Source organism: Oncorhynchus gorbuscha, unplaced genomic scaffold (assembly GCF_021184085.1).
Source record: "Oncorhynchus gorbuscha isolate QuinsamMale2020 ecotype Even-year unplaced genomic scaffold, OgorEven_v1.0 Un_scaffold_1716, whole genome shotgun sequence".
Classification (NCBI taxonomy): Eukaryota; Metazoa; Chordata; class Actinopteri; order Salmoniformes; family Salmonidae; genus Oncorhynchus; species Oncorhynchus gorbuscha.
The window spans coordinates 1-117,202 of NW_025746412.1; the positions used below are offsets into that span (position 1 = coordinate 1).

Sequence of the window (117,202 nt, forward strand, 5' to 3'; positions counted from 1 at the left end):
ACATACACTGTGCAAAAGTTTGGGGTCACTTAGAAATTCTTGTTTTTGAAAGAAAAGAACATTTGTTGTCCATTAAAATAACATCAATTTGATCAGAAATACAGTGTAAACATTGTTAAAGTTGTAAATTATGATTGTAGCTGGAAACCTAGAAGGGCAGCATCCCAGAGTCGCCTTTTCACTGTTGACGTTGAGACTGGTGTTTTACTGGTACTATTTAATGAAGCTGCCAGTTGAGAACTTGTGAGGCGTCTGTTTCTCAAACTAGACACTCTAATGTACTTGTCCTCTTGCTCAGTTGTGCACCGGGGCCTCACACTCCTCTTTCTATTCTGTTTAGAGACAGATTACACTGTTCTGTGAAGGGAGTAGTATACAGCATTGTATGAGTCGGCCCGAGAATTGAACCCTGTGGCGCCCCAATAGAGACTGCCAGAGGTCCGGACAACAGACCCTCCGATTTGACACACTGAACTCTGAGAAGTAGTTGGTGAAGTAGTCATTAGAGAAACCAAGGCTGTTTAGTCTGCCGATAAGAATGCGGTGATTGACAGAGTTGAAAGCCTTGGCCAGGTCCATGAAGACAGATGCACAGTACTGTCTCTTATCGATGGCGGTTATGATATCGATTAGGACATTGAGCGTGGCTGAGGTGCACCCATGACCAGCCCACAAATGTTGATACTCAACTAGTCTAAAGAAGGCCAGTTTTATTGCTTTTTAAAATCAGTACAACAGTTTTCAGCTGTGCTAACAGAATTGCAAAAATGTTTTCTAATGATCAATAAGCCTTTTAAAATGATCAACTTGGATTAGCTAACACAACGTGCCATTGGAACACAGGAGTGATGGTTGCTGATAATGGGCCTCTCGACGAGTTGTGGGTTCTGAGTTGTCGTTCTGCACACCACTGTGGTCCTGCACCGTTATTTGTCTGTTTGTGGCCCACCTGTTAACTTGCATGATTCTTCCCAGTCATCTTCAACCTCTCATCAACCAGCTGTTTTCACCCACAGGACTGCTGCTGACTGGATGATTCTTCCCAGTCATCTTCAACCTCTCATCAACCAGCTGTTTTCACCCACAGGACTGCTGCTGACTGGATGATTCTTCCCAGTCATCTTCAACCTCTCATCAACCAGCTGTTTTCACCCACAGGACTGCTGCTGACTGGATGATTCTTCCCAGTCATCTTCAACCTCTCATCAACCAGCTGTTTTCACCCACAGGACTGCTGCTGACTGGATGTTTTGGTTCGTTGCATCATTCTCAGTAAACCCGAGACACTATCGTGCGTGAAAAGCCCAGGAGGCCGTTTCTGAGGTACTGGAACCGATGCACCAGGCACTGATCATACCAGACCCAGTCACTTAGGTCACTAGTTTTTGTCCAGTCTGATGTTTAATCGAACAGTAACTGAATGCCTCGATGTCTGTCTGCCTGCTTTATATAACAAGCCACATGACTTCACTGTCTGTAGGAGTGAAACATTTTCATGAACAGGATGGTGTACCTAATAAACTGGCCAACGAGTGTATATTTTAATATAATATATGCCAAGAAGCAGAGGCTTTTATCCACAGTTACCTGCAGTCATGCATGCATACATTTTACGTATGGGTGGTCCCGGGAATCGAACCCACTACCCTGGCATTACAAGCGCCATTCTCTACCAACTGAGTGAGCTTGACGTAATGAGGACCAGCATACCAGGCAGTACCAGGCAGTGGTCAACATCAGAGAGGGATAAAGTGGTAATCTCTTATCTGGGGGTAATTTCAGACACTTTTTGTTTCCTGCTTAATGGATTTAGAGAGTTGGCTAGGAAACTGCCATAGCAGCATGATGACATCACACACACACACTGCCTGAGAGAGGTATACACTAACCAAGAACCACAACATCTATCACTACCAATATATCTCACACACACACACACACACACACACACACACACACACACACACACACACACACACACACACACACACACACACACACACACACACACACACACACACACACACACACACACACACACACACACACACACCCAGGCTGGGAAGGGTGTATGGCGGCACTACAACAACACCTATAACGAACACTAGTGTAAGGAGTGGAGTCACAGGGAGGAGGTGAGAGTCCTGGAGGAGGAGAGAGTCCAGGAGGAGTGGAGTCACAGGGAGGAGGTGAGAGTCCTGAAGGAGGTGAGAGTCCTGGAGGAGGTGAGAGTCCTGAAGGAGGTGAGAGTCCTGGAGGAGGTGAGAGTCCTGGAGGAGGTGAGAGTCCTGGAGGAGGTGAGAGTCCTGGAGGAGGTGAGAGTCCTGAAGGAGGTGAGAGTCCTGAAGGAGGTGAGAGTCCTGAAGGAGGTGAGAGTCCTGGAGGAGGTGAGAGTCCTGGAGGAGGTGAGAGTCCTGGAGGAGGTGAGAGTCCTGGAGGAGGTGAGAGTCCTGGGGGAGGTGAGAGTCCTGGGGGAGGTGAGAGTCCTGGGGGAGGTGAGAGTCCTGAAGGAGGTGAGAGTCCTGAAGGAGGTGAGTTACAGGGAGGAGGTGAGAGTCCTGGAGGTGAGAGTCCTGGAGGAGTGGAGTTACAGGGAGGAGGTGAGAGTCCTGGAAGAGGTGAGAGTCCTGGAGGAGTGGAGTCACAGGGAGGAGGTGAGAGTCCTGGAGGAGTGGAGTCACAGGGAGGAGGTGAGAGTCCTGGAGGAGGTGAGTTACAGGGAGGGGGTGAGAGTCCTGGAGGAGGTGAGAGTCCTGGAGGAGGTGAGAGTCCTGGAGGAGGTGAGAGTCCTGGAGGAGGTGAGAGTCCTGGAGGAGGTGAGAGTCCTGGAGGAGGTGAGAGTCCTGGAGGAGGTGAGAGTCCTGGAGGAGGTGAGAGTCCTGGAGGAGTGGTGCCCGGGAAAATAACCTCTCCCTCAACGTCAGCAAAAACAAAGGAGCTGATCGTGGACAACAGGAGATGGGAGCACGCCCCCATCCACATCGATGGAGCCGCAGAGGAGAGGGGTCAAATGCTTCAAGTTCCTTGGCGTGCACATCACCAAGGATCTGAAATGGTCCATTCACTCCAACAGCGCCTCTTCAACCTCAGGAGCACCTAAGACCCTCAAGAACATTTACAGATGCACAATTGAGAGCATCCTGTCGGCCTGTATCACTGCCTGGTACAGCAATTCCACAGTCCGCAACCGTAGGGTTCTCCAGAGGATGGTGTGGTCTGCCCAACTCATCACCAGGGGCACACTGCCTGCCCTCCAGGACACCTACAGCACTCGGTGTCACAGGAAGGCCAAGAAGATGAAGGACCTCAGCCACCCGACCCTGGCATGTTCACCCTGCTACCATCTAGAAGGTCATCAAGGACCTCAGCCACCCGAGCCACTGCCTGTTCACCCCGCTACCATCTAGAAGGTCATCAAGGACCTCAGCCACCCGAGTCACTGCCTGTTCACCCCACTACCATCTAGAAGGTCATCAAGGACCTCAGCCACCCCGAGCCCTGGCATGTTCACCCTGCTACCATCTAGAAGGTCATCAAGGACCTCAGCCACCCGAGTCACTGCCTGTTCACCCCACTACCATCTAGAAGATCATCAAGGACCTCAGCCACCCGAGCCCTGGCCTGTTCACCCCGCTACCATCTAGAAGGTCATCAAGGACCTCAGCCACCGAGCCCTGGCATGTTCACCCTGCTACCATCTAGAAGGTAGAGACAGTACAGGTGCATCAAAGCAGGGAACGAGAGACTGAGAAACAGGTTCCATCTCCAGGCCATCAGACTGTTAAATAGCCAGCCTCCGCCCAGTACCCTGCCCTGAACCTTAGTTACTGTTACTAGCAGACTACCACCCAGTACCCTGCCCTGAATCTTAGTTACTGTTACTAGCAGACTACCACCCAGTACCCTGCCCTGAATCTTAGTTACTGTTACTAGCAGACTACCACCCAGTACCCTGCCCTGAATCTTAGTCACTGTTTCTAGCAGACTACCACCCAGTACCCTGCCCTGAACCTTAGTTACTGTTACTAACCGACTACCGCCCAGTACCCTGCCCTGAATCTTAGTTACTGTTACTAGCAGACTACCACCCAGTACCCTGCCCTGAATCTTAGTCACTGTTACTAGCCGGCTACCCCCTGGTTACTCAACCCTGCACCTTAGAGACTGCTGCCCAATGTACATAGTCATGGAATCACTGGTCACTTTAATAACGTTTACATACTGGTTTACTCATTTCATATGTATATACTGTATTCTAGTCATGGTTCATCCAATATACAGTGGGGCAAATAAGTATTTAGTCAGCCACCAATTGTGCAAGTTCTCCGACTTAAAAAGATGAGGCCTGTAATTTTCATCATAGGTGTTTGGGATCATTGTCATGCTGAAAGACCCAGCCACGTTTCATCTTCAATGCCCTTGCTGATGGAAGGAGGTTTTCACTCAAAATCTCACGATACATGGCCCCATTCATTCTTTCCTTTACACGGATCAGTAGTCCTGATCCCTTTGCAGAAAAACAGCCCCAAAGCATGATGTTTCCACCCCCATGCTTCACAGTAGGTATGGTGTTCTTTGGATGCAACTCAGCATTCTTTGTCCTCCAAACACGACAAGTTGAGTTTATACCAAAAAGTTATATTTTGGTTTCATCTGACCATATGACATTCTCCCAATCTTCTTCTGGATCATCCAAATGCTCTCTAGCAAACTTCAGACATGCTTGGACATGTACTGGCTGAAGCAGGGGGACACGTGTGGCACTGCAGGATTTGAGTCCCTGGCGGCGTAGTGTGTTACTGATGGTAGGCTTTGTTACTTTGGTCCCAGCTCTCTGCAGGTCATTCACTAGGTCCCCCCGTGTGGTTCTGGGATTTTTGCTCACCGTTCTTGTGATCATTTTGACCCCACGGGGTGAGATCTTGCATGGAGCCCCAGATCGTGGGAGATTATCAGTGGTCTTGTATGTCTTCCATTTCCTAATAATTGCTCCCACAGTTGATTTCTTCAAACCAAGCTGCTTACCTATTGCAGATTCAGTCTTTCCAGCCTGGTGCAGGTCTACAATTTTGTTTCTGGTGCCCTTTGAGTTTGGAGTGTGACTGTTTGAGGTTGTGGACAGGTGTCTTTTATACTGATAACAAGTTCAAACAGGTGCCATTGATACAGGTAATGAGTAGAGGACAGAGGAGCCTCTTGAAGAAGTTACAGGTTGTGAGAGCCAGAAATCTTGCTTGTTTTTAGGTGATCAAATACTTATTTTCCACCATCATTTGCAAATAAATTAATTTAAAAATCCTACAATGTGATTTTCTGGATTTTTTTCTTCTCATTTTGTCTGTCATAGTTGAAGTACCTATGATGAAAATTACAGGCCTCTCATCTTTTTAAGTGGGAGAACTTGCCCAATTGGTGGCTGACAACTTTTTTGCCCCACTGTACCAACATAGCTCGCATCTATATTATTTGCAGCAGTCTATTTACCACCACAAACCGATGCTGGCACTAAGACTAAATACTTTATTGCCCCACTGTCTACACAATCCCCGGCCAGTATGTTCGGAGGGATCCATTTTCCTATACCTACAGACAGAGATTCGTGGTTTGCTATATAAAGCAGTAAGCCGTCGAGAAATTCAGTTACTGTTCCATTGAACGTTAGAATTGTGTAAAACTAGTGACCTACAAGGGCTTTGAGCGTGGTGTGATCGGTGCCAGGCTGATCCAGGACTTTGAGCGTGGTGTGATCGGTGCCAGGCTGATAATATATAATATAATAATATATGCCATTTAGCAGACGCTTTTATCCAAAGCGACTTACAGTCATGTGTGCATACATTCTACGTATGGGTGGTCCCAGGGATCGAACCCACTACCCTGGCGTTACAAGCGCCATGCTCTACCAACTGAGCTACAAAGCCCTGATCCAGGGCTTTGAGCGTGGTGTGATCGTCGGTGGCAGGCATGCCTGATCCAGTACCTCAGACTCGGGACTAGATGGGTGAATCTAATAAACTGGCCAGTGAGTGTATACGTATAGACTACATGACCAATAGTATGTGGCCATCTGCTTGTCAAACATCTCATTCCATAATCATGGGCATTAATATGGAGTTGGTCCCCCTCCCCTTTGCTGCTATAACAGCCTCCACTCTTCTGGGAAGGCTTTCCACTAGATGTTGGAACATTGCTGCTATAAAAGCCTCCACTCTTCTGGGAAGGCTTTCCACTAGATGTTGGAACATTGCTGCTATAACAGCCTCCACTCTTCTGGGAAGGCTTTCCACTAGATGTTGGAACATTGCTGCTATAACAGCCTCCACTATTCTGGGAAGGATTTCCACTAGATGTTGGAACATTGCTGCGGGGACTTGCTTCCATTCAGCCACAAGAGCATTAGTGAGGTAGGGCACTGATGTTGGGCCCTTAGGGCTGGCTCGTAGTCGGCGTTTCAATTCATCCCAAAGGTGTATAGTACCTGTAGAGCCTTCGTGGCCCCCTCCTGTTTGAAGGTGTTGGGTTAGGGGTCAGGGGTTAGGGGTCAGGTACTTGTAGTTCTTGTGCCTTCATGGCCCCATCCTGTTTGAAGGTGTTGGGTTAGGGGTCAGGTACTTGTAGTTCTTGTGCCTTCTTGGCCCCCTCCTGTTTGAAGGTGTTGGGTTAGGGTCAGGGGTCAGGTACCTGTAGTTCCTGTGTCTTCTAGGCCCTTTCCTGTTTGATGATGTTGGGTCAGGGGTTAGGGGTCAGGTACCTGTAGTTCCTGTGTCTTCTTGGCCCCTTCCTGTTTGGTGTTGGGTTAGGGGTCAGGGGTCAGGTACCTGCAGTTCCCGTGTCTTCTTGGCCCCTTCCTGTTTGATGGTGTTGGGTTAGGGGTTAGGGGTCAGGGGTTAGGGGTCAGGTACCTGCAGTTCCTGTGTCTTCTTGGCCCCTTCCTGTTTGATGGTGTTGATCATGCTCTCCTTCATCTCAACCAGGATGGTGAATAACCTGTCAAACTCCTCCTCCAGGTCGGACACTGCCTGTGGGGAGTTCACCTTGGAAGAAAAATCACACACACACACACACACACACACACACACACACACACACACACACACACACACACACACACACACACACATATATATATATTGATTATCCTCTGAACCCAGAACCATATCTCTGCATCACAAGAGCCTATAGATGGATCAACATGGCATATTTGGTAAATGGAAATTATTGTACAAGATTAGGCAGGGTAGCCTAGTGGTTAGAGCGTTGGACTAGTAACCGAAAGGTTGCAAGTTCAAATCCCAGAGCTGACAAGGTACAAATCTGTCGTTCTGCCCCTGAACAAGGCAGTTAACCCACTGTTCCTAGACCAGTTAACCCACTGTTCCTAGACCAGTTAACCCACTGTTCCTAGACCAGTTAACCCCACTGTTCCTAGACCAGTTAACCCCACTGTTCCTAGACCAGTTAACCCCACTGTTCCTAGACCAGTTAACCCCACTGTTCCTAGACCAGTTAACCCCACTGTTCCTAGACCAGTTAACCCCACTGTTGCTAGACCAGTTAACCCCACTGTTGCTAGACCAGTTAACCCCACTGTTGCTAGACCAGTTAACCCCACTGTTGCTAGACCAGTTAACCCCACTGTTGCTAGACCAGTTAACCCCACTGTTGCTAGACCAGTTAACCCCACTGTTGCTAGACCAGTTAACCCCACTGTTCCTAGACCAGTTAACCCCACTGTTCCTAGACCAGTTAACCCCACTGTTCCTAGACCAGTTAACCCCACTGTTCCTAGACCAGTTAACCCCACTGTTCCTAGACCAGTTAACCCCACTGTTCCTAGACCAGTTAACCCCACTGTTCCTAGACCAGTTAACCCCACTGTTGCTAGACCAGTTAACCCCACTGTTGCTAGACCAGTTAACCCCACTGTTGCTAGACCAGTTAACCCCACTGTTGCTAGACCAGTTAACCCCACTGTTGCTAGACCAGTTAACCCCACTGTTCCTAGACCAGTTAACCCCACTGTTCCTAGACCAGTTAACCCCACTGTTCCTAGACCAGTTAACCCCACTGTTCCTAGACCAGTTAACCCCACTGTTCCTAGACCAGTTAACCCACTGTTTCTAGCCTGACATTGAAAATAAGAATGTGTTCTTTACTGACTTGCCTAGTTAAATAAAAGGTTAAATATATATCTTACCTGGACACCAGCCAGAGAGTGAGTAAGTGTTTCCATAAAGTTCTGGAGCTCCTCATTTTTATTGGCCAACGTGGTTATTATTCTCTGTAAGGCCTCCTGCAACACAAAACATAAAATTTAAAAAATCATCAATTTATAATAATACATGTCATTATATAGGTGGTGTTTCTAGCTATCCAGCTAGTTAAAACAGGCAAAAATGACCTCAATATAATGTTATGAAAGGTAGATGTAAATTATTTGTGGTTAGCTAGCTTTAGCTTAGCTAAAAAGGATTGTGGCTATCTGGCTAGCGAACAGTAGTAGCTAGCCAGTTAGCTACATTGACTTGCTATCTACGAACACAACAATGGGTAAACATACCAAAATGAACACAGTATCAAGATTAGGGCTTTTATGGGTGACCGTATTACCGTCAAACCGGCAGTCACGGGTCATGGCCTCACAGTAACTAGGTTTCTCCCAGCTCTGATGATGCTGATGGTCATTAGTAACCTACCAAACTTGCAGACTGCCTGGTACTCAGGACTCTACTGTCCCTCTAAAGGACTCTACTGTCCCTCTAAAGGGTAGCCTAGTGGTTAGAGTGTTGGACTAGTAACCGGAAGGTTGCGAGTTCAAACCCCCGAGCTGACAAGGTACAAATCAGTCGTTCTGCCCCTGAACAGGCAGTTAACCCACTGTTCCTAGGTCGTCATTGAAAATAAGAATTTGTTCTTAACCGACTTGCCTAGTTAAATAAAGGTAAAATAAAATAAAAACATTCTAAATCAAAACTAATTTTACACATATACATCGCATTTGGAAAGTATTCAGACCCCTTGACTTTTTCCACATTTTACAGCCTTATTGTAAAAATGGATGAAATAATATTTAGTCCTCATGAATCTAAAACACAATATCCCTTAATGACAAAGTGAAAAAAGGTTTAGATTTATTAAAACATTTATAAAAAAATAAAGAAAAAGTAATTCTGTTATTTACGTAAGTATTTAGACCCTTTGCTATGAGACTTGAAATTGAGCTCAGGTGCATCCTGTTTCCATCCTTGAGATGTTTCTACAATTTGATTGGAGTCCACCTGTGGTAAATTAAATTGATTGGACATGATTTGGAAAGGCACACACCTGTCTATATAAGGCCCCACAGTTGACAGTGCAAAAACAAAGCCGAGGTAATTGGTCTGTAAAGTTCCGAGACAGGATTGTGTCGAGGCACAGATCTGGGGAAGGGTACCAATACATTTCTGCAGCATTGACGGCTCCCAAGAACACAGTGGCATCCATCATTCATAAATGGAAGAAGTTTGGAATCACCAAGACTCTTCCTAGAGCTGGCATCCTGGCCAAACTGAGAAATCGGGGGAGAAGCGCCTTGGTCAGAGAGGTGACCAAGAACCCAATGTGGCGATTGGAGAACCTTCCAGAAGGACAACCACCTCTGCAGCACTCCTCCAATCAGTCCTTTCTAATAGAATAGCGAAACGGAACCCACTCCTCTGTAAAAAGGCACATGACAGCCCGCTTGGAGTTTACCAAAAGGCACCTAAAGACTCTCAGACCATGAGAAACTACATTCTCTAGTCTGATGAAACCAAGATTGAACTCTTTGGCCTGAATGCCAAGTGTCACATCTGGAGGAAACCTGGCACCATCTCTACGGTGAAGCATAGTGGTGGCAGCATCATGATGTGGGGATGTTTTTCAGCTGCAGGGACTCGGAGACTCGTCAGGATCGAGGCAAAGATGTACAGAGCAAAGTACAAAGAGATCCTTGATGAAGTCCTGAGCACTCTGGAGCAGGTTCTCAGACTGGGGCGAAGGTTCACCTTCCAACAGGACAACGATCCTAAGCACACAGCCAAGACAACGCAGGAGTGGCTTCGGGACAAGTCTCTGAATGTCCTTGAGTGGCCCAGCCGGAGCCCGGACTTAAACCTGATCGAACATCTCTGGAGAGACCTTAAAATAGCTGTACAGCAACACTTCCCATCCAACCTGACATAGCTTGAGAGGATCTGCAGAGAAGAATGTGAGAAACTCCCCAAATACAGGTGTGTCAAGCAGCGTCAAACCCAAGAAGACAATCGGAGGCTGTAATCACTGCCAAAAGGTGCTTCAACAAAGTACTGAGTAAAGGGTCTGAATACTTATGTAAATCAATTATTTCAGTTTTATTTTCAATACATTTGAAAACATTTCTAAAAATCAGTTTTTATTTTGTCATTATGGGGTATCATGTGTAGATGGATGAGGACATTTTTATTTTATTTTTTAAAATCAATTTTATAATAAGGCTGTAAAGTAACAAAATGTGGAGAAAGTCAAGGGGTCTGAATACTTTCCGAAGGCACTGTATTATGTAATACAGGTAAAGACCAGATTAAATCAAGAATAGTGTGACAAAATGCCCAGTTTGCTTCTTTCTTTTTTTTTTTGCAACTTTTTCAAATCATAGTCCCACATCTCATGTTTTATTTTTTAAATTTGATTTAACTTGGCAAGTCAGTTAAGAACAAATTCTTATTTTCAATGACGGCCTGGGAACAGCGGGTTAACTGCCTGTTCAGGGGCAGAACGGCAGCTTTGTACCTTGTCAGCTCGGGGGTTTGAACTTGCAACTTTTCGGTTACTAGTCCAACGCTCTAACCACTAGGCTACCCTGCCGCCCCATTTACAACGACGGCCTACCAAAAAGGCAAAAGGCCTCCTGCTGGGATTAAAAATTTAAAATAAAATAAATATATAGGACAAAACACAATTCACAACAAGAGACAACACAACATAAAGCGATACCTAAGACAACAACATAGCATGGTAGCACACCACAACATGGTAGCACCACATGACAACATGGTAGCACCACAACATGGTAGCACCACAACATGGCAGCAAAACATGACAACATGGTAGCACCACAACATGGTAGCACCACATGACAACATGGTAGCACCACAACATGGTAGCACCACATGACAACATGGCAGCACCACAACATGGTAGCACCACAACATGGTAGCACCACATGACAACATGGTAGCACCACATGACAACATGGTAGCACCACAACATGGCAGCACCACAACATGGTAGCACCACAACATGGTAGCACCACAACATGGTAGCACCACAACATGGCAGCAACACATGACAACATGGCAGCACCACAACATGGCAGCACCACAACATGGCAGCACCACATGACAACATGGTAGAAACACAACATGGTAGCACCACAACACAACATGGCAGCACCACAACACAACATGGTAGCACCACAACATGGTAGCACCACAACATGGTAGCACCACAAAATAAAGAATCAGGGTTAGTTTGGCAGCTGGGGTGAAAGAGGAGTGATTACGATAGAAGAAACTAAGACTAGATTTCAATTTGAACCTGCAGCTTTGATATGTGCTGAGAGAAGGACAGTGTACCATCTAGCCATACTCCCAAGTACTTGTATGAGGTGACTACCTCAAGCTCTAAACCCTCAGAGGTAGTAATCACACCTGTGGGGAGAGGGGCATTCTGCTTACCAAACCACATGACCTTTGTTTTGGAGGTGTTCAGTACAAGGTTAAGGGCAGAGAAAGCTTGTTGGACACTAAGAAAGCTTGGTTGTTGAACATTGAACACAAAATCCGGGAGGGGCCAGCTGAGTAGAAGATTAAACAATCTGCATAGAAATGGATGAGAGAGTTTCCTACTTCCTGAGCTATGTTGTAAATTAGTCTAGTCCATAGTCCTATATGCTTCAATAAGGTTAGTATCACACTCATGTAGTCTAGTCCATAGTCCTATATGCTTCAATAAGGTTAGTATCACACCTCATGTAGTCTAGCCCATAGTCCTATAAGGTTAGTATCACACCTCATGTAGTCTAGCCCATAGTCCTATAAGGTTAGTATCACACCTCATGTAGTCTAGCCCATAGTCCTATAAGGTTAGTATCACACCTCATGTAGTCTAGCCCATAGTCCTATAAGGTTAGTATCACACCTCATGTAGTCTAGCCCATAGTCCTATAAGGTTAGTATCACACCTCATGTAGTCTAGTTAGTATCACACCTCATATAGTCTAGCCCATAGTCCTATAAGGTTAGTATCACACCTCATGTAGTCTAGCCCATAGTCCTATAAGGTTAGTATCACACCTCATGTAGTCTAGCCCATAGTCCTATAAGGTTAGTATCACACCTCATGAAGCCTAGCCCATAGTCCTATATGTTTTAATAAGGTTAGTATCACACCTCATGTAGTCTAGTCCATAGTCCTATAAGGTTAGTATCACACCTCATGTAGTCTAGTCCATAGTCCTATAAGGTTAGTATCAGTTGAACAGTGATTCATTGACACGCTGGGTGAGGTGGGCGGGCGTTAGAAGCGACCTTTGCCTCCCGAGCACGTTGGGAAGTTGCAGCAATGAGACAAGATCGAAAGTAGGGCAATAAAGGTGGTAAAAATTCAAATAAATTATTATATTCAGCTCAAGGGCACAATGGCCACTGGCCACAAAAGGCATGGATTTTTTAGAGGGCATTACGGCCACACAAAGGGGATGTCGGAAATGTGAGGCTTATTATCAAGTGCTTGTCAAATTGTGAATGAGAGACTGTGATAATGTGTACAGCCTGTGCAGAAAACAAACAAATTGTGAATGAGAGACTGATGTAGTGTGTACAGCCTGCGCAGAAAACAAACAAAGTGGAGCTCATGTCGTTCAAGCAACTATTTTCAAATCATCATGAGAGTCGCCTCATGCCGCCTTAGAATGTATTAAAAATTAAAACATAGAGCTCAAAGTTTGTAGAACAACTAAAGTTGCATAAATTACTCTAAATTAAGCATATAGGAGTACCTATTCTCTCTTAACTGCTCAACACAGAATGTTCACACTCCTATTTTATTCAGCTTTGTTCAATTTAATTCTTTATATTATAAAATATCAAATAAGACCTTGGAATTCTAAGCAAATCTTGTCTGCTAAATGAACTAGTGTAGCCCACAGCCATTTGGCATAGCCAGATCAGGACCTAACATGAGGACAGGACCTAACATGAGGACAGGACCTAACATGAGGACAGGACCTAACATGAGGACAGGACCTAACATGAGGACAGGACCTAACATGAGGACAGGACCTAACATGAGGACAGGACCTAACATGAGGACAGGACCTAACATGAGGACAGGACCTAACATGAGGACAGGACCTAACATGAGGACAACTCAGAGGATGTTATTCTATTCTTCTGAAATAGACTACATTTAGAAATAGATAAATACATTTTCTTCTTATCATGTTTCTTTAGACCCGTCTAAAATAAATAATGGATTTATTGTGAAGGTGGGGGCTATATTACATGGATGTATTGTGAAGGTGGGGGCTATATTACATGGATTTATTGTGAAGGTCTGCTTGTAGACTATATGTGGAAGCCAAGAGATGCTAAATGTGTTTATGTTAATTAACGGTCAATTACCATGAGACCGGCAGTTATTCGCTTGACAATCAACGGCTGATGAAATGTCATGACTGCCACAACAACATCAGAAGTGTCAGTCAGTATAGTACCTAGGTCCAGACGCCTCGTTCACTGTTTTGGCCATACAGATTTAAGAACCAAAATGGCCTCTCAGTTTCAGATTTAGAGTGTGAGACAGAGACAATGTATGAGACAAATCTCTACTATGGCACCCAGCCAGGAAGCTTCAGGCTTTTTCAGACAGGCTGCCAGTTTCAAATTTGATTTGAGGATCAACCACACCTGGTAATGACTCCAGTGCCACAACTGATCCAAACTGTCTTGGTGCTGTGTGTTCCGAACGCCAAACTGTCTTTGAATCATATTCAGTAGCTCACATCATACACAACCCAAAAAATATTCATCACCCTAAAGGCTTGTTGTGAATGGCCCATCACCCTAAAGGCTCGTTGTGAATGGCCCATCACCCTAAAGGCTCGTTGTGAATGGCCCATCACCCTAAAGGCTCGTTGTGAATGGCCCATCACCCTAAAGGCTCGCTGTGAATGGCCCATCACCCTAAAGGGTGAATGGCCCATCACCCTAAAGGCTCGTTGTGAATGGCCCATCACCCTAAAGGCTCGTTGTGAATGGCCCATCACCCTAAAGGCTCGTTGTAGAATGGCCCATCACCCTAAAGGCTCGTTGTGAATGGCCCATCACCCTAAAGGCTCGTTGTGAATGGCCCATCACCCTAAAGGCTCGTTGTGAATGGCCCATCACCCTAAAGGCTCGTTGTGAATGGCCCATCACCCTAAAGGCTCGTTGTGAATGGCCCATCACCCTAAAGGCAGAATGGCCCATCACTCTAAAGGCTCGTTGTGAATGGCCCATCACCCTAAAGGCTCGTTGTGAATGGCCCATCACCCTAAAGGCTCGTTGTGAATGGCCCATCACCCTAAAGGCCCATCGTTGTGAATGGCCCATCACCCTAAAGGCTCGTTGTGAATGGCCCATCACCCTAAAGGCTCGTTGTGAATGGCCCATCACCCTAAAGGCTCGTTGTGAATGGCCCATCACCCTAAAGGCTCGTTGTGAATGGCCCATCACCCTAAAGGCTCGTTGTGAATGGCCCATCACCCTAAAGGCTCGTTGTGAATGGCCCATCACCTAAAGGCTCGTTGTGAATGGCCCATCACCCTAAATGCTCGTTGTGAATGGCCCATCACCCTAAAGGCTCGTTGTGAATGGCCCATCACCCTAAAGGCTCGTTGTGAATGGCCCATCACCCTAAATGCTCGTTGTGAATGGCCCATCACCCTAAATGCTCGTTGTGAATGGCCCATCACCCTAAATGCTCGTTGTGAATGGCCCATCACCCTAAATGCTCGCTGTGAATGGCCCATCACCCTAAAGGCTCGTTGTGAATGGCCCATCACCCTAAATGCTCGCTGTGAATGGCCCATCACCCTAAATGCTGAATGGCCCATCACCCTAAATGCTCGTCAGAATGGTGAATGGCCCATCACCCTAAATGCTCGTTGTGAATGGCCCATCACCCTAAATGCTCGTTGTGAATGGCCCATCACCCTAAAGGCTCGCTGTGAATGGCCCATCACCCTAAATGCTCGCTGTGAATGGCCCATCACCCTAAAGGCTCGTTGTGAATGGCCCATCACCCTAAAGGCTCGTTGTGAATGGCCCATCACCCTAAATGCTCGTTGTGAATGGCCCATCACCCTAAATGCTCGTTGTGAATGGCCCATCACCCTAAAGGCTCGTTGTGAATGGCCCATCACCCTAAAGGCTCGTTGTGAATGGCCCATCACCCTAAAGGCTCGTTGTGAATGGCCCATCACCCTAAAGGCTCGTTGTGAATGGCCCATCACCCTAAAGGCTCGCTGTGAATGGCCCATATAATAAGTCATGATGAAACTTCACAACTGCTCTACTCTCTACTTGGGATCCCTGGGAATGGAAATGTACCATGCTCTTTCTACGGTCTCTACGGGGACGGGAATCTGGCACCAACACAGTGCCCGTCTCTACCGGGATGGGTATCTGGCACCAACACAGTGCCCGTCTCTACCGGGACGGGTATCTGGCACCAACACAGTGCCTGTCTCTACCGGGATGGGGATCTGGCACCAACACAGTGCCAGTCTCTACCGGGATGGGGATCTGGCACCAACACAGTGCCCGTCTCTACCGGGACGGGAATCTGGCACCAACACAGTGCCCGTCTCTACGTTCCAAATGGCACCCTATTCCCTACATACAGCACTACTTTTGATCAGGGCCCATAAGGCTCTGAAGTAGTGCACTATGTAGGGAACACTATGCAGGGAACACTATGTTCCTATGTAGGGAACACTATGCAGGGAACACTATGTTCCTATGTAGGGAACACTATGTAGGGAATACTATGCAGGAAACACTATGTTCCTATGTAGGGAACACTATGTTCCTATGTAGGGAACACTATGCAGGGAACACTATGCAGGGAACACTATGTTCCTATATAGGGAATACTATGCAGGGAACACCATGTTCCTATGCAGGGAACACTATGTTCCTATGTAGGGAACACTATGTTCCTATGTAGGAAACACTATGTTCCTATGTAGGGAACACTATGTTCCTATGTAGGGAACACTATGTTCCTATGTAGGGAACACTATGTAGGGAACACTATGCAGGGAACACTATGCAGGGAACACTATGTTCCTATGTAGGGAACACTATGCAGGGAACACTATGTTCCTATGTAGGGAACACTATGCAGGGAACACTATGTTCCTATATAGGGAATACTATGCAGGGAACACCATGTTCCTATGTAGGGAACACTATGCAGGGAACACTATGTTCCTATGTAGGGAACACTATGCAGGGAACACTATGCAGGGAACACTATGTTCCTATGTAGGGAGCACTATGCAGGGAACACTATGTTCCTATGTAGGGAACACTATGCAGGGAACACTATGCAGGGAACACTATGCAGGGAACACTATGCAGGGAACACTATGCAGGGAACACTATGCAGGGAACACTATGCAGGGAACACTATGTTCCTATGTAGGGAACACTATGCAGGGAACACTATGCAGGGAACACTATGCAGGGAACACTATGTTCCTATGTAGGGAACACTATGTTCCTATGCAGGGAACACTATGTTCCTATGTAGGGAACACTATGTTCCTATGTAGGGAACACTATGTAGGAAACACTATGTTCCTATGAAGGGAACACTATGCAGGGAACACTATGCAGGGAACACTATGCAGGGAACACTATGCAGGGAACACTATGCAGGGAACACTATGCAGGGAACACTATGCAGGGAACACTATGTTCCTATGTAGGGAACACTATGCAGGGAACACTATGCAGGGAACACTATGTTCCTATGTAGGGAACACTATGTTCCTATGTAGGGAACACTATGTTCCTATGCAGGGAACACTATGTTCCTATGCAGGGAACACTATGCAGGGTACACTATGTTCCTATGCAGGGAACACTATGCAGGGAACACTATGCAGGGAGCAGGACACCATTTGGGATGCTGACTTGCCATCTCTTCCCCAGCATTACAGTTTTCCATTAATTAAGGATACACTTCCTGTTGTCCAAACAAGATTAAGGTAATTATTTAAAAAATCATATTTATACAGTACATCATACAATACATTATTACACCACTACATACTGTACCTACAATACATTATTACACCACTACATACTGTACCTACAATACACCACCACTACATACTGTACCTACAATACACCACCACTACATACTGTACCTACTACACCACTACATACTGTACCTACAATACATTACTACACCACTACATACTGTACCTACAATACTACATACTGTACCTACAATACATTACTACACCACTACATACTGCACCTACAACACACCACCACTACATACTGTACCTACAACACTACATACTGTACCTACAACACTACATACTGTACCTACAACACTACATACTGTACCTACAACACTACATACTGTACCTACAACACTACATACTGTACCTACAACACTACATACTGTACCTACAACACTACATACTGTACCTACAATACATTACTACACCACTACATACTGCACCTACAATACATTACTACACCACTACATACTGTACCTACACTACTACATACTGTACCTACAATACATTACTACACCACTACATACTGTACCTACACTACATTACTACACCACTACATACTGCACCTACAATACATTATTACACCACTACATACTGTACCTACAATACATTATTACACCACTACATACTGTACCTACAATACATTATTACACCACTACATACTGTACCTACAATACATTATTACACCACTACATACTGTACCTACAATACATTATTACACCACTACATACTGTACCTACAATACATTATTACACCACTACATACTGTACCTACAATACATTATTACACCACTACATACTGTACCTACAATACATTATTACACCACTACATACTGTCACCTACAATACATTATTACACCACTACATACTGTCACCTACAATACATTATTACACCACTACATACTGTACCTACAATACATTATTACACCACTACATACTGTCACCTACAATACATTATTACACCACTACATACTGTCACCTACAATACATTATTACACCACTACATACTGTCACCTACAATACACCACCACTACATACTGTCACCTACAATACACCACCACTACATACTGTCACCTACAATACATTATTACACCACTACATACTGTCACCTACAATACACCACCACTACATACTGTCACCTACAATACACCACCACTACATACTGTCACCTACAATACACCACCACTACATACTGTCACTACAATACACCACCACTACATACTGTCACCTACAATACATTATTACACCACTACATACTGTCACCTACAATACATTATTACACCACTACATACTGTCACCTACAATACACCACCACTACATACTGTCACTACAATACACCACCACTACATACTGTCACCTACAATACACCACCACTACATACTGTCACCTACAATACACCACCACTACATACTGTCACCTACAATACACCACCACTACATACTGTCACTACAATACACCACCACTACATACTGTCCCTACAATACATTATTACACCACTACATACTGTCACCTACAATACATTATTACACCACTACATACTGTCACCTACAATACATTATTACACCACTACATACTGTCACCTACAATACATTATTACACCACTACATACTGTCACCTACAATACACCACCACTACATACTGTCACCTACAATACACCACCACTACATACTGTCACCTACAATACACCACCACTACATACTGTCACCTACAATACACCACCACTACATACTGTCACCTACAACACCACTACATACTGTACCTACAACACCACTACATACTGTACCTACACCACCACTACATACTGTCACCTACAATACACCACCACTACATACTGTACCTACAATACTCCACCACTACATACTGTACCTACAATACTACATACTGTACCTACAATACATTATTACACCACTACATACTGTACCTACAATACTACATACTGTACCTACAATACATTATTACACCACTACATACTGTACCTACAACACCACTACATACTGTACCTACAACACCACTACATACTGTACCTACAACACCACTACATACTGTACCTACAACACCACTACATACTGTACCTACAATACATTATTACACCACTACATACTGTACCTACAATACATTATTACACCACTACATACTGTCCCTACAATACATTATTACACCACTACATACTGTCCCTACAATACATTATTACACCACTACATACTGTCACCTACAATACATTATTACACCACTACATACTGTCACCTACAATACACCACCACTACATACTGTCACCTACAATACATTATTACACCACTACATACTGTCACCTACAATACACCACCACTACATACTGTCACCTACAATACACCACCACTACATACTGTCACCTACAATACACCACCACTACATACTGTCACCTACAATACACCACCACTACATACTGTACCTACAATACACCACCACTACATACTGTCACCTACAATACACCACCACTACATACTGTCACTACAATACACCACCACTACATACTGTCACTACAATACACCACCACTACATACTGTCACCTACAATACACCACCACTACATACTGTACCTACAATACACCACCACTACATACTGTCACCTACAATACACCACCACTACATACTGTCACCTACAATACACCACCACTACATACTGTACCTACAACACCACTACATACTGTACCTACACCACCACTACATACTGTACCTACACCACCACTACATACTGTCACCTACAATACACCACCACTACATACTGTACCTACAATACTCCACCACTACATACTGTACCTACAATACTACATACTGTACCTACAATACTACATACTGTACCTACAATACATTACTACACCACTACATACTGTACCTACAATACTACATACTGTACCTACAATACATTATTACACCACTACATACTGTACCTACAACACCACATACTGTACCTACAACACCACTACATACTGTACCTACAACACCACTACATACTGTACCTACAATACATTATTACACCACTACATACTGTACCTACAACACCACTACATACTGTACCTACAACACCACTACATACTGTACCTACAATACAACACCACTACATACTGTACCTACAACACCACTACATACTGTACCTACAATACAACACCACTACATACTGTACCTACAACACAACACCACTACATACTGTACCTACAACACCACTACATACTGTACCTACAATACAACACCACTACATACTGTACCTACAATACAACACCACTACAAGATAAAGACAAAGCAAAGCAGTTTGACACATTCAACACAGAGATACACATGGAATAAACAAATGCAGTCAATAATACAATAGTAAAAAAGAAAAGTCTATATACAGTGTATGCAAATGAGGTAAGATAAGGGAGGTAAGGCAGTAAATAGGCAATGGTGGCGAAATAATTACAATATAACAATTAAACACGGGAATGGTATACATGTAGAAGATGAATGTGCAAGTAGAGATACTGGGGTGCAAAAGAGCAAGATAAATGAATAAATACAGTATGGGGATGAGGTAGGTAGTTGGATGGGCTATTTACAGGTGTAGTGATCTGTGAGCTGCTCTGACAGCTGATGCTTAAAGCTAGTGAGGGAGATGTGAGTCTCCAGCTTCACTGATTTTTGCAGTTTGTTCCAGTCATTGGCAGCAGAGAACTGGAAGGAAAGACCAAAGGAGGAATTGGCTTGGGGTGACTAGTGCGATACACCTGCTGGAGCACATGCTACAAGTGGGTGCTACTATGGTGACCAGTGAGCTGAGATAAGGCGGGGCTTTACCTGGCAGAGACTTACAGATGACCTGGAGCCAGTGGGTTTGGCGACGAATATGTAGCTAGGGCCAGCCGTACAGGTCGCAGTGGTGGGTAGTGTATGGGGCTTTGGTGACAAACGGATGGCACTGTGATAGACTGCATCCAATTTGTTGAGTAGAGTGTTGGAGGCTATTTTATAAATTACATCACTGAAGTCGAGGATCGGTAGGATAGTCAGTTTTACGAGGGTGTGTTTGGCAGCACGAGTGAAGGATGCTTTTTTGCAATATAGGAAGCCGATTCTAGATTTAATTTTGGATTGGAGATGTTTGATGCGAGTCTGGAAGGAGAGTTTACAGTCTAACCAGACACCCAGGTACGTGTAGATGTCCACATACTCTAAGTCAGAGCCGTCCAGAGTAGTGATGCCGGACGGGCGGGCAGGTGCAGGTAGCGATCGGTTGAAGAGCATGCATTTAGTTTGACTTGAATTTAAGAGCGGGGTGGGGGGGGGGGGTATGCATGGGTGTCTGAGCTGTGCACTAGCCGTTTAAACACAGACAGCTCTGTGCATTCAACATGTCAATACCTCTCACAAAAGACATGTAGTGATGCCGGACGGGCGGGCAGGTGCAGGTAGCGATCGGTTGAAGAGCATGCATTTAGTTTGACTTGAATTTAAGAGCGGGGTGGGGGGGTGGGGTATGCATGGGTGTCTGAGCTGTGCACTAGCCGTTTAAACACAGACAGCTCTGTGCATTAAAACATGTCAATACCTCTCACAAAAGACATGTAGTGATGCCGTCACTCTCTCCTCTTCCTCGGAGATTGACATGCAGAGTTCATGCCGACACAAGCAGTGGTTCTGTAGCTCAGTTGGTAGAGCATGGCGCTTGTAACGCCAGGGTAGTGGGTTCGATCCCGGGACCACCCATACGTAGAATGTATGCACACATGACTGTAAGTCGCTTTGGATAAAAGCGTCTGCTAAATGGCATATATTATTTTTTATTTACAAAAGGCCCCAACACCACGAGTTATAAGCCAATTCTGTTCATTAGGACCTCCGTCACCCTCCTGTCAATTTAATTAGTGTACAGTGTCAGTATGGCCTACAGTATTGACTACAGTAACTGACGGGACCACGATGGAGATGGGGGTTTTGTTGACATTGTTTCTGATGTGGGACAGACAAACAGCAAGGTTTATATACAACAATTACTGTTGGAAATCAAATGCCAGGCTAGAAGCAAGAAGTAATAGATTATTAAAATGTCTTATTGCTTATTGACATTGGTTGTGTTTGTCTGTTAGCTCAGGGTTAACAAATGCAGTGTGTGACCAGTCCAGTCTGGGGCTAAGAGCAATGCTGTGTGTGACCAGTCCAGTCTGGGGCTAAGAGCAATGCTGTGTGTGACCAGTCCAGACTGGGGCTAAGAGCAATGCTGTGTGTGACCAGTCCATACTGAGGCTAAGAGCAATGCTGTGTGTGACCAGTCCAGACTGGGGCTAAGAGCAATGCTGTGTGTGACCAGTCCAGACTGGGGCTAAGAGCAATGCTGTGTGTGACCAGTCCAGACTGGGGCTAAGAGCAATGCTGTGTGTGACCAGTCCATACTGAGGCTAAGAGCAATGCTGTGTGTGACCAGTCCAGACTGGGGCTAAGAGCAATGCAGTGTGTGACCAGTCCAGTCGGGGGCTAAGAGCAATGCAGTGTGTGACCAGTCCAGACTGGGGCTAAGAGCAATGCTGTGTGTGACCAGTCCAGTCGGGGCTAAGAGCAATGCAGTGTGTGACCAGTCCAGTCGGGGGCTAAGAGCAATGCTGTGGGAAAAGGCCTATTGTGTTCTCTCCTCAGCCATTTTAAAAATGTCTCGTTCTCTGTTCATTAGTAACTTATGTTGTAGTGTACATGATGCCTGTTGACCTACATGTTGTACACTAAAGTATCAACATCACCAATTTACTGGAGATTTGATCAAGGTTTGTACTACAGTAGTTACAATTTAATATCATCAAGATGGATTTGATTTGGATATTTGAATGAGCCGGGTAACATTTTCTGAAAAACACCTCAATACCAGGCTATACATCAAACAATACAAACAGAAAACACCTCAATACCAGGCTATACATCATACAGAAAACACCTCAATACCAGGCTATACATCAAACAATACAAACAGAAAACACCTCAACACCAGGCTATACATCAAACAGAAAACACCTCAACACCAGGCTATACATCAAACAGAAAACACCTCAACACCAGGCTATACATCAAACAGAAAACACCTCAACACCAGGCTATACATCAAACAGAACACACCTCAATACCAGGCTATACATCAAACAGAACACACCTCAATACCAGGCTATACATCAAACAGAAAACACCTCAATACCAGGCTATACATCAAACAGAAAACACCTCAATACCAGGCTATACATCAAACAGAAAACACCTCAACACCAGGCTATACATCAAACAGAAAACACCTCAACACCAGGCTATACATCAAACAGAAAACACCTCAACACCAGGCTATACATCAAACAGAACACACCTCAATACCAGGCTATACATCAAACAGAACACACCTCAATACCAGGCTATACATCAAACAGAACACACCTCAATACCAGGCTATACATCAAACAGAAAACACCTCAATACCAGGCTATACATCAAACAGAAAACACCTCAATACCAGGCTATACATCAAACAGAAAACACCTCAATACCAGGCTATACATCAAACAGAACACACCTCAATACCAGGCTATACATCGAACAATACAAACAGAAAACACCTCAATACCAGGCTATACATCGAACAATACAAACAGAAAACACCTCAATACCAGGCTATACATCAAACAGGACAAACAGAATCATAGATATAAAATAATCCACTGACTGAGGAGCCATTGCCCCAGTTCAGTTTCCACATCCAACTAATATCAGATATCCACTGTACAATAAGATATACAATATACACAGAGTGTACAAAACATTAGGAACACCTTATTGATGTCACTTGTTAAATCCACTTCAATCAGTGTAGATGAAGGGGAGGAGTCATGTAGATGAAGGGGAGGAGACACGTTAAAGAAGGGTTTATAAGCCCTGAGACAATGGGGACATGGATTGTGTGTGTTTGCTATTCAGAGGGTGAATGTCAAGACAAAGATTGAAGTGTCTTTAAACGGGGTATGGTAGTAGGTACCAGGTGTACTGGTTAATGTCAAGACAAAGATTGAAGTGTCTTTAAACGGGGTATGGTAGTAGGTACCAGGCACACCGGTTAATGTCAAGACAAAGATTGAAGTGCCTTTAAACGGGGTATGGTAGTAGGTACCAGGCACACCGGTTAATGTCATGAACTGGAAAGCCGCTGGGTTTTTCACGCTAAACAGTTTCCTGTGTGTATCAAGAATGGTCCACCACCCAAAGGACATCCAGCCAACTTGACACAACTGTGGGAAGCCTTGGAGTCAACATCCCTGTGGAACGCTTTCGACACCTCGTAGAGTCCATGTCCTGATCTATTGAGGCTGTTCTGAGGGCTAAAGGGGGGTGGCCTCAATATTAGGAAGGTGTTCCTAATGTTTTGTCCACTCTGTGTAGATTCACAGTACTGTGTATTGTCTTGTACAGTGTACAGAAATGTTTGTGTTTCTGTATATCATGTAAATGTAGGCAGATGTCTGTTGGTTCCCGGGAGGGACGGACCTGCTGAACGAGGGACCGACCTGATGAACGAGGGACCGACCTGATGAACGAGGGACCATGCTACTGAGCAACACAACATGATTAGGCAGATTGGAGGATTGTCCTTCACTTCTATTTACAGCTGTTGCATGACACCACAGACTGATGATTATCTGTAATGCATTAGGTCGGCTAACCCTACAAACGTCTTCTGACCTACTAATATAGACCCCCCCCCCCGTCCTTAACTCCTAGACACTATGTAGATGTGAGAGGATTTGACAGTTTGAACAGTACAGTAGGATCTTGTCTGTGTCCTCTGAACAGGACAGGCTTAACGTTGACCTTAGACTATAGCCTACCCGTCCCTACCCGTCCCTACCCATCCCTACCCATCCAACTCAACCGATAGATAACCGATAGACAACCCCATGCTACTTGGCAACAACTAACTCAGATAAACATGAGGTTACATAACAATGGTGTAGCAGTAGCTCGTAGGCCTCCACATAACAGCAGTAGCTCATAGGCCTCCACATAACAGCAGTAGCTCGTAGGCCTCCACATAACAGCAGTAGCTCGTAGGCCTCCACATAACAGCAGTAGCTCGTAGGCCTCCACATAACAGCAGTAGCTCGTAGGCCTCCACATAACAGCAGTAGCTCATAGGCCTCCACATAACAGCAGTAGCTCATAGGCCTCCACATAACAGCAGTAGCTCATAGGCCTCCACATAACAGCAGTAGGTCGTATGGCCTACACATAACAGCAGTAGGTCGTAGGCCTCCACATAACAGCAGTAGGTCATAGGCCTCCACATAACAGCAGTAGGTCGTAGGCCTACACATAACAGCAGTAGGTCGTAGGCCTCCACATAACAGCAGTAGCTCGTAGGCCTCCACATAACAGCAGTAGCTCGTAGGCCTCCACATAACAGCAGTAGGCCATAGGCCTCCACATAACAGCAGTAGGTCATAGGCCTCCACATAACAGCAGTAGCTCATAGGCCTCCACATAACAGCAGTAGCTCATAGGCCTCCACATAACAGCAGTAGCTCGTAGGCCTCCACATAACAGCAGTAGGTCGTAGGCCTCCACATAACAGCAGTAGGTCGTAGGCCTCCACATAACAGCAGTAGGTCGTAGGCCTCCACATAACAGCAGTAGCTCGTAGGCCTCCACATAACAGCAGTAGCTCATAGGCCTCCACATAACAGCAGTAGCTCATAGGCCTCCACATAACAGCAGTAGGTCGTAGGCCTCCACATAACAGCAGTAGGTCGTAGGCCTCCACATAACAGCAGTAGGTCGTAGGCCTCCACATAACAGCAGTAGGTCGTAGGCCTCCACATAACAGCAGTAGGTCGTAGGCCTCCATATAACAGCAGTAGGTCGTAGGCCTCCACATAACAGCAGTGTTACAGCAGAAGCAGATACACGCCAGCCACAAAGACAGGGGTTTAACAGGACTTAAAACTACTCTCAACAAGCTATTTCACAGTAGAGACACACAGCAAAACCCTGTGTGGACATTCCCCAGGGCTGTGTCTGGTATGGAAACCTATTTAGTCAATATATAGATGCACTGTTTTAGACCTGAACCCATAGTAGTTGGAAGAACTCAACATGGAGTAAGTTAAGAGGCTCACGAGGTCCTTTGGAGGAAGGATGTTTGACGTGAATGCCTAATTGGCTCTAAAAAAAAAGAGAGAGAGCAGGATCTGCAGTACTCAGAAACAGTCTACTAGTCATTTTATGCTGCGAATAGAAATACTACTACTATTTGAGCTGTGGCCACTACCAGTAGTAATGGACTGGATACTGTAACCACAGCAAAGGCCCCTGCCTAGGAAACACATGTCAAGTCAATGCTGGCCTCAGGCCTGTATCTATTTCAGTAGCATTCTGTTCAGCCCAATGGATACTCCACTGTAAAACTGTCAAAACGTAGGACCCTAAAATGACAGAGCTCAAACATGGGGAGTTGGTTCTAAAAGACAAAGTGGAAGGACGTAAATGGTGGTTTGAATCAACAACAACACAAATGAATCTGAAACTAAAATGAATTTTCAGGTGTGTGGCTGTAGGAAGTTCCTTTACTGAACACTACTCTCTAGTACTTAACAAAAATACAAAACATTGATGAACGACTAACTCAAACCCCAGCCAAATGGAACTGTAATGGTTTCTATTGGAGATTGACAACTACTTTAAAAAATAATAATAATCAAAATGGATTAATGTTGTAAAGTCAGAATATGATTGCAAATATAATGTCTGTCTGTCTGTCTGCCTTCCCATCGGTCTGAGGTGCTGGCTCACAACTAGTGCCACTTCCTTCCCATCGGTCTGAGGTGCTGGCTCACAACTAGTGCCACTTCCCATCGGTCTGAGGTGCTGGCTCACAACTAGTGCCACTTCCTTCCCATCGGTCTGAGGTGCTGGCTCACAACTAGTGCCACTTCCTTCCCATCGGTCTGAGGTGCTGGCTCACAACTAGTGCCACTTCCTTCCCATCGGTCTGAGGTGCTGGCTCACAACTAGTGCCACTTCCTTCCCATCGGTCTGAGGTGCTGGCTCACAACTAGTGCCACTTCCTTCTTGAGTGATGTCACACCTCTCCTCTCTGACTGAGGGTTATAATAGACCTGTGCCACTGGGGTGACCTCTCTCTCTGTCTCCCTCTGACTGTGTAATGGACTTAGAAGAAGCTTAGATTGACAGCACGTGCTAAAGGCTATACTCTCTTGTTCGTGTAAATCTTTCCTTCCTCCTTTTATTTCGGCAGAAAGGAGAGGTAGACATACAGGTCATTTCCTGTTTGATAGTCACACCCTCGTTATGCTGATAACAAAACAGAAAACAAAGACAAACGATAAGACCGTCCTGTTGCTATAGGCCCTTGACAACAGACTTAAAGCAATGTGTCTGACATTTCATAACAAATTTGATGTTTATTTTTTCTTCAAAAATATTGTAATAATCTGAGATACATGACAAGTCCCCGAAAGACGTGTGAGCACAAATATTGACTTTATAATGATATGTGTTGTTATAATAACAGTAACAGACAAAACAAACGGCCTATAGGACAGGCAAAGCTGTATAATAAAAGACATGAATGACTTCGACACCTACTGTGACTGTCAAAAACCACAATAGAAATTAGGAAGTGAATTAGAGTACACCGGTGTCATCATATTCAAGAACAGGATAAATGTCAAATGTGCCAAATCATTGATGTGTAGAGAGGAGCTCTGTCCCGGTCACCGGAAAGACGTGTGAATACCAGTCATTGCAGAATAACCAGAAGGAAACGTTTCGAAGGAACGTAATCAGAAAATATCTAGTTTCCAAGTCAACAGATTCTTCTTAAGCAACAGAACGAATGTGAACATGTTCCCAGCCCTAAAACATCACGCATATTAGTGATAAACAATTACAAAAAAAAAAAAACACGCAATGTTGGACTAATGTTTGTTCTCAACAAGCTCGTCTCGTTACATACAACTATCACTTCGACTAACCGTGAAGCTTGAAAGCCGTACACAATGTTGCCAGCATTACGGCATGCACAGCTGACGACCGAATCGTCACCGATATCGGTTCCTAATACACCGGGTACACTTACTTTTTGAGAGTCCATACCGAGGACCGAAACACAAGTATAATCAAATCCAATGCATAGGCAGGCAGGCGAAGTTCTCTCCAAAGAGGAAGACGATTACCCCACTGGATGGCCGAGCATAGTGCACGTACATGCGCAGTAGTATTTTTAACCCTCGCCCTCATAAATTAAGAGGCGATATAAAAATGTAGACTGGTTGCGCCCTCCACTGGACTAGAGAAGAATGTCTTTGATGTGTTAGTAAACGTGGCATACGTCAGTGGTCACGAGGGGTATGGTTTTGCAGAGGGAATTCCACTTCTCCGAGATTTCCCCCAAAGTCTCGCGGTAATGGTTGGTTGCTGTGGTAACGTCAAAAGAAGTGTACTGCTCGCTAGCTAGCTTGCTTGCTACAACAAAATACAAAACAATCAATTCACAGTCAAGTCATATTGAGCGGTTTGACACCTATACAAAACACGAGGTAAGTTGGTACACTTATATTATGCATTATAGCTACCTTGAAATTGCCCCGAGAAAAGAGACAACGGTTTCATTTGCAAACTAGCTAGCAACATCCAGCTAACATTAGCCTAGCTAGCTAACACGTTACTAGTAACTTAGCTAACTAACGGTACTTCGCTCGGAAATGCACCATGCCTCTGTTTAAGTTTAGCTTTGCCAACGTTACTCCAGCCAGTTGCTTGTCGTTGAAAGACTGATTTTACTCCTGCAGGATTTTGTGGAGAGGAGAGAAACCAGTGTGAAGAGATGGCGAGCCAGAGGCCACCGTCAGGGAGACCGATGAGTCGGGGGTCTCTTGTACCAGGGAGTGGTAGACCTCCACCCACAGCCGTTAGGGTCGGAACTGGGGTAAAGCCAAGTCACAGTTTTGATGTTTTCTTGCAGATCCCTGACTAACTATCATCACCCTTATACACACCTTCTGTAGCGTATGGGACCTACAGTACAGTTCATAATGAAAGTCCAAAAAAAGGGATTCAATGTAAAAAGGGATTAAAATTGACAATGTTTCCCTACAGATCTACACTTCCTGCCCCACATTTTCAAAGTTAATGAAAAAGTAGAGAATATTTTCTAAAAATAAATAAGAAAGAAAATGCAGGAGTGGGACTTTGGGACAAGTCTCTGAATGTCCTTGAGTGGCCCAGCCGGAGCCCAGACTTGAACCCGATTGAACATCTCTGGAGAGACCTTAAAAAGCTATGTAGCAATGCTCCTTATCCAACCTGACAGAGCTTAATAGAATCTACAGAGAAGAATGGGAGAAACTCCCCAAATACAGGTGTGCCAAGCTTGTAGCGTCATACCCAAGTAATTGCTGCTGAAGGTGCTTCCACCAAGTATTGACTCGTTTTAAAACATACAGTGGCTTATGAAAGTATTCACCCCCTTTGGTATTTTTCCTATTTTGTTGCCTTACAACCTGGAATTAAAATATATTTTTTGGGGGGGGGGTTGTCTCATTTGATTTACTCAACATACCTACCACTTTGAAGATGCAAAATATTTTTTATTGTGAAATAAACTAGAAATAAGATGAAAAAACAGAAAACTTGAGCATGCATAACTATTCACCTCCCCCAAAGTCAATACGTTGTAGAGCCACCTTTTGCAGCAATTACAGCTGCAAGTCTCTTGGAGTATGACTCTATAAGCTTGGCACATCTAGCCACTAGGATTTTTCCCATTCTTCAAGGCAAAACTGCCTCAGCTCCTTCAAGTTGGATGGGTTCTGCTGGTGTACAGCAATCTTTAAGTCATACCACAGATTCACAATTGGATTGAGGTCTGGACTTTGACTAGGCCATGCCAAGACATTTAAATGTTTCCCCTTAAACCAGTGTTGCTTTATGCTTAGGTTCATTGTCCTGCTGGAAGCTGAACCTCTGGAAGCTGAACCTCTGCCCCAGTTTCAAATCTCTGGAAGACTGAAACAGGTTTCCCTCAAGCATTTCCCTATATTTAGCGTTTCACAGTCCCTGCTGATGGAAAAACATCCCCACTGCATGATGCTGCCACCACCATGCTTCACCGTGGGGATGGTGTTCTCGGGTGATAAGAGGTGTTGGGTTTGTGCCAGACATAGCGTTTTCCTTGATGACCAAAAAGCTACATTTGAGTCTCATCTGACCAGAGTACTTTCTTCCATATGTTTGGGGAGTCTCCCACATGCCTTTTGGCGAACACCAAACATGTTTGCCTATTTTTTTTCTTTAAGCAATGTTTTTTTTCTGGCCACTCTTCTGTAAAGCCCAGCTCTGTGGAGTGTACGGCTTAAAGTGGTCCTATGGACAGATACTCCAATCACCGCTGTGGAGCTTTTGCAGCTACTTCAGGGTTATCTTTGGTCTCTTTGTTGCCTCTCTGTTTAATGCCCTCCTTGCCTGGTCTGTGAGTTTTGGTGGGTGGCCCTCTCTTGACAGGTTTGTTGTGGTGCCATATTCTTTCCATTTTTTAATAATGTATTTAATGGCGCTCCGTGGGATGTTCAAAGTTTCTGTTATTTTTTTATAACCCAAAAACTGATCTATACTTCTCCACAACTTTGTCCCAGACCTGTTTGGAGAGCTCCTTGGTCTTCATAGTGCCGCTTGCTTGGTGGTGCCGCTTGCTTAGTGGTGTTGCAGACTCTGGAGCCTTTCAGAACAGGTGTATATATACTGAGATCATGTGACAGATCATGGGACACTTAGATTGCACACAGGTGGACTTTATTATGTGACTTCTGAAGGTAACTTGTTGCACCAGATCTTATTTAGGGGCTTCATATCAAAGGGGTGAATACATATGCACCCACCAAAAATGTTTAATTTCACTTCACCAATTTGGACTATTTTGTGCATGTACGTTATATTAAATCCAAATAAAAATCTATTTAAATTACAGGTTGTAATACAACAAAATAGGAAAAACGCCAAGGTGGATGAATAATTTTGCAAGGCACTATACACATTCATGACATCTTCATTAAAAAAATATCTATATTTTATTAATTTTGAAAATGTTTTATATTTTTTCTTTCACTTTGAAAATGTGGAGCAGGTTGTGAAGATCAGAAGAAGAAAAAAGTTATCCTTTTTAGATTTCAATTTAATGCAGGAAAATGTGACAATTGCAAGGGGTGTCTAGACTTTCACATGGCACTGTAGCAGGGTTCTCCTCAAAGAATGTAAGAGGGGGGCTGCGCCACCTTGTGGACTGGCTGTGTGCGCCGTTATTTAAACTTCATCCATTATCATTTAACACCATTTGTTGCTCTAGATTGCAGGAAATGGCAGTTACAGGTGTTAAAAAAATTAAATAACATCTCTGAGTCCAAGAGGGGTCATGGCCCACCTTCAGGCCTCCCCCTCCCCCCACTGTACTTAGCAGTACCACCTTGTTAAAAAATCCTGGGAGAACCCTGTGTGCTGAGAGATGATTTCAAGTAGATAGGTAGTGCTTACCAAGACATGATGTACTTTAGCTATTTAAAATCCTTTATAAATTGTAGCTCCTTTCTAGTTAATTTTAAAGTGGAATCTTAAGCAACATTTCTAGTTGAATAATGTCTTGTGTGTAATGTCTAGATTGTTCCGGGTACTGGGCGTCCTGGAACCAGAGGAGGAGCCCTAGGGACCCCTGGTGTTCTCTCTGCTCAAATTAAAGTGGCCGACCGGCCAGTCACCCAGCAGGGCCTGAGCGGCATGAAGACTGGCATGAAGGGTACAGTATTATTATTCACCTGTATTATAAACCTGTATCATTCACCCATATTATATACCTGTATTATTCACCTGTATTATTCACCTGTATTATTCACCTGTATTATACACCTGTATTATACACCTGTATTATACACCTGTATTATTCACCTGTATTATTCACCTGTATTATACACCTGTATTATACACCTGTATTATACACCTGTATTATTCACCTGTATTATTCACCTGTATTATACACCTGTATTATACACCTGTATTATACACCTGTATTATTCACCTGTATTATTCACCTGTATTATAATTTATTCGTTATTTTACCAGGTAAGTTGACTGAGAACACGTTCTCATTTGCAGCAACGACCTGGGGAATAGTTACAGGGGAGAGGAGGAGGGGGATGAATAAGACAATTCTAAACTGGGGATCATTAGGTGACCGTGAAGGTTTGAGGGCCAGATTGGCAATTTAGCCAGGACACCAGGGTTAACACACCTACTCTTACCATAAGTGCCATGGGATCTTTACTGACCTCAGAGAGTCAGGACACCAGGGTTAACACCCCTACTCTTACCATAAGTACCATGGGATCTTTAATGACCTCAGAGTCAGGACACCTGTTTAACGTCCCATCCGAAAGACGGAATTATAAACCTGTGTTATTCACCCGTATTATACACCTGCTATATACGCGGAGTGTACAAAACATTATATTGTGTTGCACCTCCGTTTGCCCTCAGAACAGCCTCAATTCCACAGGGATGCTGGCCCATGTTGACTAAAAGATGTTCCCACAGTTGTGTCAAGTTGGCTGGATGTCCTTTGGGTGGTGGGGTGGACCATTCTTGATACACACCGGAAACTGTTGAGTGTGGAAAAACCCAGCAACGTTGCAGTTCTTGACACATACAAACCGGTGTGCCTGGCACCTACTACCATACCCCGTTCAAAGACACTTAAATATATTTTGTCTTGCCCGTTCACCCTCTGAATAGCACACATACACAGTCCATGTCTCCATTGTCTCAAGGCTTAAAAACCCTTCTTTAACCAGTCTCCTTCCCTTCATCTTTAACCTGGTCTCCTTCCCTTCATCTTTAACCTGGTCTCCTCCCCTTCATCTTTAACCTGGTCTCCTCCCCTTCATCTTTAACCTGTCTCCTCCCCTTCATCTTTAACCTGTCTCCTCCCCTTCATCTTTAACCTGTCTCCTCCCCTTCATCTTTAACCTGGTCTCCTCCCCTTCATCTTTAACCTGGTCTCCTCCCCTTCATCCTTAACCTGGTCTCCTCCCCTTCATCTTTAACCTGGTCTCCTCCCCTTCATCTTTAACCTGTCTCCTCCCCTTCATCTTTAACCTGTCTCCTCCCCTTCATCTTTAACCTGTCTCCTCCCCTTCATCTTTAACCTGGTCTCCTCCCCTTCATCTTTAACCTGGTCTCCTCCCCTTCATCTTTAACCTGGTCTCCTCCCATTCATCTTTAACCTGGTCTCCTCCCCTTCATCTTTAACCTGGTCTCCTCCCCTTCATCTTTAACCTGGTCTCCTCCCCTTCATCTTTAACCTGACTCCTCCCCTTCATCTTTAACCTGTCTCCTCCCCTTCATCTTTAACCTGTCTCCTCCCCTTCATCTTTAACCTGTCTCCTCCCCTTCATCTTTAACCTGTCTCCTCCCCTTCATCTTTAACCTGGTCTCCTCCCCTTCATCTTTAACCTGGTCTCCTCCCTTCATCTTTAACCTGGTCTCCTCCCCTTCATCTTTAACCTGGTCTCCTCCCCTTCATCTTTAACCTGGTCTCCTCCCCTTCATCTTTAACCTGGTCTCCTCCCCTTCATCTTTAACCTGACTCCTCCCCTTCATCTTTAACCTGACTCCTCCCCTTCATCTTTAACCTGGTCTCCTCCCCTTCATCTTTAACCTGGTCTCCTCCCCTACATCTTTAACCTGTCTCCTCCGCTTCATATTTAACCCGATCTCCTCCCCTTCATCTTTAACCCGGTCTTCCCCCCTTCATCTTTAACCTGGTCTCCTCTCCTTCATCTTTAACCTGGTCTCCTCTCCTTCATCTTTAACCTGGTCTCCTCTCCTTCATCTTTAACCTGGTCTCCTCTCCTTCATCTTTAACCTGGTCTCCTCCCCTTCATCTTTAACCTGGTCTCCTCCCCTTCATCTTTAACCTGGTCTCCTCCCCTTCATCTTTAACCTGGTCTCCTCCCCTTCATCTTTAACCTGGTCTCCTCCCCTTCATCTTTAACCTGTCTCCTCCCCTTCATCTTTAACCTGGTCTCCTCTCCTTCATCTTTAACCTGGTCTCCTCCCCTTCATCTTTAACCTGGTCTCCTCCCCTTCATCTTTAACCTGGTCTCCTCCCCTTCATATTTAACCTGGTCTCCTCCCCTTCATATTTAACCTGGTCTCCTCTCCTTCATCTTTAACCTGGTCTCCTCTCCATCTTTAACCTGGTCTCCTCCCCTTCATCTTTAACCTGGTCTCCTCCCCTTCATATTTAACCTGGTCTCCTCCCCTTCATCTTTAACCTGGTCTCCTCCCCTTCATCTTTAACCTGATTGAAGTGGATTTAACAGGTGACTTCAATTGGGGATGATATCCTTCACCTGGATTCACCTGAACAGTCTGTATGTCATGGGAAAGAGCAGGTGTTCTTAATGTTTTGTACGATCATTTTATTCACCAGCCATATCTTTCCTCAGACATCAGTCCACGTTAATGTGTGGCACAGTCCCCAAAATATGTCCTTCGCTCCCTCTCTGGTAAAATATAAACATACAACGGTTTAGAACCTCCAAGTAAAAACACAACCTTATAATGTGCTGATTTTGGTATCGAAGTCTTGTCTCACACACAAATTATTTTCTAATCTGTCTGTCATGACATGAGATCTCTCTCTCTCTCTCTCTCTCGCTCTTATTTTCCAGGACCTCAGAGGCAGATTCTGGATAAATCCTACTACCTTGGCCTTCTCAGGTAAGCCTGAATAGAACATATAGAACCACGTGTTGTATACTGTATCGTCATGTGCCATGTGTCTCAACAGGAGTAAGATCAACGAACTGACAACGGAGACCAGCAAACTGCAGAAGGAGATTGACACCTTCAATCAGGAGAACTCTGTTTACCTCTCCTATGAGAAAAGGTAAAGTAATCAGATAGGAAATACACGATGCACAAATAGGCCTACGGGTTGTTTTTGTGTCGACAACTCGGAGACCCCCCCTTATTGATGTTGTTTAATCCTCAATTGGTTCTCAGGTTCTCATCATCCAAGGTTTATATGGATGGTCTCTAATGGTCCTGTTGTTTTACCCCCCTGCAGAGCAGAAGGACTTGCTGGTGAACTGAAAGATCTACAGGGACAACTGGCAGATTACAACATGGTACACACGGTTCTATTTGATGAAGACTATATGATGTTATTCTTTTAGGATGTACTAAACACTGCTGTTTACCCCTCTGTTTGTTTGTTCTGAATTTCAGCTCGTTGACAAGTTGAACACCAACACTGAGATGGAGGAAGTGATAAATGACTTCAATATGGTAACTACATTTGCTCATTTTAAGCAAACAGTTTTATACGTGAATTATCTCCGAGATAGAATACGTTTAGTTTCAGTCCTAACCCTGACTGTTTACATACTGTGTTTTGTGTAGTTGAAAGCACAGAACGACCGAGAGGCTCAAAGTATGGATGTCATATTCACAGAAAGACGAGAGTAAGTACTCAAACATTTATTTAATATGACACCAGGGGTCTCCAACCTACACCAGGGGGTCTCCAACCTACACCAGGGGGTCTCCAACCTACACCAGGGGGTCTCCAACCTACACCAGGGGGTCTCCAACCTTTTCTAACATGAGAGCTACTTAAAAAAAAAAAAGTAACATGTTGTGAGCAACTCATTTTCTAGCTTTCAAATAGGAAGATTCTCCTCTTCTTTTCTCCCCTGCAACTCTTACCCTGGTCCTTAGTGTACAAGAGGAAGAAGTGTACAATGTTGTCAACTCTTCCACTGGTCCTTAATGCACTACATTCTCTTGTACACTAAGGACCAGGGGAAGAGTTGACAACATAGTGCACTACTTTCTCTCTCCGGACCATGGGAAGAGTTGACAACCTAGTACACTACTTTCTCTTGTATACTATGTTGTCAACTCTTCCCTGGTACTTAGTGTACAAGAGAAAGTAGTCCTCTTAGTGACCTCCACTATGTTTGACCTGTTGGAGACCCCTGACCTCCAGTATGTTTGACCTGTTGGAGACCCCTGACCTCCACTATGTTTGACCTGTTGGAGACCCCTGACCTCCACTATGTTTGACCTGTTGGAGACCCCTGACCTCCAGTATGTTTGACCTGTTGGAGAACCCTGACCTCCAGTATGTTTGACCTGTTGGAGACCCCTGACCTCCACTATGTTTGACCTGTTGGAGACCCCTGACCTCCACTATGTTTGACCTGTTGGAGAACCCTGACCTCCAGTATGTTTGACCTGTTGGAGACCCCTGACCTCCAGTATTTTTGACCTGTTGGTGACCCCTGACCTCCACTATGTTTGACCTGTTGGAGAACCCTGACCTCCACTATGTTTGACCTGTTGGAGAACCCTGACCTCCAGTATGTTTGACCTGTTGGAGACCCCTGACCTCCAGTATGTTTGACCTGTTGGAGACCCCTGACCTCCAGTATGTTTGACCTGTTGGAGACCCCTGACCTCCAGTATGTTTGACCTGTTGGAGACCCCTGACCTCCACTATGTTTGACCTGTTGGAGACCCCTGACCTCTACAATGTTTGACCTGTTGGAGACCCCTGACCTCCACTATGTTTGACCTGTTGGTCACCTGTTGGAGACCCCTGACCTCCAGTATGTTTGACCTGTTGGAGACCCCTGACCTCCACTATGTTTGACCTGTTGGAGACTCCTGACCTCCACTATGTTTGACCTGTTGGAGACGCCTGACCTCCACTATGTTTGACCTGTTGGAGACCCCTGACCTCCACTATGTTTGACCTGTTGGAGACCCCTGACCTCCACTATGTTTGACCTGTTGGAGACCCCTGACCTCCACTATGTTTGACCTGTTGGAGACCCCTGACCTCCACTATGTTTGAGCTGTTGGAGAACCCTGACCTCCACTATGTTTGACCTGTTGGAGAACCCTGACCTCCACTATGTTTGACCTGTTGGAGAACCCTGACCTCCACTATGTTTGACCTGTTGGAGAACCCTGACCTCCACTATGTTTGACCTGTTGGAGACCCCTGACCTCCACTATGTTTGACCTGTTGGAGACCCCTGACCTCCACTATGTTTGACCTGTTGGAGACCCCTGACCTCCACTATGTTTGACCTGTTGGAGACCCCTGACCTCCACTATGTTTGACCTGTTGGAGACCCCTGACCTCCACTATGTTTGACCTGTTGGAGACCCCTGACCTCAAATCAAATCAAATCAAATTTATTTATATAGCCCTTCGTACATCAGCTGATATCTCAAAGTGCTGTACAGAAACCCAGCCTAAAACCCCAAACAGCAAACAATGCAGGTGTAAAAGCACGGTGGCTAGGAAAAACTCCCTAGAAAGGCCAAAACCTAGGAAGAAACCTAGAGAGGAACCGGGCTATGTGGGGTGGCCAGTCCTCTTCTGGCTGTGCCGGGTAGAGATTATAACAGAACATGACCAAGATGTTCAAATGTTCATAAATGACCAGCATGGTCAAATAATAATAAGGCAGAACAGTTGAAACTGGAGCAGCAGCACAGTCAGGTGGACTGGGGACAGCAAGGAGCCATCATGTCAGGTAGTCCTGGGGCACGGTCCTAGGGCTCAGGTCCTCCGAGAGAGAGAAAGAAAGAGAGAATTAGAGAGAGCATATGTGGGGTGGCCAGTCCTCTTCTGGCTGTGCTTGACGTGATGGGAGAACTGGGGCGGCAGGGTAGCCTAGTGTTTAGAGCGTTGGACTTGTACCTGGAAGGTCCCCGAGCTGACAAGGTACAAATCTGTCATTCTGCCCCTGAACAGGCAGTTAACCCACTGTTAACAGACAGCCAGTCATCCCACTGAATGGGACTATGCCTGGGGGGGGGGATAGGAGCAAACAGACAGTCATCCCACTGAATGGGACTATGCCTGGGGGAGGGGATAGGAGCAGACAGCCAGTCATCCCACTGAATGGGACTATGTCTGGGGGGGATAGGAGCAGACAGCCAGGCATCCCACTGAATGGGACTATGCCTGGGGGGGGATAGGAGCAGACAGCCAGTCATCCCACTGAATGGGACTATGTCTGGGGGGGGGATAGGAGCAAACAGACAGTCATCCCACTGAATGGGACTATGCCTGGGGGAGGGGATAGGAGCAGACAGCCAGGCATCCCACTGAATGGGACTATGCCTGGGGGGATAGGAGCAGACAGCCAGTCATCCCACTGAATGGGACTATGTCTGGGGGGGGATAGGAGCAGACAGCCAGGCATCCCACTGAATGGGACTATGTCTGGGGGGGATAGGAGCAGACAGCCAGGCATCCCACTGAATGGGACTATGCCTGGGGGGGGATAGGAGCAGACAGCCAGTCATCCCACTGAATGGGACTATGCCTGGGGGGGATAGGAGCAGACAGCCAGGCATCCCACTGAATGGGACTATGCCTGGGGGGGATAGGAGCAGACAGCCAGGCATCCCACTGAATGGGACTATGCCTGGGGAGGGGATAGGAGCAGACAGCCAGGCATCCCACTGAATGGGACTATGCCTGGGGGGGGGGATAGGAGCAGACAGCCAGGCATCCCACTGAATGGGACTATGTCTGGGGGGGATAGGAGCAGACAGCCAGGCATCCCACTGAATGGGACTATGCCTGGGGGGGGGGGGGATAGGAGCAGACAGCCAGGCATCCCACTGAATGGGACTATGCCTGGGGGGGATAGGAGCAGACAGCCAGGCATCCCACTGAATGGGACTATGTCTGGGGGAGGGATAGGAGCAGACAGCCAGGCATCCCACTGAATGGGACTATGCCTGGGGGGGATAGGAGCAGACAGCCAGGCATCCCACTGAATGGGACTATGCCTGGGGGGGGGGGATAGGGAGCAGACAGCCAGGCATCCCACTGAATGGGACTATGCCTGGGGAGGGGATAGGAGCAGACAGCCAGGCATCCCACTGAATGGGACTATGCCTGGGGGAGGGGATAGGAGCAGACAGCCAGGCATCCCACTGAATGGGACTATGCCTGGGGGGGGGGGGAATAGGAGCAGACAGCCAGGCATCCCACTGAATGGGACTATGTCTGGGGGGGATAGGAGCAGACAGCCAGGCATCCCACTGAATGGGACTATGCCTGGGGGGGGATAGGAGCAGACAGCCAGGCATCCCACTGACTGGGACTATGCCTGGGGGGGATAGGAGCAGACAGCCAGGCATCCCACTGAATGGGACTATGCCTGGGGGGGATAGGAGCAGACAGCCAGGCATCCCACTGAATGGGACTATGCCTGGGGGGGGGGATAGGAGCAGACAGCCAGGCATCCCACTGAATGGGACTATGCCTGGGGGGGATAGGAGCAGACAGCCAGGCATCCCACTGAATGGGACTATGCCTGGGGGGGGATAGGAGCAGACAGCCAGGCATCCCACTGAATGGGACTATGCCTGGGGGAGGGGATGGCCTTCCTGTGACATCGGGTGCTGGAGGTGTCATGGAGAGCAGGTAATTTGCCCCCTGGTGATGCATTGTGCAGACCGCACCACCCTCTGGATAGCCCTGCTGTTGTGGGCGGCGCAGTGGCCGTACCAGGCGGTGATATAGCCCAACACCGGCCCCAGTGTTGAGGATCAGTGAAGAGCAGGTGTTGTTTCCTACCTTCACCACCTGGGGGCGGGCCGTCAGTTAGGCCAGGATCCAAGGCCTCAAGCTTAACGTCTCCTCAGGACACGGGCCTCCTCATACCACAGTGTCAATAGAGGCAATAAGCCTCCTGTCTCAGGGTAGCAGTGCTGATCTAGGATCAGGTTGCCCGTGTCCATGTCATATTATTCATTAGGAACTAAAATGCAGCACTGATCCTAAATCATTACTAATACTCCGAGACGATTAATGAGTAAAGGGCCCTGGTGGTCTTCGAGATCTGCTTAGAGTGCTCCTCCTCATACCACTGTGTTATATAGTCTAGTCATTAACACCTCCTCATACCACTGTGTTATATAGTCTAGTCATTAACACCTCCTCATACCACTGTGTTATATAGTCTAGTCATTAACTCTTCCTCATACCACTGTGTTATATAGTCTAGTCATTAACACCTCCTCATACCACTGTGTTATATAGTCTAGTCATTAACACCTCCTCATACCACTGTGTTATATAGTCTAGTCATTAACACCTCCTCATACCACTGTGTTATATAGTCTAGTCATTAACACCTCCTCATACCACTGTGTTATATAGTCTAGTCATTAACACCTCCTCATACCACTGTGTTATATAGTCTAGTCATTAACACCTCCTCATACCACTGTGTTATATAGTCTAGTCATTAACACCTCCTCATACCACTGTGTTATATAGTCTAGTCCTTAACACCTCCTCATACCACTGTGTTATATAGTCTAGTCATTAACACCTCCTCATACCACTGTGTTATATAGTCTAGTCATTAACACCTCCTCATACCACTGTGTTATATAGTCTAGTCATTAACACCTCCTCATACCACTGTGTTATATATTCTAGTCATTAACTCTTCCTCATACCACTGTGTTATATAGTCTAGTCATTAACACCTCCTCATACCACTGTGTTATATAGTCTAGTCATTAACACCTCCTCATACCACTGTGTTATATAGTCTAGTCATTAACACCTCCTCATACCACTGTGTTATATAGTCTAGTCATCAACACCTTGTGAAGTCATCAGCTCCTCCAGTAGTCAACAGTTGGTCCTCAGTCCCAGCTCCTCCCATAATCAACAGTTGGTCCTCAGTCCCAGCTCCTCCCATAATCAACAGTTGGTCCTCAGTCCCAGCTCCTCCCATAATCAACAGTTGGTCCTCAGTCCCAGCTCCTCCCATAATCAACAGTTGGTCCTCAGTCCCAGCTCCTCCCATAATCAACAGTTGGTCCTCAGTCCCAGCTCCTCCCATAATCAACAGTTGGTCCTCAGTCCCAGCTCCTCCCATAATCAACAGTTGGTCCTCAGTCCCAGCTCCTCCAGTAGTCAACAAGGAAGACGTTATCCTACCTCTGGTTTCTTTAGGAAGGAAGACGTTATCCTACCTCTGGTTTCTTTAGGAAGGAAGACGTTATCCTACCTCTTGTTTCTTTAGGAAGGAGGAGATGATCCGTGCGGTGGAGGAGGAGATGGAGAGGGAGAAGCAGGCCGCTGATGACATCATCAAAAAGATGTCTCCAGAGAAACAGGACCAGTACGCTGCCATGAAGGCCAGCAACGACGAGCTGCTACAGGTCCGAGCTGATTCAGGACTAGTTTGGTGTTTTACATCTTAATGAATGAGATGCATTTTAGAAACTATTCACACCCCTTGACTTGTTCCCCCTTGACTTGTTCCCCCTTGACTTGTTCCCCCTTGACTTGTTCCCCCCTGGACTTGTTCCCCCTTGACTTGTTCCCCCTTGACTTGTTCCCCCCTGGACTTGTTCCCCCCTGACTTGTTCCCCCTGGACTTGTTCCCCCTGGACTTGTTCCCCTGACTTGTTCCCCCTGGACTTGTTCCCCCTTGACTTGTTCCCCCTTGACTTGTTCCCCCTGGACTTGTTCCCCCTGGACTTGTTCCCCCTGGACTTGTTCCACATTTTGTTGTGTTACAGCCTGAATTCAACATTTTATTCACTAGATTTTTTTCCTTAGCCATATATACACACCTACCCCATCAGACAGCAGTAGCTACCCTATCAGACAGCAGTAGCTACCCCATCAGACAGCAGTAGCTACCCTATCAGACAGCAGTAGCTACCCTATCAGACAGCAGTAGCTACCCTATCAGACAGCAGTAGCTACCCTATCAGACAGCCGTAGCTACCCCATCAGACAGCAGTAGCTACCCTATCAGACAGCAGTAGCTACCCTATCAGACAGCAGTAGCTACCCTATCAGACAGCAGTAGCTACCCTATCAGACAGCAGTAGCTACCCTATCAGACAGCAGTAGCTACCCCATCAGACAGCCGTAGCTACCCTATCAGACAGCAGTAGCTACCCTATCAGACAGCAGTGGCTACCCCATCAGACAGCAGTGGCTACCCCATCAGACAGCAGTGGCTACCCCATCAGACAGCCGTGGCTACCCCATCAGACAGCCGTAGCTACCCCATCAGACAGCAGTAGCTACCCCATCAGACAGCCGTAGCTACCCCATCAGACAGCCGTAGCTACCCCATCAGACAGCCGTAGCTACCCCATCAGACAGCCGTAGCTACCCCATCAGACAGCCGTAGCTACCCCATCAGACAGCAGTAGCTACCCCATCAGACAGCAGTGGCTACCCCATCAGACAGCCGTGGCTACCCCATCAGACAGCCGTAGCTACCCAATCAGACAGCAGTCCTTGATGCCCAGTGAGAACTGTTAGTAAGTAAAGCTGCATGACTCAGCCCCTGCTGGCTGTATAGGTAACAACGACAGACGGCCTCGTGCTAAACAGGTGTCGGTATCAAGGACTAAAGTTTTCCTGTGTGTGTCTTTCTCTCAGGAGCTGGATGGTCGTCAGGAAGAGCTGGACACCCTCATAACACGGAAGGAGACGTTTGAAGCAGTGAGTGGCAGGGTGCATCCCGAGTGACACCCTATTCCCTTCAAAGAGTATATTTTAATTATCCTCCTCCTCCCCTTGACCCCCCCCACCCCCAACAAATATTAGAATAATTAAGCAGCACTTGCACTTGACCCCCCCCCCCCTCTAGCTCTGATGCTACTAATAGCTACTAATTTGAAATGTACTTTCTATGACTGTGATATGTGGTTGTCCCACCTAGCTATCTGATGAATGTACTGACTATGACTGGTCCACCTAGCTATCTGAAGATGAATGTCCTGACTATGACTGGTCCACCTAGCTATCTGGAGATGAATGTACTGACTATGACTGGTCCACCTAGCTATCTGGAGATGAATGTACTGACTATGACTGGTCCACCTAGCTATCTGGAGATGAATGTACTGACTATGACTGGTCCACCTAGCTATCTGAAGATGAATGTACTGACTATGACTGGTCCACCTAGCTATCTGGAGATGAATGTACTGACTATGACTGGTCCACCTAGCTATCTGGAGATGAATGTACTGACTATGACTGGTCCACCTAGCTATCTGAAGATGAATGTACTGACTATGACTGGTCCACCTAGCTATCTGGAGATGAATGTACTGACTATGACTGGTCCACCTAGCTATCTGTAGATGAATGTACTGACTATGACTGGTCCACCTAGCTATCTGAAGATGAATGTACTGACTATGACTGGTCCACCTAGCTATCTGGAGTTGAATGTACTGACTGACTGGTCCACCTAGCTATCTGGAGATGAATGTACTGACTATGACTGGTCCACCTAGCTATCTGGAGATGAATGTACTGACTATGACTGGTCCACCTAGCTATCTGAAGATGAATGTTCTGACTATGACTGGTCCACCTAGCTATCTGGAGATGAATGTACTGACTATGACTGGTCCACCTAGCTATCTGGAGATGAATGTACTGACTATGACTGGTTCACCTAGCTATCTGGAGATGAATGTACTGACTATGACTGGTCCACCTAGCTATCTGGAGATGAATGTACTGACTATGACTGGTTCACCTAGGTATCTGAAGATTAATGTACTGACTATGACTGTGATATGTGGTTGTCTCACCTTATTATCTGGGCTGGGCAGAATCAACAAGCTCACTCACTCATAGGCTGAATCAACAAGCTCACTCACTCAGGCTGAATCATATTATAATGACCAGGTTTGAAGAGCATGTTTTAATGGTTATAGATTGGGTACTGTATTACCTGAAAACCCCCAAAATGTTTATTTTAGTCAGACACACCTTTTAGTCTGTTGCCATCGTGGTTGTATTAAACCAGGGTAGATGTCATTGGTCCCATAGAGGGAGTCAGGGCCTTCCACCAAACAGGTAGTTAGACCCGTCCATCCACACTGACTCAATCCCTTCTGTCCCCTCTGTCCTGTGTGATGTCCGTAGGAGCTGTATCACTCCCAGGTGAAACGGGAAGCTGTGTTACTACACGAGAAGCTTCAGGAGCTGGAGCTGAAGAGAGACGCCATGTTGGCAGAGGACAAGAGCATGGGATCGCCCCAGGAGGAGAGGGACAGGCTGTTTAAACAGGTGAGGAGAGGGACGGGCTGTTTAAACAGGTGAGGAGAGGGTGAGGAGAGGGACAGGCTGTTTAAACAGGTGAGGAGAGGGACAGGCTGTTTAAACAGGTGAGGAGAGGGACAGGCTGTTTAAACAGGTGAGGAGAGGGACAGGCTGTTTAAACAGGTGAGGAGAGGGACAGGCTGTTTAAACAGGTGAGGAGAGGGACAGGCTGTTTAAACAGGTGAGGAGAGAGGGACAGGCTGTTTAAACAGGTGAGGAGAGGGACAGGCTGTTTAAACAGGTGAGGAGAGGGACAGGCTGTTTAAACAGGTGAGGAGAGGGACAGGCTGTTTAAACAGGTGAGGAGAGAGACGGGCTGTTTAAACAGGTGAGGAGAGGGACAGGCTGTTTAAACAGGTGAGGGGAGAGCTTTGGGCCAGTAACCGGAAGGCTGCTGGTTCCAGTCACGGAGCCGACAAGGTCAAAAAGCTGCCGCTATGCCATTGAGCAAGACACTTAGCCTCAATGTCCCCAGGGGTGCTGTACAATGGTAACTCAGGCCGTGACCTCACTCTCTGGGGATGTCTCATGGGGGGGGGGCACCCCACCAAATTCTTATTAAATACTGCTCTGATGTCACTATCATCAATGTCATTTTAGGGGGGGGGGGGGTTGGTAAAGAGGTGTATATTTTACGGTTTAGTGAGTTGAATCTGTGTGTTATGCTTCAAAATGTGGCCTTGTTTTGCTCTCCAAGGTCAAAGAAGACAACCAGGAAACAGCAAGCATGGAAAGACAGTACGTAGTTTCTGTGATCATTTTAAAGTCTTATCCGAGCCAACCAAAGTGATATTCCTGTTTTATAACTCTGTGATGTTTCTAACAGGTTGACTGAGATGCGTGAGAAGATGAGCCTGATCAACGAGGAGATCCGACAGCTTGACAATAACATGGAGGAACACCAGGGTACGGACCGCTTTGATCTCTCCACTGGGGTCGTAGATGTTATATCTGACGGGTTTCATAGTCCAATAAATAGAACAATGAGATGATGAGTTTTGACATTTTTATTTTTATATTTTTAGAACATTCACAGTCTCGTACAAGAGCTTTGCACTGGGGTGGAGTGGATGGGGAGTGGGCTGGGAGAGTTTTGGGCACTTGTCCCAATGAGTGTGGTGGGTGGGGGGGGAGAGACGGGAGCATTGTCCTGTAGTTGTGTTCAGTAACAGTTCAGTGAATTGGATATAAATCCATTAAGGCCTCTGGATACCGTCCAAGACAACTCTCTCCTCTCCGCTCCGCCTTGCCTGCATAGATTACAGCATCCTGTCCTGACCAGGGTAGCACATATATCCTGCATCCCAACATGGCACTCTATTCCCTTCCTAGTGGATCCCTATTCCCTACCTAGTGGATCCCTCTTCCCTGCCTAGTGCACGTTATTCCCTACCTAGTGCACCTTATTCCCTACCTAGTGCACCCTATTCCCTACCTAGTGCACCCTATTCCCTACCTAGTGCACCCTATTCCCTTCCTAGTGGATCCCTATTCCCTTCCTAGTGCACCTTATTCCCTTCCTGGTGCACTGACGTAGGGTGCCATTTGGGACTCGGGCATCCTGTAGACGCCTCTCTGTGAGACGTCTGTCTGCTGCTCTGGTCTCCATGGGGATGTGTATTGTATTGTTAGACTCCAGAGGGGAAGTTAACATGGCTGGTGGTCCATGGTAGAGAGGTGTTTTGAAGTCCCACATCGGGGACACTTAATGAAGGAAAGCCTGAATGACCACACCCAAATTACACTTCACATCAAATGTTATTGGGTCACATACTCATATTTAGCAGATAGCAGATGTTATTGGTCTATACTCATATTTAGCAGATAGCAGATGTTATTGGTCCATACTCATATTTAGCAGATGTTATTGCGGGTATAGCTAAATGCTTGTGTTCCCAGCTCCAACAGTGCAGTAGTATCTAGCTAAATGCTTGTGTTCCTGGCTCCAACAGTGCAGTAATATCTAACTAAATGCTTGTGTTCCCAGCTCCAACAGTGCAGTAATACCTAACTAAATGCTTGTGTTCCTAGCTCCAACAGTGCAGTAATATCTAACTAAATGCTTGTGTTCCTGGCTCCAACAGTGCAGTAATACCTAACTAAATGCTTGTGTTCCTAGCTCCAACAGTGCAGTAATATCTAACTAAATGCTTGTGTTCCTGGCTCCAACAGTGCAGTAATATCTAACTAAATGCTTGTGTTCCTGGCTCCAACAGTGCAGTAATATCTAACTAAATGCTTGTGTTCCTGGCTCCAACAGTGCAGTAATATCTAACTAAATGCTTGTGTTCCTAGCTCCAACAGTGCAGTAATATCTAACTAAATGCTTGTGTTCCTGGCTCCAACAGTGCAGTAATATCTAACAATCTAAAAGTAAAATAACATAATTAAAATATATAAATATTAGGATGATCAATATCAGAGTGGGGTTGACTAAAATACAGTGGAAAAGAAAACCGTATGTAAACATTATTAAAGTGGCCAGTGATTCCATGTCTATCAGTCGATCAGCATATCGATTGCGCAACCAGGGGTGGAGGAGGAAAAACCTTGGATCATTGTTGGATCATTGTTACTCTAACTTCCGCGACGCATATAAGGCCCTGCCCCGCCCTCCTTTCGGAAAAGCTGACCACGACTCCAGTTTGTTGATCCCTGCCTACAGACAGAAACTAAAACGAGAAGCTCCCACGCTGAGGTCTGTCCAACGCTGGTCCGACCAAGCTGATTCCACACTCCAAGACTGCTTCCATCACGTGGACTGGGATATGTTTCGTATTGCGTCAGATAACAATATTGACGAATACGCTGATTCGGTGTGCGAGTTCATTAGAACGTGCGTTGAAGATGTCGTTCCCATAGCAACGATAAAAACATTCCCTAACCAGAAACCGTGTATTGATGGCAGCATTCGTGTGAAACTGAAAGCACAAACCACTGCTTTTAATCAGGGCAAGGTGACTGGTAACATGACTGAATACAAACAGTGCATCTATTCCCTCCGCAAGGCTATCAAACAAGCTAAGCGTCAGTATAGAGACAAAGTAGAATCTCAATTCAACGGCTCAGACACAAGAGGTATGTGGCAGGGTCTACAGTCAATCACGGACTACAAGAAGAAATCCAGCCCAGTCACGGACCAGGATGTCTTGCTCCCAGGCAGACTAAATAACTTTTTTGCCCGCTTTGAGGACAATACAGTGCCACTAACACGGCCTGCAACGAAAACATGCGGACTCTCCTTCACTGCAGCCGAGGTGAGTAAAACATTAAACGTGTTAACCCTCGCAAGGCTGCAGGCCCAGACGGCATCCCCAGCCGCGCCCTCAGAGCATGCGCAGACCAGCTGGCCAGTGTGTTTATGGACATGTTCAATCAATCCCTATACCAGTCTGCTGTTCCCACATGCTTCAAGAGGGCCACCATTGTTCCTGTTCCCAAGAAAGTTAAGGTAACTGAGCTAAACGACTACTCACTTCCGTCATCATATCACCTCCACCCTACCTGACACCCTAGACCCACTCCAATTTGCTTACCGCCCAAATAGGTCCACAGACGATGCAATCTCAACCACACTGCACACTGCCCTAACCCATCTGGACAAGAGGAATACCTATGTGAGAATGCTGTTCATCAACTACAGCTTGGCATTCAACACCATAGTACCCTCCAAGCTCGTCATCAAGCTCGAGACCCTGGGTCTCAACCCCGCCCTGTGCAACTGGGTACTGGACTTCCTGATGGGCCGCCCCCAGGTGGTGAGGGTAGGCAACAACATCTCCACCCCGCTGATCCTCAACACTGGGGCCCCACAACACTGGGGCCCCACAAGGGTGCATTCTGAGCCCTCTCCTGTACTCTCTGTTCACCCACGACTGCGTGGCCACGCACGCCTCCAACTCAATCATCAAGTTGGCGGACGACACAACAGTGGTAGGCTTGATTACCAACAACGACGAGACGGCCTACAGGGAGGAGGTGAGGGCCCTCGGAGTGTGGTGTCAGGAAAATAACCTCACACTCAACGTCAACAAAACTAAGGAGATGATTGTGGATGTTACGAATCCCTTTTGGCCCGACAGTCTAGGGGGGATGGTAATGAGACCCGTAACATAACTCATGCAAATTATTATTGTGACAAAGTAAAAGTGTGCACGAAATAACCACAACAACTGAAATCTACCGCCAAACTCTAGGTTTATTTATAAACACACGGTAATGGGGGGAGCAGGAAAAGGGGCTGAGCTGGACCCAAGGAAAGAAACAATAAATATACAAAAACACACCCCTAAGCTAGACTAGCCTACTTTAACAACAACTAACTAACTAACCAAAAATACAGTGGGTGGTCCGCCCAGTTCTACCTAGTGTATTTAACAAAGTTCACCTACGGGTAGTGTATGCCCATGGGCGACTTGTCTTGGTTTCCCCTTTTCCTACCAGCAAACAAACAAACACCATAACCAAAAACAATACTCACAGGTGATGACAAAGTGCTATGGAGGTGCTTTAAACAAAAGAGAGGTTAAGACACAAAGCGAGAATGAAACACAGAGACCTACAGACATGGCATTTACAGAGAGATTGAGCTGAGCTGAGCTGATGAACAAACAAATGATGGGGTTTTTAAACCATGGGGAAGGAACTGTGATAGGTCAGGAAATAGGAGGAGGTGTGTCTTCTGATTGATGATTGATTGTTGACTGATTGGGGAGTGATGATTTTCACCTGTGAGGGGAGAAGGAGAGAAAAGAAACACACACAGGATACACACACACACAGGATAACTGTATCCGTAACAGTGGACTTCAGGAAACAGCAGAGGGAACACCCCCCCTATCCAAATTGATGGAACAGTAGCGGAGAGGGTAGTAAGTTTTAAGTTCCTCGGCATACACATCACAGACAAACTGAATTGGTCCACTCACACAGACAGCATCGTGAAGAAGGCGCAGCAGCGCCTCTTAAACCTCAGGAGGCTGAAGAAATTTGGCTTGTCACCAAAAGCACTCACGAACTTCTACAGATGCACAATCGAGAGCATCCTGGCGGGCTGTATCACCGCCTGGTATGGCAACTGCTCCGCCCACAACCGTAAGGCTCTCCAGAGGGTAGTGAGGTCTGCACAACGCATCACCGGGGGCAAACTACCTGCCCTCCAGGACACCTACACCACCCGATGTTACAGGAAGGCCATAAAGATCATCAAGGACAACAACCACCCGAGCCACTGCTTGTTCACCCCGCTATCATCCAGAAGGTGAGGTCAGTACAGGTGCATCAAAGCTGGGACCGAGAGACTGAAAAACAGCCTAACCCTAACCCTTACGGGGGGAATAATTACACTGTTTGTATTCAACCATATTCCCAGTCACTTTGCCTTAGTTAAATGCGGTGGTTCACGCTTTCAGTTTTAATAGTCACAGTGTGAACAACATCCCCTATATACTTCCTGATGAACTCAGTCACCGTGTCCCGTGTATACGTCAATGTTATTCTCAGAGGCAACCTGGAACATATTCCAATCTGCGTGATCAAAACAAACTTGAAGTGTGGATTCTGATTAGTCAGACCAGCGTTGACTAGACCTTAGCATGGGTGTACTTCCTGTTTGAGTTTCTGCCTATACGAAGGGAGGAGCAGAATGGAGTCATGATCTGATTTGCCAAAGGGAGAGCCTTTTAGCCATCCCAGAAGGGAGAGTAACAGGCAATGTGTTGATAGAACTTTGGTAACGTTTCCCTCAAATTTGCTTTGTTAAAATCCCCAACTACAATAAATGTTGCCTCAGGATATGTGGTTTCCAGTTTGCACAAAGTCCAGTGTAGTTCCGTTTTGGTATCAGATTGAGGGGGAATATACATGGCTGTGACTATAAGCGAAGAAAATTCTCTTGGGAGGTAATATGGCCGGCATTTGATTGTGAGATATTCTAGGTTGGGTGAACAAAAGGACTTGAGTACTTTTTTTTTGTTGTTGTCGTATTTCTGGTCGTAATGCTGGTGAGTTAACGTCGCTCTGATATCTGAAAGTTATTTCAAGTTGGATGTAATAACATGAAAAATGTTCTGGGCTAATAGCGTAAGAAATAACACACAAAAAAAACGAAATACTGCAATGTTGGTTAGGAGCCAGAAGCAGAGCTTCCATGTCTGTCATGTCTTCGGAGCTAGTAGCAGAGCTTCCATGTCTGTCATGTCTTAGGAGCTAGTAGCAGAGCTTCCATGTCTGTCATGTCTTAGGAGCTAGTAGCAGAGCTTTCATGTCTGTCATATCTTAGGAGCTAGTTGTCTCATATCATATCATCATATCATCATACTGTTTCTTGTCCTCATCTCTGTCTCATATCCTCTGACTGTTTCCTGTCCTCATCTCTGTCTCATATCCTCTGACTGTTTCCTGTCCTCATTTCTGTCTCATATCCTCTGACTGTTTCCTGTCCTCATTTCTGGCTCATATCCTCTGACTGTTTCCTGTCCTCATTTCTGGCTCATATCCTCTGACTGTTTCCTGTCCTCATTTCTGGCTCATATCCTCTGACTGTTTCCTGTCCTCATTTCTGGCTCATATCCTCTGACTGTTTCCTGTCCTCATTTCTGTCTCATATCCTCTGACTGTTTCCTGTCCTCATCTGTCTCATATCCTCTGACTGTTTCCTGTCCTCATCTCTGTCTCATATCCTCTGACTGTTTCCTGTCCTCATCTCTGGCTCATATCCTCTGACTCGTCATGACCAGACGGTAAGAGGCCTACTGTGTCCCATTTGTTCTCCACCAAACTCCTCCAACATAGTAATCAACTAGACTAGGCCATCCTTCCAGTAGCATTAGTTTGGAACTAACTACTTCCACTTTACTTTATATAGACTCTTACAGTCTTAGAAGTAAAGGTGCCTGGAAGCTTTTTGGGTTGCCACACCGCCAGAATCTTTCCAGTTAAAAGAAGGTCCTAGAGGAACCGCTGTGTAAAAGTTCAAACTGGAACCTTTTTGGGTTGCCACACCGCCAGAATCTTTCCAGTTAAAAGAAGGTCCTAGAGGAACCCCTGTGTAAAGGTTCAAACCGGAACCTTTTTGGGTTGCCACACCGCCAGAATCTTTCCAGTTAAAAGAAGGTCCTAGAGGAACCCCTGTGTAAAGGTTCAAACCGGAACCTTTTTGGGTTGCCACACCGCCAGAATCTTTCCAGTTAAAAGAAGGTCCTAGAGGAATCCCTGTGTAAAAGTTCAAACTGGAACCTTTTTGGAATGCTAGGGGTTCTAATTTGAACCTTTTTAATAATATATTACAGTTTTGGCAGCCTATCAGATTGAAGGCGTGGCGTTCAAATGTATTTTTGGCAAACCCGTTAGCATAAATGTAAGTCCAGTTCATCATGTTAAGTTTGTACACTTTACATTTAAGTTTTCCTTTAATATTTATGCATATGACATATTTTAATGTAATATTATTAATATTAACATGGCTGATTACATATAGTAATAAATTGGCAACTATTCTAGCTTTAGGATTTGCATAGGTTCTTGAGGAACTCATAGACCTCTGTTAGCCTCATTGACGCTATGAAACTGTCAGTGTTTAATTTAACGTGATGACAATACAACAGAACTGATGAAGACATTTACTATAACAGGTGGCCCCAAAAAATATATTGATTAAAGCCACGCCCCTACTAAGCCACGCCCCCACTCCACTGATAGAAGCACACACACACTACATATTGTTTAAATGTATGTAAATTGTAAAGTATTTTGTCTGTAATGTTTTTGTTCGTTATGTGTCAGACCCCAGTAAAACTAGCTGTCACCATTGGCGTCGGCTAACGGGGATCCTAATAAATCAAATCCCTCCAGGGTTTTTCTATGAACCTGTTGCTATATTGATCCATTAAAGGTCCTCCCAGAACCTCTCAACTAACCAAAGGTGCAAGGATGAACCATTGACTAACAATGGTTCATCGCAGATCTCCAGGGTTCCTCAAGTCACCTCTAATTCTAAGAGCGGATAGACTATATACTCAAGTAACAACTCACTTTTTGTCCTACAGGTGAACGAAACCAGAAGTACAAAGAACTAAAGAAGAGAGATGAGACTATGGACAGTGAGTTGACCATTACATACTCTCTGTGCACCATTCCTGCGTAGGTTGTAGAAAGTTAGTTACATATCTTGTATCCCTTTTAGTCTAAGACGTTTTCCCTGCCAACTTTTTTCGTCCTTTTCTTTATATCTGAAAGTTATTCCCGGTATCAAAGACAAACCTTTTATTTCCGCCAAAACGACTTAGTAATAATTTCGGTCAAGTTCTGCCTACGGCTTAGTATGTAACGTAGCCATAATGCTGAGGCAACATTAGCACGCTCTACGCTCTTAAACTCTTGATGGTTGCTAGGCAGCACAAGTTTTCTGCAGGCTATCTCTGCAGTAGATTGCAACTCCGCCCCCTTTGGCAGTTCTATCTTGTTGGAAAATGTTGTAGTTGTCTAGTGTGTTGGGAACAGAGAATAAAAGGAGTAGATTTCTGGGCATGGTAGAATAGATTCAGGGCATAATGTGCAGTCGTGGCCAAAAGTTTTGAGAATGACACAAATATTAATTTCCACAAAGTTTTCTGCTTCAGTGTCTTGAGAATTTCTTTGTCAGATGTTACTATGGAATACTGAAGTATAATTACAAGCATTTCATACGTGTCAAAGGCTTTTATTGACAATTACATTAAGTTGATGCAGAGTCAATATTTGCAGTGTTGACCCTTCTTTTTCAAGACCTCTGCAATCCGCCCTGGCATGCTGTCAATTAACTTCTGGGCCACATCCTGACTGATGGCAACCCATTCTTGCATAATCAATGCTTGGAGTTTGTCAGAATTTGTGGGGTTTTGTTTGTCCACCCACCTCTTGAGGATTGACCACAAGTTCTCAATAAATTAACGTCTGGGGAGTTTCCTGGCCTGCCTGCTGCCATTCCTGAGCAAGCTCTGTACTGGTGGTGCCCCGATCCCACAGCTGAATCAACTTTAGGAGACGGTCCTGACGCTTGCTGGACTTTCTTGGGCACCCAGAAGCCTTCTTCACAACAATTGAACCGCTCTCCTTGAAGTTCTTGATGATCTGATAAATGGTTGATTTCGGTGCAATCTTACTGGCAGCAGTATCCTTGCCTGTGAGGCCCTTTTTGTGTAAAGCAATGATGACGGCACCTGTTTCCTTGCAGGTAACCATGGTTGACAGAGGGAGAACAATGATTCCAAACACCACCCTCCATTTGAAGCTTCCAGTTTGTTATTCAAACTCAATCAGCATGACAGAGTGATCTCCAGCCTTGTCCTCGTCAACACTCGAGAGAATCACTGACATGATGTCAGCTGGTCCTTTTGTGGCAGGGCTGAAATGCAGTGGAATTGTTTGGGGTGGATTCAGTTCATTTGCATGGCAAATAGGGACTTTGCAATGAATTGCAATTCATCTGATCACTCTTGATAACATTCTGGAGTATATGCAAATTGCCATCATACAAACTGAGGCAGCAGACTTTGAAAATTAATATTTGTCATTCTCAAAACTTTTGGCCACGACTGTACAGACAAGGGTATGGTAGGATGTGAGTACAGTGTAGGTAAACCTAGGCATTGAGTGATGATGAGAGTGGTTGTGTCTCTGGAGGCACCAGTTAAGCAAGGTGAGGTCTCTGTACGTGTGGGGGTGGGACAAAAGAGGCATGTTGGGCGGGGCTGGGGGTTCTACAGGGAAATTAAACAATAATACACAAACCCAAACAGCAGTGGAAAAGGCATATTAACATTAGGGAGAGGCATGTGTAGCCGAGTGATCATAGGGTCCAAAGAGCAGAAATAGGTGAGTCAGGAAGCCGTTTGGTAGTCGCTACTACGCTAGGCGAGCTGGAGACACTGTGATTCAGACAGCTAGCGGACTGGAGACACGGTGATTCAGACAGCTAGCGGACTGGAGACACTGTGATTCAGACAGCTAGCGGACTGGAGACACTGTGATTTAGACAGCTAGCGGACTGGAGACACTGTGATTCAGACAGCTAGCGGACTGGAGACACTGTGATTCAGACAGCTAGCGGGCCGGGGCTAGCAGATGGGCCTTTGGCGACGTCGCAACAGAAAAGCCTGATGAAACCACATTGGACGTTTACGTCGGCAGATCAGTCGTGATGGATTGGCAGGGCTCCGAGGCGACAAAGGGTCCAGGCCAATTGGAAAAAGAGGTATTGTAGCCCAAGAATTAGCTGGCAGACCTCTTCGGCCACCCGGGAGATGGACCTAGCTCAAGGCTAACTGATGCTTGCTTCGGGACAGAGGTGTTAGCTAGCAGTAGCTACTCGTTGATATTATTAGCTAGCAGTAGCTACTGGTTGATATTGCGCTGTGCAGACTGGCAGGAATTGACCGTGCTGAAGCTGGCTGGTGTCCGAGTTAACAGTGAGGACCGCTAGCAGTGTCTAACTGACTACTAGCTAGTAGCTAGTTAGCTGGCTAGCTTCTGAAGGGGGTTCTGGTTCTAAAGTATAAAAATAGCAGAGCCGTACCACATTGGGTGAGGTGGGTTGCAGGAGAGTATATTCAGTCCGTAGATGGAAAGAGAGATAAAATATATACGAATAAAACTAGGAAAACAACTATTTACACGGGATAAGACAAGACAAACACACAACCAACTGCTAGGTCATCTTTTAATCACAATCACATTATTAGCATGCTATAAAGTATCCTAAATCATGTGGTCATCTATCACCGATCAGAAACATTTAGGATGTAGCAATGTAGCCTAGATGCTACATGCTATAATGTAGCCTAGATGCTACATGCTATAATGTAGCCTAGATGCTACATGCTATAATGTAGCCTAGATGCTACATGCTATAATGTAGCCTAGATGCTACATGCTATAATGTAGCCTAGATGCTACATGCTATAATGTAGCCTAGATGCTACATGCTATAATGTAGCCTAGATGCTACGCTACATGCTATAATGTAGCCTAGATGCTACATGCTATAATGTAGCCTAGATGCTACATGCTATAATGTAGCCTAGATGCTACATGCTATAATGCAGCCTAGACGCTACATGCTATAATGCAGCCTAGATGCTACATGCTATAATGCAGCCTAGATGCTACATGCTATAATGCAGCCTAGATGCTACATGCTATAATGCAGCCTAGATGCTACATGCTATAATGCAGCCGACGAGTAGGCCTATTATTTTGCTCGATCATGTGGAGGCAACTCCAAAAACCCATGGAGGTTGAAATATAATAAGATAATAATAGGAAAGAGATGAAACGTGGATGAAAACAGCACAGACTGTTTCTAAATATCACTTTTAATATGATATGTCAGCGGTATCACACGTTCCCGTGATAGCATGTAGCATTTAGACTACATTATAGCATGTAGCATTTAGGCTACATTATAGCATGTAGCATTTAGGCTACATTGTAGCATGTAGCATTTAGGCTACATTGTAGCATGTAGCATTTAGGCTACATTGTAGCATGTAGCATTTAGGCTACATTGTAGCATGTAACATTTCAATTCTGTTATATTCCATTATATTCTTATTAGAAAATATACAGTGGGGCACAAAAGTATTTAGTCAGCCACCAATTGTGCAAGTTCTCCCACTTAAAAATATCTGTTGACCTCTGTCATTGCCAACAAAGGGTATATATAACAAAGTATTGAGATAAACTTTTGTTATTGACCAACTGCTTATTTTCCACCATAATATGCAAATAAACTCATTAAAAATCCTACAGCGTGATTTTTTTTTTCTCATTTTGTCTGTCATAGTTGAAGTGTACCTATGATGGAAATGAAAATTACAGAACTTGCACAATTGGTGGCTGACTAAATACTTTTTTGCCCCACTGTATCTGTGTTGACTGTGATCGGATAGGTGTGTCTTTGTCTGTTTCGACAACAAAATAACAAACTGTTGATTTAATTTGGCTGGTGTAACCACGGCTACACAGACCTGTAACATGCCCAATTAAAACTCAAAATATGCAATTATTTTCCTTTTTGAAAACAAACATTTTATTCGTCCTTATAATGTTTCTTAGGAACCTGCCTAAAGCAATTGATAATGGCTAGAATTGTTAATGGTGTATATTCAATGTATTTATTAAAATAGACGACGCCCACCCTGCACACCACTACTACCAGTCCTCCCCGGCGTGCACACGGGAGGACTAAAAGGTGTATTCAGGCAAGAATGTTGTCAAAATGGGCCTGTTTATAAAGAAGGGGGGGTCATATAAACATTGCCCGTTTGATTTATTTTTACAGCCCTAAATAGTGTAAATCCTATGTGTAAGCAGTATTGTAGTCTATACTGATCGTTATCTGGCATTGATTCATATTTCCACAGGTTTTCTGGATTCATTTGATGAGACTAAAGCTACAGAGGTGGAGAAAAACCGTCAGACACAGGCCATCATCGTAGCTCTACTGGAACACTCCAGCAGAGTGAGTGAGAGTGAGTGAGTGAGAGTGAGTGAGTGAGAGAGTGAGAGAGAGTGAGTGAGAGAGAGTGAGTGAGTGAGAGTGAGTGAGAGTGAGTGAGAGTGAGTGAGTGAGTGAGTGAGTGAGTGAGTGAGTGAGTGAGTGAGAGTGAAACCGTCAGACACAGGCCATCATCGAAGCAGAGTGAGTGAGTGAGAGAGAGTGAGAGTGAGTGAGAATGAAACCGTCAGACACAGGCCATCATCGAAGCAGAGTGATTGAGTGAGAGAGAGTGAGAGTGAGTGAGAGTGAAACCGTCAGACACAGGCCATCATCGAAGCAGAGTGAGTGAGTGAGAGAGAGAGTGTGAGAGAGAGACCAAGGAGGCCCTACAGCAGCACCTAGATCTTCTGCACAGATTCTGTCAGACCTGGGCCCTGACAATAAATCTCAGTAAGACCAAAATAATGGTGTTCCTAAAAAAGGTAAATTCCCAGGACCACGAATACAAATTCCACCTAGAGCACACAAAAAACTATACATACCTTGACCTGAAATTCTTCAACAAAACTGTGAACGTTCCATCAAAGAAACATCAAATTCGACATACCAATTAGGATCTGGCTAAAAATACTTTTATCCGTTATAAAACCCATTGCCCTTTATGGTTGTGAGGTCTTGGGGTCCTGCTCACCAATCAAGAATTCACTAAATGGGATAAACACGAGGCCGATACCCGCTAATTATCAAAATCCATAAAAGATCTGTTAAATTCTACAACCACCTAACAGGAAGCGATTCACCAAACATTCCATAACAAAGCCATCACCTACAGAGGATATACACCTGGAGAAGAGTCCCCAAAGCAAGCTGGTCCTGGGGCTTTGTTCACAAACACAAACACAACCCACAGAGCCCCAGGACAGCAACATAATTAGACACAACCAAATCATGAGAAAACAAAAAGATAATTACTTGACTCTTTGGAAAGAATTTACTAAAAAAACAGAGCAAACTAGGATGCTATTTGGACCTAAACAGAGAGTACACAGTGGCAGAATACCTGACCACTGTGACTGACCCAAACTTAAGGAAAGCTTTGACTATGTACAGACTCATAACCTTGCTATTGAGAAAGATCGTCGTAGGCAGACATGGCTCTCAAGGGAAGACAGGCTATGTGCTCACTGCCCACAAAATGAGGTGGAAACTGAGCTGCACTTCCTAACCTCCTGCCCAATGTATGACCATATTAGAGACACATATTTTCCTCAGATTACACAGATCTACAAAGAATTTGAGAGAGAGACGAGAGAGAGGAACAGAGAGGAGAGACAAGAGAGGAACAGAGGAGAGACGAAAAAGGAACAGAGAGGAGAGAGAGAAAAGGGGACAGAGGGGGAGGGAGGGAGGGAGAGATGGACAGAGATAGAGAGAGCTCTACTGGAACACTCTAGTGGAGGGAGGGAGGGAGGGAGGAGAGCTCTACTGGAACACTAGTGGAGGGAGAGGTTCAACTGATGTTACCCATCTGCCATGTGCTTGTCTGCTGTTCTCAACGAAACAGCTCGGCCACTAAGTTCACCACTTGGCCGTTGTTTTGTTAAAATACTCCCAGGTCACAGCTTGGACATTGCCTTGTTTTGCCTTCGTTCTTCTTCGTTTGTTTATTACGAGTTAGCTGAATAAACCGTTTATTTCTGTACCCCAGCTGTTCTCTGTCATGTCGTTCACACAGGTTCTGCTTTAAGTCATAACACTTACAGTTTAATAGACACGAAACTCCTATCAGATACTAGGGTTTTCATAAATCTTCTCAAAACTGTGTGTTGTTGAAGTGAAGAAGCTCGTTTAAAGGAGATGTCTCGTGTGTGTTGATGCAGAACATGAACCGGATGCGCCAGATCTCGTCGGTGACGGCCAGTGAGCTCAAGTCCATGCAGGAAGACCTGAGCTTCAAGGAGACGGAGATGCACAAGTCCCAGAACACAGCCAAGGGTCTGTCTTCAGGTTAGTACACAACACAACCAAGGGCCTGTCTTCAGGTTAGTACACAACACAGCCAAATCAAATCAAATGTTATTTGTCACATACACATGGTTAGCAGATGTTAATGCGAGTGTAGCGAAATGCTTGTGCTTCTAGTTCCGACAGTGCAGTGATAACCAACAAGTAATCTAACTAACAATTCCAAAACTACTGTCTTATACACAGTGTAAGGGGATAAAGAATATGTACATAAGGATATATGAATGAGTGATGGTACAGAGCAGCATACAGTAGATGGTATCGAGTACAGTATATACATATGAGATGAGTATGTAAACAAAGTGGCATAGTTAAAGTGGCTAGTGATACATGTGTTACATAAGGATGCAGTAGATGATATAGAGTACAGTATATACGCATGCATATGAGATTAATAATGTAGGGTATGTAACATTATATAAGGTAGCATTGTTTAAAGTGGCTAGTGATATATTTTACATCATTTCCCATCAATTCCCATTATTAAAGTGGCTGGAGTTGAGTCAGTGTCAATGACAGTGTGTTGGCAGCAGCCACTCAGTGTTAGTGGTGGCTGTTTAACAGTCTGATGGCCTTGAGATAGAAGCTGTTTTTCTATAGGCTATGCAATTTGTGTGAGAAAACAGAGTGATGGCCTCTATTAAAAATGGTTTTGATGATAGATCCCAAATTAATATAACCACTATAGCATCCCACAACTGTCCAAGACTGTTTGGAATATTTATTTATTGAACAGAATAGAAAGTTTTGTACTTTGGAGGAGAGTAGATTGACATAAGCTAGTGCTTTTGCTGTTCGTTACTTATCTTGTTGACGAAAAGTAAATGTGGACAGTTTTTCCCAATATCTTCAATATGAATTGGATCAGGACGCACGCAGTCGGATTTATTGTGAAGGTGGAGGTTATATTACATGGATTTACTGTGGAGGCTATATTACATGGATTTACTGTGAAAGTGTAGGCTATATTACATGGATTTATTGTGAAGGTGGAGGCTATATTACATGGATTTATTGTGAAGGTGGAGGCTATATTACATGGATTTATTGTGAAAGTGTAGGCTATATTACATGGATTTATTGTGAAGGTGTAGGTAGACTATATTACATGGATTTATTGTGAAAGTGTAGGCTATATTACATGGATTTATTGTGAAGGTGTAGGTAGACTATATTACATGGATTTATTGTGAAGGTGTAGGCTATATTACATGGATTTATTGTGAAGGTGGAGGCTATATTACATGGATTTATTGTGAAGGTGGAGGCTATATTACATGGATTTATTGTGAAAGTGTAGGCTATATTACATGGATTTATTGTGAAGGTGTAGGTAGACTATATTACATGGATTTATTGTGAAAGTGTAGGCTATATTACATGGATTTATTGTGAAGGTGTAGGTAGACTATATTACATGGATTTATTGTGAAGGTGTAGGCTATATTACATGGATTTATTGTGAAGGTGGAGGCTATATTACATGGATTTATTGTGACGGTGAAGGCTATATTACATGGATTTATTGTTAAGGTGGAGGCTATATTACATGGATTTATTGTGAAGGTGGGGGCTATATTACATGGATTTATTGTGAAGGTGGGGGCTATATTACATGGATTTATTGTGAAGGTGGAGGCTATATTACATGGATTTATTGTGAAGGTGGGGGCTATATTACATGGATTTATTGTGAAGGTGGAGGCTATATTACATGTATTTATTGTGAAGGTGGAGGCTATATTACATGGATTTATTGTGAAGGTGGAGGCTATATTACATGGATTTATTGTGATGGTGTAGACTATTACATGGATTTACTGTGAAGGTGTAGGTAGACTATATTACATGGATTTATTGTGAAGGTGTAGGCTATATTACATGGATTTACTGTGAAGGTGGAGGCTATATTACATGGATTTACTGTGAAGGTGGAGGCTATATTACATGGATTTACTGTGAAGGTGGGGGCTATATTACATGGATTTACTGTGAAGGTGGAGGCTATATTACATGGATTTATTGTGAAGGTGTAGGCTAAATTAAATGGATTTATTGTGAAGGTGGAGGCTATATTACATGGATTTACTGTGAAGGTGGAGGCTATATTACATGGATTTACTGTGAAGGTGGAGGCTATATGACATGGATTTACTGTGAAGGTGGAGGCTATATTACATGGATTTACTGTGAAGGTGGAGGCTATATTACATGGATTTATTGTGAAGGTGGAGGCTATATTACATGGATTTACTGTGAAGGTGGAGGCTATATTACATGGATTTATTAAACTTTTTTAAATGTAGATGTTCCAATGGTCTGCATCAGTGTCTTGTAGGCTATATGTGGAAGCCAAGAGATGCTAAAATGACCGGCAGTTATTTGCTTCACAATCACCGGCTGACAACATGTTGTGAACTCCACAACACAGTCCACCCTACTGTAAAACTCTCTCGTCACTTTTTGACAACCAACTAAGACTCGATTTGTCGAACTGGGTGAAAATCAGCATTTTCAATATACCTCCATGGTGACTTAATGAGAACTGCTGAGCGAACAGTAAGGAAACCCAGCCCCAACAGTAGGGATGATGTTTATAAACACTCTATAGGCTGAAATGAGAGATATCTCTCTGAATACTGACGAAGTAGTGTGCCGATTGATATGGTACAGAAGGTTTTACAGTAACGTCTTTATATTGAAAACTTACGACTAAGAAGTTTTATGGAATCTGTGTTCAACTCGGCACGTGTGTTACTGCTTGGACTGTCATTCTTACTTTCCCCCGTTTCCTCCTTGCTGATAAGTTACAGTACGCATCAGATCCATCTCTACCTTATCTTCCTGACTACACGATAAGCAATCAGCAGAGGATGAGGACACTACACTGTCAACACGCGCAGACACACATTGTTAGGCTAAGACTGGACTATATATCTACAGCCGCGCAGACACACATTGTTAGGCTAAGACTGGACTATATATCTACAGCCGCGCACACTGATCAGATCGTCTCCCTGCCCCCCCCCCCCCCCCCGTTTCCTCCTCGTAAGTGAGTTTATTTATCAAATACACAGCTGGCTCAGAGCCAGGGGTTTCCTTCCTTTGTCTTCAGCCTCACAGCGTAATGCTGTTCCCTCTAAATAATGTCTTATCAACATAATGCTGTTCCCTCTAAATAATGTCTTATCAACATAATGCTGTTCCCTCTAAATAATGTCTTATCAACATAATGCTGTTCCCTCTTAATAATGTCTTATCAACATAATGCTGTTCCCTCTAAATAATGTCTTATCAACATAATGCTGTTCCCTCTAAATAATGTCTTATCAACATAACGCTGTTCCCTCTAAATAATGTCTTATCAACATAATGCTGTTCCCTCTAAATAATGTCTTATCAACATAATGCTGTTCCCTCTAAATAATGTCTTATCACTGAAACTGTATAAGTCCCAAATGGAAACCTATTCCACAAATAGTGCACTGCTTTATGGCTCTGGTTAACGGGACTATGTAGGGAGTAACCACTGCCAAAGCCACCCGCTAGGCTCCTACATGTCCTTGATCCTACTGTTCTGAGCCAGAGATACATTGTTCCTTTCACTAGTCTGTCTTTCATCAGTGGGCTTTTCCTTTCACAGCTCAGTAAAATAGCTCCGAGTCAATCTTACAGAAGTGAAATAATGACCCTTGCTTTTTGAGGTAAATAATCAGGCCACGCTGGTGTTTTTTGTAACTTATGTAACTTCATAACAATTATAATCCTACTCTCTACATCATTAATAAACAGGCGATTGTCTGTGTGTGTGAGGCAGGGATTCCCGGGGGGAGAGAGAAAGGCCCTAACCCCAGGAGGAAGCTCTAGAGAATGCACAGAAGTGCTGATGGGGCACTTTACTGCTCTGTACACAGCAGCAGCTCCCCCTCCACTGGCTGGGTCTGGGGCGCAACGCTATCAGTAGGAACCGGACTGCTTCCCCTTCCTGCTCTCAGACCCTGCCTGCCCCAGCACAGCTCCCTGTCTTTGGTCCCTGCCCCCAGCCTCTGCCCTCTGCTCCAAATAATTCGCCCAGACCCTGCGGGGCCCCTGTTCCAGCCCCCAAGCCCAGACTCAGGCTTCCACAGCACATGCCTGTCTCAGCCTGCCTCTGTCCCAGCCTGCCCATGTTCCAGCCTGCTTCTGTCCCTCCCTGTCCCAGCCTGCTCCTGTCCCAGCATGCCTTTGTCCCAGCCCGCCCCTGTCCCAGCCCCTGCCCCATCCGGCCCCTGTCTCAGCCCGCCCCTGTCCCAGCCCCTGCCCGAGTGCTTTCTCCTGCCCCATCCGGCCTCTGTCCCAGCCCGCCCCTGTCCCATCCTGCCTCTGTCCCAGCCCGCCCGACTGTCTTCCCCTTTCCCCAGACCCCGCCTTCCCCAGAGCCTGGGCCCTTAATCTCTATTGACCTCTAGCTCTGTCCTGTCATCAACATAAATCTTTCTGGTTTCATCCAAGGTGGGATGATAATGGGCAAGCTCTAAGGCTGTAGAAGGCTCTAAGGATCTTACATTTACATGTTAGTCATTTAGCTCTTACCCAGAGTCAGAGAGTCATTTAGCAGACGCTCTTACCCAGAGTCAGAGAGTCATTTAGCAGACGCTCTTACCCAGAGTCAGTGAGTCATTTAGCAGACGCTCTTACCCAGAGTCAGTGAGTCATTTAGCAGACGCTCTTACCCAGAGTCAGTGAGTCATTTAGCAGACGCTCTTACCCAGAGTCAGTGAGTCATTTAGCAGACGCTCTTACCCAGAGTCAGTGAGTCATTTAGCAGACGCTCTTACCCAGAGTCAGTGAGTCATTTAGCAGACGCTCTTACCCAGAGTCAGTGAGTCATTTAGCAGACGCTCTTACCCAGAGTCAGTGAGTCATTTAGCAGACGCTCTTACCCAGTCAGAGAGTCATTTAGCAGACGCTCTTACCCAGAATCAGAGTCATTTAGCAGACGCTCTTATCCAGTCAGTGAGTCATTTAGCAGACGCTCTTATCCAGTCAGTGAGTCATTTAGCAGACGCTCTTATCCAGTCAGTGAGTCATTTAGCAGACGCTCTTATCCAGTCAGTGAGTCATTTAGCAGACGCTCTTATCCAGAGTCAGTGAGTCATTTAGCAGACGCTCTTACCCAGAGTCAGTGAGTCATTTAGCAGACGCTCTTACCCAGAGTCAGTGAGTCATTTAGCAGACGCTCTTACCCAGAGTCAGTGAGTCATTTAGCAGACGCTCTTACCCAGAGTCAGTGAGTCATTTAGCAGACGCTCTTACCCAGAGTCAGTGAGTCATTTAGCAGACGCTCTTACCCAGAGTCAGTGAGTCATTTAGCAGACGCTCTTACCCAGAGTCAGTGAGTCATTTAGCAGACGCTCTTACCCAGTCAGAGAGTCATTTAGCAGACGCTCTTACCCAGAATCAGAGTCATTTAGCAGACGCTCTTATCCAGTCAGTGAGTCATTTAGCAGACGCTCTTATCCAGTCAGTGAGTCATTTAGCAGACGCTCTTATCCAGTCAGTGAGTCATTTAGCAGACGCTCTTATCCAGTCAGTGAGTCATTTAGCAGACGCTCTTATCCAGAGTCAGTGAGTCATTTAGCAGATGCTCTTACCCAGAGTCAGTGAGTCATTTAGCAGACGCTCTTACCCAGAGTCAGTGAGTCATTTAGCAGACGCTCTTACCCAGTCAGTGAGTCATTTAGCAGACGCTCTTACCCAGTCAGTGAGTCATTTAGCAGACGCTCTTACCCAGAGTCAGTGAGTCATTTAGCAGACGCTCTTACCCAGAGTCAGTGAGTCATTTAGCAGACGCTCTTACCCAGAGTCAGTGAGTCATTTAGCAGACGCTCTTATCCAGAATCAGTGAGTCACTTAGCAGACGCTCTTTTCCAGAATCAGAGAGTCATTTAGCAGACGCTCTTTTCCAGAATCAGAGAGTCACTTAGCAGATGCTCTTATCCAGAGTCAGAGTCAGTCATTCAGCAGACGCTCTTATCCAGAGTCAGTGAGTCACTTAGCAGACGCTCTTATCCAGAGTCAGTGAGTCACTTAGCAGACGCTCTTATCTAGAGTCAGAGAGTCATTTAGCAGACGCTCTTATCCAGAGTCAGTGAGTCACTTAGCAGACGCTCTTATCCAGAATCAGTGAGTCATTTAGCAGACACTCTTATCCAGAATCAGTGAGTCATTTAGCAGACACTCTTATCCAGAATCAGTGAGTCATTTAGCAGACACTCTTATCCAGAATCAGTCAGTCACTTAGCAGACGCTCTTATCCAGAGTCAGTCAGTCATTTAGCAGACGCTCTTACCCAGTCAGAGAATCAGAGTCATTTAGCAGACGCTCTTATCCAGTCAGAGAGTCATTTAGCAGACTCTTATCCAGAGTCAGTCATTTAGCAGACTCTCTTATCCAGAGTCAGACATTTAGCAGACGCTCTTACCCAGTCAGAGAATCAGAGAGTCATTTAGCAGACGCTCTTATCCAGAGTCAGTGAGTCATTTAGCAGACGCTCTTACCCAGAGTCAGTGAGTCATTTAGCAGACGCTCTTACCCAGAGTCAGTGAGTCATTTAGCAGACGCTCTTACCCAGAGTCAGTGAGTCATTTAGCAGACGCTCTTACCCAGTCAGAGAGTCATTTAGCAGACGCTCTTACCCAGAATCAGAGTCATTTAGCAGACGCTCTTATCCAGTCAGTGAGTCATTTAGCAGACGCTCTTATCCAGTCAGTGAGTCATTTAGCAGACGCTCTTATCCAGTCAGTGAGTCATTTAGCAGACGCTCTTATCCAGTCAGTGAGTCATTTAGCAGACGCTCTTATCCAGAGTCAGTGAGTCATTTAGCAGACGCTCTTACCCAGAGTCAGAGAGTCATTTAGCAGACGCTCTTACCCAGAGTCAGTGAGTCATTTAGCAGACGCTCTTACCCAGAGTCAGTGAGTCATTTAGCAGACGCTCTTACCCAGAGTCAGTGAGTCATTTAGCAGACGCTCTTACCCAGAGTCAGTGAGTCATTTAGCAGACGCTCTTACCCAGAGTCAGTGAGTCATTTAGCAGACGCTCTTACCCAGAGTCAGTGAGTCATTTAGCAGACGCTCTTACCCAGTCAGTGAGTCATTTAGCAGACGCTCTTACCCAGTCAGTGAGTCATTTAGCAGACGCTCTTACCCAGAGTCAGTGAGTCATTTAGCAGACGCTCTTACCCAGAGTCAGTGAGTCATTTAGCAGACGCTCTTACCCAGAGTCAGTGAGTCATTTAGCAGACGCTCTTATCCAGAATCAGTGAGTCACTTAGCAGACGCTCTTTTCCAGAATCAGAGAGTCATTTAGCAGACGCTCTTTTCCAGAATCAGAGTCAGTCACTTAGCAGACGCTCTTATCCAGAGTCAGAGTCAGTCATTTAGCAGACGCTCTTATCCAGAGTCAGTGAGTCACTTAGCAGACGCTCTTATCCAGAGTCAGTGAGTCACTTAGCAGACGCTCTTATCTAGAGTCAGTGAGTCACTTAGCAGACGCTCTTATCCAGAGTCAGTGAGTCACTTAGCAGACGCTCTTATCCAGAATCAGTGAGTCATTTAGCAGACGCTCTTACCCAGAGTCAGTGAGTCATTTAGCAGACGCTCTTACCCAGAATCAGTGAGTCATTTAGCAGACACTCTTATCCAGAATCAGTGAGTCATTTAGCAGACACTCTTATCCAGAATCAGTCAGTCACTTAGCAGACGCTCTTATCCAGAGTCAGTCAGTCATTTAGCAGACACTCTTATCCAGTCAGAGAGTCATTTAGCAGACTCTTATCCAGAGTCAGTCATTTAGCAGACTCTCTTATCCAGAGTCAGTCATTTAGCAGACGCTCTTACCCAGTCAGAGAATCAGAGAGTCATTTAGCAGACGCTCTTATCCAGTCAGAGAGTCATTTAGCAGACTCTCTTATCCAGAGTCAATGAGTCTGTGTATTCATTTAAAGATAGCTAGGTGGGACAACCACATATCACAGTAAGTACATTTTACGGTTAGTTCACAGGAGCTGTTCAGCTCTTCTCTGTCCTGGAACAGCCTTCACCCTGAAGCTAGGTCAGAGTTCCTGCCCATTTTCCCAAAATCATCTTAAATCCTCGAGTATTTTAAATAACACTCTCTATCTAGGGTTTGGGTTTGATCATAGCCTGAATGTAGGGAGGGGCAAGAGACCAGAGGTGGCAGAACAGAGTGCTCAGGTTGGAGTGTAGGGTTTGATCATCACCTGAAGGTAGGGAGGCCCAAGAGACCAGAGGTGGCAGAACAGAGTGCTCGGGTTGGGGTGTAGGGTTTGATCATCGCCTGAAGGTAGGGAGGCCCAAGAGACCAGAGGTGGCAGAACAGAGTGCTCGGGTTGGGGTGTAGGGTTTGACCAGAGCCTGAAGGTAGGGAGGGGCATTTCCTCTTGCTGTTCTGTAGGTAAACACGATGGTCTTGTAGAGGATGTGAGTTTTGACTGGAAGCCAGTGGAGTGCGGAGGAGGAGTGGGGTGATGTGGGAAGGTCAAACACCAGACGGGCTGCAGCGTTCTGGATAAGTTGCAGGGGTTTCATGGCACAAGCGGGGAGCCCAGCAAACAGCGAGTTGCAGTAGTCCAGATGGGAGTTGATAAGTGCCTGGATTAGGACCTGCGCCACTTCCTGTGTGAGTTAGGGTTGTATTCTACAGATGTTGTAGAGCATGAACCTGCAGGAACGAGTCACTGCTTTGATGTTTGCAGAGAACGACAGGGTGTTGTCCAGGGTCACGCTAAAGTTCTTTGCACTCTGGGAGGGCGACACTGTGGAGTTGTCAACCATCATGGAGACGTCTTTGAACGGGCAGGCCTTCCCCGGGAGGAAGAGCAGATCCCTCTTGTCGACGTCGAGCTTGAGGTGGTGGGCCGACATCCAAGCTGAGATATCTGTCAGGCATGCAGAGATGCATGTCGCCACCTGGGTGTCAGAAAGGGGGAAGGAGAAAAGTAGCCATCCGCATAGCGATGACGGAGGCGATTAACTTGGTGTATAGAGAGAAGAGGAGAGGGCCGAGAGCCAAGCCCTGGGGGACACCAGTCATAAGAGTGTGTGGTGCAGACACAGATCCTCGCCACAACACCTGGTAGGAGTGGCCCGCCAGGTAGGATGCGATCAAAGTGTGCAGAGCCAGAGGCTCCCAGCCCTGAGAGGTTGGACAGGAAGATCTGATGGTTCACAGTGTTGAAGGCATAAGCTGAGGGATGAGGAAAGTGAGGAATTGGTCTGGAGAAGGGGATGAGGTCGGCAGGAAGGTTGTCGGGCGGCCGGACCTCACTAGTCGCAGGATTTCATCTGGAGAGAGAGAGGGGAGAAGGAGGTCAATGCTTAGGGTAGTTCTGTGTGAGTGGGACCAGTGGACTCAATAGGCTGAGTGAATGAGTGAGACCAGTGGACTCAATAGGCTGAGTGGGACCAGTGGACTCAATAGGCTGAGTGAATGACTGGGACCAGTGGACTCAATAGGCTGAGTGAATGAGGAGGACCAGTGGACTCAATAGGCTGAGTGAATGAGGAGGACCAGTGGACTCAATAGGCTGAGTGAATGAATGGGACCAGTGGACTCAATAGGCTGAGTGAATGAGGAACTGATGTTGTGAACCTTCTTTTTAAAGTGGTTGACAAAGTCATCCTCCAAGAGGGAGGATCTGGAGGATTAAGGAGGGAGGAGAAGGCGGAAAATAGAGGCAGAAGCTTGAAATTTAGAGTGCTAGAAAGTGGCTTTAGCAGCGGATAGCGAGGAAGAGAAGGTAGAGAGGAGGGAGTGGAAGGATGCTAGGTCCTCAGGAAGTTTTTCTCCATTTTCGCTGAGCTGCCCGCAGCCCTGTTCTGTAAGCTCGCAATTAGTCACTCAGCCATGGAGCAGGAGGAGAGGGCCGAGCTGGCCAGGAGGAAAGGGGACAGTGCGCGTCTTGGGATATGGAAAGGGAGAGTTGAAGAGGCAGAATGAGGAGACCAGTGGGAGAAAGATTTAGCAGAAGGGAGAGATGATAGGAGAGAGTAGTGGGAGAGACTGAGTGAAGATTGTGACGGCGCATGACCATCTGGGTAAGGGCTGAGTGGTTGGGGTTGGAGGAAAGGGAGACAGAAAAGGAAACCAAGTATGATCAAAGACCTGGAGGGGTTTGCAGTAAGATTAGTAGGTGAACAGCCTCTAGTAAGATGTGAGTTGGAGGGTACTGGGAAAGGCTGAGGTCAAAAATGGAAAGGACGGGGAAAAAGAGAGTTGGAAAGAAATTAATTGAAGGCAGATGTGGGGAGGTTGAAGTCGCCAAGTACCAAGAGTGGTGTGCCATCGTCAAGGAAATTAGCTTATGAAGTTGTCAATCTCATTGAGGAACTCTTTAAGGGCACCCCGTGGGCAATAGATGACAACAATGTTAAGCTTGAGTGGACAAGTGACAGAATGGAATTCAAATGAGGAGATGGACAGGTGAGAGAGGGAGAAAAGGTGAGAGAGGGAGAAAAGGTGAGAGAGGGAGAAAAGGTGAGAGAGGGAGAAAAGGTGAGAGGGGGAGAAAAGGTGAGAGGGGGAGAAAAGGTGAGAGAGGGAGAAAAGGTGAGAGAGGGAGAGAGAGGGAGAAAAGGTGAGAGAGGGAGAAAAGGTGAGAGAGGGAGAAAAGGTGAGAGAGGGAGAAAAGAGAACATCTCCACTGAGTAGCCCTGTACCACCACCGTGACGACCACAAGCTCTCGGACTATGAGAGAAAACAGATGAAATGAGAGCAGCTGGAGTCGCAGTGTTCTCTGGGTAATCCATGCCTCTGTCAGGGCCAAACAGTCAAGGGACTGAAGGGCAGCCTAGGCTGAGATGAACTCAGTGTTCTCTGGGTAATCCATGCCTCTGTCAGGGCCAAACAGTCAAGGGACTGAAGGGCAGCCTAGGCTGAGATGAACTCAGTGTTCTCTGGGTGATCCATGCCTCTGTCAGGGCCAAACAGTCAAGGGACTGAAGGGCAGCCTAGGCTGAGATGAACTCAGTGTTCTCTGGGTGATCCATGCCTCTGTCAGGGCCAAACAGTCAAGGGACTGAAGGGCAGCCTAGGCTGAGATGAACTCAGTGTTCTCTGGGTGATCCATGCCTCTGTCAGGGCCAAACAGTCAAGGGACTGAAGGGCAGCCTAGGCTGAGATGAACTCAGTGTTCTCTGGGTGATCCATGCCTCTGTCAGGGCCAAACAGTCAAGGGACTGAAGGGCAGCCTAGGCTGAGATGAGCTCAGTGTTCTCTGGGTGATCCATGCCTCTGTCAGGGCCAAACAGTCAAGGGACTGAAGGGCAGCCTAGGCTGAGATGAACTCAGTGTTCTTGACAGCAGATCGGCAGTTCCAAACGCTGCCAGAGACACAGGATTCAACATGGGGTTGTGCACACAGCGTCCATTACATTAGAAGAGTTGCAGCCAAAGGGTGGAGAGCTTCTGTAAAGCCTACAGGGAGAGGAGAGAACAGGTACAGAAAACACACACATAGTTGAGAGAGCTTCTGTAAAGCCTACAGGGAGAGGAGAGAACAGGTACAGAAAACACACACATAGTTGAGAGAGCTTCTGTAAAGCCTACAGGGAGAGGAGAGAACAGGTACAGAAAACACACACATAGTTGAGAGAGCTTCTGTAAAGCCTACAGGGAGAGGAGAGAACAGGTACAGAAAACACACACATAGTTGAGAGAGCTTCTGTAAAGCCTACAGGGAGAGGAGAGAACAGGTACAGAAAACACACACATAGTTGAGAGAGCTTCTGTAAAGCCTACAGGGAGAGGAGAGAACAGGTACAGAAAACACACACATAGTTGAGAGAGCTTCTGTAAAGCCTACAGGGAGAGGAGAGAACAGGTACAGAAAACACACACATAGTTGAGAGAGCTTCTGTAAAGCCTACAGGGAGAGGAGAGAACAGGTACAGAAAACACACACATAGTTGAGAGAGCTTAAAGCCTGTACAGAAAACACACACATAAGCCTAAAGCCAGGGAGAGGAGAGAACAGGTACAGAAAACACACACATAGTTGAGAGAGCTTCTGTAAAGCCTACAGGGAGAGGAGAGAACAGGTACAGAAAACACACACATAGTTGAGAGAGCTTCTGTAAAGCCTACAGGGAGAGGAGAGAACAGGTACAGAAAACACACACATAGTTGAGAGAGCTTCTGTAAAGCCTACAGGGAGAGGAAGAGAACAGGTACAGAAAACACACACATAGTTGAGAGAGCTTCTGTAAAGCCTACAGGGAGAGGAAGAGAAGAGGTACAGAAAACACACACATAGTTGAGAGAGCTTCTGTAAAGCCTACAGGGAGAGGAAGAGAACAGGTACAGAAAACACACACATAGTTGAGAGAGCTTCTGTAAAGCCTACAGGGAGAGGAGAGAACAGGTACAGAAAACACACACATAGTTGAGAGAGCTTCTGTAAAGCCTACAGGGAGAGGAGAGAACAGGTACAGAAAACACACACATAGTTGAGAGAGCTTCTGTAAAGCCTACAGGGGAGAGAGAACAGGTACAGAACAGCTTCTGTAAAGCCTACAGGTACAGAAAACACACACATAGTTGAGAGAGCTTCTGTAAAGCCTACAGGGAGAGGAGAGAACAGGTACAGAAAACACACACATAGTTGAGAGAGCTTCTGTAAAGCCTACAGGGAGAGGAGAGAACAGGTACAGAAAACACACACATAGTTGAGAGAGCTTCTGTAAAGCCTACAGGGAGAGGAGAGAACAGGTACAGAAAACACACACATAGTTGAGAGAGCTTCTGTAAAGCCTACAGGGAGAGGAGAGAACAGGTACAGAAAACACACACATAGTTGAGAGAGCTTCTGTAAAGCCTACAGGGAGAGGAGAGAACAGGTACAGAAAACACACACATAGTTGAGAGAGCTTCTGTAAAGCCTACAGGGAGAGGAGAGAACAGGTACAGAAAACACACACATAGTTGAGAGAGCTTCTGTAAAGCCTACAGGGAGAGGAGAGAACAGGTACAGAAAACACACACATAGTTGAGAGAGCTTCTGTAAAGCCTACAGGGAGAGGAGAGAACAGGTACAGAAAACACACACATAGTTGAGAGAGCTTCTGTAAAGCCTACAGGGAGAGGAGAGAACAGGTACAGAAAACACACACATAGTTGAGAGAGCTTCTGTAAAGCCTACAGGGAGAGGAGAGAACAGGTACAGAAAACACACACATAGTTGAGAGAGCTTCTGTAAAGCCTACAGGGAGAGGAGAGAACAGGTACAGAAAACACACACATAGTTGAGAGCTTCTGTAAAGCCTACAGGGAGAGGAGAGAACAGGTACAGAAAACACACACATAGTTGAGAGAGCTTCTGTAAAGCCTACAGGGAGAGGAGAGAACAGGTACAGAAAACACACACATAGTTGAGAGAGCTTCTGTAAAGCCTACAGGGAGAGGAGAGAACAGGTACAGAAAACACACACATAGTTGAGAGAGCTTCTGTAAAGCCTACAGGGAGAGGAGAGAACAGGTACAGAAAACACACACATAGTTGAGAGAGCTTCTGTGACAGAGAGAGTAAAGCCTACAGGGAGAGGAGAGAACAGGTACAGAAAACACACACATAGTTGAGAGAGCTTCTGTAAAGCCTACAGGGAGAGGAAGAGAACAGGTACAGAAAACACACACATAGTTGAGAGAGCTTCTGTAAAGCCTACAGGGAGAGGAAGAGAACAGGTACAGAAAACACACACATAGTTGAGAGAGCTTCTGTAAAGCCTACAGGGAGAGGAAGAGAACAGGTACAGAAAAACACAGAGAGAGATACACATGAGTTGAGGTGAGATACTGACAGAGAGAGTAAATAACTGTGAAAGACAGAGAGAGTAAATAACTAGGGAGATACTGGAGAGTAAATAACTAGGTGAGTGACAGAGAAAACACATAGATTGTGAGATATTGACAGGGTGAGAGACAGAGAGTAAATAACAGGTGAGATACTGAGAGAGAGTAAATAACTAGGTGAGATACTGACAGAGAGAGTAAATAACTAGGTGAGATACTGACAGAGAGAGTAAATAACTAGGTGAGATATTGACAGAGTAAATAACTAGGTGAGTTGACAGAGAGAGTAAATAACTAGGTGAGATACTGACAGAGAGTAAATAACTAGGTGAGATACTGACAGAGAGAGTAAATAACTAGGTGAGATACTGACAGAGAGAGTAAATAACTAGGTGAGATACTGACAGAGAGAGTAAATAACTAGGTGAGATACTGACAGAGAGAGTAAATAACTAGGTGAGATACTGACAGAGAGAGTAAATAACTAGGTGAGATACTGACAGAGAGAGTAAATAACTAGGTGAGATACTGACAGAGAGAGTAAATAACTAGGTGAGATACTGACAGAGAGAGTAAATAACTAGGTGAGATACTGACAGAGAGAGTAAATAACTAGGTGAGATACTGACAGAGAGAGTAAATAACTAGGTGAGATACTGACAGAGAGAGTAAATAACTAGGTGAGATACTGACAGAGAGAGTAAATAACTAGGTGAGTGACAGAGAGAGTAAATAACTAGGTGAGATACTGACAGAGAGAGTAAATAACTAGGTGAGATACTGACAGAGAGAGTAAATAACTAGGTGAGATACTGACAGAGAGAGTAAATAACTAGGTGAGATACTGAGAGAGTAAATAACTAGGTGAGATACTGACAGAGAGAGTAAATAACTAGGTGAGATACTGACAGAGAGAGTAAATAACTAGGTGAGATACTGACAGAGAGAGTAAATAACTAGGTGAGATACTGACAGAGAGAGTAAATAACTAGGTGAGATACTGACAGAGAGAGTAAATAACTAGGTGAGATACTGACAGAGAGAGTAAATAACTAGGTGAGATACTGACAGAGAGAGTAAATAACTAGGTGAGATACTGAGAGAGTAAATAACTAGGTGAGATACTGACAGAGAGAGTAAATAACTAGGTGAGATACTGTAAATAACTAGGTGAGATAGAGAGAGTAAATAACTAGGTGAGATACTGACAGAGAGAGTAAATAACTAGGTGAGATACTGACAGAGAGAGTAAATAACTAGGTGAGATACTGACAGAGAGTAAATAACTAGGTGAGATACTGACAGAGAGAGTAAATAACTAGGTGAGATACTGACAGAGAGAGTAAATAACTAGGTGAGATACTGACAGAGAGTAAATAACTAGGTGAGATACTGACAGAGAGAGTAAATAACTAGGTGAGATACTGACAGAGAGTAAATAACTAGGTGAGATACTGACAGAGAGAGTAAATAACTAGGTGAGATACTGACAGAGAGTAAATAACTAGGTGAGATACTGACAGAGAGAGTAAATAACTAGGTGAGATACTGACAGAGAGAGTAAATAACTAGGTGAGATACTGACAGAGAGAGTAAATAACTAGGTGAGATACTGACAGAGAGTAAATAACTAGGTGAGATACTGACAGAGAATAACTAGGTGAGATACTGACAGAGAGAGTAAATAACTAGGTGAGATACTGACAGAGAGAGTAAATAACTAGGTGAGATACTGACAGAGAGAGTAAATAACTAGGTGAGATACTGACAGAGAGAGTAAATAACTAGGTGAGATACTGACAGAGAGAGTAAATAACTAGGTGAGATACTGACAGAGAGAGTAAATAACTAGGTGAGATACTGACAGAGAGAGTAAATAACTAGGTGAGATACTGACAGAGAGAGTAAATAACTAGGTGAGATACTGACAGAGAGAGTAAATAACTAGGTGAGATACTGACAGAGAGAGTAAATAACTAGGTGAGATACTGACAGAGAGTAAATAACTAGTAAATAACTAGGTGAGATACTGACAGAGAGAGTAAATAACTAGGTGAGATACTGACAGAGAGAGTAAATAACTAGGTGAGATACTGACAGAGAGAGTAAATAACTAGGTGAGATACTGACAGAGAGAGTAAATAACTAGGTGAGATACTGACAGAGAGAGTAAATAACTAGGTGAGATACTGACAGAGAGAGTAAATAACTAGGTGAGATACTGACAGAGAGAGTAAATAACTAGGTGAGATACTGACAGAGAGAGTAAATAACTAGGTGAGATACTGACAGAGAGAGTAAATAACTAGGTGAGATACTGACAGAGTTTAAATAACTAGGTGAGATACTGACAGAGAGAGTAAATAACTAGGTGAGATACTGACAGAGAGAGTAAATAACTAGGTGAGATACTGACAGAGAGAGTAAATAACTAGGTGAGATACTGACAGAGAGAGTAAATAACTAGGTGAGATACTGACAGAGAGAGTAAATAACTAGGTGAGATACTGACAGAGAGAGTAAATAACTAGGTGAGATACTGACAGAGAGAGTAAATAACTAGGTGAGATACTGACAGAGAGAGTAAATAACTAGGTGAGATACTGACAGAGAGAGTAAATAACTAGGTGAGATACTGACAGAGAGAGTAAATAACTAGGTGAGATACTGACAGAGAGAGTAAATAACTAGGTGAGATACTGACAGAGAGAGTAAATAACTAGGTGAGATACTGACAGAGGAGAGTAAATAACTAGGTGAGATACTGACAGAGTAAATAACTAGGTGAGATACTGACAGAAATAAATAACTAGGTGAGATACTGACAGAGAGAGTAAATAACTAGGTGAGATACTGACAGAGAGAGTAAATAACTAGGTGAGATACTGACAGAGAGAGTAAATAACTAGGTGAGATACTGACAGAGAGAGTAAATAACTAGGTGAGATACAGAGAGTAAATAACTAGGTGAGACAGAGAGAGTAAATAACTAGGTGAGATACTGACAGAGAGAGTAAATAACTAGGTGAGATACTGACAGAGAGAGTAAATAACTAGGTGAGATACTGACAGAGAGAGTAAATAACTAGGTGAGATACTGACAGAGAGTAAATAACTAGGTGAGATACTGACAGAGAGAGTAAATAACTAGGTGAGATACTGACAGAGAGTAAATAACTAGGTGAGATACTGACAGAGAGAGTAAATAACTAGGTGAGATACTGACAGAGAGTAAATAACTAGGTGAGATACTGACAGAGAGAGTAAATAACTAGGTGAGATACTGACAGAGAGAGTAAATAACTAGGTGAGATACTGAGAGTAAATAACTAGGTGAGATACTGACAGAGAGAGTAAATAACTAGGTGAGATACTGACAGAGAGAGTAAATAACTAGGTGAGATACTGACAGAGAGAGTAAATAACTAGGTGAGATACTGACAGAGAGTAAAGTAGGTGAGATAACAGAGAGAGTAAATAACTAGGTGAGATACTGACAGAGAGAGTAAATAACTAGGTGAGATACTGACAGAGAGAGTAAATAACTAGGTGAGATACTGACAGAGAGAGTAAATAACTAGGTGAGATACTGACAGAGAGAGTAAATAACTAGGTGAGATACAGAGAGAGTAAATAACAGAGATACTGACAGAGAGAGTAAATAACTAGGTGAGATACTGTAAATAACTAGGTGAGATACTGAGAGAGTAAATAACTAGGTGAGATACTGACAGAGAGTAAATAACTAGGTGAGATACTGACAGAGAGTAAATAACTAGGTGAGATACTGACAGAGAGTAAATAACTAGGTGAGATACTGACAGAGAGAGTAAATAACTAGGTGAGATACTGACAGAGAGAGTAAATAACTAGGTGAGATACTGACAGAGAGAGTAAATAACTAGGTGAGATACTGACAGAGAGAGTAAATAACTAGGTGAGATACTGACAGAGAGAGTAAATAACTAGGTGAGATACTGACAGGTGAGATACTGACAGAGAGAGTAAATAACTAGGTGAGATACTGACAGAGAGAGTAAATAACTAGGTGAGATACTGACAGAGAGAGTAAATAACTAGGTGAGATACTGACAGAGAGAGTAAATAACTAGGTGAGATACTGACAGAGAGAGTAAATAACTAGGTGAGATACTGACAGAGAGAGTAAATAACTAGGTGAGATACTGACAGAGAGAGTAAATAACTAGGTGAGATACTGACAGAGAGAGTAAATAACTAGGTGAGATACTGACAGAGAGAGTAAATAACTAGGTGAGATACTGACAGAGAGAGTAAATAACTAGGTGAGATACTGACAGAGAGAGTAAATAACTAGGTGAGATACTGACAGAGAGTAAATAACTAGGTGAGATACTGACAGAGAGTAAATAACTAGGTGAGATACTGACAGAGAGAGTAAATAACTAGGTGAGATATTGACAGAGAGAGTAAATAACTAGGTGAGATACTGACAGAGAGAGTAAATAACTAGGTGAGATACTGACAGAGAGAGTAAATAACTAGGTGAGATACTGACTAGGTGAGATACTGACAGAGAGAGTAAATAACTAGGTGAGATACTGACAGAGAGAGTAAATAACTAGGTGAGATACTGACAGAGAGAGTAAATAACTAGGTGAGATACTAAAGTAAATAACTAGGTGAGATACTGACAGAGAGAGTAAATAACTAGAGTAAATAACTGACAGAGAGAGTAAATAACTAGGTGAGATACTGACAGAGAGAGTAAATAACTAGGTGAGATACTGACAGAGAGAGTAAATAACTAGGTGAGATACTGACAGAGAGAGTAAATAACTAGGTGAGATACTGACAGAGATACTGACAGAGAGAGTAAATAACTAGGTGAGATACTGACAGAGAGAGTAAATAACTAGGTGAGATACTGACAGAGAGAGTAAATAACTAGGTGAGATACTGACAGAGAGAGTAAATAACTAGGTGAGATACTGACAGAGAGAGTAAATAACTAGGTGAGATATTGACAGAGAGTAAATAACTAGGTGAGATACTGACAGAGAGAGTAAATAACTAGGTGAGATACTGACAGAGAGTAAATAACTAGGTGAGATACTGACAGAGAGTAAATAACTAGTGAGATACTGACAGAGAGAGTAAATAACTAGGTGAGATACTGACAGAGAGAGTAAATAACTAGGTGAGATATTGACAGAGAGTAAATAACTAGGTGAGATATTGACAGAGAGAGTAAATAACTAGGTGAGATACTGACAGAGAGAGTAAATAACTAGGTGAGATACTGACAGAGAGAGTAAATAACTAGGTGAGATACTGACAGAGAGAGTAAATAACTAGGTGAGATACTGACAGAGAGAGTAAATAACTAGGTGAGATACTGACAGAGAGAGTAAATAACTAGGTGAGATACTGACAGAGAGAGTAAATAACTAGGTGAGATACTGACAGAGAGAGTAAATAACTAGGTGAGATACTGACAGAGAGAGTAAATAACTAGGTGAGATACTGACAGAGAGAGTAAATAACTAGGTGAGATACTGACAGAGAGAGTAAATAACTAGGTGAGATACTGACAGAGAGAGTAAATAACTAGGTGAGATACTGACAGAGAGAGTAAATAACTAGGTGAGATACTGACAGAGAGAGTAAATAACTAGGTGAGATACTGACAGAGAGAGTAAATAACTAGGTGAGATACTGACAGAGAGAGTAAATAACTAGGTGAGATACTGACAGAGAGAGTAAATAACTAGGTGAGATACTGACAGAGAGAGTAAATAACTAGGTGAGATACTGACAGAGAGAGTAAATAACTAGGTGAGATACTGACAGAGAGAGTAAATAACTAGGTGAGATACTGACAGAGAGAGTAAATAACTAGGTGAGATACTGACAGAGAGAGTAAATAACTAGGTGAGATACTGACAGAGAGAGTAAATAACTAGGTGAGATACTGACAGAGAGAGTAAATAACTAGGTGAGATACTGACAGAGAGAGTAAATAACTAGGTGAGATACTGACAGAGAGAGTAAATAACTAGGTGAGATACTGACAGAGAGAGTAAATAACTAGGTGAGATACTGACAGAGAGAGTAAATAACTAGGTGAGATACTGACAGAGAGAGTAAATAACTAGGTGAGATACTGACAGAGAGAGTAAATAACTAGGTGAGATACTGACAGAGAGAGTAAATAACTAGGTGAGATACTGACAGAGAGAGTAAATAACTAGGTGAGATATTGACAGAGAGAGTAAATAACTAGGTGAGATACTGACAGAGAGAGTAAATAACTAGGTGAGATACTGACAGAGAGAGTAAATAACTAGGTGAGATACTGACAGAGAGAGTAAATAACTAGGTGAGATACTGACAGAGAGAGTAAATAACTAGGTGAGATACTGACAGAGAGAGTAAATAACTAGGTGAGATATTGACAGAGAGAGTAAATAACTAGGTGAGATACTGACAGAGAGAGTAAATAACTAGGTGAGATACTGACAGAGTTTAAATAACTAGGTGAGATACTGACAGAGAGAGTAAATAACTAGGTGAGATACTGACAGAGAGTAAATAACTAGGTGAGATACTGACAGAGAGAGTAAATAACTAGGTGAGATACTGACAGAGAGAGTAAATAACTAGGTGAGATACTGACAGAGAGAGTAAATAACTAGGTGAGATACTGACAGAGAGTAAATAACTAGGTGAGATACTGACAGAGAGAGTAAATAACTAGGTGAGATACTGACAGAGTAAATAACTAGGTGAGATACTAAATAACTAGGTGAGATACTGACAGAGAGAGTAAATAACTAGGTGAGATACTGACAGAGAGAGTAAATAAATAACTAGGTGAGATACTGACAGAGATACTGACAGAGAGTAAATAACTAGGTGAGTTTAAATTTAGTTGAGATACTGACAGAGAGAGTAAATAACTAGGTGAGATACTGACAGAGAGAGTAAATAACTAGGTGAGATACTGACAGAGAGTAAATAACTAGGTGAGATACTGACAGAGAGAGTAAATAACTAGGTGAGATACTGACAGAGAGAGTAAATAACTAGGTGAGATACTGACAGAGAGAGTAAATAACTAGGTGAGATACTGACAGAGAGAGTAAATAACTAGGTGAGACTGACAGAGTAAATAACTAGGTGAGATACTGACAGAGAGAGTAAATAACTAGGTGAGATACTGACAGAGAGAGTAAATAACTAGGTGAGATACTGACTAGGTGAGATACTGACAGAGAGTAAATAACTAGGTGAGATATGACAGAGAGTAAATAACTGACTGACAGAGAGTAAATAACTAGGTGAGATACTGACAGAGAGAGTAAATAACTAGGTGAGATACTGACAGAGAGAGTAAATAACTAGGGTGAGATACTGACAGAGAGAGTAAATAACTAGGTGAGATACTGACAGAGAGAGTAAATAACTAGGTGAGATACTGACAGAGAGAGTAAATAACTAGGTGAGATACTGACAGAGAGTAAATAACTAGGTGAGATACTGACAGAGAGAGTAAATAACTAGGTGAGATACTGACAGAGAGAGTAAATAACTAGGTGAGATACTGACAGAGAGAGTAAATAACTAGGTGAGATACTGACAGAGAGAGTAAATAACTAGGTGAGATACTGACAGAGAGAGTAAATAACTAGGTGAGATACTGACAGAGAGTAAATAACTAGGTGAGATACTGACAGAGAGAGTAAATAACTAGGTGAGATACTGACAGAGAGAGTAAATAACTAGGTGAGATACTGACAGAGAGAGTAAATAACTAGGTGAGATACTGACAGAGAGAGTAAATAACTAGGTGAGATACTGACAGAGAGAGTAAATAACTAGGTGAGATACTGACAGAGAGTAAATAACTAGGTGAGATACTGACAGAGAGAGTAAATAACTAGGTGAGATACTGACAGAGTAAATAACTAGGTGAGATACTGACAGAGAGAGTAAATAACTAGGTGAGATACTGACAGAGAGAGTAAATAACTAGGTGAGATACTGACAGAGAGAGTAAATAACTAGGTGAGATACTGACAGAGAGAGTAAATAACTAGGTGAGATACTGACAGAGAGAGTAAATAACTAGGTGAGATACTGACAGAGAGAGTAAATAACTAGGTGAGATACTGACAGAGAGAGTAAATAACTAGGTGAGATACTGACAGAGAGAGTAAATAACTAGGTGAGATACTGACAGAGAGAGTAAATAACTAGGTGAGATACTGACAGAGAGAGTAAATAACTAGGTGAGATACTGACAGAGAGAGTAAATAACTAGGTGAGATACTGACAGAGAGTAAATAACTAGGTGAGATACTGACAGAGAGAGTAAATAACTAGGTGAGATACTGACAGAGAGTAAATAACTAGGTGAGATACTGACAGAGAGAGTAAATAACTAGGTGAGATACTGACAGAGAGAGTAAATAACTAGGTGAGATACTGACAGAGAGAGTAAATAACTAGGTGAGATACTGACAGAGAGAGTAAATAACTAGGTGAGATACTGACAGAAGAGTAAATAACTAGGTGAGATACTGACAGAGAGTAAATAACTAGGTGAGATACTGACAGAGAGAGTAAATAACTAGGTGAGATACTGACAGAGAGTAAATAACTAGGTGAGATACTGACAGAGAGAGTAAATAACTAGGTGAGATACTGACAGAGTTTAAATAACTAGGTGAGATACTGACAGAGAGAGTAAATAACTAGGTGAGATACTGACAGAGAGAGTAAATAACTAGGTGAGATACTGACAGAGTTTAAATAACTAGGTGAGATACTGACAGAGAGAGTAAATAACTAGGTGAGATACTGACAGAGAGTAAATAACTAGGTGAGATACTGACAGAGAGAGTAAATAACTAGGTGAGATACTGACAGAGAGTAAATAACTAGGTGAGATACTGACAGAGAGAGTAAATAACTAGGTGAGATACTGACAGAGAGAGTAAATAACTAGGTGAGATACTGACAGAGAGAGTAAATAACTAGGTGAGATACTGACAGAGAGAGTAAATAACTAGGTGAGATACTGACAGAGAGAGTAAATAACTAGGTGAGATACTGACAGAGAGAGTAAATAACTAGGTGAGATACTGACAGAGAGAGTAAATAACTAGGTGAGATACTGACAGAGAGAGTAAATAACTAGGTGAGATACTGACAGAGAGTAAATAACTAGGTGAGATACTGACAGAGAGAGTAAATAACTAGGTGAGATACTGACAGAGAGAGTAAATAACTAGGTGAGATACTGACAGAGAGAGTAAATAACTAGGTGAGATACTGACAGAGAGAGTAAATAACTAGGTGAGATACTGACAGAGAGAGTAAATAACTAGGTGAGATACTGACAGAGAGAGTAAATAACTAGGTGAGATACTGAGAGGTGAGATACTGACAGAGAGAGTAAATAACTAGGTGAGATACTGACAGAGAGAGTAAATAACTAGGTGAGATACTGACAGAGAGTAAATAACTAGGTGAGATACTGACAGAGAGAGTAAATAACTAGAGTGACAGAGAGAGTAAATAACTAGGTGAGATACTGACAGAGAGAGTAAATAACTAGGTGAGATACTGACAGAGAGTAAATAACTAGGTGAGATACTGACAGAGAGTAAATAACTAGGTGAGATACTGACAGAGAGAGTAAATAACTAGGTGAGATACTGACAGAGAGAGTAAATAACTAGGTGAGATACTGACAGAGAGTAAATAACTAGGTGAGATACTGACAGAGAGTAAATAACTAGGTGAGATACTGACAGAGAGAGTAAATAACTAGGTGAGATACTGACAGAGAGAGTAAATAACTAGGTGAGATACTGACAGAGAGAGTAAATAACTAGGTGAGATACTGACAGAGAGTAAATAACTAGTAAATAACTAGGTGAGATACTGACAGAGAGAGTAAATAACTAGGTGAGATACTGACAGAGAGTAAATAACTAGGTGAGATACTGACAGAGAGAGTAAATAACTAGGTGAGATACTGACAGAGAGTAAATAACTAGGTGAGATACTGACAGAGAGAGTAAATAACTAGGTGAGATATTGACAGAGAGAGTAAATAACTAGGTGAGATACTGACAGAGAGAGTAAATAACTAGGTGAGATACTGACAGAGAGTAAATAACTAGGTGAGATACTGACAGAGTTTAAATAACTAGGTGAGATACTGACAGAGAGAGTAAATAACTAGGTGAGATACTGACAGAGTTTAAATAACTAGGTGAGATACTGACAGAGAGAGTAAATAACTAGGTGAGATACTGACAGAGAGTAAATAACTAGGTGAGATACTGACAGAGAGAGTAAATAACTAGGTGAGATACTGACAGAGAGTAAATAACTAGGTGAGATACTGACAGAGAGTAAATAACTACTGACAGAGAGAGTAAATAACTAGGTGAGATACTGACAGAGAGAGTAAATAACTAGGTGAGATATTGACAGAGAGAGTAAATAACTAGGTGAGATACTGACAGAGAGAGTAAATAACTAGGTGAGATACTGACAGAGAGAGTAAATAACTAGGTGAGATACTGACAGAGAGAGTAAATAACTAGGTGAGATACTGACAGAGAGAGTAAATAACTAGGTGAGATACTGACAGAGAGAGTAAATAACTAGGTGAGATACTGACAGAGAGAGTAAATAACTAGGTGAGATACAGAGAGAGTAAATGACAGAGAGTAAATAACTAGGTGAGATACTGACAGAGAGAGTAAATAACTAGGTGAGATACTGACAGAGAGAGTAAATAACTAGGTGAGATACTGACAGAGAGTAAATAACTAGGTGAGATACTGACAGAGAGAGTAAATAACTAGGTGAGATACTGACAGAGAGAGTAAATAACTAGGTGAGATACTGACAGAGAGAGTAAATAACTAGGTGAGATACTGACAGAGAGTAAATAACTAGGTGAGATACTGACAGAGAGTAAATAACTAGGTGAGATACTGTTTAAATAACTAGGTGAGATACTGACAGAGAGTAAATAACTAGGTGAGATACTGACAGAGAGAGTAAATAACTAGGTGAGATACTGACAGAGAGAGTAAATAACTAGGTGAGATACTGACAGAGAGGTGAGATACTGAAAGTAAATAACTAGGTGAGATACTGACAGAGAGAGTAAATAACTAGGTGAGATACTGACAGAGAGAGTAAATAACTAGGTGAGATACTGACAGAGTAAATAACTAGGTGAGATACTGACAGAGAGAGTAAATAACTAGGTGAGATACTGACAGAGAGAGTAAATAACTAGGTGAGATACTGACAGAGAGAGTAAATAACTAGGTGAGATACTGACAGAGAGAGTAAATAACTAGGTGAGATACTGACAGAGAGAGTAAATAACTAGGTGAGATACTGACAGAGAGAGTAAATAACTAGGTGAGATACTGACAGAGAGAGTAAATAACTAGGTGAGATACTGACAGAGAGAGTAAATAACTAGGTGAGATACTGACAGAGAGAGTAAATAACTAGGTGAGATACTGACAGAGAGAGTAAATAACTAGGTGAGATACTGACAGAGAGAGTAAATAACTAGGTGAGATACTGACAGAGAGAGTAAATAACTAGGTGAGATACTGACAGAGAGAGTAAATAACTAGGTGAGATACTGACAGAGAGAGTAAATAACTAGGTGAGATACTGACAGAGAGAGTAAATAACTAGGTGAGATATTGACAGAGAGAGTAAATAACTAGGTGAGATACTGACAGAGAGTAAATAACTAGGTGAGATACTGAGAGTAAATAACTAGGTGAGATACTGACAGAGTTTAAATAACTAGGTGAGATACTGACAGAGAGAGTAAATAACTAGAGGTGAGATACTGACAGAGAGAGTAAATAACTAGGTGAGATACTGTAAATAACTAGGTGAGATACTGAGAGAGTAAATAACTAGGTGAGATACTGACAGAGAGAGTAAATAACTAGGTGAGATACTGACAGAGAGTAAATAACTAGGTGAGATACTGACAGAGAGGGTAAATAACTAGGTGAGATACTGACAGAGTTTAAATAACTAGGTGAGATACTGACAGAGAGTAAATAACTAGGTGAGATACTGACAGAGAGAGTAAATAACTAGGTGAGATACTGACAGAGAGAGTAAATAACTAGGTGAGATACTGACAGAGAGAGTAAATAACTAGGTGAGATACTGACAGAGAGAGTAAATAACTAGGTGAGATACTGACAGAGAGAGTAAATAACTAGGTGAGATACTGACAGAGAGAGTAAATAACTAGGTGAGATACAGAAGAGTAAATGAGGTGAGATAGAGAGTAAATAACTAGGTGAGATACTGACAGAGAGAGTAAATAACTAGGTGAGATACTGACAGAGAGAGTAAATAACTAGGTGAGATACTGACAGAGAGAGTAAATAACTAGGTGAGATACTGACAGAGAGAGTAAATAACTAGGTGAGATACTGACAGAGAGAGTAAATAACTAGGTGAGATACTGACAGAGAGAGTAAATAACTAGGTGAGATACTGACAGAGAGAGTAAATAACTAGGTGAGATACTGACAGAGAGAGTAAATAACTAGGTGAGATACTGACAGAGAGTAAATAACTAGGTGAGATACTGACAGAGAGAGTAAATAACTAGGTGAGATACTGACAGAGAGAGTAAATAACTAGGTGAGATACTGACAGAGAGAGTAAATAACTAGGTGAGATACTGACAGAGAGAGTAAATAACTAGGTGAGATACTGACAGAGAGAGTAAATAACTAGGTGAGATACTGACAGAGAGAGTAAATAACTAGGTGAGATACTGACAGAGAGAGTAAATAACTATGAGAACTAGGTGAGATACTGACAGAGAGAGTAAATAACTAGGTGAGATATTGACAGAGAGTAAATAACTAGGTGAGATACTGACAGAGAGAGTAAATAACTAGGTGAGATACTGACAGAGAGAGTAAATAACTAGGTGAGATACTGACAGAGAGAGTAAATAACTGGTGAGATATGGTAGAAGTGAGATACTGACAGAGAGTAAATAACTAGTGAGATACTGACAGAGAGAGTAAATAACTAGGTGAGATACTGACAGAGAGAGTAAATAACTAGGTGAGATACTGACAGAGAGAGTAAATAACTAGGTGAGATACTGACAGAGAGAGTAAATAACTAGGTGAGATACTGACAGAGAGAGTAAATAACTAGGTGAGATACTGAGATAACTGACAGTAAATAACTAGTGAGTAAATAACTAGGTGAGATACTGACAGAGAGAGTAAATAACTAGGTGAGATACTGACAGAGAGTTTAAATAACTAGGTGAGATAAGAGTAAATAACTAGGTGAGATACTGACAGAGAGAGTAAATAACTAGGTGAGATACTGACAGAGAGAGTTTAAATAACTAGGTGAGATAGTAAATAACTAGGTGAGATACTGACAGAGAGTAAATAACTAGGTGAGATATTGACAGAGAGAGTAAATAACTAGGTGAGATACTGACAGAGAGAGTAAATAACTAGGTGAGATACTGACAGAGAGAGTAAATAACTAGGTGAGATACTGACAGAGAGAGTAAATAACTAGGTGAGATACTGACAGAGAGAGTAAATAACTAGGTGAGATACTGACAGAGAGAGTAAATAACTAGGTGAGATACTGACAGAGTAAATAACTAGGTGAGATACTGACAGAGAGAGTAAATAACTAGGTGAGATACTGACAGAGAGAGTAAATAACTAGGTGAGATACTGACAGAGAGAGTAAATAACTAGGTGAGATACTGACAGAGAGTAAATAACTAGGTGAGATACTGACAGAGAGAGTAAATAACTAGGTGAGATATTAAATAACTAGGTGAGATACTGACAGAGAGAGTAAATAACTAGGTGAGATACTGACAGAGAGAGTAAATAACTAGGTGAGATACTGACAGAGAGAGTAAATAACTAGGTGAGATACTGACAGAGAGAGTAAATAACTAGGTGAGATACTGACAGAGAGAGTAAATAACTAGGTGAGATATTGACAGAGAGAGTAAATAACTAGGTGAGATACTGACAGAGAGAGTAAATAACTAGAGGTGAGATATTGACAGAGAGAGTAAATAAAGGTGAGATACTGACAGAGAGAGTGAGATACTGACAGAGAGAGTAAATAACTAGGTGAGATACTGACAGAGAGAGTAAATAACTAGGTGAGATACTGACAGAGAGAGTAAATAACTAGGTGAGATATTGACAGAGAGAGTAAATAACTAGGTGAGATACTGACAGAGAGAGTAAATAACTAGGTGAGATACTGACAGAGAGAGTAAATAACTAGGTGAGATACTGACAGAGAGAGTAAATAACTAGGTGAGATACTGACAGAGAGAGTAAATAACTAGGTGAGATATTGACAGAGAGAGTAAATAACTAGGTGAGATACTGACAGAGTTTAAATAACTAGAGTAAATAACTAGGTGAGATACTGACAGAGAGAGTAAATAACTAGGTGAGATACTGACAGAGAGAGTAAATAACTAGGTGAGTGAGATTAAATGACAGAGAGAGTAAATAACTAGGTGAGATACTGACAGAGAGAGTAAATAACTAGGTGAGATACTGACAGAGAGAATAAAGTTGAGAACTAGTGAGATAATAACAGGTGAGATAGAGTAAATAACTAGGTGAGATACTGACAGAGAGTAAATAACTAGGTGAGATACTGACAGAGAGAGTAAATAACTAGGTGAGATACTGACAGAGAGAGTAAATAACTAGGTGAGATACTGACAGAGAGAGTAAATAACTAGGTGAGATACTGACAGAGAGAGTAAATAACTAGGTGAGATACTGACAGAGAGAGTAAAATAAAGGTGAGATACTGACAGAGAGAGTAAATAACTAGGTGAGATACTGACAGAGAGAGTAAATAACTAGGTGAGATACTGACAGAGAGAGTAAATAACTAGGTGAGATACTGACAGAGAGAGTAAATAACTAGGTGAGATACTGACAGAGAGAGTAAATAACTAGGTGAGATACTGACAGAGAGAGTAAATAACTAGGTGAGATACTGACAGAGAGAGTAAATAACTAGGTGAGAGAGAGTAAATAACTAGGTGAGATACTGACAGAGAGAGTAAATAACTAGGTGAGATACTGACAGAGAGAGTAAATAACTAGGTGAGATACTGACAGAGAGAGTAAATAACTAGGTGAGATACTGAGATACTGACAGAGAGAGTAAATAACTAGGTGAGATACTGACAGAGAGAGTAAATAACTAGGTGAGATACTGACAGAGAGAGTAAATAACTAGGTGAGATACTGACAGAGAGAGTAAATAACTAGGTGAGATACTAGAGAGAGTAAATAACTAGGTGAGATACTGACAGAGAGAGTAAATAACTAGGTGAGATACTGACAGAGAGAGTAAATAACTAGGTGAGATACTGACAGAGAGAGTAAATAACTAGGTGAGATACTGACAGAGAGAGTAAATAACTAGGTGAGATATTGACAGAGAGAGTAAATAACTAGGTGAGATATTGACAGAGAGAGTAAATAACTAGGTGAGATACTGACAGAGAGAGTAAATAACTAGGTGAGATACTGACAGAGAGAGTAAATAACTAGGTGAGATACTGACAGAGAGAGTAAATAACTAGGTGAGATACTGACAGAGAGAGTAAATAACTAGGTGAGATACTGACAGAGAGAGTAAATAACTAGGTGAGATACTGACAGAGAGAGTAAATAACTAGGTGAGATACTGACAGAGAGAGTAAATAACAGAGATAGAGAGTAAATAACTAGGTGAGATAATTGACAGAGAGAGTAAATAACTAGGTGAGATACTGACAGAGAGAGTAAATAACTAGGTGAGATACTGACAGAGAGTAAATAACTAGGTGAGATACTGACAGAGAGAGTAAATAACTAGGTGAGATACTGACAGAGAGAGTAAATAACTAGGTGAGATATTGACAGGTGAGATACTGACAGAGAGAGTAAATAACTAGGTGAGATATTGACAGAGAGAGTAAATAACTAGGTGAGATACTGACAGAGAGAGTAAATAACTAGGGGTGAGATACTGACAGAGAGTAAATAACTAGGTGAGATACTGACAGAGAGAGTAAATAACTAGGTGAGATACTGACAGAGAGAGTAAATAACTAGGTGAGATACTGACAGAGAGAGTAAATAACTAGGTGAGATATTGACAGAGAGAGTAAATAACTAGGTGAGATACTGACAGAGAGAGTAAATAACTAGGTGAGATACTGACAGAGAGAGTAAATAACTAGGTGAGATACTGACAGAGAGAGTAAATAACTAGGTGAGATACTGACAGAGAGAGTAAATAACTAGGTGAGATACTGACAGAGAGAGTAAATAACTAGGTGAGATACTGACAGAGAGAGTAAATAACTAGGTGAGATACTGACAGAGAGAGTAAATAACTAGGTGAGATACTGACAGAGAGAGTAAATAACTAGGTGAGATACTGACAGAGAGAGTAAATAACTAGGTGAGATACTGACAGAGTTTAAATGACAGAGAGAGTAAATAACTAGTGAGATACTGACAGAGAGAGCAAATAACTAGGTGAGATACTGACAGAGAGAGTAAATAACTAGGTGAGATACTGACAGAGAGAGTAAATAACTAGTGAATAACTAGGTGAGATACTGTAAATAACAGAGAGAGTAAATAACTAGGTGAGATACTGACAGAGAGAGTAAATAACTGACAGAGAGAGTAAATAACTAGGTGAGATACTGACAGAGAGAGTAAATAACTAGGTGAGATACTGACAGAGAGAGTAAATAACTAGGTGAGATACTGACAGAGAGAGTAAATAACTAGGTGAGATACTGACAGAGAGTAAATAACTAGGTGAGATACTGACAGAGAGAGTAAATAACTAGGTGAGATACTGACAGAGAGAGTAAATAACTAGGTGAGATACTGACAGAGAGAGTAAATAACTAGGTGAGATACTGACAGAGAGAGTAAATAACTAGGTGAGATACTGACAGAGAGAGTAAATAACTAGGTGAGATACTGACAGAGAGAGTAAATAACTAGGTGAGATACTGACAGAGAGAGTAAATAACTAGGTGAGATACTGACAGAGAGAGTAAATAACTAGGTGAGATACTGACAGAGAGAGTAAATAACTAGGTGAGATACTGACAGAGAGAGTAAATAACTAGGTGAGATACTGACAGAGAGAGTAAATAACTAGGTGAGATACTGACAGAGAGTAAATAACTAGGTGAGATACTGACAGAGAGTAAATAACTAGGTGAGATACTGACAGAGAGAGTAAATAACTAGGTGAGATACTGACAGAGAGTTAAATAACTAGGTGAGATACTGACAGAGAGAGTAAATAACTAGGTGAGATACTGACAGAGTTTAAATAACTAGGTGAGATACTGACAGAGAGAGTAAATAACTAGGTGAGATACTGACAGAGAGAGTAAATAACTAGGTGAGATACTGACAGAGAGAGTAAATAACTAGGTGAGATACTGACAGAGAGAGTAAATAACTAGGTGAGATACTGACAGAGAGAGTAAATAACTAGGTGAGATACTGACAGAGAGAGTAAATAACTAGGTGAGATACTGACAGAGAGAGTAAATAACTAGGTGAGATACTGACAGAGAGAGTAAATAACTAGGTGAGATAGGTGAGATACTGACAGAGAGAGTAAATAACTAGGTGAGATACTGACAGAGAGAGTAAATAACTAGGTGAGATACTGACAGAGAGAGTAAATAACTAGGTGAGATACTGACAGAGAGAGTAAATAACTAGGTGAGATACTGACAGAGAGAGTAAATAACTAGGTGAGATACTGACAGAGAGAGTAAATAACTAGGTGAGATACTGACAGAGTTTAAATAACTAGGTGAGATACTGACAGAGAGAGTAAATAACTAGGTGAGATACTGACAGAGTTTAAATAACTAGGTGAGATACTGTAAATAACTAGGTGAGATACTGAGAGTAAATAACTAGGTGAGATACTGACAGAGAGAGTAAATAACTAGGTGAGATACTGACAGAGAGAGTAAATAACTAGGTGAGATACTGACAGAGAGAGTAAATAACTAGGTGAGATACTGACAGAGAGTAAATAACTAGGTGAGATACTGACAGAGAGAGTAAATAACTAGGTGAGATACTGACAGAGAGAGTAAATAACTAGGTGAGATACTGACAGAGAGAGTAAATAACTAGGTGAGATACTGACAGAGAGTAAATAACTAGGTGAGATACTGACAGAGAGAGTAAATAACTAGGTGAGATACTGACAGAGTTTAAATAACTAGGTGAGATACTGACAGAGAGAGTAAATAACTAGGTGAGATACTGACAGAGAGAGTAAATAACTAGGTGAGATACTGACAGAGAGAGTAAATAACTAGGTGAGATACTGACAGAGAGAGTAAATAACTAGGTGAGATACTGACAGAGAGAGTAAATAACTAGGTGAGATACTGACAGAGAGAGTAAATAACTAGGTGAGATACTGACAGAGAGTAAATAACTAGGTGAGATACTGACAGAGAGAGTAAATAACTAGGTGAGATACTGACAGAGAGAGTAAATAACTAGGTGAGATACTGACAGAGAGAGTAAATAACTAGGTGAGATACTGACAGAGAGAGTAAATAACTAGGTGAGTGAGATAACTGACAGAGTTTAAATAACTAGGTGAGATACTAGAGTAAATAACTAGGTGAGATACTGACAGAGTTTAAATAACTAGGTGAGATACTGACAGAGAGAGTAAATAACTAGGTGAGATACTGACAGAGAGAGTAAATAACTAGGTGAGATACTGACAGAGAGAGTAAATAACTGACAGAGAGAGGTGAGATACTGACAGAGAGAGTAAATAACTAGGTGAGATACTGACAGAGAGAGTAAATAACTAGGTGAGATACTGACAGAGAGAGGTGAGATACTGACAGAGAGTAAATAACTAGGTGAGTAAATAACTAGGTGAGATACTGACAGAGAGAGTAAATAACTAGGTGAGATACTGACAGAGAGAGTAAATAACTAGGTGAGATACTGACAGAGAGTTTAAATAACTAGGTGAGATACTGACAGAGAGAGTAAATAACTAGGTGAGATACTGACAGAGTAAATAACTAGGTGAGATACTGACAGAGAGAGTAAATAACTAGGTGAGATACTGTAAATAACTAGGTGAGATACTGACAGAGAGAGTAAATAACTAGGTGAGATACTGACAGAGAGAGTAAATAACTAGGTGAGATACTGACAGAGAGAGTAAATAACTAGGTGAGATACTGACAGAGAGTTTAGGTGAGATACTGACAGAGAGAGTAAATAACTAGGTGAGTGAGATACTGACAGAGTTTAAATAACTAGGTGAGATACTGACAGAGAGAGTAAATAACTAGGTGAGATACTGACAGAGAGAGTAAATAACTAGGTGAGATACTGACAGAGAGAGTAAATAACTAGGTGAGATACTGACAGAGAGAGTAAATAACTAGGTGAGATACTGACAGAGAGAGTAAATAACTAGGTGAGATACTGACAGAGAGTAAATAACTAGGTGGTGAGTAAATAACTGACAGAGAGAGTAAATAACTAGGTGAGATACTGACAGAGAGAGTAAATAACTAGGTGAGATACTGACAGAGTTTAAATAACTAGGTGAGATACTGACAGAGAGAGTAAATAACTAGGTGAGATACTGACAGAGTTTAAATAACTAGGTGAGATACTGACAGAGAGAGTAAATAACTAGGTGAGATACTGACAGAGAGAGTAAATAACTAGGTGAGATACTGACAGAGAGAGTAAATAACTAGGTGAGATACTGACAGAGAGAGTAAATAACTAGAGTTTAAATAACTAGGTGAGATACTGACAGAGAGAGTAAATAACTAGGTGAGATACTGACAGAGTTTAAATAACTAGGTGAGATACTGACAGAGAGAGTAAATAACTAGGTGAGATACTAGGTGAGATACTGATACAGAGAGAGTAAATAACTAGGTGAGTAAATAACTAGGTGAGATACTGACAGAGAGAGTAAATAACTAGGTGAGATACTGACAGAGAGTAAATAACTAGGTGAGATACTGACAGAGAGTAAATAACTAGGTGAGATACTGACAGAGAGAGTAAATAACTAGGTGAGATACTGACAGAGAGAGTAAATAACTAGGTGAGATACTGACAGAGAGTAAATAACTAGGTGAGATACTGACAGAGAGTAAATAACTAGGTGAGATACTGACAGAGAGAGTAAATAACTAGGTGAGATACTGACAGAGAGAGTAAATAACTAGGTGAGATACTGACAGAGAGAGTAAATAACTAGGTGAGATACTGACAGAGAGTAAATAACTAGGTGAGATACTGACAGAGAGAGTAAATAACTAGGTGAGATACTGACAGAGAGAGTAAATAACTAGGTGAGATACTGACAGAGAGAGTAAATAACTAGGTGAGATACTGACAGAGAGAGTAAATAACTAGGTGAGATACTGACAGAGAGAGTAAATAACTAGGTGAGATACTGACAGAGAGAGTAAATAACTAGGTGAGATATTGACAGAGAGTAAATAACTAGGTGAGATACTGACAGAGAGAGTAAATAACTAGGTGAGATACTGACAGAGAGAGTAAATAACTAGGTGAGATACTGACAGAGAGAGTAAATAACTAGGTGAGATACTGACAGAGAGAGTAAATAACTAGGTGAGATACTGACAGAGAGAGTAAATAACTAGGTGAGATACTGACAGAGAGAGTAAATAACTAGGTGAGATACTGACAGAGAGAGTAAATAACTAGGTGAGATACTGACAGAGAGAGTAAATAACTAGGTGAGATACTGACAGAGAGAGTAAATAACTAGGTGAGTGAGTAAATAACTAGGTGAGATACTGACAGAGAGTTTAAATAACTAGGTGAGATACTGACAGAGAGAGTAAATAACTAGGTGAGATACTGACAGAGAGTTTAAATAACTAGGTGAGATACTGACAGAGAGAGTAAATAAATGAGAACTGACAGAGAGAGTAAATAACTAGGTGAGATACTGACAGAGAGAGTAAATAACTAGGTGAGATACTGACAGAGAGAGTAAATAACTAGGTGAGATACTGACAGAGAGAGTAACTAGGTGAGATACCACAGTTTAAATAAGATAAACTGACAGTAACTAGGTGAGATACTGACAGAGAGTAAATAACACAACAGATAAAGACTAGGTGAGTACCAGACTGACAGAGAGAGTAAATAACAACAGATAAAAGACTGAAAAAGACAGTACTAGACCACAACAGATAAAGACAGTACTAGACCACAACAGATAAAGACAGTACTAGACCACAACAGATAAAGACAGTACTAGACCACAACAGATAAAGACAGTACTAGACCACAACAGATAACAACAGATATAAAGACAGTACTAGACCACAACAGATAGACAGTACTAGACCACAACAAATAAAGACAGTACTAGACCACAACAACAGATATAGACAGTACTAGACCACAACAGATAGACAGTACTAGACCACAACAAATAAAGACAGTACTAGACCACAACAAATAAAGACAGTACTAGACCACAACAGATAAAGACAGTACTAGACCACAACAGATAAAGACAGTACTAGACCACAACAGATAAAGACAGTACTAGACCACAACAGATAAAGACAGTACCAGACCACAACAGATAAAGACAGTACTAGACCACAACAGATATAGACAGTACCAGACCACAACAGATAAAGACAGAGAGACAGTACTAGACCACAACAGATAAAGACAGTACTAGACCACAACAGATATAGACAGTACCAGACCACAACAGATAAAGACAGAGAGACAGTACTAGTCCACAACAGATAAAGACAGTACCAGACCACAACAGATAAAGACAGTACTAGACCACAACAGATATAGACAGTACCAGACCACAACAGATAAAGACAGTACCAGACCACAACAGATAAAGACAGATAAAGACAGTACTAGTCCACAACAGATAAAGACAGTACTAGACCACAACAGATAAAGACAGAGAGACAGTACTAGACCACAACAGATAAAGACAGTACTAGACCACAACAGATAAAGACAGTACCAGACCACAACAGATAAAGACAGAGAGACAGTACTAGACCACAACAGATAAAGACAGTACCAGACCACAACAGATATAGACAGTACCAGACCACAACAGATAAAGACAGAGAGACAGTACCAGACCACAACAGATAAAGACAGAGAGACAGTACCAGACCACAACAGATAAAGACAGAGAGACAGTACTAGACCACAACAGATAAAGACAGAGAGACAGTACCAGACCACAACAGATATAGACAGTACCAGACCACAACAGATAAAGACAGAGAGACAGTACCAGACCACAACAGATAAAGACAGAGAGACAGTACCAGACCACAACAGATAAAGACAGAGAGACAGTACCAGACCACAACAGATAAAGACAGAGAGACAGTACTAGTCCACAACAGATAAAGACAGAGAGACAGTACCAGACCACAACAGATAAAGACAGTACTAGACCACAACAGATAAAGACAGTACTAGACCACAACAGATATAGACAGTACTAGACCACAACAGATAGACAGTACTAGACCACAACAAATAAAGACAGTACTAGACCACAACAGATATAGACAGTACTAGACCACAACAGATAGACAGTACTAGACCACAACAAATAAAGACAGTACTAGACCACAACAAATAAAGACAGTACTAGACCACAACAGATAAAGACAGTACTAGACCACAACAGATAAAGACAGTACTAGACCACAACAGATAAAGACAGTACTAGACCACAACAGATAAAGACAGTACCAGACCACAACAGATAAAGACAGTACTAGACCACAACAGATATAGACAGTACCAGACCACAACAGATAAAGACAGAGAGACAGTACTAGACCACAACAGATAAAGACAGTACTAGACCACAACAGATATAGACAGTACCAGACCACAACAGATAAAGACAGAGAGACAGTACTAGTCCACAACAGATAAAGACAGTACCAGACCACAACAGATAAAGACAGTACTAGACCACAACAGATATAGACAGTACCAGACCACAACAGATAAAGACAGTACCAGACCACAACAGATAAAGACAGAGAGACAGTACTAGTCCACAACAGATAAAGACAGTACTAGACCACAACAGATAAAGACAGTACCAGACCACAACAGATAAAGACAGAGAGACAGTACTAGACCACAACAGATAAAGACAGTACCAGACCACAACAGATATAGACAGTACCAGACCACAACAGATAAAGACAGAGAGACAGTACTAGACCACAACAGATAAAGACAGTACCAGACCACAACAGATATAGACAGTACCAGACCACAACAGATAAAGACAGAGAGACAGTACCAGACCACAACAGATAAAGACAGAGAGACAGTACCAGACCACAACAGATAAAGACAGAGAGACAGTACTAGACCACAACAGATAAAGACAGAGAGACAGTACCAGACCACAACAGATATAGAGAGTACCAGACCACAACAGATAAAGACAGAGAGACAGTACCAGACCACAACAGATAAAGACAGAGAGACAGTACCAGACCACAACAGATAAAGACAGAGAGACAGTACCAGACCACAACAGATAAAGACAGAGAGACAGTACTAGTCCACAACAGATAAAGACAGAGAGACAGTACCAGACCACAACAGATATAGACAGTACCAGACCACAACAGATAAAGACAGAGAGACAGTACTAGTCCACAACAGATAAAGACAACAAATGATACTTCTCACTCCAGGACATAACAGGAGTCCTCTAGCTATAGAATGAAGGAAATGGGTGAGAGTTGATTCACTAAGTGTATCAGAGTATGGAATGGAATAGGATGCTATTTGGGATACACTCTATGTGCAACGGTCTGGTCAGGCTCCAGGCTCAGTAGCACTCTGTCAGCACAACAATGTTATTCTTCTAACAGGAAAAAAGAAACACCCAAATTAACATTCTGTCCACTGTCAAGTGTTATCAGAGTTCAGATGTAAGCTGATGTGACAGTTTACTGTGAACTTGTTTTCATGCACTCCTGTGTAATGGACCTCTGAGTAACTGTGTAGCTCAGTGTAATGGAACTCTGTGTAACTGTGTAGCTCAGTGTAATGGAACTCTGTGTAACTGTGTAGCTCAGTGTAATGGAACTCTGAGTAACTGTGTAGCTCAGTGTAATGGAACTCTGTGTAACTGTGTAGCTCAGTGTAATGGAACTCTGTGTAACTGTGTAACTCAGTGTAATGGAACTCTGTGTAACTCAGTGTAATGGAACTCTGTGTAACTGTGTAGCTCAGTGTAATGGAACTCTGTGTAACTGTGTAACTCAGTGTAATGGAACTCTGTGTAACTGTGTAACTCAGTGTAATGGAACTCTGTGTAACTCAGTGTAATGGAACTCTGTGTAACTGTGTAGCTCGGTGTAATGGAACTCTGTGTAACTGTGTAGCTCAGTGTAATGGAACTCTGTGTAACTCAGTGTAATGGAACTCTGTGTAACTGTGTAGCTCAGTGTAATGGAACTCTGCATAACTGTGTAACTGTGTAGCTCAGTGTAATGGAACTCTGTAACTGTGTAGCTCAGTGTAATGGAACTCTGTGTAACTCCGTGTAATGGAACTCTGTGTAACTGTGTAACTCAGTGTAATGGAACTATGTGTAACTGTGTAGCTCAGTGTAATGGAACTATGTGTAACTCAGTGTAATGGAACTCTGTGTAACTCAGTGTAATGGAACTCTGTGTAACTGTGTAGCTCAGTGTAATGGAACTCTGTGTAACTGTGTAGCTCAGTGTAATGGAACTCTGTGTAACTGTGTAGCTCAGTGTAATGGAACTCTGTGTAACTGTGTAGCTCAGTCTAATGGAACTCTGTGTAACTGTGTAACTCAGTGTAATGGAACTCTGTGTAGCTCAGTCTAATGGAACTCTGTGTAACTGTGTAACTCAGTGTAATGGAACTCTGTGTAGCTCAGTCTAATGGAACTCTGTGTAACTCAGTGTAATGGAACTCTGTGTAACTGTGTAGCTCAGTGTAATGGAACTCTGTATAACTGTGTAGCTCAGTGTAATGGAACTCTGTGTAACTGTGTAGCTCAGTGTAATGGAACTCTGTGTAACTGTGTAGCTCAGTGTAATGGAACTCTGTGTAACTGTGTAGCTCAGTGTAATGGAACTCTGTGTAACTGTGTAGCTCAGTGTAATGGAACTCTGTGTAACTCAGTGTAATGGAACTCTGTGTAACTCAGTGTAATGGAACTCTGTGTAGCTCAGTCTAATGGAACTCTGTGTAGCTCAGTCTAATGGAACTCTGTGTAACTCAGTGTAATGGAACTCTGTGTAACTGTGTAGCTCAGTGTAATGGAACTCTGTGTAGCTCAGTCTAATGGAACTCTGTGTAACTCAGTGTAATGGAACTCTGTGTAACTGTGTAGCTCAGTGTAATGGAACTCTGTGTAACTCAGTGTAATGTAGGCCTACTGTGACCAAAGGACGTTTGAAATGATACAATGACTATGATGTTACAGTTCAGACTGTCAGCTCTAAGGGTATTTTCATTCAAATCGGGTGAAACGTTTAGATATGTTTGTTCATGGTCGTCGTCGTCCCCCACCATTACAATAATAGGGGAGGTTAGCATTTTGGGGGGGGGCATGATATTTGTGCGTCTGTAACTTTCTCACTCATCATTGTTCACATTTATTTCAGGATTATCCGTGATCATGGTAATATCCACATTAATTAGAAACATTATATTATTATTTAGAATAACAGTGATTCCAAAATAACAATACATTATTAACCATTCATTTCTATTGGCCACAAAATGGTCTGAAACACAACCAAAACAAACAGCAATGAATCCACAACAAGTTTGTAGAGTCACACGCCTGATGAGGTGGAGGAGGATGAGGAGAAGGAAATCAATAAGGAAAAGAGGGAAGAGCGGGAACCTAGTGGTGTAGTTGACCCAGGTACATTATGTGTGTGTTATGAATATGGGACCAAATACTAAACTTTTTACTACTTTAATACACATAAGTTAATTTGTCCCGGGTACTTTTGGTCCTCTAAAATGGTGTTCACCCGATATGGATGAGAATACCCTCAAATGAAAGCTGCACTTTGACCTCATAGTCATTGTATCATTTCAAATCCACAGTGCTGGGAGTACAGAAGCCAACACACCAAACAATGTGTCACTGTCTCAATCCTGTTGAAGCTCACTGTATATATTAAATTGATCAAGTCTCGATGTCGCTTGAAATATGCCAATGATCTGTCTGTGATCTTCTTTTTTTAATGTGCTTGTCTATGTACGTCTGTCTGTCTTTTTGTCCTTCCGTCTCTGCGTGTCTCGTCCTCAACCGTCCCCCAGAGAACCACCGTCTGACCCTTGACCTGCAGAAGGTAGAGCAGCTGGAGAGTAAGATCAACACAGAGCTGACCAGCCTGAAGGACAGGATAGAGACCATGACTCAGGAGCTGGAGACGTACAGCAACCTGGACATTTTAAAGGCTGCTGGAGAGGACAAGAAGAAGGTACTGTCTGTCTGTCCGTTCGTCGGTCCGTCCGTCTGTCCGTCCGTCTGTTAATGTCAGAGTTACGGGAGGAAAGCACCTGTCTGTCTGTCCGTCCGTCTGTCTGTCGGTCCGCCCGTCTGTCTGTCTGTCTGTCTGTTAATGTCAGAGTTACGGGAGGAAAGCACCTGTCTGTCTGGTCTTGTCTTGTCTGGTCTTGTCTGGTCTTGTCTGGTCTTGTCTGGTCTTGTCTGGTCTGGTCTGGTCTTGTCTGGTCTGGTCTTGTCTTGTCTTGTCCTGTCCTTTCTGAGGTACAGACCTATGTTTGGAAAGTACACCTGACCTCAGCTATGGGCCTACAGAGTGTCTGTAGCAGAGCTGATGTAGGATCAGTTGCCTTTTAGAGTGTAACGAGTAAGATAATATGGATGAGGGGACCTGATCCTAGATCAGCACTGCCACTCTGCTTAATGAATACGGGCTCTGAAGTGTCACTCAGTGTGAGATTAGTGTGTGGACCAGGCTTTGACGGGATGCCCTCTGTGGAGGAGGGTCCATGAGGTTTAAGTTCACTGCAGCCCATTAAACATTTGTTGTTGTGTTTTTTTACATTTGAATGATTACGTTCACAGATAAACAGCTCAAATGAATACTCGCTCTCCATTTGGCAAATCTGACCATTTTATCCTCCCGATTTCCGGTTTACAAGCAAAAATTAAAGCAGGAAGTACCAGTGACTCGCTCGATATGGAAGTGGTCAGATGACGCGGATGCTACGCTACAGGACTAGCAGACTGGATTCATACAATGGCATTGAGGAGTATACCACCTCAGCCACCTGCTTCATCATAAAGAGCATCTACAATGTTGTCCCCACATTGACCATACGTACATATCCCGACCAGAAGCCATGGATTACAGCAAAATCCACACCAAGCTAAAGGCTAGAGCTGCTGCTTTCAAGGAGCGGGACTGTAAATCCGGGACTGAAATCCCACTACACCTTCAGATGAAGCATCAAACAGGAAAAGCGTCAATACAGGACTAAGATTGAATCCTACTACACCGGCTCTGACACTCATCAGATGTTGCAGGGCTTGAAAACTATCCCGGACTACAGCCGTGAGCTTCCCAGTGACGTGAGCCTACCAGACGAGCTAAATGCCTTTTATGGTCGCTTTAAGGCAAGCAACACTGAAGCATGCATGAGGGCACCAGCTGTTCCCGGACGACTATGTGATCACGCTCTCGGTAGCCGATGTGAGCCGATGTGACTAAGACTTTTAAACAGGTCAACATTCACAAAGCCCTGGGGCCAGACGGATTACCAGGACGTGTGCTCAAAGCATGCGCGGACTGGCAAGTGTCTAAACTGATATTTTCAACCTGTCCCTGACCAAGTTTGTAGTACCTACAGACTACCATAGACCACCATAGTCCCTGTGCCCAAGAAAGCGAAGGTAACCTGCCTAAATGATTACCACCCCGTAGCACTCACGTCGGTAGCCATGAAGTGCTTTGAAATGCTGGACTTCTGGAAAAGTTGGGCTGAACAGGCCCCCATTAACATCGATGAGGCTGTAGTGGAGCGGGTCGAGAGTTTCAAGTTCCTTGGTGTCCACATCACCAACGATCTATCATGGTCCAAACACACCAAGACAGTCGTGAAGAGGGCATGACAAAGACTATTCCCCTCAGGAGAATGAAAAGATTTGGCATGGGTCCTCAGATCCTCAGAAAAGTTCTACAGCTACACCATCGAGAGCATCCTGACCAGTTGCGTCACCGCCTGGTACGGCAACCGCTCGGCATCCGACCGCAAGGCGCCACCGAGGGCAGTGTTTACGGCCCAGTATATCGCTTGGGGCCAAGCTTCCTGACATCCTTCTTCCTGGTCCTTCTGTAGCTCAGTTGGTAGAGCATGGCGCTTGTAACGCCAGGGTAGTGGGTTCGATTCCAGGGACCTCCCATACGTAGAATGTATGCACACATGACTGTAAGTCGCTTTGGATAAAAGCGTCTGCTAAATGGCATATATTATTTATTATTATATTATATATTATATTATTATCCAGGACCTGTATACTAGGCCCAAAAATGGTCAAATACTCCAGTCACCCAATTCATAGACTGTTCTACCCTCTGTAGCGGGTGGCCTTAATCAAAATGGCCACCCGGACTATTTACATTGACCCCCCCCCCTTTGTTTTTACACTGATGCAACTCTCTGTTTATTATCTATACATAGTCACTTTATGTACGAAATGACTTGACTAACCTTCCCACGTTGACACTGTACTTTTTCTCTGACTATATTTTTTTACTTTAGTTTGTTTAGTAAATATTTTCTTTAAACCCTTTATTAAAACTGCATTGTTGGGTTAAGGGCTTGTAAGTAAAGCATTTCACCGTAAGGTCTACTTCACCCGTTTTGATTTGGATCACGTGAAAAATACATTTTTGATTTGATTGTGTTACATAGTTAATCGTGAACGCATTTTAAGATAACATTAAGACAACAGTCCTCTTTCAATGCCTTAGTGTCCGCAGGAAGCAGGATGTAATATTTAGTGAAAGAGCCCCACATCTGTGGCAGAGGTCTCATGGCATAGTCCCTGTAAGATCACGTCGCTAATGGCAACCAGCGACAGTGTTATCGTTGAGGGAGTTTACCAATGGGAACAACTTGGTAGAGCTTACAAGGAAACGTAAAAGCATCCTCCTCTACAGGCATCACAAAGCGACTCTCTCCTTTAAACAGGAAACACATTCTCTGAGAGATTTGACACCAGGAAGTCATGTTTCTTCCACTGACTCAGTCTGAGAAACACAAGTTTTAGTTTCAACCAATGAAGAAAGGGGTGTAACCAATGATTGGTTGACCCACTTCATCTGCTTAAACATCCGTAAGATATTTTTTCAGTAAATCCTTGTTTTATTACCCCACCAGAGCTGTGTATCTGAAATATACGGCTATTCACTATCTGAGCTGATGATTTGCAGTGGTAGCTCTACTAACACCATAACGAGTGTTGAATGGATGGATGAATGGATGGATGAATGAATGGATGGATGAATGAATGGATGAATGAATGGATGGATGAATGGATGGATGAATGAATGAATGGTAGTTGATCTAAGTTGTTGTCTATTGTCCTATAGAGGCTGCAGGAGGACAGAGTATCCCTGGCCCAGAGGAGAGACAGCTTTCACAAGGTCATGCAGAAGATGAATGAGGTGTATGAAGCTCTGAAAACACAGCTACAGGACAATGAGACACATGCTCAGGTACAGAGAGCATACTGACTACAGACTAGTATGGAGGTTAGCCTGGTGTCTGATCTGTTCATGCTATTAGCCAACAACCATGGTAGTTGCCAGGCTAGGCTAACTTGATGTGGCCTGTCTATTGCCTTTCACGAACACTCATGATGTCATAATAACTTTGGAGCTTGAAGATTCCTTGAGCGTTTCTTGCCTGTTTTTTTTTTTCCCCTCTCAACCAACCACTGTTTTATGTTGGTTTTCAGCTGACCAATCTGGAGAGGAAGTGGCAACATCACGAGCAGAACAACTTCGTCATGAAAGAGTGTATCCTTGTGTTTTGATTGGACACAATCAAGTTCCATTACAGGACTGAATCAATAGGTTGGTGTCTGTCACAGGCAGAATGGATCTGTGGAATCTATACATTACAGGACTGACAATGGTAGACGTAATATCCCCAAATGGGGGGACATGTTGTATAAACCAAAGTTTCCTTGACTCCTACATCTCCAGTCATCGCCTCTAAGGGTATGGAGAGCGACTACCGTCCGGTGGTGAAGACTGTCTCCAAGCAGCTGGCAGAGTACAACAAGATCCTCATAGACACCCTACAGGGAACCAAGATCTAGGAACTGACTCGGGAACAAGGACAGCTTCCTCTCTCTGGAGGCAGTCTCCATGTCCCAATTCCTGCATCAACCCCTCTGTCATACACTACCATTCAATAGTTTGGGGCCACTTAGAAATGTCCTTATTTTTTAAAGAAAAGCCTTCTTTTTATTGTCCATTAAAATAACATCAAATTGATCAGAAATACAGTTAGACATTGTTAATGTTGTAAATGACTGTTGTAGCTGGAAATGGCAGATTTTTCATGGAATATCTACATAGGCGTACAGAAGAAAAACCTTTTGAAATTATGTTAGCACAGCTGTAAACTGTTGTTCTGATTAAAGAAGCGATAAAACTGGCCTTTAGACTTCTTTTGCCCATCTTAATCGTTTCTTTTTATTGGCCAGTCTGAGATATGGCTTTTTCTTTGCAACTCTGCCTAGAAGGCCAGCTTCAGATTCTTGGCAATTTCTCACATGGAAAAGCCTTCATTTCTCAGAACAAGAATAGACTGACGAGTTTCAGAAGAAAGTTCTTTGTTTCTGGCCATTTTGAGCCTGTAATCGAACCCCCAAACGCTGATGCTCCAGATACTCAACTAGTCTAAAGAAGGCCAGTTTTATTGCTTCTTTAATCAGAACAACAGTTTACAGCTGTGCTAACATAATTGCAGAAGGGTTTTCTAATGATCAATTAGCATTTTAAAATGATCAACTTGGATTAGCTAACACAACGTGCCACTGGAACACAGGAGTGATAGTTTCTGATAATGGGCCTCTGTACGCCTATGTAGATATTCCATAAAAAATCTGTTTCCAGCTGCAATAGTCATTTACAACATTAACAATGTCTACAGTGTATTTCTGATCAATTTGATGATATTTTAATGGACAAAATGTTGATTTTCTTTCAAAAACAAGGACATTTCTTATTGACCCCAAACGATTGTGTACGTATGGGTTGAGATAGATAGATAGATAGATAGATAGATAGATAGATAGATAGATAGATAGATAGATAGATAGATAGACCACATAGATAGATAGATAGATAGATAGATAGATAGATAGATAGATAGATAGATAGATAGATAGATAGATAGATAGATAGATATACTATATACTCAACCAAATATGATATACGTATGTGTTTGAGCAGAGATATGCTGGACTCCAACCACATATAATGATAACAAAGTGTCTTGACTCATCCTATGTAGTTACATGTGACATATTTCAAACGTTGTACCTGACCATTTCTCTGTTGTTCCATTACTGTCAATACAACATGTTCTGTAGCGTCGTTTTCCTTTCTTTCTTGATAAAACGGTTTGACCAACGACGTTGTCACGTTTCTACATTTATGGATGTCTGTCCTTAGAATTAGTCTCTAACAGTACCTAACATGTCCCTAACAGTACCTGACGTGTCCCTAACAGTACTTAACATGTCCCTAGCAGTACTTAACATGTCCCTAACAGTACCTAACATGTCCCTAACAGTACCTGACGTGTCCCTAGCAGTACCTAACATGTCCCTAACAGTACCTGACGTGTCCCTAACAGTACTTAACATGTCCCTAGCAGTACTTAACATGTCCCTAACAGTACCTAACATGTCCCTAACAGTACTTAACATGTCCCTAGCAGTACTTAACATGTCCCCAACTGTAGTTAACATGTCCCTAACAGTACTTAACATGTCCCTAGCAGTACTTAACATGTCCCCAACTGTAGTTAACATGTCCCTAACAGTACCTGACAGGACAGTACTAAAATGTCCCTAACAGTAGTTAACATGTCCCTAACAGTACCTGACAGGACAGTACTTAACATGTCCCTAACAGTACTTAACATGTCCCTAACAGTACCTGACAGGACAGTACTTAACATGTCCCTAACAGTACTTAACATGTCCCTAACAGTACCTGACAGGACAGTACTTAACATGTCCCTAACAGTGCTTAACATGTCCCTAACAGTGCTTAACATGTCCCTAACAGTACTTAACCTGTCCCTAACAGTACTTAACCTGTCCCTAACAGTACTTAACCTGTCCCTAACAGTACTTAACATGTCCCTAACAGTACTTAACATGTCCCTAACAGTACTTAACATGTCCCCAACAGTACTTAACATGTCTCTAACAGTACTTAACATGTCCCTAACAGTACTTAACATGTCCCTAACAGTAGTTAACAGTACTTAACATGTACCTAACAGTACCTGACAGGACAGTAGTTAGCATGTTCCTAACAGTATCAAATCAAATTTATTTATATAGCCCTTCGTACATCAGCTGATGTCTCAAAGTGCTGTACAGAGACCCAGCCTAAAACCCCAAACAGCAAGCAATGCAGGTGTAGAAGCACGGTGGCTATGAAAAACTCCCTAGAAAGGCCAGAACCTAGGAAGAAACCTATAGAGGAACCAGGCTATGTGGGGTGGCCAGTCCTCTTCTGGCTGTGCCGGGTGGAGATTATAACAACATGGCCAAGATGTTCAAATGTTCATAAATGACCAGCATGGTCCAATAATAATAAGGCAGAACAGTTGAAACTGGAGCAGCAGCACGGCCAGGTGGACTGGGGACAGCAAGGAGTCATCATGTCAGGTAGTCCTGAGGCATGGTCCTAGGGCTCAGGTCCTCCGAGAGCGAGAAAGAAAGACAGAATTAGAGGGAGCACACTTAAATTCACACAGGACACTGAATAGGACAGGAGAAGTACTCCAGATATAACAAACTGACCCTAGCCTCCCGACACATAAACTACTGCAGCATAAATACTGGAGGCTGAGACAGGAGGGGTCAGGAGACACTGGCTCCATCCGAGGACACCCCCGGACAGGGCCAAACAGGAAGGATATAACCCCACCCACTTTGCCAAAGCACAGCCCCCACACCACTAGAGGGATATAACTGTAGTTAACAGGTACCTGACAGGACAGTAATGTCCCTAACAGTACTTAACATGTTTATAGCTTTCACATGCTCTACCAGGCTGTGGCTGTCAACTCCCCCTGCTGTAGCAGCTCAGTGTTGGGTCAGTAGAGGTTGTAGCAGCTCAGTGTTGGGTCAGTAGAGGTTAACATGTCAGTCCTCTGTTGTAGCAGCTCAGTGTTGGATCAGTAGAGGTTGTAGCAGCTCAGTGTTGGGTCAGTAGAGGTTGTAACAGCTCAGTGTTGGGTCAGTAGAGGTTAACATGTAAGTCCTCTGTTGTAGCAGCTCAGTGTTGGATCAGTAGAGGTTGTAACAGCTCAGTGTTGGGTCAGTAGGGGTTGTAGCAGCTCAGTGTTGGGTCAGTAGGGGTTGTAGCAGCTCAGTGTTGGATCAGTAGAGGTTAACATGTCAGTCCTCTGTTGTAGCAGCTCAGTGTTGGATCAGTAGAGGTTGTAACAGCTCAGTGTTGGGTCAGTAGAGGTTAACATGTAAGTCCTCTGTTGTAGCAGCTCAGTGTTGGATCAGTAGAGGTTGTAACAGCTCAGTGTTGGGTCAGTAGAGGTTGTAGCAGCTCAGTGTTGGGTCAGTAGGGGTTGTAGCAGCTCAGTGTTGGGTCAGTAGAGGTTGTAGCAGCTCAGTGTTGGGTCAGTAGAGGTTGTAGCAGCTCAGTGTTGGGTCAGTAGGGGTTGTAGCAGCTCAGTGTTGGATCAGTAGAGGTTGTAGCAGCTCAGTGTTGGGTCAGTAGAGGTTGTAGCAGCTCAGTGTTGGGTCAGTAGGGGTTGTAGCAGCTCAGTGTTGGGTCAGTAGGGGTTGTAGCAGCTCAGTGTTGGATCAGTAGAGGTTGTAGCAGCTCAGTGTTGGGTCAGTAGGGGTTGTAACAGCTCAGTGTTGGGTCAGTAGGGGTTGTAACAGCTCAGTGTAGGGTCAGTAGGGGTTGTAGCAGCTCAGTGTTGGATCAGTAGAGGTTGTAGCAGCTCAGTGTTGGGTCAGTAGGGGTTGTAGCAGCTCAGTGTTGGGTCAGTAGAGGTTAACATGTCAGTCCTCTGTTGTAACAGCTCAGTGTTGGGTCAGTAGAGGTTAACATGTCAGTCCTCTGTTGTAACAGCTCAGTGTTGGGTCAGTAGAGGTTAACATGTCAGTCCTCTGTTGTAACAGCTCAGTGTTGGGTCAGTAGAGGTTGTAACAGCTCAGTGTTGGGTCAGTAGGGGTTGTAACAGCTCAGTGTTGGGTCAGTAGGGGTTGTAGCAGCTCAGTGTTGGGTCAGTAGGGGTTGTAACAGCTCAGTGTTGGGTCAGTAGAGGTTAACATGTCAGTCCCCTGTTGTAGCAGCTCAGTGTTGGGTCAGTAGGGGTTAACATTGGACAGGAACTCCACAGCCTGCTGATAACACTATTGTTTTAAGGCTATTGGTTTCCTCCTCCCCTCTTTATCAGCCAGAGGGCCAGGATGGTGTGCTGCCCAGTGTTCCTCAGCTCAGCCCAGTTCCTCCACCCAACCACTCTGCGAATGTGTTTGTCTTTGTGTGTGAGTGTGTGCACGTGTCTGGGGGCCAAGGGGAAAGAGAGCCTCCTTAGCCTGTCTTTAGCAGGACAGGAGCCAGGACACACAGACACACAGACACACACACACACACACACACACACACACACACACACACACACACACACACACACACACACACACACACACACACACACACACACACACACACACACACACACACACACACACACACACCATTCCTCAGTTGGGTTTGGGTGAGCAGCAGATGCCTCAGGGGATTTCCAGTGTCAGGGAGCTGAACTCTGGCTTGATAGAGTGGCGAGGGGAGATCAGGGTGGAGCTCTTACTCAATACACATGTCTGGTGAGGGATCTGCTACAGCTGGGGGAATAGTGGTGAGGGACTATATGCTACAGCTGGGGGAATAGTGGTGGGGGACTATATGCTACAGCTGGTTAATAGTGGTGAGGGACTATATGCTACAGCTGGTTAATAGTGGTGAGGGACTATATGCTACAGCTGGTTAATAGTGGTGAGGGACTATATGCTACAGCTGGTTAATAGTGGTGAGGGACTATATGCTACAGCTGGGTTAATACTGTGAATAGTGGTGAGGGACTATATGCTACAGCTGGTTAATAGTGGTGAGGGACTATATGCTACAGCTGGGGGAATAGTGGTGAGGGACTATATGCTACAGCTGGGTTAATAGTGGTGAGGGACTATATGCTACAGCTGGGTTAATACTGTGAATAGTGGTGAGGGACTATATGTGTCATGTTTGTCATTTATTGTCATGTCTTGTCCCTGTGCTCCCCATGCTATTCGTTTCCCTCTGCTGGTCTTGTTTGGTTCTATCCCTCTCTCTCCCCCTCCCCCTTTCACTCTCTCGCTCTCTCTTCTCTCTGTCGTTCCGTTCCTGCTCCCAGCTGTTCCTATTCCCCTAATCATCATTTAGCCTTCCCACACCTGTTCCCGATCCTTTCCCCTGATTAGACTCCCTATTTATTCCTTTGTGTTCCGTTCCTGTGCCGTCGGTTCCTTGTTTTGTATTCCATGCTGTTATTGCGTTTCGCCCTGTCCTGTCGTGTTTTTTGCCGTGATTGTGTATCACCCTGTCCTGTCGTGTTTTGTGCCTTCTTCAGACGCTGCGTGTGAGCAGGTGTCTCAGTGGACTACGGCCTGCGCCTACCCGAAGCGACCTGCAGTCTGTGGCCGCTTCTCCAGTTGTTTTCCCCTCTACTATCTAGAGGATTTCAGTTATTTGGTTTTGAGCATTAATAAACTCTGTTTCTGTTAAGTCGCGTTTGGGTCCTCCTTCACCTGCATGACAGAAGGAACCGACCAAAGAATGGACCCAGCGACTTCAGACGCTCGTTACACTGCCGTCGAGATCCAAGGAGCCATGCTCGGCAGACACGAGCAGGAATTGTCTGCTGCTCGTCATGCCGTGGAGAACCTGGCCGCTCAGGTTTCCGACCTCTCTGGACAGTTCCAGAGTCTACGTCTCGTGCCACCTGTTTCTCCCTGGCCTGCCGAGCCTCCTGAACCCAGGGTTAATAACCCACCTTGCTACTCCGGGCAGCCCACTGAGTGCCGCTCCTTTCTCACGCAGTGTGAGATTGTGTTCTCTCTCCAACCCCACACATACTCTAGAGAGAGAGCTCGGGTTGCTTTCGTCATTTCACTCCTTACTGGCCGGGCTCGAGAATGGGGCACAGCTATCTGGGAGGCAAGGGCTGATTGCTCTAACAGATTCCAGAACTTTAAGGAGGAGATGATTCGGGTTTTTGACCGTTCAGTTTTTGGTGAGGAGGCTTCTAGGGCCCTGGCTTCCTTATGCCAAGGTGAACGGTCCATAACGGATTATTCCATTGAGTTTCGCACTCTTGCTGCCTCTAGTGAGTGGAACGAGCCGGCGCTGCTCGCTCGTTTTCTGGAGGGACTCCACGCAGTGGTTAAGGATGAGATTCTCTCCCGGGAGGTTCCTTCAGATGTGGACTCCTTGATTGCTCTCGCCATCCGCATAGAACGACGGGTAGATCTTCGTCACCGGGCTCGTGGAAGAGAGCTCGCATCAACGGTGTTTCCCTGCTCCGCATCGCAACCATCTCCCTCTGGCTTTGAGACTGAGCCCATGCAGCTGGGAGGGATTCGCATCTCGAATAAGGAGAGGGAACAGAGGATCACCAACCGCCTGTGCCTCTATTGCGGAGTTGCTGGACATTTTGTTATTTCATGTCCAGTAAGAGGCCAGAGCCCATCAGTAAGCGGAGGGCTACTGGTGAGCGCTACTACTCAGGTCCCTTCATCTAGATCTTGTACTACTATGTCGGTCCATCTACGCTGGACCGGTTCGGTGCTACATGCAGTGCTTTGATTGACTCTGGGGCTGAGGGTAGTTTCATGGACGAAGCATGGGCTCGGAAACATAACATTCCTTTCAGACCGTTAGACAGGCCTACGCCCATGTTTGCCTTAGATGGTAGTCATCTTCCCAGTATCAAATTTGAGACACTACCTTTAACTCTCACAGTATCTGGTAACCACAGTGAGACTATGTCTTTTTTGATTTTCCGTTCACCGTTTACACCTGTTGTTTTGGGTCACCCCTGGCTTGTATGTCATAATCCTTCTATTAATTGGTCTAGTAATTCTATCCTATCCTGGAACGTTTCTTGTCATGTGAAGTGTTTAATGTCTGCCATCCCTCCCATTTCTTCTGTCCCTACTTCTCAGGAGGAACCTGGCGATTTGACAGGAGTGCCGGAGGAATATCATGATCTGCGCACGGTCTTCAGTCGGTCCCGAGCCAACTCCCTTCCTCCTCACCGGTCGTATGATTGTAGTATTGATCTCCTTCCGGGGACCACTCCTCCTCGAGGTAGACTATACTCTCTGTCGGCTCCCGAACGTAAGGCTCTCGAGGATTATTTGTCTGTGTCTCTTGACGCCGGTACCATAGTGCCTTCTTCCTCTCCGGCCGGGGCGGGGTTCTTTTTTGTTAAGAAGAAGGACGGTACTCTGCGCCCCTGCGTGGATTATCGAGGGCTGAATGACATAACGGTTAAGAATCGTTATCCGCTTCCCCTTATGTCATCAGCCTTCGAGATTCTGCAGGGAGCCAGGTGCTTTACTAAGTTGGACCTTCGTAACGCTTACCATCTCGTGCGCATCAGAGAGGGGGACGAGTGGAAGACGGCGTTTAATACTCCGTTAGGGCATTTTGAGTACCGGGTTCTGCCGTTCGGTCTCGCCAATGCGCCAGCTGTTTTTCAGGCATTAGTTAATGATGTTCTGAGAGACATGCTAAACATTTTTGTTTTTGTCTATCTTGACGATATCCTGATTTTTTCTCCGTCACTCGAGATTCATGTTCAGCACGTTCGACGTGTTCTACAGCGCCTTTTAGAGAATTGTCTCTACGTAAAGGCTGAGAAGTGCTCTTTTCATGTCTCCTCCGTTACTTTTCTCGGTTCCGTTATTTCCGCTGAAGGCATTCAGATGGATTCCGCTAAGGTCCAAGCTGTCAGTGATTGGCCCGTTCCAAGGTCACGTGTCGAGTTGCAGCGCTTCTTAGGTTTCGCTAATTTCTATCGGCGTTTCATTCGTAATTTCGGTCAAGTTGCTGCCCCTCTCACAGCTCTTACTTCTGTCAAGACGTGTTTTAAGTGGTCCGGTTCCGCCCAGGGAGCTTTTGATCTTCTAAAAGAACGTTTTACGTCCGCTCCTATCCTCGTTACTCCTGACGTCACTAGACAATTCATTGTCGAGGTTGACGCTTCAGAGGTAGGCGTGGGAGCCATTCTATCCCAGCGCTCCCAGTCTGACGATAAGGTTCATCCTTGCGCTTATTTTCTCATCGCCTGTCCCCATCTGAGCGCAACTATGATGTGGGTAACCGTGAACTGCTCGCCATCCGCTTAGCCCTAGGCGAATGGCGACAGTGGTTGGAGGGGGCGACCGTTCCTTTTGTCGTTTGGACAGACCATAAGAACCTTGAGTACATCCGTTCTGCCAAACGACTTAATGCCCGTCAAGCTCGTTGGGCGTTGTTTTTCGCTCGTTTCGAGTTTGTGATTTCTTACCGTCCGGGTAGCAAGAACACCAAGCCTGATGCCTTATCCCGTCTGTTTAGTTCTTCTGTGGCTTCTACTGATCCCGAGGGGATTCTTCCTTATGGGCGTGTTGTCGGGTTAACAGTCTGGGGAATTGAAAGACAGGTTAAGCAAGCACTCACGCACACTGCGTCGCCGCGCGCTTGTCCTAGTAACCTCCTTTCGTTCCTGTTTCCACTCGTCTGGCTGTTCTTCAGTGGGCTCACTCTGCCAAGTTAGCGGGTCATCCCGGTGTTCGAGGCACTCTTGCGTCTATTCGCCAGCGCTTTTGGTGGCCGACTCAGGAGCGTGACACGCGCCGTTTCGTGGCTGCCTGTTCGGACTGCGCGCAGACTAAGTCGGGTAACTCTCCTCCTGCCGGTCGTCTCAGACCGCTCCCCATTCCTTCTCGACCATGGTCTCACATTGCCTTAGACTTCATTACCGGTCTGCCTTTGTCTGCGGGGAAGACTGTGATTCTGACGGTTGTCGATAGGTTCTCTAAGGCGGCACATTTCATTCCCCTCGCTAAACTTCCTTCCGCTAAGGAGACGGCACAAATCATTATTGAGAATGTATTCAGAATTCATGGCCTCCCGTTAGACGCCGTTTCAGACAGAGGTCCGCAATTCACGTCACAGTTTTGGAGGGAGTTCTGTCGTTTGATTGGTGCGTCCGTCAGTCTCTCTTCCGGGTTTCATCCCCAGTCTAACGGTCAAGCAGAGAGGGCCAATCAGACGATTGGTCGCATACTACGCAGCCTTTCTTTCAGGAACCCTGCGTCTTGGGCAGAACAGCTCCCCTGGGCAGAATACGCTCACAATTCGCTTCCTTCGTCTGCTACCGGGTTATCTCCGTTTCAGAGTAGTCTGGGTTACCAGCCTCCTCTGTTCTCATCCCAGCTTGCCGAGTCCAGCGTTCCCTCCGCTCAAGCGTTTGTCCAACGTTGTGAGCGCACCTGGAGGAGGGTGAGGTCTGCACTTTGCCGTTACAGGGCACAGACGGTGAGAGCCGCCAATAAACGCAGGATTAAGAGTCCAAGGTATTGTTGCGGCCAGAGAGTGTGGCTTTCCACTCGCAACCTTCCTCTTACGACAGCTTCTCGTAAGTTGACTCCGCGGTTCATTGGTCCGTTCCGTGTCTCCCAGGTCGTCAATCCTGTCGCTGTGCGACTGCTTCTTCCGCGACATCTTCGTCGCGTCCATCCTGTCTTCCATGTCTCCTGTGTTAAGCCCTTTCTTCGCACCCCGTTCGTCTTCCCTCCCCCCCTCCCGTCCTTGTCGAGAGCGCACCTATTTACAAAGTACATAAAATTATGGACATGCGTTCTCGGGACGGGGTCACCAATACCTAGTGGATTGGGAGGGTTACGGTCCTGAGGAGAGGAGTTGGGTTCCGTCTCGGGACGTGCTGGACCGTTCGCTCATCGATGATTTCCTCCGTTGCCGCCAGGATTCCTCCTCGAGTGCGCCAGGAGGCGCTCGGTGAGTGGGGGGTACTGTCATGTTTGTCATTTATTGTCATGTCTTGTCCCTGTGCTCCCCATGCTATTCGTTTCCCTCTGCTGGTCTTGTTTGGTTCTATCCCTCTCTCTCCCCTCCCCTTTCACTCTCTCGCTCTCTCTTCTCTCTGTCGTTCCGTTCCTGCTCCCAGCTGTTCCTATTCCCTAATCATCATTTAGCCTTCCCACACCTGTTCCCGATCCTTTCCCTGATTAGACTCCCTATTTATTCCTTTGTGTTCCGTTCCTGTGCCGTCGGTTCCTTGTTTTGTATTCCATGCTGTTATTGCGTTTCGCCCTGTCCTGTCGTGTTTTTTGCCGTGATTGTGTATCACCCTGTCCTGTCGTGTTTTGTGCCTTCTTCAGACGCTGCGTGTGAGCAGGTGTCTCAGTGGACTACGGCCTGCGCCTACCCGAAGCGACCTGCAGTCTGTGGCCGCTTCTCCAGTTGTTTTCCCCTCTACTATCTAGAGGATTTCAGTTATTTGGTTTTGAGCATTAATAAACTCTGTTTCTGTTAAGTCGCGTTTGGGTCCTCCTTCACCTGCATGACAATATGCTACAGCTGGTTAATACTGTGAATAGTGGTGAGGGACTATATGCTACAGCTGGTTAATAGTGGTGAGGGACTATATGCTACAGCTGGTTAATAGTGGTGAGGGACTATATGCTACAGCTGGGTTAATACTGTGAATAGTGGTGAGGGACTATATGCTACAGCTGGGTTAATAGTGGTGAGGGACTATATGCTACAGCTGGGTTAATACTGTGAATAGTGGTGAGGGACTATATGCTACAGCTGGTTAATAGTGGTGAGGGACTATATGCTACAGCTGGGTGAATAGTGGTGAGGGACTATATGCTACAGCTGGTTAATAGTGGTGGGGGACTATATGCTACAGCTGGGTTAATAGTGGTGAGGGACTATATGCTACAGCTGGTTAATAGTGGTGGGGGACTATATGCTACAGCTGGGGGAATACTGTGAATAGTGCTGAGGGACTATATGCTACAGCTGGTTAATAGTGGTGAGGGACTATATGCTACAGCTGGTTAATAGTGGTGAGGGACTATATGCTACAGCTGGGTGAATAGTGGTGAGGGACTATATGCTACAGCTGGTTAATACTGTGAATAGTGGTGAGGGACTATATGCTACAGCTGGTTAATAGTGGTGAGGGACTATATGCTACAGCTGGGTAATAGTGGTGAGGGACTATATGCTACAGCTGGGTTAATACTGTGAATAGTGGTGAGGGACTATATGCTACAGCTGGTTAATAGTGGTGAGGGACTATATGCTACAGCTGGTGAATAGTGGTGAGGGACTATATGCTACAGCTGGTTAATAGTGGTGAGGGACTATATGCTACAGCTGGTTAATAGTGGTGAGGGACTATATGCTACAGCTGGGTTAATACTGTGAATAGTGGTGAGGGACTATATGCTACAGCTGGGTTAATACTGTGAATAGTGGTGAGGGACTATATGCTACAGCTGGGTTAATACTGTGAATAGTGGTGAGGGACTATATGCTACAGCTGGTGAATAGTGCTGAGGGACTATATGCTACAGCTGGTTAATAGTGGTGAGGGACTATATGCTACAGCTGGGTAATAGTGGTGAGGGACTATATGCTACAGCTGGGTTAATACTGTGAATAGTGGTGAGGGACTATATGCTACAGCTGGGTTAATACTGTGAATAGTGGTGAGGGACTATATGCTACAGCTGGTTAATAGTGGTGAGGGACTATATGCTACAGCTGGGTTAATACTGTGAATAGTGGTGAGGGACTATATGCTACAGCTGGGTTAATAGTGGTGAGGGACTATATGCTACAGCTGGTTAATAGTGGTGAGGGACTATATGCTACAGCTGGGTTAATACTGTGAATAGTGGTGAGGGACTATATGCTATTAGCAGGGAGAGGGAGGCTGCTAGAGCTCTTATTAACAGGGATAGGGAGGCTGCTAGAACTCTTATTAACAGGGAGAGGGAGGCTGCTAGAGCTCTTATTAACAGGGAGAGGGAGGCTGCTAGAGCTCTTATTAACAGGGAGAGGGAGGCTGCTAGAGCTCTTATTAACAGGGAGAGGGAGGCTGCTAGAGCTCTTATTAACAGGGAGAGGGAGGCTGCTAGAGTTCTTATTAACAGGGATAGGGAGGCTGCTAGAGCTCTTATTAACAGGGAGAGGGAGGCTGCTAGAGCTCTTATTAACAGGGAGAGGGAGGCTGCTAGGGTTCTTATTAACAGGGATAGGGAGGCTGCTAGAGTTCTCATTAACAGGGATAGGGAGGCTGCTAGAGTTCTCATTAACAGGAGAGGAGGCTGCTAGAGTTCTTATTAACAGGGATAGGAGGCTGCTAGAACTCTTATTAACAGGGAGAGGGAGGCTGCTAGAGCTCTTATTAACAGGGAGAGGGAGGCTGCTAGAGCTCTTATTAACAGGGAGAGGGAGGCTGCTAGAGCTCTTATTAACAGGGAGAGGGAGGCTGCTAGAGCTCTTATTAACAGGGAGAGGGAGGCTGCTAGAGCTCTTATTAACAGGGAGAGGGAGGCTGCTAGAGTTCTTATTAACAGGGATAGGGAGGCTGCTAGAGCTCTTATTAACAGGGGAGAGGGAGGCTGCTAGAGCTCTTATTAACAGGGAGAGGGAGGCTGCTAGGGTTCTTATTAACAGGGATAGGGAGGCTGCTAGAGTTCTCATTAACAGGGATAGGGAGGCTGCTAGAGTTCTCATTAACAGGGAGAGGGAGGCTGCTAGAGTTCTTATTAACAGGGATAGGGAGGCTGCTAGAGCTCTTATTAACAGGGAGAGGGAGGCTGCTAGAGCTCTTATTAACAGGGAGAGGGAGGCTGCTAGAGCTCTTATTAACAGGGAGAGGGAGGCTGCTAGAGCTCTTATTAACAGGGAGAGGGAGGCTGCTAGAGCTCTTATTAACAGGGAGAGGGAGGCTGCTAGAGCTCTTATTAACAGGGAGAGGAGGCTGCTAGAGCTCTTATTAACAGGGAGAGGGAGGCTGCTAGAGTTCTTATTAACAGGGAGAGGGAGGCTGCTAGAGCTCTTATTAACAGGGAGAGGGAGGCTGCTAGAGCTCTCATTAGCAGGGAGAGGGAGGCTGCTAGAGCTCTCATTAACAGGGAGAGGGAGGCTGCTAGAGCTCTTATTAACAGGGAGAGGGAGGCTGCTAGAGCTCTCATTAGCAGGGAGAGGGAGGCTGCTAGAGCTCTCATTAACAGGGAGAGGGAGGCTGCTAGAGCTCTCATTAGCAGGGAGAGGGAGGCTGCTAGAGCTCTTATTAACAGGGATAGGGAGGCTGCTAGAGCTCTTATTAACAGGGATAGGGAGGCTGCTAGAGCTCTTATTAACAGGGAGAGGGAGGCTGCCAGAACTCTTATTAACAGGGAGAGGGAGGCTGCTAGAGCTCTTATTAACAGGGAGAGGGAGGCTGCTAGAGCTCTTATTAACAGGGATAGGGAGGCTGCTAGAGCTCTTATTAACAGGGAGAGGGAGGCTGCTAGAGCTCTTACTAACTGGGAGAGAAATCTCAAATAGATAAGCAATAAAAATGAACAACAATGACAAATGGTTTGATGAAGAACGTAACAATCCGAGAAAGAAATTGAGAAATGTGTCCAAACAAAAC

At 44.1% G+C, this 117,202-nt stretch overlaps 2 protein-coding genes across 3 annotated transcripts; one reads left to right on the top strand and one right to left on the bottom strand.

The window, feature by feature from the left end:
- Window positions 1-6,872: 6,872 nt before the first annotated feature.
- Window positions 6,873-28,626, bottom strand: LOC124023902 (FSD1-like protein). Its single transcript, XM_046338065.1, has 3 exons — window positions 28,489-28,626; window positions 8,198-8,293; window positions 6,873-7,034 (listed from the first exon to the last, which is right to left on the bottom strand). Exons 1-3 carry the CDS (start codon window positions 28,501-28,503, stop codon window positions 6,888-6,890), a joined length of 258 nt encoding a protein of 85 aa, XP_046194021.1. The 5' UTR covers window positions 28,504-28,626; the 3' UTR covers window positions 6,873-6,887.
- Window positions 28,627-28,788: 162 nt separating this feature from the next.
- LOC124023901 (intraflagellar transport protein 74 homolog) lies at window positions 28,789-103,725 on the top strand. 2 transcript variants are annotated; one of them, XM_046338063.1, is made up of 21 exons: window positions 28,789-28,948; window positions 29,201-29,337; window positions 32,058-32,193; window positions 35,129-35,177; window positions 35,248-35,346; window positions 35,527-35,587; window positions 35,688-35,747; window positions 35,862-35,923; window positions 41,540-41,678; window positions 42,922-42,984; window positions 44,428-44,571; window positions 45,302-45,342; window positions 45,431-45,510; window positions 51,342-51,344; window positions 52,650-52,703; window positions 57,006-57,103; window positions 58,963-59,089; window positions 99,491-99,654; window positions 102,796-102,921; window positions 103,164-103,224; window positions 103,414-103,725. In XM_046338063.1, exons 2-21 carry the CDS (start codon window positions 29,236-29,238, stop codon window positions 103,527-103,529), a joined length of 1,785 nt encoding a protein of 594 aa, XP_046194019.1. In that variant the 5' UTR covers window positions 28,789-28,948; window positions 29,201-29,235; the 3' UTR covers window positions 103,530-103,725. The 2 variants fall into 2 exon arrangements, with proteins under 2 accessions (XP_046194019.1, XP_046194020.1); XM_046338064.1 differs by lacking the exon at window positions 51,342-51,344.
- The last annotated feature ends 13,477 nt before the right edge of the window (window positions 103,726-117,202 follow it).

Excerpts from the sequence above, each read along its gene's own strand:
- LOC124023901 (XM_046338063.1), top strand. The coding sequence starts at position 29,236 with ATGGCGAGCCAGAGGCCACCGTCAGGGAGACCGATGAGTCGGGGGTCT. Across the intron at positions 41,679-42,921 it reads GCAACGACGAGCTGCTACAG|GAGCTGGATGGTCGTCAGGA; the intron begins GTCCGAGCTGAT and ends TCTTTCTCTCAG. Across the intron at positions 42,985-44,427 it reads GGAAGGAGACGTTTGAAGCA|GAGCTGTATCACTCCCAGGT; the intron begins GTGAGTGGCAGG and ends TGATGTCCGTAG.
- LOC124023902 (XM_046338065.1), bottom strand. Across the intron at positions 7,035-8,197 it reads ACTCTCTGGCTGGTGTCCAG|GTGAACTCCCCACAGGCAGT; the intron begins GTAAGATATATA and ends TTTTCTTCCAAG.